Source organism: Myotis nattereri, assembly GCF_964212035.1.
Source record: "Myotis nattereri genome assembly, chromosome: 17".
Lineage (NCBI taxonomy): Eukaryota > Metazoa > Chordata > Mammalia > Chiroptera > Vespertilionidae > Myotis > Myotis nattereri.
In genome coordinates, this window is record NC_138092.1 from 10,938,716 (window position 1) to 11,082,894 (window position 144,179).

At 44.2% G+C, this 144,179-nt stretch overlaps 1 protein-coding gene, 1 long non-coding RNA gene and 1 pseudogene across 4 annotated transcripts; 1 reads left to right on the top strand and 2 right to left on the bottom strand.

Annotated features, from left to right (window-relative positions):
* Positions 1 to 220: 220 nt before the first annotated feature.
* On the bottom strand, positions 221 to 64,072 carry NIPAL2 (NIPA like domain containing 2). 2 transcript variants are annotated; one of them, XM_081111304.1, is made up of 11 exons: positions 63,830 to 64,072; positions 48,295 to 48,363; positions 45,128 to 45,299; positions 31,106 to 31,165; positions 20,451 to 20,572; positions 14,074 to 14,170; positions 11,292 to 11,427; positions 9,081 to 9,169; positions 7,731 to 7,794; positions 4,766 to 4,860; positions 221 to 2,966 (listed from the first exon to the last, which is right to left on the bottom strand). In XM_081111304.1, the coding sequence occupies exons 1-11, from the start codon at positions 63,938 to 63,940 to the stop codon at positions 2,854 to 2,856; spliced, it is 1,128 nt and encodes a 375-aa protein (XP_080967430.1). In that variant the 5' UTR covers positions 63,941 to 64,072; the 3' UTR covers positions 221 to 2,853. The 2 variants fall into 2 exon arrangements, with proteins under 2 accessions (XP_080967430.1, XP_080967431.1); XM_081111305.1 differs by lacking the exons at positions 9,081 to 9,169; positions 11,292 to 11,427.
* LOC308533210 (elongation factor 1-alpha 1-like) lies at positions 45,893 to 47,277 on the bottom strand (annotated as a pseudogene). The gene has a single exon. The product of its transcript is annotated as an elongation factor 1-alpha 1-like (transcript).
* Positions 63,305 to 66,132, top strand: LOC308533351. Its single transcript, XR_013997054.1, has 3 exons — positions 63,305 to 63,578; positions 64,460 to 64,665; positions 65,571 to 66,132. It is a non-coding gene; the product is annotated as an uncharacterized lncRNA (long non-coding RNA).
* Positions 66,133 to 144,179: the final 78,047 nt, after the last annotated feature.

The following is a 144,179-nucleotide window of genomic DNA, read 5'->3' on the forward strand; positions in this document are numbered from 1 at the left end:
CATCCACTGAGTCATGTCCACTGTTGCACCTGCTTCTTTTGGAGCAAAACGTGCACATTATCACCATGACTCTTCAATAGCACTAAATTGTACTAATCTAGGAGATGTGTCTCTTTCCTTTTCTTTCTCTGCCATGAAATAGGATCTCCAGGAGTATGTGTGTGTGTGTGGGGTGGGGGTGGGGGGAGGATGGGGGTTGAAAAACACCTTCTGAGTCATTGCCTGAGAAGTTTTTTATTGTGTGTGTGTTTGTTTTTCAAACGATTCAAGGTAGCGAAAGCAGTACAGGGCAAGCAGACATTTAAACTGAAAACAACCAGGTGGTAAAGACTTCTGCTTTACTCTGCCACAGGACAGGTAACTACCAGTCATTTCTGACGCTGTTAGCAAGTTGGAGAGTGGGGTTGGGAGACTTTTCCAATAGAGGTGGTGGTACACACACACACACAAGAACCGTGGCCTGTAAGAGAGGACCTTCAGCACCAGTAATGGCCTCACAGCTACCATTTGGATCTTGTATAGATAAGCAAGAACATCCTGACGGGAATATCGAGACATGGTTCTACACTCCCTGAGTATTAGCTTGTCATGAACCGTGAAATGGTGCTCCTTTGAGCTCCCGGGTGCCCAAGGAACGAGAAAGAACCTGTAGAGCGGTGGCAGAGGAGTCTAGGCCAGGGGTTGGCTAACTCCAGCCCGAGGACCGGCCATCTGCTTGTGGAAATGAGGTTTTACAGGCACACAGCCATGCTCATTCATTTCCGTATTGTCTGTGGCTGCGTCCATGCTACCACCGCCGAGTGGAGTAGTTGCGACACTTGTATGGCCAGTGCACCCAAAACATCATCTCTCTGGGTCTCTAAAGGAAAAGTGAGCAGACCCCTGGTCTAGACAAATAGTCATATGAGTCAAGTGTTGGCTAAAAGTCCCCGACTCATGATGCCAGAAGAAGCCTGGGTTGGCTTTGGTTGTTGTCAGGCACTGTGTGATTTTAAAACATCTTTGCAAGCCGGCACAACTGAAATTCTCATTCGCCTTATTTTGGGGCAGCAATATGGAAAGTAAAATTAGATCTGAATATAGTTTTTATGTTACCTGGACTTCTAGAGCATTGCTCCATTGCTTATATATATACACGCAAGTCAATGTCATTTCTCAAAACTTTAAAAAAGATGCAAATGTTGGTGATCTTTAAAGTACTGGTATTATGCTCGTGTCTCTGTGCAAAATTCTACAATGCTCAAAATCAAGTGCTGAAGCTATAATTTCAGTCCTTCAGGTAAAACTCTTTAGTCTAATGGTTTTCCCCATCTTTGAACCAGTTTTAAGAGTCACCAGAAGTCTGTAGGTTAAGACACCAGACACATTTCCGAGTCGAGCCTTCCAGTGCCAACATGCTGGACCAATTCAGTAAAACATGCCATAAAATTACGACTGTTTTATACGAGTTAACGGGGCACTTTCCACAATGGCAGGAGTTCAACAGCCAGGCACGGGCTCTAGGTTATTATGCACATGCTGGCGATAGATTTGAATCTTGCCTTGGTGGCCAGGTTTGGTTGGTCTGGTCAGGAGTGCAGGGTCTGACCAGGAACATGATCAAAGACCTGCAGCCATGAAAGCCGGTCTCCATAGGGCTGTGTTAACCAAGCCGCACAAAGGCAAGACAAGTGGCTGGGACCTCGCTGTCCTGATGTGTCAGAGGTGACCTGAAGGTTTTGAAATGTCCTGAAGGATAGGGCTTCTTATTTGATGCTGGTTGCAATGAAGGCTAACTCTTTTCTCCTCGTTTAAATGTTAGGTAGATTCATAAGTAACTGATGATGATGGACGCTGCCTGTGTATGTGATCTTAGTTGATTTGTGATTAGTTGCAACAGAACAGCCCTCCAGGGGACAGGAGCCCTGGCCTTCCTCTCTAGACTCAGACGGACCCCCTGGCTGTGTGCCTTGTCTAGGATTTAAACGGCTGGGACCCTGTTCTGTAACTGTTTCTTTTACCTGGGCGAATTTATAAAGCTTGAAATAATGACGTAGGGGAGAAACGCTGTGTTAGTGCAAATATCACCAGGAATTTAAATATGATTTTTTTTTGAGACGTGTTAAGAGTTACAACATACAAACCCACATGATAAATTATAACAGCTAAGCAAATGAAGGCATAGAATATGAAGTTTTTCCTTCCGTTTCAATTCAAGTGTAATAGGATCCTAATAGCTGAAGGAATCGTCACCGTTCTGTATTGTTATTTAAAAAACTGGTCCTAGTTCTTAGGTTTTTTTCCCCTTGCTTAAGAAGCTGGCAAGGTCTTTAGTTTTGGTCTGTCCCATCTCAGAATGCCACTTGTAAACTCGAACTTAAAGGCACCCTTCATGTTTAAAGGAGGCGCATAGTAGGGCTGGTTTTCAGAAAAGATGACTCCTCGTTCTTATTTAGGAACAGAAAGGTGAGACCTTTATGGGGCGTCTAAGAAAAGATTTCAAAAAGCGATTGCTCTCAAACCTGGGTTCCAGGAGTCAGGCTGCGGGGGAAAGTGTCTCTTTAAAGCAAAGCAGCCGGCACTCCCAGACGCTGGGAGCAGCGGCCAGATCACGGGCACGTTTCTGCGTGGCGGTCAGAGGCTGGCTAGGGAGAGGCCCCGGGGGTGGGGGGCACTTCAAGTTACATTCCATGCGAACATTAGGCTGTCAGGGCGCAGGGAGGCCCGAGTGTCCACAGGAGGGAGGTGGGCAGAGACCTGGAACGCACGCGAGCACATGTCAGCGATAACTAGCTGCTGACACAAATGGAACATGTGCAGCTTTTTAAGAAGGTGGGATCGAGTAACAGGCCCACGGCCATTGCTCTCGGCACTTCAGACCTCTTTCTTCTCTCCACTTTGGCTCTTTGTTGAGTCACTTCCATCAGGCAACGTTCCACAGGATAAACCGTTTGAATCTGGTTGTATTTTATCCAACGTCTGTTTCCCTGCGGAGATAGTAATCACACAGAAATCGTTCGAGCTCTTAGAGAAGTCTAAGTCTTAGTAATTTCTCCTCTATCTGGGCCACATTTTATTCCCCGTTTTATACTAGGTGGTCACCCTCTACACCAGTGGTTCTCAACCTTGGCTGCACATTAGAATCACCTGGGAATCTTTTTAAAATCCTGATTTCTGGGCCCCATCCTCCAGAAATTCTGTCTCTTTGTTCTGGGGTGGGGGCCACAACATTAGTAACAGAGAAACAGAATTTCCGGAGGATGAGGCCCAGAAATCAGGATTTTAACAAGATTCCCAGGTGATTCTAATGTGCAGCCAAGGTTGAGAACCCCTGCTCTAAACAGAAGAGGAAAACGCCAGCGGAGGCAAGGCCCTGGGCACTGCATGCCCCTCGCTATGTGGTCAGCGCTGCCCAGGGGAGAGGGCAATCTCCCTGCCCGCAGGGGCTGCCACGCTGGGCACGGAGACCAGCCTGGGTCGGCCGGGAGGTTGACACATTGCATTCCCTCATCTCCAGAGCTTTCTCCCCGGAGCCCTGTCTGCTTTTATGTTGAGCCTAACGCACACGACTACACAGAAAGGCAGCCTTTCAGAGTGGCTTCTAAAGGCCACCGATCCTATGCACGGGGCTTTGTGAAATGAAAAAGAGTTGAAAATAAGCGAGCTTCATTTCCTACCAAACCTCTAACCACACAGGTCACCGCCCTCATGCACACCTTGCCACGAACGCTAGTTCTTAATTCTTGCACTGAACGCTCTCAGCCGATCAGATGGCTCACGTGGGAAACAGAATTCACGGGGCCACGATTTCTCAGTCGTGCGGACGAGGCGTTAATGGTTTGTGCTTCAAAGGGTCGGTCCTAACAGAATGGCGGAGGAACCTGTGAGGACACCACGACTCCTGTCTAGGAACCTACAGGTCACCCTAAACCAGTGATGGCGAACCTGTGACATGCGTGTCAGAGGTGACACGCAAACTCATTTCTTTGGTTGATTTTTCTTTGTTAAATGTCATTTAAATATACAAAATAAATATCAAAAATATAAATCTTTGTTTTACTACAGTTGCAAAGATCAAAAAATTTCTATATGTGACACGGCACCAGAGTTAATGCTGACACGCCGAGCTCAAAAGGTTCGCCATCACGGCCCTAAATCTTGTAAAGCTGGAGACGGTTGGGGATGGAGGGGAGGACACAGTGGAGTGTTTCCTTTGTCCTGGACATTGCTTCTGTGGTCTGCATGACTAAAGCGAGTGATTCTCAGTGGAAGTAGGGAACTGCCTGGAAAGATGAGGCATGTTAAAGGGACCAGGATGAATGAGGGAAGGAGGGGAAGAAGCTACTCGTGTTCAGGTGTCTGGGGAGAGCGTTATTCTTGGCCTCACAGTGCACAGGCCGCCTTCCCCAGGGACGATGTTCCTTAGCAGCCTGGCCTCTGCCTTTCACTGTCCCTCAAAGGCCCTCTGAGCACCGGGGCGGCTGCTAGGAGCCCTTCCCTGTTCCTCTCCTCCCCTTTTCCAATTTAAGGAAACTCACAGAGGAAATCTGCCATATCACCCAAATCAAGAGAACAGGGTCAGTTCTCTTGTAGCCCGTGTTCTGTGCAAACCTGACATTCAAATAGATGAGTATTAGCACAGTCAAAACATCACCTCTGGTATTATCATTAAGTGCTTATGTTTTGAAAATATGTTTTCTATGAATTTAACACCCAAAATAATACCCGCAGCTATTAATTTATGAGAATAACATTTTCTCTTATAAATGAAAGAATATAGTTTTACCAGGAATATTCCCCAAATCAATGTAAGACTGTGGCAGATGTTCCTTCTCTCGGTTTCTTGTGACCAACAACACACCCAGGAATGACAGAAAACACCTGTAAGAATAACATGAATACAGAATGCTGAGACAACGCATGGTATTAAATAACAGCCCCATATTCCACATGGTGGCATAAATTCCACTGGTTTTGCTCTTCCTGTTTCCCATGGTAAGCTGCCTAAAACTTAATTGCTGCAGCCAATAATATTTGTCCTCAGAACCAAGCCTTGGAGAGCTTCCAAGACATCTCCGCCCCAGCTTTTTACCATCTGGAGGCTAATTCAGGCTCTAAACCCTCTGGGTAGACATTAAGTCTCATTTTCTATCCATGCATGCCCAGACCCATTACTGGCATGCAAAACGAGCACAAAAAAATAATTTATTCTTTAATTTTCTAAGAAATTTAGTTGTCCTTGGCCATAAGAATAGTCACAGTTTCCAGATCTCAGAAGTTTAGCCTTGCCCAAATATCTTATGAAACTGGATTTTCAAGATAGATGGTTTTCTATGCTGAGAGTAGTCTGGGCTCCAGTTTGCATTACAACGGCCATGCAGAATACCAGATAAAATGTCCATACTACCCAAAGCAACCTATAGATTCAATGCACTCCCCATTAAAATACTTCACAGACCTAGAACGAACTCTCCAAAAATTCATCTGGAATAATAATAATAAAAAAAGACCCCAAATAGCTGCAGCAATCCTGAGAGAGAACAACAAAGTACAAGGGATCTCAATACTAGATATCAAGCTGTATTACAAAGGTACTGGCACAAGAACAGACATATAGACCAATGGAATAGAATAGAGAACCCAGAAATCGACCCAAACCACTATGCTCAATTAATATTTGACAAAGGAGGCAAGAGCATACAATGGAGTCAAGACAATCCCTTCAATAAATGGTGTTGGGAAAATTGGACAGATACAAATGAAACTAGACCACCAACTTACACCATACTCAAAAATGGATAAAGGGCCCTGACCAGTTTGGCTCAGTGGATAGAGCGTCAGCCTGTGGCCTGAAGGGTCCTAGGTTCGATTCCGGTCAAGGGCATGTACCTTGGTTGCGGGCACATCCCCAGTTGGATGTGTGCAGGAGGCAGCTGATCAATGTTTCTCTCTCATTGATGTTTCTAACTCTCTATCCCTCTCCCTTCCTCTGTAAAAAATCAATAAAATATATTTAAAAAAATAGATAAAGGACTTAAATGTAAGACGGGAAACCATAAAAATCTTAGAGGAATCCACAGGCAGCAAAATCTCAGACATATGCTGAAGCAATATCTTCACCAATACAGCTCCTAAGGCAATGGAAACTAAAGAGAAAATAAACAAATGGACTACATCAAAACAAAAAGCTTCTGCACAGCAAAAGAAACCATCAACAAAACAAGAAAGCTGACTGCATGGGAGAACGTATTTGCCAAAGTTATCTCTGATAAGGGTTTAATCTCCAACATTTACAGGGAACTCATACAACTTAACAAAAGGAAGATAACCCAATCCAAAAATGGGCAACGGACCTATGTAGATACTTTTCAAAAGACAACATACAGAAGGCCAAGAGACATATGAAAACATGCTCAAAGTCACTAATCATCCGAGAGATGCAAATCAAAACGACAATGAGGTACCATCTCACACCTGTCAGAATGGCTATCATTAACAAATGACAAATGCTGGTGAGGATGCAGAGAAAACGGGACCCTTTTGCACTGCTGGTGAGCTTGCAGACTGGTGCAGCCACTGTGGAGAACAGTATGGAGTTTCCTCAAAACTAAAAATGGAACACCCATTTGATCCAGTGATCCCACTTCTAGGAATATATCCCAAGAAACTAGAAGCACCAATCAGAAAGGATATATGCACCCCTATGTTCATAGCAGTACAATTTACAATAGCTAAGATTTAGAAACAGCCTAAGTGCCCATCAGCAAATGAATGGATTAAAAAACTGTGGTACATCTACACAATGGAATACTATGCTGCTATAAAAAGGAAGGAACTCCTACCATTTGCAACAGCATAGATGGACCTGGAGAGCATTATGCTAAGCAAAATAAATCAGTCAGAGAAAGATAAATATCACATGATCTCACTCATTCGTGGAATATAATAACATAAACTGATGAACAAAAATAGATCCAGAGACAGAGAAGCATCAATCAGACTGTCAAACTTCAGAGGGAAGGTAGGGGTAAGGGGAAGAGATCACCCAAGGGACTGGTATGCATGCATATAAGCGTAACCAATGGACACAGACACCAGGGGGGGTGAGGGCATTAGTGGGGGTGGGGGGGGGGCAAGGACATATATGTAATACCTTAATAAAGAAAAAAAAGAATCATTAAGCATCATTGGATTGCCATTTGGAACCAACGGATGATCCTATACGTCGGTGGTCCTCCGTCAAAGTCCTGTTCTCTGCGAGGATGTTGGCAATGATGCCCAGCAATGAAGGGTTAAAGCTGGGCGCCCAGACCCAGGAAAGGGATGTCACCAATCTGATGGCATTAGGTCCAAAGCTAGATCTGCCCGTCACGGTCTTTTATTCTAGGTGATCCTAGAGGTGTCCACGGTTCCCTGATTGAGATCTAACCTAGGCGTCCCCAAGGTTGAGACAGGTCTGCTATAGTATGAAAAGGCATGGAGTAGCTACAAGGAGCCAGTGGATTTAACTTGACTTTAGCTGGAACTGAAAGTCCCAATGTTTCAGAACCCTCGGACAGATACCTCAATCACAAAGCCAAAAGTCACGGAGCCTTGTGTAGGGTGTTCAATTGAAAAATGTTTCCTTTAGGAGCTCAGGAAACGGTTGTCTCTTCTATAATTTTCCAGTTTTCTATGCCTCACGTACAATGCCAACAATCCTACATAAAAGTAATAGCATTTCATATACCTTACCTCAGGCATTTACTCACCCAAAAAAATATATAAACATGGCGAGAAAAGCGGCACCAAGGAATTCCTTATAAAATATGATGCCTATAACAGGAATAGAAGACAACATTTTAGGATAAGAATATTTACAATAGCCACACATTGTTTTTCAAATTATGTCAATAGAGGAGGCCCCCTTTAGCCTCGGTTTCGCTTTTGTGGTTTCTGTTACCCAGGGTCAAAAATATTAAGTGAAAAATTCCAGAAGTAAACAATTCCTAAGTTTTAAGTTGCAGGCTGTCCTGAGTTGCATGACGAAATCCCACACCCCCGGGACATGAGGCCTCCCTCTGTCCAGCATATCCATGCTGTACATACTGAGTCAGCAGCCGTCTTGGTTGTCAGGTTGACTATGTGCCAGTGTAGAGCCTGGGTTCAAGTCACCCTTAATAATGGCCCCAAAGCACAAGAGTAAGTGATGCTGGCAATCTGAACATGCCAAAGAGAACCCAGAAAATGTATTAATTACTTTTTAAAATTACCGACTGGCAGTCACATTGCTTGCCATGAAGTAAAAAAGATGAGCCAATTAGGAAACAGATAATCCCCTACCTACCTCCAAAATACAGACCTTTTGCAATAGGAAATGAAATCTCAATATGACACGGTGGAGAATTTATCCAATAAGCCAAAGAACAAGGGGAAATCAGTACCAAACGTGGGAGTGATATACCTGGATCTACTGTATTTGGGTCGGAACCAAGTTTAAATGTCATATTTTTAAAACACTATTGTGTCTGACACATTAAAAAACTGTCCATAAAAATAAAAGAATGCAATAGTAGAAAAACAGAGGCCAGAACAACAAAAGCAGTAGTTTCTGTTCTCATCTGTCTGGCCTTCCTGGAACACTGGGTTCTGTTTTGGGCCCCACTCGCTGATCCAGGCGGTGAAGGCCAGAGATGGACGAGTGAATGGACCTGTGGTGTTTGGCCCAAAGACAAGACACAAGAGGACCCTTCCACTGCTCTGATCACCAGCAGGGCTGGCAAGGAGAAGACTCCAGAAAGCAGAATTAAGGTGAGCGTCTTGAATTCACAGGGAGGCTAGTTTCTGTCCAATATAAGGAAACACTTTCTAATAATTAGAGCTCTCGAAATAATTAGAGTAATTTAAAACGGGACTGAGCTGTCTCGGGAGGCGGACGGCCCTGGGGAGCACTCGCACACAGTAGAAGAGCATGTCCTAGAGGGGTGAAGGAGGAAACTCAGACACTGTGTGAGGCTGGGAGGACATGGGTTGTGCAGATCCTAATAACCGAAGGATTCCTTGCTTTTTTCATATGCGTGTTGTGGGGGTAGAACACCTAAGTACAGAAAGCCAAAACTCACCTGCAATAATGGCACTGGTTGTAAAGAAAATATGGTTAATGGGCACCACCGTTGCCGTACTGTAGAGATTCGTGGCTTGATTCAGGAACCTAGAGCAGAAGGCACTTCCTGAAGCTCTGGCCTTAAGAGATGCTCAGCAATAAGTTAACAATAACATCAAGAAATGCATGTTCTTCAGCTACAACTACAAAGGGAAAGGAAGTGCAGTAGAAGGGCATTTCCAATCAGCAGTCATAGCTTATATGCATCTGATGTATGAGATCAGATGTCAGGTTTTATGGTCTGTTTAAACCAACAACAGTAACAATGAAAAGCAATTAATCATATTCTGAGGCCACAGAAGTTTGAGTTGGAAGCAATTCAAGCTGCTGGACCGGTATCACACTGCGGCTGATTCATTACGATAGACCCCAGAATCTGTTAAATATCATATCGAGGGAATAGTAGAGCTATGCATTGACATGCCACGTGCCAAGAAAGAAGATGGAGAAGTAAAAGGAATGTTTAATGTTTCAAAAACAATGCTTGGGGCTCCAGCTGCAGAGCACATGTGGGAACTCAGCTTCTCACATTGGCGACCAACCGAATTCAGGTTCCTGCACTGTGCTGTGAGGCCCTGTCTGGGACTAGAACAGTGATGGCGAACCTTTTGGGCTCGGCATGTCAGCATTTTGAAAAACCCTAACTTAACTCTGGTGCCCTGTCACATATAGAAATTTTTTGATCTTTGCAACCATAGTAAAACAAAGACTTATATTTTTGATATTTATTTTATATATTTAAATGCCATTTAACAAAGAAAAATCAACCAAAAAAATGAGTTCGCGTGTCACCTCTGACACGCATGTCATAGGTTCGCCATCACTGGACTAGAACCTTCTCTAGAGCAGTGCATTGCACTGACATCACCTGGGTGCTTTCAAAAAGCATGAATGCTTAGGTCCTATTCTTGAGCAATTGGAAAAAAAAATTTTTTTGTGGGCAAAGCCCAGGTGTGCCTATGCCTGTATATACATGCGTGCCTGTGTGTATACATATACGCACATATATATGTGTAATTAAGTCTCCTCGGGTAATTTTAATGGGCAGCCAGGGCTGAAAGCCACAGTTCTACAGTTCTAGTGCGTTCACCCAGCTCCAGTGTGAAAGATGTAGAGACGGAAACAAGGGTGATAAGAATGCAGTTTACCTTTGACTGTCTCTACCTTTTACATTCATAAAGCTAATCGTTACATTCTAAAAGGTAGTAGAGCAGCCCTGATTAATTCAGAAGAAGGGAAGAGACAAAACAGCAAGACTCAAGTATTAGAAACACACTCAGTCTTATAAGGAAATGACTAATGAAACAGTGACAAAACATTGCTTTCTCCGGTAATTGTCCACACTCCTAGTTACAGGGCCTATAGCCAACCCATGACAATGAGACTGGACTTCTAGGACTAAGAAGGGAACCAATCTCTTCCTGAGTCTGGGCTCTGACTTCCTCGCTGGCACTGGGATGGTGGCTCTGCATAGCACTTAGGGGGTAAACAGAAAACTTTCTGGTTGACTCGAGAGTCTCACAGGCAAAGGCATCCTCCCCATGTGACATGGAGGAGAAGCCGTTGGAGCAGAGGGGTTAGGGGGAGGCGGGGAGAGCAGAAATTAAAAATGTTCCATGTCACCACTATTAGGCCCCAGGAGAAACATAAAACAATCATTCCACAGTCCCTTGGGTACGAAGCAAATTCTGGCCAAAGATACAAAGTTCTGAGGAAAGGATTTCCCTCCCGGCCAAACGTCTGGTTTTGTCCATCTCTGGGCAATTAATGAGCATGAGCTAAGAAGTGAAGGTGAAAGGTTCATGTATTTCCTATACTTAGAAAAGAAATCTGGATGTGGACCTGCCCCTTTGATTTATTGCTAATGACAACCTGTGTACGATGGATATTAATTACAAGCAGAAGAGCATCAGGAAAGTATCAGAGTGCACTTAGCTGGATTATGGCTGCACTTTAGAGCTCACAAGATGTGAAGGCAATGCTCAGTAAAAACTCCTTATTGGATGTGAAGGCTATTGCAAGGCATTTTAGCTGAGGATAAGCTGTAGACCCTTCACCCTTCTAAGTCAGTTGCATCTAATTTTAATGATCATCTGAAGCCAAGAAAGACGGATGCTCAGAGAAGCACAGGAATGCTGAAAGATTGGTGAGGACAGGGACGCTAACTTACTTGACTTGGAAAACACAAGATGCTATCATGATGATCAACATTATATAGAAGATGGGATACGTTAGCTGCATTTTATCCGTCACAGAAAAAGCGATCATGCCTGAGACAGCTTTCACTGAAATAACAGTCAATGAGGCTGAAAAACAAAACAAAGAACACAAATAAAATACATACCTGAGACAGAATGACAAATATCTTCAGTGTACATGGCACAGTGGTAAATACCCCCATGATGCTTTAAACATGAAGATTCTAGCTAAGCAGCAGCCCTGGTGTTGAAGCTGGGCTGGACTTCAGATTGGCTTCTATCAGCTAAAGATCTGCTGTGTGACTGCTTTTTATCTTTGGAGCAAGATGCTTATTTTCCAGCCGTAACTGCTGAAAGGATGCTATAGAGGTTATAATTACTAAGAGATGGGAAAGGAGAAAACAGCGAAGGGAGGAGATAAGAAAAGTCGGATTGTCCACGTGACGTTAATGGGAAAATAACTATGAAGCTATACTGAAAAAAATGTAAAGCCAAATAGATGAGAAGACTGAAAACTGAAAAGCAACTCACTCTGTGAGTTTACTAAGAGTAGTACTTGGTCTACGCGTGAACCCTTTGCTAATAAATGCCTACAAGTTTCATTAAAATATCTTTTGAAGATGACACTAACAGGAAGCAGGACCTGAGTATTCATTTCTCAGAGTCAACCATAAATCTAAGGTTTACACAAGCATGTCTACACACTTTCTACGCTAAAGAGGAACCTGTCCCTTATGGGAACACATCTTTCTTAGTTTCCAAATAGCAATGAAGAAAAAGTGACTTGACAAGGTTCTATCAACGTGAAAGCAACGACGCATTTTCTGGAAACATCATGTTTCTGTAGGAAGAAGACAGGGCTTCCCTTTTGCCCAGGTCTCTTGAAATTATGTTACCTATGATTCCATAAATTAGCTGAAACCTACAGAAAAATAAAAAAGTTTTACATGAAATCAAATATAATTATAAGTCAAAGGCAATGGGAAGGAGAAATACTGTTTTTGTTGCTGTTGATATCTGGTCATAATATATCTGAACTTTACTCCTTTTAGCTTCTAAAAAGAAAAAAAAAAAATATATATATATATATATATATATATATATATATATATATATATATATATATATAGTGTTTAAATAGCAGGTGAAGTGTTCCAACTAGGAAAAGCCTTCCAGAATCTCCTTTTCCAAAAACTGAAAGTATACTTTAACTTGAAGGGTACTAGGGCACACTTCCAAATTAGGCATTTTCTTTCTGTTCTAAGTCACACTTAACAGAGGAGACCGGTAATAAATTCTAAAAGCAAACCCCCAATCCGAACAAAGAGGCCCTTACAACTGAGCATCTCTTCGTTTTAAAATGTCTTTTGACCTGGCCTTCTACATATTTTCTACAGAGTACGACAACAGTCACATCTCAGCGGACCTAGGGAATGTCAAGTATCTCTCGAGATGTGTGTTACTCGATGGTTTAAGTTTGTAAAGTTTGCTCTTGAGGGACCTTGATTTCTCCTGAACACGTTGCTTGTAATCAGAGCACAATGTGATTATGGTCCTGTAGTCGGAACAGCTTGGATTCCCAAAGGGATCACTGATGGAGAAACAGCTGAACACACTGTTCCATGAGCCGTAGAACCTCGGACTGCCAACGCCCTTAAAGGTCACCGACTTTTAAAAAATCATCGAATTCAACCACCACCTGTTAAATTATACTTAAACACAAGATACAAACAAAACTGAAATTCTTTACTAAACAGCTAAACCAACTATTAGTTGCTCGAGTTGATCATTGCATTTTCAAAGCATGCACAATCACCAACTGATTAATCACTATTTATTATAACTCTGAAAGTTATTTCTAGACTGGTATCAAGTTCTTCTAAGATTTTTTTTTTTTTGGTGGAGGGAAGTTGGTTGATGAGGACAGATGGAAATACAAAATTGTAATGCATTCTCATTCTAATACTGTATATATAAAAATAGAGAGTACTTGTGTATACACAGAAAAAAGATTAGAAGAACCTACATACTCTAAGTAGTGGGATTATAAATAAATTTTAAACTAATTTTAAAAACTATATAAATATACATGTTCTTTAAAGAAAATTTGGAAAATGCAGAAAAGCTTGAAAAGAAAAATGAAAATCACTTGTAACCTCAACACTCAACTCCAAGTCATTCTTAACATGTGGGAAATATTTTTGTAATTATTTTTCTGTCTTTACATTTTAAAATTATTTCAAAAAAAAAAAGAAACCTGAAGTTATTAGAGAGCAAATAAAATGACCAAATAGTAAAAATTGCTATATATATATATATATACACAAATATACATATATATCTTTTTAAAATATATTTTATTGATTTTTTACAGAGGAAGGGAGAGGGATAGAGAGTTAGAAACATCGATCAGCTGCCTCCTGCACACCTCCTACTGGGGATGTGCCCGCAACCAAGGTACATGCCCTTGACCGGAATCGAACCTAGGACCTTTCAGTCCCCAGGCCAACGCTCTCTCCACTGAGCCAAACCGGTTAGGGCTAAATATATCTTTTAAAGAATTAAATATATATCAATTTTTGTAATAGACATACAAAGTCTAGTTTGCATAATTGAGACACAGTTTCTTTCTACAAATCAGAGTTGAAAAGTAGAAACAATGAGAAAGGAACAGAATGCTCAAATATTTTCCTTGAAATCTTTTTGACTTAGCATGGCTAGATTAGAAAATTAGGAAACAAAATATATCCTTACCTAGAAGTGCCACCAGGGTTAGTAGAATCACAATGTGCTTCATTCCTTTTCTTTTATAGAAATATAGGAGAATGCAGAAAATCAATATTTCTAAAATCTAGAAATAAAACAAAAAGAATAAAGTATAAATTATTCTATACAAAGTCTTCAGAATGTCGCAATTCTTTGACTTTGCAAGTTATGAGAGTTGGTGAGGTGACTAGAGTCCCTAAGGACAACTATAAATATTGGAGAACAATACTTAAAGCCTCAGCTGTCCAGGCCCAGAGCTCTAGCATCATCTACATGCCAGTGGTGCCCAGATCTAGATCTCCAGTCCCGACCTGCCTACAACTCCAGTCTCATTTATCCAACTCTACTAGACATCTCCACATGCACGTTTAATAGCCATATCCCACGAGTATGGGCAACACTTAACCCTGGATTGCCTGCCTTCCCTACCTGTTCTTCCTGGGGTCTTCACCCCCTCAGCAGGTGACACCACCACACTGCTCCCCCCGCCTCACTCCCTTTCACCCTCTGACCTCTGCAACGGCTTCTCAGTCACCTCTAATTTTACTCTTGCCCCTCTACAATCCAGCCATTCAGCAGCCAGAGGAATTATTTAAAAACACAATCTGGATAATATTTTATTCCTAGAGCATACATGTGATATACATATAAGATATTTATGGTGATATGACAAGCATTTGTGTGGCCCGAAACTAAGGAATAGTTTGAAGTCTATTGTATGCCACTCCCCACTTGCACTCCTCTCTCCTATGACCTCCCCAGGAGCCACTGTACTGAACTTTGTGTTTACCACTCACTTTCTTGATAGTTTATCACATTTCTATGTATCCCTAAATGACACCCTGCTTACTTTTGCATCTGTCTGGACTTTATACAAGGGGGGGTCATACTGCTTTCATTTGCTTTTTTTCACTGTGCATTATGTTTATGAGATTCATCCAGAATGATACATGTAGTAAAAATATGTTAGATCCAGTAATTCCTATGGTTTCCTATCACATTAAGAATAGAATCCAGCCGAAACCGGTTTGGCTCAGTGGATAGAGTGTCGGCCTGTGGACTGAAAGGTCCCAGGTTCGATTCCAGTCAAGGGCATGTACCTGGGTTGCGGGCACATCCCCAGTGGGAGATGTGCAGGAGGCAACTGATCGATGTTTCTCGCTGATCGATGTTTCTAACTCTCTCTCTCCCTTCCTCTCTGTAAAAAATCAATAAAATATATTTAAAAAAAAAAAAAAAGAATAGAATCCAGCCTGGCTGGCATGGCTCAGTGGCTGCGCGTTGATCTAACCAGGAGGTCACAGTTCAATTCCCAGTCAGGGCACATGTCCAGGTTATGAGCTTGATCCCCAGTGGGGGTCGTGAAGGAGGCAGCCAATTGATGATACTCTCTCATAATTGATGTTTCTCTCTCTCTCTCCCCCTTCCTCTCTGACTCTCTGAAATACACACACACACACACACACACACACACACACACACACACACCCTCCTTCCTGGATATAAAAGCCCCAGCCAACTTCTCTCACCTCATCTTGTACAACTCACTCTGGGGATGGTCCAACCTGCGCCAGCCACAAATGGCCTTTTTTCCTCCCTAGGGTTGGCAGTCCTCAGATTGCTCCTGCCTTTGGGCCTTTGCACTAACTGCTGCCTGGAGGGGTCTTTCCCTTGATCTTTGCACAATGGCCCCTTTTAGTCACTCAGCTCTCAGCTTAACTGTCACCTCCTCTGAGAGGTCTTCCCTGACCACTTTGATCTAACAGAGCCCCCCAGTCATCCTATCATACCCCCGACTTCAGGTGGCCACTGTGAGCATTTTATCATCATCTGTCATACTTCCTGTTCATGCACTTAGGTGTCTCCTGTCTGTCTCCCCACCGGACATCAGCTCTATGAGGACAGGGTCCTTATCCGTATCGGCTGTTTGCCACCCTGTCCCCAGTATTTAGGGAATTAATAAGAAAATTACACCTCAAATTTATGATGAACAACATGCCAAAAAACAGACCTAACTCTAATAAACTGAAGGTTCAATAAATATTGACTAAATGTCTAAATTTTCCTATCCCCAAGAAAACTCTAATGTAAGCCTGAGTTCTCAATTTTATTTTTTTATCTTTTTTTTTTCTTTTTTGAGGTCCTTAAGATAATCTGAAGCAACTCCTTTTTTTTCCCCCCCAAAGAGATGATATCCATGGACTGAAATGATAAATATGAATGTTGCCCGAACCGGTTTGGCTCAGCGGATAGAGCGTCGGTCTGCGGACTGAAGGGTCCCAGGTTCGATTCTGATCAAGGGCATGCACCTTGGTTGTGGGCACATCCCTAGTAGGGGGTGTGCAGGAGGCAGCTGATGGATGTTTCTCTCTCATCGATGTTTCTAACTCTTAATCCCTCTCCCTTCCTCTCTGTAAAAAATCAATAAAATATATTTTAAAAAAATACGAATGTTTACTTTTCTGACATCAGGCAAGTAAAAATACCAACAATAGTTGTTGTTTTTTTCCTTAAAAATTACTAGAATTAGGCACTTCACTACTTTTAGGGCTGCATTTTACTTATGGAGCCCTAAGCCAACAATCTCCTTTTCCATTCAAGGTTTCGCCTGTTGGTTTGTTTTCTCCTTGAATCCTCTGCGGGCACGGAAAGCATCACGACCAAACCTTCTTCATTTAAAAACCCTTTCATCTACGATGGAAACTTAGGTCATCCTTTAGTCTTCTTTTCCTGGTAAATTAAACCAATTATTTTAACTCTTCCTTATAAGACTTATTTGCTAGGCCTTTGATTCAACCAAGCAGTGCTACAAAAGCGACTGAACAACTGTCTCTTTGCCTTCCCGAAGGCGGCCATCAAAACACTGGGTGTCCCAGCCTGTGTACGACTCCTCAACTGTTCACAGAAATATCGCTCTTGGCTTGCTCTTCGCTCAACCACAGGCTTCCATTTCTCACCTGATACAGGGACCACAGTTCCCCCTGACGGAGAGAAGAAAGCTCTTCTGCACAACACAGAGCATGTTAGCTAAATGGATGAGCAGGCCGATTATTAACTTTTTGGCGGGGTAGGGGGTGGGGATGAGGGTAGTGATCAGTTCTCAAAGTCACGTATGACTTTTTGTAAATCCACTTCTGAGGTTTCCGGTAAATAATACACGAGTTCCTATTCATTCATAGAATGGCTGCCGTTGCCCTGGGTTTTGTCTTGTGTTACGACGTCATGGCGCTCCCAGGAATAAAATATTTAAACAGCATGAATGAATGTTATTTTTTTTTCTAGCAACATTTCCCCCCTGTCTGTGAAAATATCAATATTAAAGCAGCTGTGATTCCTGCAGGTTGCTGCAACCCACAAAGAGGCTGCTTTGCTGCTATCTGTGAGGTCAGAAATAATAACAGCGCGTTCTGCATGCTCACCAGATGCTTGTACTAATTCATGGAGTCCTCACAACCACCTTTGGAGTGCACTCTTATTATCCCCATTTTACAGACGGGGAAACCAAGGCTCAGAGGGGTTTTGCTGGCCGGGCCAAAGAGCAGTTTTAATTCCTGTAGTTATGATCTTTGCAGGCATGGTTTGCAGAAAAAGCACAGAATCTGCCACATCCAAGGATTAAATATTAATTACTTAGGTGTTTAACAGATTTAAACTAAACTTTAGCTCAAGATCTTAGTATATAATTGATAAGTTCTGGTCTTTAGAGATGCAACATCTAACATTAAATTTCAAACTAAGATAATATAGATCTATTTCCCTTAGAGTCTACTGCCAATGTGTTATTCAAACATGACTTTCTTAAAGGTTTATTTTATGCTATCTTATAAATATCTGGAATTATATACATTTTTGGTGGCATTTACTTTCAAATATATTTTTATGGGACTATGGATCTCTCCCAGGACTGTGAAATTTCTGCTACAGAAATTCCTCTCTCTACCCAGGATGACTAATAAATTGAGTTGACTTTGGAAAATGGCAAAATGCAATTAATTTCAGATTTTTTGTGTGGAAACATAAGGTTTAATAAAAAGCTTTATTCTTTTAAAATGTTTTCTCTGGTGTTAAAACAATATAGGATACATCATCATCAAGCAATGCGGTTTATTCCCCCCAAAATAAGTCTTGATGCATCTTTAATCTCCAAAGGATTTAACTTGGGCTATTAATTTTCTGATCATAAACTATGTGAGCCTTTTCTCATTGGAGGAACAATTTGTTTTGCCTATAGACAAAGTATAACATGTGTTGGTAGGACTTCAAGTTTAGACTATCATGAAATACAGAACAAGTCCTTCTAGTTCTTAGATTTGATTGGTGACAGCTGCAGTAGTTAAAGGACTGGGTATGGTGAATAAGTAGGAAGATACAGTGGGGTAGGCAGGCAGGAGGCACAGAGTATGATAGATCTGAGGAAGGCTGACCTGAGTTGGGAAGCCTAGTCCTAAAAGCTGATGGAGGGCAGGGGGAAGGGGAGCCTTCCAATATAAGAGAGGAGGGAGCTGAGGAGAGAAGACGGTGAGCTCAGTGTTTAAGATGCTACATTTGAAGAACCTCTGGGACTTCCAGGCAGGGAAGAGTAATCAGTGGACAGATGAGAACAGAGATGTAAAGCTCACAAGAGGCCTGGGGAGAAATGTAGGTCTGGATTTGGAAGTCCTTCTAAATGGGGGTGGTGGGGTGGGCAATGAGATCACCCTAGAAAACCCTGGATGAATATTTAGCATGAATAGGTAAGACTGGTTGGCAGAAGAGGAGGAGGTGACTATCAAGAGCCTGGGATGGAATAGTTGGAGAAGCAGGGAAAAACAAACTGAGGAAGCAGAGAGGCGAGCAGTTCAAGATGATGATGGGTCATGAGTAAACGCTGCTTCAGGTTCAGGAAGAATTAGGTCCCCCCCCCACACCCCCAAAAAATAAGGCAATTGCATTTGGCAACTTGTGGGGAGGGATCCACTAGATCCGTGGTCAGCAAACTGCAGCTTGCGAGCCACATGCGGCTCTTGGGCCCCTTGAGTGTGGCTCTTCCTAAGCCTTAGGAGTACCCTAATTAAGTTTTAACAATGTACCTACCTATATAGTTTAAGTTTAAAAAATTTGGCTCTCAAAAGGAATTTCAGTCGTTGTACTGTTGATATTTGGCTCTGTTGACTAATGAGTTTGCCGACCACTGCACTAGATTTAATAAATGCTGAGTGAGTAGGAGCTGAGAAAACCAAGGGGAATAAATGGTGGTGAGTGGAAGAGAAATAAGAGTTTATTGAAGGGTGTGTAGTATATGGAGATTTTTTTAAAACAGAGAAATCTTCGTTGAGTAAGAGAAAGGGGTAGAGTGGATAGAGCGGGTGACTACAAAAAATAAAAGACCTATAAACATTTATGCTCCAGTGGTCAGAATTATATATCAAAGACAGTAAAATATACAGAATTCTTGTCACACAGATGAGGAACTGCCAGACAATAATGTAATACCAGGCAGTTCCTGCTGTGATAGCCCAAGTTAAACTTGGAACAAAAACTTTTCCATAAGAGGTGTATAAAGTATGATTGTACTGTATTACCTGTTTTAACGGCAGAGGACTAGAGCAGTTTTTTGAGGTCACGTCTAATCCTAAAATTACATGGTTCTGTGTGCTTTGATCCTTTTTACTGAATTCACAATTACTTTACCAATCCAGTTCTCGGTTAAATGCTCAACTATCCCAGTTTTGTTCTTACTACCTGTCTTTCCTATAATGTTCTTAATGTTATTTCCCACCTACACCGACTCCTGTAAAAAGTTACATACCAACCACTTCAATCATGTCCTCTCTTTACACCCACCGGATATGGCCACTGCAGCAAATAAAGTGTCCCAATTAGTGGCTTCCAATTTCTGTACCAGCTCATTCCATTCCTTCTTTTGCACTTCTCCCAGCATTATCCCACTGTGGCCTGCTTCTCCACAGACAGCCTACTGCATTGTTCTCAATGAGAACTTTTTTGAAGAGAATATCTATCTTGAATAAAATTCAAGGAAGAAAAAGGGGTCTTCAGGTACTTCCCTTTGGACTTGGGAGAGAGGTTTCTTTGGGGTTTGTTTGTTTTTACTTTTGAGTTGTCCTAAAGTGTGATGCTCTGAAATTGGCCAGATCCAATGTTGTGGGAATTGTTCCAGTCACGGGTCACCCTCAAGGAAGGGAAACCTGGGAAGCTGGGGACGTCTATTGCTGAGTTAGTGCTTCAAATACTTTCATGTTGGTCAAATATATTTGCATTGTAATGAGATATTGATGCTGAGAAGAGATATTGTGTTAGTTCTCTAACATCTGCATGCACCAGCGGTCTAGATAACACAGCTCTGCTACAGTAAATAGAATGCTTACCACATAGATCAGGAACTGCCAGCCAACAAAGTAATACTGTACTGTTCTTGCAGAGATAGCCTGGGATATGTTTGGAGCAAAGTTCACCAACAAATACGATCCTGCAAATGCCAATGTCATACCTTTAAGTAAAACAGAAAAGACAAGTTGAAAAGAGACATTTTAATCTTTTTGTTGATGTAAACATTACCTATAGACTGAGCATTACTTGTAAAAGTGCTGACAGTCCCGCCCTATTAAAATGTAATTCATCAACCATCCCCTAGATAGCGTCACACATTCACCTGATAGCAGCATTACCTTTAAAGAGGGCTAAGGGCCCTGGCCGGTGTTGCTAACTGGTTAGAGCACTGGCCCGGGCATCCAAGCGTCACGGGCAGGTTCATTCCTGGTCAAGGGCACATACTTGGGTTGCAGGTTCGTTCCCTCACCCCAGTGAGGGTGTGTGCGGAGGCAACCGATTGATATGTTTCTCTCACATCGATGTCTCTCTCTCTCTTCTCCTCTCTCCCTCCACACTCTCTAAAAATCAATGGAAAAAATATCCTCAAGTGAGGATTAACAAACAAACAAACAAACAAACAAACAGGGATAAGGGCCAGGGAATGGATGGGGCAGGACATAACTTCTGACTTTTCTCTGTTGTTCCAGATAGATCCTGGCCTAAGCAGAGAAGTGTTCTGCTAAGATGGGAAGATCAGAACATGTGTATATGGAGACAAGAAAACCCAACCAAGCTGGCTGTTTGGGTTCTTATGGGCCAGTCAGTGCAAGATGGACCTGGATTTAGGTCTAGATGGCAGAGCCCAAGAGGGTGGGGAGTCTATCACCTGACCATTTATTCTGCACTTACTCATCTTGGGAGCCTTACACACACACACACACACACACACACACACACACACACACACACACGTAATTTTACACTTAGAAACTCTGGTAAATGAGCATCTTAATCATTGACACTTTTTTGGCGTCCCTTTAGCAGAAATGAAGGTGAACATTGGCTTTGCTCTACGATATTTATAGCCCAATTTAGTATCTAGAATTCCAGGCATAGCCGAGTAAAATATCACATAATAAACCTATGGAAGGAATGTGTTACTGTCATCACTTTAACATTACTTAAAATAATGGAGGAAGGGCATGTGTGGGGGGAGTGGCCATGGATGGAGGGGTAAAGGAAGGACACTTCCAAATAACACTGAAAGCTACTTATTTGTTAATAATTAGCAGCCCGAGAAAAAGTGACATAGGTAGCATTTTTCAGGTAGCACCCTTGAAAACATAATTCAACTTGCTCCATCACTGAGGTGGTTTTGTTCTGTACATAATTGACAACAAGCATTGACTCCAACCTGAAACAATTTGATTTGTTGATAAAATCTCACACTTTGAAGACACCAATTTCCTATTCTTCTTAGCCAAATGATTTATGACTTTGAACTCTAGTTTCTGAGAACAAAGAGCATTTGATTTTTCACACAGGCTAAATAATAGCTATTCAGGGTACTTTAGAAGCTATAAAATAAGTTTCATCGAAGTAACAATGCATTCTGTAATGCTTTGTGAAGACAGAGATCATATACACAATTTTAAAAGCTATTTCTAATGAGATTTTAAAAATAAAAAATATACATTACTAAGCATTGTAATAAAAGGAAAATAATAAACACCATCTATAAGAACTTGGGCAAAATTATTGGTCAGCCTTGTCCTTTCTTTAGGAATAAAAAATTCTCTTATAATTGTTCAATATTAGGTTTCTAGGGAGAAGGGACTAATAAAAACAGTTTTGTAAACTTGGTGTAGTAAAGTAGAATAAAAGCCTTGAATGCAATTTAGAAGTCTCAGAGACTTCCAACTTTCTTTTGTGAAATCCAAATTTCTTGTTTATATCGAGTTCCTCTGCCAGTTATTTCTTTATCTCATTTAACTGTATCTAGTGTCCTTTACATTTCTTTCTAAAAATTTACTTTTGAATGGGTAACGTGTGTTAGAAAATTCAAAAGCACACAAGGGTGATGCGTGAAGAGTTAAATCTCTCTTCTACCCTGACGGCCTCCTAGTTCCAAGTTCCTGAGGTTTCCTTTTCTGAGATACTTTATGCACGTGTATATGCTGGTGTGTATGACTTTTGGATTTTTAAAAAAATATGTTTTATTGATTTTTTACAGAGAGGAAGGGAGAGGGATAGAGAGTTAGAAACATCGATGAGAGAGAAACACCGACCAGCTGCTTCCTGCACACTCCCTACTGGGCATGTGCCCGCAACTAAGGTACATGCCCTTGACCAGAATCGAACCTGGGACCCTTGAGTCCTCAGGCCGACGCTCTATCCATTGAGCTAAACCGGTTAGGGCGACTTTTGGATTTTTTTACACAGACAATATTATACATGTTCTTCTGTGTTTTATTTCTAATCAACAGACCATCTTGGAGAACGTTTCAGTATAGGTATGGCAGCCTCATCCTCTTCAAGTCTGCAGAGTTATACAGAGGTTGTGCTACTTATTTAACTTTCCAATATGGTCCCCATGTCACATCCTGACACAACCCCTCTTCCCCACATCACATCTGCTTCCACATTTGTATACTGTTCCCATTTATACCAATGTAGATCTTCACTGCATTTCAAAACTCCTTAAAAACAAATAAAATGACTAATGACTCCACAATTATACTTTCAAAGTACTTTTTCATATGCATAATTTCATCTGAGCATCACCTCACTGTGAGTCTGGTAAGTAACTTTATGACAGCTCAGTAGGTCATACCATTCTCTTTTTTTTATTGTCTAAAGTTTTACAGAAGTCTCCTTTTCCCCCAGTTGACTCCCTCCCTCCCCCACCCACAGCTCATACCATTCCTAATAATTTTAATCTCAGCTACCCCAGGCACTTACACAGGCAGTCAGGATAGCTGCTACCTGTTATATGCTTGTGTATCTGGTGTTATTCTTTTTCTATGTGATTAACTATCTCCTTCATAAATCATGTGCACATTTTCCAAAAGTGTTGAAGATCGTCATTAGCAGTTCCTTAAGTGGATTTCCTTAAATTTTATTTATATTCCACTTTTTTCTAAAAGTGGCATGAGATGCCAGTTCCTGCGATTTTTATTTCAGTAAAGCCGTGAATATTCCCTTTCGAAAGACACAGATTTCTGACTTAGAAAACTTGCTGTTGACCTCCTGCTGGTCCATTTGCCCAGAGGAGTGTCTGGAAGAATGAGGCACCGAAGGGAGGGAAACAGCACTTAACACGCTCTGTGCCCACGGAAACGCTTACATTTCAGGTGAGGAACCGGATCAGGAAGTCTACTCCCAGCTGCAACTGCTCCCACAGAACGGAAAGGCCACTGCTGCTTGCTCGCTGGAAGTTATTTATCCCTCTGTGCCTTGGCCTTCTCATCTCCAGGTGCACATCAGATGTCACACCTGCTCGATTCCGGGAATCTGGCTCTGCAGGAGGCCAGCGTGGGGAACTGAATAGATGTTTGAAAAGCTCACCCGCAGGCCCGATGTGACCGAGGATCCTGGGACAGTGACCTCAGGATGCTGACTGCCAGGAGTCACAGGCCACCTGAGTTAAGCTTAAACATTAATTCAAAATTATGTCTCTATTGTTCTAGTCCAGAGATCCAAAGGAAATGACATAACTAACAGATCACAGAGGAGAAACACTAGCAGCCCTATATTTGCTGCCCACTGCTATCCTCAGGCGGCCAATGTGCGCAGCACCAAGACCTGGGTATTGGTGGGGATGGAACTCAGAGCAGCTGTGGGCAAGCTGCAGGTGGGAGTCAACGACTGGACATGACCTTGATTCAGGGACGTGGCCCCACCCGCCACCCTCATGCTTAGACCTGCAGCAAATCCATTTCCCCATCAAATACAGCTCAAGTCACTTAAGAGTCTACAATGGCCTAGTGGGAATTTCAGATTTAACGATATAACATACAAGTATTAATAAAATCACTTCCTATAAACTGGCCATATGTGCAAAACAAGTGAACAAGCTCATCCCTGCTGTTTGTAGACCAGGTGTACTGGGGGAGGGGGGGCAGCATATGCCAAAGGAGGGTAATCTTTTTCCTTTTTTAATCCTCACCCAAGGATATTTTTCCATTGATCTTTTAGAGAGAGTGGCAGAGAGAGGGAAAGACAGGAGGAAACATTGATGTGAGAGAAACACATTGATTGGTTGCCTCCTGCATATGCCCTGACCAGGGCCAGGGCCGGAGAGGAGCCTGCAACCAAGGTATGTGCCCTTGACTGGAATTGAACCCAGGATTCTTTGGTTCATAGGCCGATGCTCTATCCACTGAGCCAAACCAGCTAGGGTGGCAATAATTTTTTTAAAGTGATGTTCTTAGCACTATTGATTTCATACACAAGTGTGGCTGACATGAGAGTCACATTGTGATCACCATCATACTGAAGTGTGATTGTCGTAACTATAATGGTAATAGCTAATACTTACTAATATAAGCACAATTCTAAATGTTTTATATACAACTTAATCCTTATAATAAACCTGTGAAAAAATAATTATACTATTAAGTTATACTATTATAAAATATACTATATGTATATATGTATATACATAATATTTATATATATAAAAGGTTAAGTAACTGACTGTCCATCCATTCGACCGGCCCGTACATATGATGCGCACTGGCAATCTATCCATATATATAAAAGGCCAAGTGACTGACCATCTGTCCATCCATCTGACTGACTGGTTGGTACATGTGACGCACACTGGCAATTTAAAAATAAACGTTGACTCACGCACGCATGATACATATACAGCTCTCGCTGGCGCCAATTGCACGTGTATTTTAATTTTATACGGTATTATATATACTACTTTGACATATAATTTTTTGCAGTAATGTAATTACTGCATGAATCTTCTAATTAATATCCTTTCAATGTGCACGAATCTGTGCACTGGGCCACTAGTAATATATAATATTGCATAAAACTATTACTGTCCCTTTTGGGCATATGAGGAAACTGAGTCAAAGAGGAAATGACGATCTTATCTGGAATTTTCTAACTAAGTGGAGAGTGTGGATTGAAACCCAGGTAGTTACTTTCTTAATGATCACACTCTCCTGCCTCTTGTATGCCAGGGCCGATGAATGGACAACTCAGCCCTGACATTGTAGTCTCAGCGAATGGCACCCAGGAGTTGTGCAGAGCATAGCCTGAGGCCTCACACAGCGTCCCACTGGGGACAGAGGAACTGACCTCCATGGCAGGGGGCCTGGCTGGCCCTGAAGTTCCTTCAGACGAGCTCTCCAAAATGGAAGCTGTTTCATTAGATGGACGCTCCACCAAAAGAGGTCCCACGTCAAACCGATTTGGGAGGAGGTGAGTTCAACACACTTACATGGTTCTTTAACTGAAAGACCCCTCGGACCCTCAGTGCCTTAAGTATTCGCTGTGAATGTCCTCGAGGATATTTCTAAACACATCTGACAATTTATATCATCCTGAAGTAGAGCTTTGCGGACTATTTTCTACTTTGGGAAACGTCTGACATTTAACTGGATGCAGCTGTGCGGCCTGTTTCAGGAGGCGCCGCTGCTCTAGCATAAAAGCCTCCTGTCGAAACTCTCGGACTGAGAATGCAGTGCAAAGTGGCTGGAGGGAAAACAGCCTCGAATCAGAGCGACGCTTCCGTTCACTGGCACCTCCAGCTGCTGTGTCCTCCTCTACGCAAGCCCTAGATCTGAGACCTGCAGCCCCGTTCTTCCTCGGCTGACATCCCGTTTCCCAGCCCAACCGTCCTCTTAAGTAAAACCTGAAATCTCTTTTAATTGGTCTCCACCCCCCAGCTCAAGGCTAGCGGGTATTAACTGTCTATCATCTAGCTTCTGGAATATGACTTGACCTTACTTCTGGCCTTAAGAGTTTTTTTCAGATTCAGCTGAGCCCGACTCCAGTGAAGATGGATGGGGGACTCTCTTGGTCCTGGCAATATGTCCCCTGATCAACAGGGCTCCAGCTATGACTTTTGTGGCTTACCTGGAGTAACAGAATAAACTGGGCTCCTGAACACTCCATGGGACATTCTCTCCCCTTAGTACAATCTCCCCCGATTCCCGGGCTATGACAGTGACATGCTGAAGGAGGACTGGATTGAGAAGTCTCTCTAATGCAGGGAATAGAGTCCTGAACCTGCCATCACAAAGCCTGCCCTTCGTGGGGCAGCTTGGAAGCCCGAACAGCCAATCTGTCCTCTCAGCCAGAGACAATGGCTTGTTTGGCTAGATTCGTACTCTAGCCACTGGCCCCAAACAAGCTGACCTCTGGTGTGGGAGGAGGAAGCGGGAGATGGTCCTCGTCTCACAATGAATTTCTTGACATTCTGTCCGGGGAAGCCATTAATAGGTGACTTGAAGTCAATACATTACTAGTCTCTGGAGAGTGCTGATGAATGCACTGCAATTTTTATTTTTATGATAAGTATCTGGAGTAAATCAGCTAGGATCTCCCTGACTATTAGATTCCGTATTTTTGATGACAAAGGGAGAAGAGAGGGGAACATACTATCATTTTTGGCTGATAAAGGGGAGAGAAATCTGGTGCTTTTTTTTAAAAAAGGGAAAAAATCATTAAAATAATTTAAAGCTATTAATCCACTGAGAATCAGAACACAGTCCAAAGCTTGTCATTGCGTTAATAATAGTTGGCGATTCCTTTCAGACATAGCTTTTGTGAGGTCATTTTTTGAGGCCAGTGGTGAAAAGCTTCATAGTCACAGAGCAACATTTGGCAATAAATTAGTTCAGCTTGTTCCCACATGGTCCAAAAATCTTCATTTGTTCCACCCTGCAAAACAAACTGCCATTTGCTTCAAGCAGGGAAAAATAAGTGATTTTCTTTTGCACATTTTGACAATTTAATTTTTAGCATGCTTATATGTTAATCTTTTTTTTTTTTAATGTCACTATTCTTTTCCTTGTTTGGTTTTAGTCTGTGTAAAGGAAAAAAAAAATGCATTTTTAGCTTCTAACAGAAAGAGCCAAATTTGCTCAAGGCAACAGCAATACAGGACAAAAGAAAAGACACGTGACAACACATGTAGGGCTATATGACCAATAGTGAGGCTGAGGAGAAACCTCTTCCTAAGCATGAGGTGGGTGATGGCACTTCAGATCACGATAATCTTACGATGCCGCTGCTGGAGACGTGGGTATGGAATTGGTGACTACATCCTTCCTCATTCTTATGATACTAGATTGAAGGTAAGAATTAACCAGTTTTGCCTGGCTGGCATGGCTCAGTGGTTGAGCGTCGATCTATGAACCAGGAGGTTACGGTTCGATTCTGGTTGGGGCACATGCGGGCTCAGTCCCCAGTAGAGCATGTGCAGGAGGCAGCTGATCAATGATTCTCTTTCATCATTGATGTTTCTATCTCTCTCTCTTTCTCCCTTCCTCTTTGAAAAATATATATATATATATATATATATATATAGAGAGAGAGAGAGAGAGAGAGAATTGACCAGTTTTAACTAGAGTATGCAACAAAGGTGCTATCGGTGATATAGCCCTACTAAAAAAGCATCAAGTTAGGAAGGCAAAAAAAGAACCCCAACCAGAGCCACGGGAAATGAAACCTGGATTGCTAACGTGTGCAAAGATGTCCTCCTCTGGGTGTCCTCTGCTGAAGCAGTGGAGTGCAGTGAGTGCAGTGGTGGCTGGGGTGGTAGTAGGAGTCAGGATAATGATGATGTGCTAGGCCCCATGCTAAGAGTTTTACACACATGAACTAATTTAACCCTCTGAGGCAGGTAAAGTTATCTTCATTTTAAAGATGAGAAAATTGAGACTTCAAGAGAGGAAGTCACTTTGCAAAGGTCACATAGCTTTCTGACACAGGAGACGCACCAGAGCCTTTGCCCTGTAGTGCGACCCGGCTGCCAGTAGGGGCACTCTGGCTCCCCACTTGCTAGTTATATGACCTTGGGCAAGTTATCCAACCTACCTAAGTACCCATTCTGTAAATGGGTTGGTTCCTGCATTTAAATGAGATAGCTCATTTAGAACATTTATGATATCAGAAAAGAAGAAATATTTAATAAAGTGTTCTGTTATTAAAAGAAGAGAAATTAGTGAAGAATTAAATAACTAATAGAAGTTTTACTTGGTTTGGTGAGAGAGAGAGAGAGAGAGAGAGAGAGAGAGAGAGAGAGAGAGAGAGAATATGTTTCCTATTCCTTTTTAGTATTACCTCTTGGGCATAAAGTTGGCTACACATATGATGACAATGAACAGGGCTTTACATTTTTCAAAGTGCTTAAGTGAATGACCCAATTTGATCCTTAAAACAGTCTGTAATACTTGTCAGCCAACAGGCTTAGAGAAGTGAAGTCATATGCTGGCCACACAGCTGACAGCAGAAGCTGAATCCAGATCTGCACCCACGAGAGTGAGTTCAATTCATATCCTTTGATGTTGAGCCAGTTAATTGCTGTTAGTAATGCTTAGTTGATTTTGGGTTTTCTAAGTCTATGATCAAACCACCTGCACCGATTGATGCTGATATTCTTCCCTTTCACAGTTTATGACGAGCATTTATTCTTTCCCTAAACCTTACAGGCAGTGGCTGTAGTGCAGTATTGAACAGAGACTTACCCTTTTGCACCTCTGTTAACACTTCTCGTGTTGTTCCCTCTGTATGCCCACCTCCCAATGCTTGGATGTGGCCCCCTGCCTGTCCTATCCAGCCATCAGAGAGGATTCAAATGTTACCTCTGCTGTCAAAAGTTCTCTCTGAGCTTCCCAGTTAGAGTAAGCTCTCTTTACCCTAAATCAGCGGTTCTCAACTGGGGGGCAATTTTACTCCCCCTCCCCCGGCCTGGGAACATTTGGCAATGTTTGAAGTCATTTTTGGTTGTCATAACTGGTGCAGAGGGTGTACGGGCATCTAATGTTTAAAGGCCAGTAGGGATGCTGCTACATACCCTACGAGGCACAAGACAGCCCCCTACGAAGAGGGAGTATCCAGCCTAAAACATCAGCAGTGCTGAGGTTGAGAAACCCTGTTCTAAACTAAAGCTTAAGGCCTTAATGATACATATTATTTCCTGCTTTTAAAAAACATTCAACTGTATTGTTTGAGGGCAGAGATTCTGTCTTAATTAGTCATCTTTTTACCACGAATGTTCATGATAATTAGGCAGGTCCCCCTTTACATCCGTCTGTATCGCTTCATCAAATATCTTAGATTAATTTAAACATGAATTGACCATTAATGACAAACGATGGTATATTTTAGGTAAAACGATTTAAAGTTTCCTGAAGACATTACATAACTGAGAAAGATGATGTAGGACCTAAGGTTTTTAACTTATAAAACGCGGGCATGGCTCCTTCTTACTTCTGATTCCAGACAACTCCCCCAAATGATTGCACAAACCATCATATATTTAAAAAATATAGAAAAAGAATATAGGTGACAAGATGCAGTTCACGTATGAATAGCATTTGGGAAAACACTTTAACCATGAAAAATGTGACAATCGTGACGACAAACTCTAGTAGCAGAATCCAAGGAAGGAGGAAGAGAAACAGTGCCAGAGCTGTCCCAACACTCGCTCCCGGGAAACACGATCAGAGACCACAAAGGCTCAACATAGCAACGCTGGTGTCCGGCCAACGCTCACATTCTAAGAGCAAACGTGATCTCCTCGGAAGCGAGTGGACATTGCTTTATTTCAAGCACCTAAAGGATCATATTCATTATCACACGCCAGCAGCAATTCAGACAGGAGTCTGTCAAGGAAAAAAACAAGAATCTCCAAAGTCTTCTCACCAATGGCATTTCCAACAAGAGGTGGGAGATAGAATCAATAGCGGATGGCTTTGCTAGTAACGAATTTGTCTTACAGACAGGCAGGCTACTGTCATTTCCCACCAACAGCTGTATTTCCCAATAACATTTTATAAAAGAGCAATGTTCCGTGTTATGTTGGGAGAGAACTAATTGCAAACCAGGTAGCTACTGGTACATCTAATTTGTGTGTGTGGTTTTCTTTTGTTTTGTTTTGTTAATCCTCACCCAAGGATATTTTTTCCATTGATTTTTAGAGAGAGTGGAAGGAAAGGAGGGAGGGGCGGGGGGGAGAGAGAGAAACATTGATGTGAGAGAGACACATGGATGGGTTGCCTCCCGCACATGGTCTGCCCAGGGCCAGGGATCGAACTTTCAACCCAGGTACGTGCCCTTGACCAGGAATGGAATTTGTGACCCTCCTGGTCCGAGGGCCAACACTCTAACCACTTAACACTGGCCAGGGTGTGTTTTTTCCTTTTTCATGTATACTTTCATAGGACAGTCTAACAAAATACATCCTTTGAAATAAAATTTACTGGATTTTATTATGCTCGTAAAAATTTCATAAAATTCATAATCACAATACTATAAAATAATAATTTGCTGTGGTCAATAGTATGGGGAGTGGGTGCAATGAAGATGGAAGTATTTCCCATGGAAGAGCAAACGGCACCTCCAAGATGATATCATTTCAGTAATTTGTTCCCAGTTTCCAAAGCACATATCTTTTATGGGTAGCATTATTTACTTCCTGATCAAGCAGTGCTATAATGACATGAATTGAAGAATTACTTACCTAGTACATCGGAGGCTCTCAAATTTTCTTTCAGAAACATAGCAGAAATAAAGGCACTACCTAGAAAGACAATGACCGTTAGTGGTGTTTCCAATATAAAAACATATATTACGCAATGGCATTTGAAAGGAGTTAATCAGTTCATGTCCTAAGCTGGCTAGCTGTGTCCTGGTCAGAGACACCCAGCGGCTGTGGCTGTAAAATAACTTCTTTCCTGCTCATGGTTCAGGATACATGGAAAGTAGCCTGGCTCACAATGGCCCTGGGACCGTGATTGGGATGGTGCCCCATGGACAGTGAGGGCTTAATAACTGAATGAATGAATGGAAAGGAAGGGAGGAAAGGAGGGAGGAAAGGAGGGAGGGAGGAACTGTGACACCAGTGTTGCTATGGAAAGGCAGAAAGAGACAGAAGGGAAGGAAAGAAAGGAAGGGTGGAAAGAAGGAAGTCTTAACTTCATATCCCAAATGGAAACTCATTATTTCCCATCACCTCCTCCTCTAATCCTCACTCCTATGATGCCTGTCAAGCACCAGAATCCTAGAGCTCCGCCTGGCTGCCCCCCTCACACTACACATCCAACAGGCTACTGGGCCTGTTAAAGCTGTGTCTGTCTCTCTCAGATCCACCCTCTCCTCTGCACTTCACTGTCACTGTCCCAGCTCAGGCCAGCTTCACCCTGGCTCAGGTCACTGTAATAGTCTTCACTGGGGCCCCCCATCTCACGACCCCTTCCCCTAACACCACCAGAGTCATCTTCTAAGATGCAAATCTCATGTCAAGCCACAGCTTATCAACCTCTTCAGTCGCTTCTTCTCATTGTCAGGGGAGAGGCAGGCATGCAAAGACAGACAGCCATGCTTATGCTCCTGCCACTTTCCTTGCCACATCTGCCCTTGACCTCTTTAATATTCCATACCCACTCTTACGAAAACAGTCCTAATTCCCAGCACCGCCGGTTAGCTTCATGCTGAAGGACTGCTGTTTGTGCCATTCCCTACGCGACTCGGCCTCCATCCTCTCGAGCACCTCGAGACTAAAGCATAACCTCTGCCCTCCCCAGTCCCCACCACCAGGTTGACCACTCCACCCTTATGGGTGTCACCCCTTGTAACAGAGCTTTTCACCACACCTACTAGTAAGATCCGCGTGTCTCCCCTAAAACTATCCATCCACTTGCCTCTGAGGTATAGCCTATTCTCCTAAGATCTCCAGTGTGTGGTTTGTGCCTAGCACATAAGTAAAGTGTTTGCGGATCTCTCTGTCCAGCACTTGCGGGCCCTGGTGATGTGTAAGACCCTCTTTCCCATTGCCGATGCTACTGAGTCCGCAGCCTCGTAACTGAGCCACGGCCTCTGCGACGGCTCAGCCATGTGGGCAAGTCGCCTCTTCCCACATTGTTCCTCCTATGGAGCCATTCCTCCATGAGGAGGGGGCGCATGGGAAAAGGCAAACTTGCAATAACACAAAGCACGGACATACAACATGATCTGTATTTTAGATTAAAAAAATTATTAGCTGAGTTGTTGTTTTTTAAAGTAAATATACAGGGGGAAAGTCATTATAAAACAATTTCATCATTTAGAGAAAACTGCAGTTAGTGTGTGCATTTTCCTTAATTGAGATAAACTATAATGCAAATTTTCTTTTCTCGGTTTCCTCAGTTACTATATTACGCACCACTTGCCGTGTCATTAAAAATTCTTCATAGATATCATTTTAATGAGTCTGTATAATAATCCATTAAATCATTTTAATTTGAATATATCTGATATTCTGGCAATTGATTTAAAACAATATAACAATTCTACACCAGAAACACTCATCCAAGGTAAACTGGGATCCTCATAGGTTCTCTCCATCTTTTTCTCAACCTAGCTCTCTCTCATTCAAGTTGAGCTACTTCCTTGAGAACTTTTCCTGTTTATAGGAATGAACGATTCACACAGAATAAACAGAGCATGGGGACTGTCCACCAGGCATGAATTTAATTGTGTGGCATGGCTTTAAAACATGAAAGAAACATTTCCTGCACACAAATTAATCTACGGAATACATAGCCCCATTACATTAAGAATTGAGTTTGGGGCAGATTGAAAATGTCTGAAAATCTTGTTTCAGGTTTGAACCAACATAATTCAGGTCAACTAATTTCACATGTTAGAGAATTAGAAAAGGTATAAAAACCAAGACCCCACTTCCACCCCCATCACTGACTTCCTGTGTAATACGGTAAGGAATGTTCCCAAGCAGAGGGAGACAGATTAACAATAAATAAAAAAAAAACAGGCAACGTATCCCTATGCTAACACGCACACACAATACATTCCACTGTAACAACAGATGGCAATTTCATAGCAAAGAGGCCAGTAAGAAGGGAGACACTGCTGACATGGGACAGGGGAATTCTAGAGCTACTAGGAGACAGAGACAATCTACTCCAGGGCCTAGGAGTTATCACTGGGAAACGGAGGCCCAAAAAGAGGTTGTTTATTCATCAATCTGTTCATCTAACAAGCATTTATATCACAGCAGAAGTGGAAGCAGCGCCCATGTTTCCTTATCCCAGTCCAGAGCTCTTCCTAGTAAACTACACGCCAGTGCTCCCTTGAAGAAAAGCATCATTTCCCTTCTCTTTTTGTTGCTAAGCCACAGTTTCATAAATACCTTCACTTTCAGAGGAATTGGGGGAAATGTTACATAGGAGATAATTTCATTACAAAACGCAAAAAGGATATGAATGGTAACAATAAGCTTGAACTACACTAATGCATCAAATCATAGATTGCTGTGAAATAGTTATCAGAGTTTTATGAAATGTAAAGATGCTATTTTTACTTTCTGAAAAGAAAATTATGTCTGATGCACTTGTATACTCATTTTTCTGTTTTAAGAGAACATGAGATTTTCTATAAAATTTTTACGTAAGAGAATAAAAAGATTTTAAATTTTATTTATCTAGCAAAGAAAGCAATAAGAGGAACATTCTATTAAGATACGTTTACTTGTAACTCATTTACCCTGAAAAACATTGTTAAAATGAGAGCAGGGCAGAGCAAAAACAGCATCGGAATCACGCGATTCCGAGTAGCTAATCACGCGACTTCCAAGTAGAGTAGTAAATGTTTAAGATGAGGAAAAAATAAACTAAAAGTGCTCCCGTATACATGGGCAATCAGAGATCTGTCAAACTCAACCCTGTCTAGTTGTGGCTATAACCATGACCACTGTGCAATGGACACTTAGAAAGGGGGAAAACCTATTACACTTCTATTCCTCTAGTAAAATCCAATATTCAACAGAAAAAAATGTCGAGATCAAAAGCATTAAAGCAGAACACACTTGTAAACAAAACAGATTTGTGCTGGGTACAGGTACCTCTGAGCACGCACACTGTTGGGTACATTTTGGGCTACACGCATATTTGGGCAGAGGTTCGTTCTGGCTTTCGTAGGACATGGGTTTACACAGAGAGCGCTCCCGGCCACTGGTCTCCACAGAGGGCTCACAGACACAGGTCTACATGAGTGTGCATAGAACAGGGGTGGGCAAACTTTTTGACTCGAGGGCCACAATGGGTTCTTAAACTGGACCGGAGGGCCGGAACAAAAGCATGGATGGAGTGTTTGTGTGAACTAATATAAATTCAAAGTAAACATCATTACATGAAAAGGGTACGGTCTTGTTTTTTTTCAGTTTTATTCATTTCAAACGGGCCGGATCTGGCCCGCGGGCCGTAGTCTGCCCACGCTGGCATAGACTCTGGGGTTAAATTCATTGCACCGTGTCACACTGTGACTCAGAGATAGACACTGGACTACAAATGACCATAACACATTAAAAAAGTTGAAAAGCAGCATATGAAGTGGTTCTGTAGGAATCACGAGGGGAAAAGATAGCAGGAATATTATCCATTGGGGAAAGGACAAAAAAAAAAACACACACACACACAAAAAGCTAACGTATTTTCTCTGGCGCAAATAGTGCTCCATGGGGAAGTTTAGTCATACAGTCACTTGGCCTCGACCATAGAGCTTCATGACCACGAAGAATCTTAGCAACTGTTACAATGGACTGATGCCTATTGATGAGTCATCTATTCTCTCTTCAGCCGTTAAGTGTCACTCAGGTTAGCAATCGGGATGCAGATGTTTTCTGGTCAAGGCTGACAAAGGAAATACACATGGGCATTCTGATTGGGATTTCCAGGTGAAAACAGATAAAGGCCAAGCAAGATTCTGGTGGCTGCAGCTGAACCAAGTCTAGATGTGGGGGACCATTCCAGTCCCAGGTATAGGGATGTGTCCTGGTATTGAGCTCTCTAATACTTCCTGGTATGCTTAGGAACAAACCCTCTATTTGTTCTTCATTCACCTCCTCTCTGACATCACTTAGACTTGTTCTAAAACCTGGTTGTTATTATGAAAGAGTTACTTAGCTTCATGTGGCCAAGAGTTGGTACTCTATAAGATCCATAGCAGGCCACAAGTGAGAGGAAGAAACCAACAAGCATACATTAATTTGGTGCATGAGAGTTCAGATAGGTTGTACTAACTTGATTTGGATTTCTTCTGTGATAGCTACTAAGGACCAGAAGTTAGGCATCAGTTTTCTGTTACACAGGACAAGGGTCTCAAGGTCATGGGGGTTCTTAATTCTATTCTTGCTATATGTTAAAAAATGCACAGTATTTTGCAGCTGCAGCTGCAATGGGATGAGCTTGACCAAAACTATAACTAGATAAGTTTAGCCAACTGCAAAGAAGAAATTGACAGGCAGTCAACCAAACAATGTACATAAGCAAATGGCTAAGCCTCCCTTTGGGAAGGCAGAGCTTTGGATGTGAGTTTTACTTGCTGCCAGAATAAAACTAATGGCAACCGTGTCTTGTTCTTGAATAAGAATACCCCAAGTGGCAAACCCCTTGAGTTCGGTAACATTTCTGTAAGATAGCAATTAAGCCCCAGGGTAGATTTTTACCTAAAAATCATTTTTGATTTTTGGGTCTGTAGAGTGATAGGTAAATGGCACTCCCTTTTTCAATTTGCAACACTGAATTATCTGTGTACATTTTACTTAAATTATCTACCCCTCCAAATAATAATTTTTTTTAATTAAAGATTTAATAGCACAGGAGAAAGTTCAATAACTATTTAAATGTGTTATAGTATGGCTATTTAAAAAAGATTTTAATCCGAGTGGATTAAAAAACTGTGGTACATCTAGGTACACAATGGAATACTACACTGTTGTGAAAAAGAAGGAACACCTACCATTCACAACAGCAGGGATGGACCTGGAGGGCATTATGCTAAGGGAAATAAGCCAGTCAGAGAAAGATAAATATCACATGATCTCACTCATTTGTGGAATACCATGAACAACATAAACCCATGAACAAAAATAGATCCAGCCCTAGGTGGTGTTGCTCAGTGGATAGAGCACTGGCCCGCAGACTGAAGGGTCCCAGGTTCGATTTCGGTCAAGGGCACATGCCTGGTTGTGGGCTACGATTCCCAGTAATGGGTGTGCAGGAGGCAGTGATCAATGATTCTCTCTCATCATTGATGTTTCTATTTCTCTCTCCTCCCTTCCTCTCTGAAATCAATAAAAATATATTTTAAAAAAATAGATCCAGAGACAGAGAAGTATCGAACAGACCATCAAACCTCAGAGGGAAGGCAGGGGAAGGTGAGGGAAGGGGATAGAGATCAACCAAAGGGCTTGCATGCATGCATATAAGCCCAACCAATGGACACAGACACTAGGGGGGTGAGGGCATGTGCTTGTGGGGAAGGGGGGGGGGGCAATAGGTGACCTGGAAAGCATCATGCTAAGCGAAATAAGGCAGTCGGAGAAAGATAAATATCACATGATCTCACTCATTTGTGGAATATAATGAACAACATATATAAACTGATGGGGGGAGGAAAGGAGACATATGTAATACCTTAATCAATAAAGAATTAAAAAAAAAAAGGTTTTGTTCACATGTACTTCTCATTTTTTACCCTTTTATGACCACTTCTTAAAAGACAAATTTAATCCAAAACTTAAGAATAAAAACAATTACACATTACCTATATGTAATTATGATATGATAGTCTTATTTGATTCAATTGGAAAGAAAAAACCCATTCAGGTCACGAACGCAAATGCCGACAGTGGCCACTTAGCTAATCCTCTGGAGAGGACAGAAGAGTGGGCTGTGGCGATGCGGACTACACAGCCAGTGACAGGTGGCAGCCACCACTCAGCCCTCGCGCACTGCGAGTCCCCTGCTACCAGATCTGATTCTTCTGGACAAAAACCCAGTTCTTGTGTGTCATGGTCCAGTTTCTAAACATGGGGAAATCATTTGTATTCTTATAAGCATTGTTTGAGCCAAACAAAACACAGCCGAGGCCAGAGCTGGTCAGCAGGCCACTGCCAGTGTGTGAGCACTGTCCGAGTCCTCAATTTCCATTTCCTAGACATTCAAGTTATCGTTTCGTGTCTGCCATCTGAGGAGAACTCAGGGTATATGTTTATCATATAGGAAAGCAGAAGGCAAAGTAGTAAAGAAAACTCTTCTTTTATGAAAAAACAAAGTCACCCATGACATGAAAAGAACAGACTGACATCATAATGCTACAAACAGATCCTCGCATGTAAATATCTGGCTTGTGGTTTCTGACCGCTTAGAAGGGCAGCTGTATTGTACGGGTGAAAGCAAACCGCAAAGCACGTTCGTGTCAGTCACAGCCCAGCGTCGAGCACGTGCACAAATGGAGCGTGCTCACAGGCTCATCTAGTCTAATCGTACCAGGCACTGACTGCTCCACAATTATCCTTCCTTGTTAGTTGTAGAATTACATGTCAGTTACAACGTACCCCGTGGAGTTAGGATTTGAAGATCTGAAGACACTTTGAAAGATGTTTCTTTACAGAGAAAAAAGTTAGCCTACCATCCCTAATAGTAGGAATGAAAGTGAGTAATTCATCGTACTAAAAAAATTGCTATTGTCATTTATTGAAGATAATAACAAGATAATTCATAGGTCATTTGCATAATTTCAAATGAGGAAATGTACCTGGATTAAGAGCAATAAGCCCTTCTTTTCTACATTTTCTTCTTGACACACAGTAGTGATTAAACTTGAAAAGACTCCAAAAAAAATGAAAATGCTATCATTAAAAAGATTACCTCTGTATTATAAATTTAAATGTGCATTACTTCAACAATAGCAGTTTCTCTAGAAATACATTGTGGTGTTCTCAGATAATAAGGATGGACGCAAATACAGTTTTTAGGTTTTTGGAATGCTTTCAGCTGAGTGCACGAGCGGACAGACGTAAGGTGAGAACCTCAGAGCTTTATTCCACACATAGAGGCCCGGTGTATGAATTCATGCACCAGTGGGGTCCCTCAGCCTGGCCTGCAGGATCGGGCTGAAACCAGCTCTCCGGCATCCCCCAAGGGATCCCGGATTGCGAGAGGCCGCAGGTCAGGCCGAGGGATCCCACCGGTGCACAATTGGGGCCGATGAGGGATGTGGGAGGTTGGTCAGCCAGGGAGGGACCGCAGGAGGGTTCCAGGGGTGTGTCTGACCCGTCTTGCTCAGTCCCGATTGGCCTGACCCCAGCAGCAAGCTAACCTGCTGGTCAGAGCGTCTGCCCTCTGGTGGTCAGTGCACATGACAGCAACTGGTCGACTGGTTGACTGCCGGCCTCCTGGTGGTCAGTGCACATCACAGTGAGCAGTTGAGTGGCCTTAGCATATCACTAGCATATTACGCTTTGATTGGTTGAAGGGATGACCAGACGACTGGACACTTAGCATATTAGGCTTTTATTATATAGGATGTTACTTAGGCTGTTTTGGGGACCATGTGCTGAAGCAGACAGCCCAGCAAGTCACTGAGAAAAGGGGTATCTTATCTTTGCATATGCCCAACAGGAAGATAAACATCCATGCGAAGCGCCACTGTCACAGGCAGCTGTGAGGTCTGGAGCCCCAGCGAGTTCACGGCTGGCGCTAAGCACAGGGCTCCACGCGCTGGGACACGCGCAGTATCTAGGTCTGTGGAACGCGATGTCACTCACTCATTGGTCTGTTTATGCTTCCTTTCATTTGTTTCTAATAAAAATCTTGGAGACCCAAGTTTCTGCTTGAGATGACTTCTCTGGAACTCCAAAAGGCCTCGCCCGGGCGTCTGGCTACGCTATGCCCTTCGTCTAATGGATCACAGACATGTTTCAGTGTAGAGCTTCCTAACAGCACAACAGAAATACACGAAACAACATATATTCCACATCCTGCATTTCATTTTGAGCAAAAGCCAGCATGTTGGGGGAAATTAGAGACGGAAAAGACTTATCAGTCATATGTCTCACTCTCTTCTCCAGTTTTAATCCAAATTAGCCACGCTGAGGGTGACTCCTTCTCTTAGGAAATTATCCCAGGGCCAAGGAGACTGAGCTGCTAGTAATTTTTATCGTTCCATTTAATATTCCAAGTGTTTGATCTCGTATAATTCACCTCAAATTTAACCTACTTATGACTCATTTCTATTCATCTGGGAAATAATGAAGGAGAATAAGCGTATGTGGCTCAGATGGTACCTGGCGCAGAGGACGCATTCAATGTTAGGTCCTTACCTTTCGCTATTTCTAAAGGACTGCCCGGGTTTCATTGGGGAAAGATGATATCTCCTCTGGACTCTTTTCTAATTACTTCCAAAAAATACACTCGGAGGCACAAAACTGGAGAATGTTCCTCATGTTCCATCTGTTCCACCTCCTGCCCCTGCAGCAAGCTCCCTTCGTGGCCCGCTCCAGTGCCACCCCTGGTGAATTTTATACTGAGCAAGCTCTGCCCTGAATCTTCTTCACTCTATGTGGCTTCAACTCTTTGGATTGTTGCTGACTTAATGATTTTTTATTTTTTTTTATATTTTTATTGATTTCAGAGAGGAAGGGAGAGGGAGAAAGAGATAGAAACATCAATGATGAGAGAGAATCATTGATTGGCTGCCTCCTACATGCCCCCCTACTGGGGATCGAGCCCACAACCTGGGCATGTGCCCTTGACCAGAATCGAACCCGGGACCCTTCAGTCCGCAGGCTGATGTGCTATCCACTGAGCCAAACCAGCTAGGGCTTAATGATTTTAAATCATCTCTCAATGCATAGATCACAGGCATGGGGATGAACAGAAAAAGGAAAATGTTACACGAAGGACACCCTTTGTAGATGCACAAATAATCCAACTCAACCCCCACAGGACAGTCTTATAAACCTTTGTGCATTTACAAGGGCAAGTACTCACAAGTCCCTTGCAATGAAATGTTTAACCATTGTGCTTCGTCAGGAATGGAAATCTTTGAAACAATGTTCTTCTCTGTTCCAACACCCTAGATCGGAACATCCTATCCTCGTTTTATCACAATTCAATTTCAAACCAACTCCCCGAGGCTGTAGTGTGTGATTTCACTGGGCCCCTCTCCTAGAAAGAGCCAACGGCAGGCAACCAGACATGCACAGTCCGTCTCCTGGGTCTCTCGGTTGAACGGCCAGGACGGACATTAAACAAGCCACTGAGAGCACGATGGGACCTGCCAAAGGGGAAGGGCGAGGTCGGGACCGGCCGGGGCCGCTGAGCAGGTTGTGCTGAGCACAGTCACTGCAGCTGAGGAGGCACCACCCACATCTCAGATTCTGCCGGTTTGTGTATTTCCCAGGACAACTTTCTGACAGGTGGCACCAGAGCGTCCTGCTTCAATAAAATCAACATACTCCAATTTGCAGACAAAGTACCACGAGAAAGGCTGCCTTTTGCTAACTCACAAAAAGGCACTGAGCAGAGACCACACCTGCTGAATTTAGTCTAGGAGCCAGGAAAGGCTGCTGAGGAGGAGGGTGTACCTGGGACAGGCAGTAAAGCAGAAGTTTAAAATTTTAGTACAAGTTCTACAGATATCCAGCTTACTTCTTTTTACTAAGTTTTTGGTATAGTAAATAGTTCTTCAGAAGCTATTTTTTAAAATATATATATATTTTATTGATTTCAGAGAGGAAGGGAGAGGGAGAGAGAGGTAGAAATATCAATGATGAGAATCATTGATGGGCAGCTTCGTGAACGCCCCCTATTGGGGATCCAGCCCAAACCCAGGCATGTACCCTGACCCTGCATTGAACTGTGACCTCCTGGTTCATAGGTCGACACTCAACCACTGAGCCACACCAGCCGGACAGGAGTGGGGATATTTTCTTCTCCCCCCATTAACTTCCTCCACACAAGCACCCCCCCCACCCCACCAGGCCTTCACCACACTACTGTCTATGTGCCCCTGGATTATACATAGAAGCATATAAATCCTTTGGTTAATCTCTCCCCACCCACCCACCCCCGCCTTCCCTCTGAGGTTCCACAGTCTGTTCCATGCTTCTATGTCTCTGGATCTATTTTGTTCATCAGTTTATTCTGTTCATCAGATTCCACCTATGAGCGAGATCACATGATACTTGTCTCTCTCTGACTGGGGTTGAGTGCTCTTTTTACCCCCATTTTACAGATTAGAAATCGAGGCATGAACTGGTTTAAACACCTTGCCCGAGGTCACAGAGCTTTCCAGGGGCAGGACTGAGATTGGAGCCTCAGTGTGGCCTAAGAGCTTGTGCTCCTGGCCATTCTACTGCCCTGGCTTATTGGGGAAGCATCCAGCCAAAGCTCAAGATGAAAGTGAAAAAACTACCCATTAAGCTTTCTTAATTATGGAAACATGAACACAGTCTAAAATTAACCGCACTGCTGGTATCACCAGCCTTTCCGCAGAACACGCGTTGGGACCTATTCCTCACCGACAAAGGCCTTTAGTGGGACAAGTAGGGGGAAAGCACGAGGTGGCACAAGGATACGAGGGCTCCGACTCTCTCTCTCAAAAAGCAGGACCCAGACCCGGCCACTCCGATCTGCCTGCTCACCAGGACTGTGTCCCGTCATCCAAGCCCACCGCCCGCTCGGGCCGTTGTCTATCCCGGCTGAGTCCCGATGCGGGGACTGCTGTGAGCTCTGCCTTCAGAGGTCCCCGAGGGTCCTCAGCAGAACTGTTGTTTGTAGAGACGCTTCAGAGAAAAGCATCGTGTGATTGTCAGGCTTGGGAAACCTGGCCCATTGCCTCTGCCTTTGAAAGACTGACCTGCGCCTGGACCCACCCCAGGCCCCGGAACCCCACACGGACGACACCTGCGTCACTGGAAGCCTAGTATTTCAGAAACGTGCTTGACTGGGGAATTCTTTGTCCCTTAGAACACCCTCGAAAGCACCGGTAAAAGTCTCCTTGTGAAACGCTGTCTCAGGGTGAACACGTCAGTGGGGTCCAGCAGGACACAGACAGACAGAGGGCCAGAAAGGACAGAAATGAAGATGGTTTGAGGCGGAACGTGGAGAGAGTGCGAACGGAAATATCCATAACGCTGACCATAGTGCTTCTTCCATACTAGTCCTAATTAAAACAAACAAGCAAGCAAACAAACAAACCAACCCTGCTCGATTGCAGGGTAGAGAGGGAGCAGGAGCTCTGGTGACTAAGGCGGAGCAGCAGGTCCGACACATGCACAGCCGTGTGTGGTGAGGCTGCACATGGGGTCAAGGAGCACAGGGCGCTGGAAGGGGCAGACCGGCCGGAGGAAGAGGGAAGGTACCCTTCGCTTGGACTTCAGAGCTAAACTGTCTAGAGTGTCCTAGATTTTAATTTCTTTTTAAAAATGTATAAAGCAGCAGAAGAAAAAGAGGCCAGAACAGAAGATGCAACCAACATTGCAACAGACGTTATCCTTTTTTTCTTAATTCAAAGGGAGATTTGATTTCTCTGTTGAGGCTCCCAAGGAATAATAAAGGGGAAAAGTTCTAGCAAAGAAGTGTGGACACTCTTCTGCCTCATCTACCAACACAGCCATCAGACACGTCTGCGTGAAAAATACTTTCCCCTTTGCTTCAAATTCTCTCGAGTTTCCATAATCTTTATAAAGAATCTCAGGGTGGTCGGGGGTTGTTCTGGGGAAAATTCTCCATCACAGTAGTCCCTATCCCACCCACGACACTTCACTGTAACCTAAATTCAGCTCAGGAGTGCTGTGGGGATATTACTTCTGAGAATATATCATTATTTGCAAAGATTGTAAAGCAGAAAATGATTTGTGCTTGCGGCCATCATTTACTTCTTTGAATCGTTTTCAATGGGCAGAGAGGGAAGTTGCTAAAAATGTTCTAAATGTGAACCATTAATTGGGGCTAAGATCACACACACCAAACGGTGAGAAGCATTAAGCAAAGCCCATCGGCCAAGGCAGTGGACTCGGAGTTTGAAGTGGGCAGGCAGGCCCCACAGGGGGCTCGGGGAGGACAGGGCAGGAGGGAAAGGTGGGACCCCTTACACTTCCTGTGGTTAATGAGAGCAAGTCATGCCGCAATGAGCAGTTTCACGGCAGCTTCCCTGAGGATCTGCAATGAGGGCCCTACATTTCCGGCAACTTCTGAATTTCCACCTCAGGTCCCAGGAGGCCTGGCTATAGTTCATTCCTGGGAAGTCTCAGGTCTCTACAATAAATCCAGCCATATCCCTCTTGCTTTCAGCTGGTTAGACTAGTTCTCTTTTATTTTGTTCCCAGAAAAATGATTTCCCAGGACTGGGTATCTGGCGATCAATGGAGAATTTCAGTACAATCTGGTGCCCTCAGCCCGGACCCTGGTAACTATTATGCCTGGACACTTTTTTCCTTTAGCTATTTCATGGAAATTGAGGAGAAAGCAGAAAAAGAAACAAAACTAAAGATCGACTCTAAATATACAGTCATTATGAAGAATAATATAACATTTTCAGAACAATTGGGGAATTGGGGGCCTGAAGTCCCACGATGACAATATAACTAGATCTTTTATGTTATTTCTCAGATTTTGAAAATAAAATCTAGGACGTCCGTGTACATGGTATGTATACTAAATAGAAGATAAGACATACCCAAATTGCTCCCTTTATCAGGATGTTAAAAATGATAAAGAATTACATCAATTGTGAGCCTATTCAGAGTAGTAACAGCATGGCGATTTTAACGGAACAATTTCTAGAAATTAAAAAAGTGGTCTTTGCTAAATGTTCTATCATCATAGATCATAAAAGTATTTAAATATTTTGAATGATTAAGAAGGGGAAATTACTTGATAAACAAAATGAAATTCTCTATGAATACACATTATTTCAGTTCAAATGATGCATTCTTTAAGACTATTTTATACTTCCTAGGAGAAATACTAAAACTGGGATATGTAAGCACATGGTATGCTTGATCTAGTTGTTACCAGACAATAACCGTCCACTTGTTTCTATTTCAATGGTTTCCACATTCACAGAAATTTAGAAACATGCTGTTTCCATAGCAGCAAATAGAGAGTAAAAATAAAAAGATCTTATTGATTTAACGAGGTTTAGAGAATTTGTTCTCCTTTTCAGCAGTGATTTTTGCTCCTTTTTTAGTCTTTTAGCAACATCTCACATTCCCTTTTCTAAATGTACTTAGTAAATCACATAAATTTTAAAAGAAACAAATATTTAATTTTTAATGTAAAAGGGATGCTAACCTATGGAGTCGAGATTAGGCACCAAAGCATCTAAGTACATGCAATGCCAGTTTAACATATGAATAAAATATAAATTGTATTACAAGATGCTTTGAGATGATTCATTAATAATTAACAAGCACAGCATAACATTTGCTGTTACTGTGAATTTATTAAGACGCAGGCTGGGAATTGGGCTTTTATGCACAGTGGTCAAGCTACCAAATGCAAGTTTATTCATGGTTCATGTGGCAGCATGACCGTGAATAACTGAAATGAGTAGTATATTGTGTGAAGTTAACATGCTAAGAAGATAGGAATAAACCTTCTTCCTTTCTGCGTGTGTTTTTTTAAGTTGTATGTTTTTCATCAACTTTCTGATCTCTTAAAATTTCCATTTGTTAAAACATAGGAAATTGGCTCACCTGTAACAGACATACAGCCTAAGGGAGCGATGAGTGTGATGGGGGCAAATCCGTAGGCCGAGAAGTTCCCTGTCTCTCCCAAGGCCATCAGGAGAGCCCCACCCCACCACAGCAAGCTCCTGAAGAAGGGCCTTGCGTGCTCTTGGTGCGCCAACTGAACATGAGAATATTTCTAGAAGTAAATCACAGAATGTAAATAAGAAGATATTTAAAACTTGTTTTAAAAATGTTGGCCCTATAAATTTGCATCGTGGCTTTAACATTTATCTGCCAGATCATTGTAGAGCAATGATTATGTTTCTGTGTTTGTGTCCAGCATATGAGCAGCAGAAGTGATTCACACTGACATAGCATTTTAGAGTTCCCAGGGTCTTCTCACATATGAATGTTGCTTCATTCCCATAACAACTCTGTAAAGTAAGTATCAATACTACCAAAAGTTGAGGTGTATGGGAAGGAGTTAAGTGACTTTTTGGTCCTCGACCAAAACACTTTTTATTATTTTTTGTTCTCATTAAACTTAGTTTTAATGGGTCTCAAAATTCTGTGACAGATTTTTGGTCAAGCTAGTTTTTTTCCTTTAAAAAATACTGATTTTAAAAACAAATAATTTAAAAATTGCCACACATACAAAAAAAAAATCCAAATGGCCCATAACACATTCTCCTTTCCTTCTGAAGGTTTTACGAGGCATGAATCGTTCACCGGTCTTTTACTATTAAACCTAAACGGCCAATGGAGATAAACAGTTCCGAGACTGTCTGATTAAGAAGGGGGTGGCAGGTCTGGGGGATGACATGCATTTAGCTTCTGAGCTCTCTGGGCAGACTTGGTGGCTTTGCCAGCTCCAGCTGCCTTCTTGTCCATTGCTTTGATGACACCCACAGCAACTGTCTGTCTCATGTCACGAACAGCAAAATGGCCCAAACGAGGATAGTTCGAGAAGCTCTCCACACACACGGGCTTGCCAGGAGCCATACTGACGATGGCAGCGTCACCAAGTTTCAAAAACTTAGGGCCGTCTCCTAGCTTTTCCCCAGAATGACAATCAATCTTCTCCTTCAGCTCAGAAAATGGGCAAGCCATGTGAGCTGTGTGACCATCCAGGGCCAGGGCATGGCCAGCACTGATCTGGCCTGGATGGTTCAGGATCATCACCTGAGCTGTGAAGCCAGCTGCTTCCACTGGTGGGTCATCTCTGTGCCACCAGCCACAGTGGCATCTTTGACAGACACGTTCTTGACACGGAAGCCCTCACTGTCTTCAGGAAGAGCTTCATTCGAAGCTTCATGGTGCATCGCAACAGACCTTGCTCCAGTTGTAACACTGCCTGGAGCACAGGTGGCCATGATGCCGGATTTGAGAACACCAGTCTCCACTCGGCCCCCGGGGACAGTACCGATACCACCAATTTTGTAGACATCCTGCAGGGGCAGACTCCAGGGCTTGTCAGTTGGGCCAGTTGGTGGCAGGATCCAATCCGGAGCTTCACGCAGCAGCGTGGTTCCACTGGCATTGCCAGCTTTACGGGTGACCTTCCATCCCTTGAATCAAGGCATGCTATGTTAGCACTTGGCTCCAGCATGTTGTCACCATTCCGACCAGAAATTGGCACAAATGCTACTGTGTCGGGGTTGTAGCCAATTCTCTTAAGGTAGGTGCCAATTTCTTTAATAATTTTCTCATATCTCTTCTGGCTACAGGGCGGCTTAGTGGAATCCTTTTTGTTAACATCAACAATTAGTTGGTTCACACCCAAGAGAGTATGCTTAGAGGTCTGCCCGTTCTTGGAGATGCCTGCTTCAAATTCACTTACACCAGGGGCAACAGTCAGGACAGTACAGTTAGCCTTAGATGTGCCTGTAATCATGTTTTTGATGAAGTCTCTGTGTGCCATAATACATACTATTCTCGAATTTCCACAGGGAGATATCAGTAGCGATACCATGTTCATGTTTCAGCTTTCAGCTTCTCCAAGACCCAGGCATACTTGAAGGAGCCCTTCCCCATCTCAACAGCCTCCTTCTCAAATTTTTGATGGTTCTTCTGTCAGTCCCATCACACCTGATCAGATGGCCAGCGGTGGTAGACTTGCTGCAATCTACATGTCCAATGACCATGATGTTGATATAAGTCTTTTCCTTTCCCATTTTGGTTTTGATTTAGTGGTGGTTTTCACGACACCTGTGTTCTGGTGTTTTGCTCCAAAACACTGATTTCAGAATATCGAAAAGTCCAGATGCCAAAATAAACATAATTGAAATGAAGTTAATAAATTGATAAAGAAAAACCTTTTAAAAAGAGATTCAAATTTATGAGTCAAAGTAGCTATCGCCATGAATACACCATGGTAGAATGCTTTGGGAGCAGAGGGTTAGGTTGGGAGAGTCTTACTTATATCTGGCTTGAGTACTTCTTTGTATTTTAAACATATAAATTCCTGAAAAACTGGCCATTGAATAAAGCCCTATTTCCTTATTGATTTTATGATAACTGAACTTCCTTATTGCAAAGTATGTAAAATTCTAGATTACTTAAAAATTTTTTAAAGAAAACAATAAAAGTACTAGAAGAAAACATGGAACATTAAAGAAAATCTTAGCTTATGCCAAGGCTATAAGTACCTTTTTAAGTGGGGTACAAACTCATAAGCCACCTTCACACCTTGCCCACGGTATATAATACTATCAAGAGGACCACAAAAACATTTATTTAATTTCTTTTAAAATTAGAAGAAGCCGAAACCGGTTTGGCTCAGTGGATAGAGCGTCGGCCTGTGGACTGAAGGGTCCCGGGTTCGATTCCGGTCAAGGGCATGTACCAGGGTTGCGGACACATCCCCAATGGGAGATGTGCAGGAGGCAGCTGATCGATGTTTCTCTCTCATCGATGTTTCTAACTCTCTATCTCTCTCCCTTCCTCTCTGTAAAAAATCAATAAAAAATATATATATAAAAAAATAAATAAATAAATAAATAAAATCAGAAGAAGAGAAAACATGACTGTAATCCAGTTGGATTATATTTCTCTTTATGTTGGCAAGGTCATAAAATATAATTTTTATATTTTTAATGAAGGAAAAGCCCAAGAAGGCAAAAGTGTCCATGGCCCATTAAAATCGTCATGTGCTAGAAAAATTCAGAATTAGAAAAGTAAGCTCTTCTTACCTGAATATTTAGGGAAATGCTGATTACCAAGTTTCCTAAAACAGCCAGCAAAACTCCAAAAAGGTGAAACTGAAAAAGAAAATGTTTTATTTAAATGGTGCGCTAAATAGCACTTGTACAATATTTACTAAAAAACAAACACCCCAAACAGCAAAACATTTTAGGTTGATACATTCATTCATTTGTTCATTCAGCAAATATTTACTTGGCATCCATTTGGGAGGGTTGTTTAAAACATGAATAATGACTTTATTAGGATTAGTAGCCCATCTTTACTTTCTCAGACTCTAAACAGTGAGCATCCCTTAGTCCAGGGGTCCTCAAACTACAGCCCAAGGGCCACATGCAAATACAAATACTGTATTTGTTCCCGTTTTGTTTTTTTACTTCAGAATAAGATATGTGCTGTGTGCATAGGAATTTGTTCATAGTTTTTTTTTTAAACTATAGTCCGGCCCTCCAACGGTCTGAGGGACAGTGAACTGGCCCCCTGTTTAAAAAGTTTGAGGATCCCTGCCTTAGTCCTTTTATATTGTCATGTGTATCATCAGGCTCTATAAATAGATGGCGAACTCTGAGGAAAGAGACCCATGTCTTGGGCTTCTATTGGGTCTTTGATATCATCTACTCTACAAAATTAGGGGCTTGGACAAAACTTGCTTGGACATATGTATAGTGGTTTAAAACAAGAACGATATAGGTTAAAAAAATTATTTCTTTCACATTGCCCAAGATGTTTACTATAGACAGTGCATCGATTATTTGATGACTTCAAAAGATGCATTAGCAGCTCCTCTCTAAATACATAGGTAGAATATCTTCTAGCATGATAAATTAGCAATGATTTAAGGGATTTCCCCCCTCTTCTTCTATAGTGCATAACTTCCAGCTTGCTTCAAATTCCAAGGAGTTATTTGAATTTCAAATGAACGTTACAACCACAAGAACCCTTTTCAGAATGCAAAATGTCTTTGAAGTGTTAGAAGTTTATATGAGCCGAAGTGAAATTCAGTATTAAAAAAAAAAAAAGCAAAAAAGTTAAAAACCCATTGAATAGTTGATATACAATATCCCTAGTCTTTAATCAGTTAAGAATTTTCTTTTCCTAATAAAGGCAGTTGGCAATAATTTTGATCGCTATTCCTCATGGGGAACAATTGTATCATAAGACAATGTGCTATTTCCATGCTTTTGATTTCCAGTTAAATGCATTTGGCAGCAATCAGGAAAATAAAGACTCAGATGAAGTTTAGGATTGAATGAAAATCTCCCATAATTACAAACGTAAGATGATAAATAGAAATAACTTCAAAATTCCTTAAACAATTCACTGAGTAGTTTAAATGCCACCAGGGCAAGGGTTTAGAAATTGGTAGCAGCATTTGGCAATGATTTCTTGGATATGACACCAAAAGCACGGCAACAAAAGAAAAAAAAAACAGATAAATTGGACTTCGTCAAGATTAAAATCTTTTATGCCTCAAAGGACACTCTTAACAGAATGAAGAGGCAACCCACCTACGTGAGAAAATACTGACAACTCACATATCTGATAAAGATTGATATCCAGAATATATAAAGAACTCCTATAACTCAACAACAAAACAAACACTCCAATTTAAAAATGGGCAAAGAAATTGAGCAGCTAGTTTTCCTAAGACAATATACAAATGGCCCACCGGCACATAAAAAGATGCTCAACAATACTAATCATTAGAGAAATGCTGATCAAAACCACAATGAGCTATCACTTCACACCCATGAGGATGTCTAAAAAAAAAGGAAAATAATGAGTGTTGGGAAGGTTGTGGAGAAATTGGAACCCTGTGCTTTGCTGCTGGGGATGTAAAATGATACAGCTGCTGACCTCACACCATGTACAAAAATTAACTCAAAATTAACTAAAAAATTAACTCAAAAGACCTGAATGTAAGAGCCCAAACTACAAAAATCTCAGGAGAAAACACAGGAGTAAATCTTCATGACTATGGACCTGGCCATGGAGTCTTACTGGTAAAACATCAGAAATATAAGCAACAAACAAGAAAATGTTTGGACCTCATCAATATTGAAAACTATTTGATTTCAAAAACCACTATCAAGAAAGTGAAAAGACAACCCATAAAATAGTAGAAAATATCTGTAAATCATATATCTAATAAGGGACTCGCATCTAGAACATACAAAGAACTCTTACAACTCAATACTAAAAGGACAACCCAAACAAAAGTGAGCAAAGGGTCTGAATAAACATTTCTCTACAGAAGACAAACGCCTAATAAGCACATGAAAAGATGTTCAAGATCCTCAGCTATCAGAGAATGCAAATCAAAACCACAGTGATATACCAGCTCATCACCGAGTAAGATGGCTAACATAAAAAGCCAGATAATAACTAGTGTTCGCGAGAAGGTAGATAAATCAGAGCCCCCTCACACTGCTGATGGAAACATAAAATGTAAAAGCACTCTGGAAACAGTCTGGCAGTTCCTCAAAAAGTTAAGTTTCCATTTGACTCAGCAATTCCACTCCTAGGTACATATCCCAGAGAAATGAAAACATATGTCCACACAAAAACCTGTACAACAAGCATTCATAGCGGCATTATTCATAATAGCCCCAAGTGGAAATGGCTCAAGCATCCATCACCTAACGAGCAAGCAAAATGTAGTGCATTCATACAATGAATATCATTCAGCAACAAAAAGGAGGAAGCACGATGTATGCTATGACCTAGGTAAGTCTTGAGAAGCTTATGCCAAGTGAAGGAAAGTCTAGTCGCAAAGAGCGCATAGCCTATGATTCCATTTATCTGAAAGGCCCGGAACAGGCATATCTATAGAGACAGAAAACAGATTTGTGGTTGCCTAGGGTTGGGAAGTATGGGAGGCGTGGGGTTTAAGCTAAAGGGTGGAGGGTTTCCTTCTGAGGTGATGAAAATGTTCTAAAATGACTGTGGTGATGGCTGCACAAGTCTGCGAATATACTAAAACCAGTGAATTGTACACTTTAAACGAGGAATTGTAGGGGATGTGAATTATATTTTAAGAAAGTTGTTATAAAAAATAATTTTGAAAACACAAAACATTTACAGCTTTGTTTTTTGCCCTGAGAACTAAAATGCTACAAATGTACTAGTAGCTATCTGTATTTCAGTCTCTTCCTGGCTGCAGTGTGGAGGATGGACTGGCAGGGAGCAAGAACAGGGAGCAGGAAGACCAATTCCAGGAAGGAGGAGACCACTTCCGGAGTTCAGAGAAGAAGTAGGTAAGGGCAGTGAAGAGAGTTAATTACACCAGGGCCATGAAGTAACAATATTCACATTCATAGCAGGACAACCTGAAATATGCAATGCTTTTCAGATTACTGAATGGTTTGGACTATCCTTACCACTCATCTCCTTGCCCTTGTATGTAATTAAGTTGTCTGCAACACTAACCCAAGCTGAGTTAAAACTAAAATCTCGTATGTGAAAAAGTAGAAAAAATTTCAGTCAGGAACAGATTTAAAATATATATGTATATATATTTTTATTGACTTCAGAGAGGAATAGGGAGAGATAAAAAAACATCAATGATGAGAGAGAATCATTGACTGGCTGCCTGCTGCAGGCCACCAGTGGGGATTGAGCCCCCAGTCTGAGCATGTGCCCTGACTAGGAATCAAACCATGTCCTCCTGATCTCCTGGTTCATAGGCCAACTGCTCAACCACTGGGCAGGCAAACAGATTTTTAATTTATCTTGCTTATTGTATGCTGCAAGGTCGTTGCCTTTCGTTTTTAATTATTTACTTACGTAATTCGTCTGTTCATCCATCTATGCATCCACCCACCCACCCACCCATCCATCTAGTCAAGGAATAGTTATTGAGTACCTACTACAACTATGAGTTCCAACTAAGGCAGGGGTGGGCAAACGTTTTGACTCGAGGGCCACAATGGGTTCTTAAACTGGACCGGAGGGCCGGAACAAAAGCATGGATGGAGTGTTTGTGTGAACTAATATAAATTCAAAGTAAACATCATTACATAAAAGGGTACGGTCTTTTTTTTTTTTTTTTTTTTTTTAGTTTTATTCATTTCAAACGGGCCAGATCCGGCCCGCGGGCCGTAGTTTGCACACGGCTGAACTATGGGGATACGGCAGAGAACAAGTTTGACAGACTCTGCTCTCAAGTAGTTTACTTTCCTTGGAGACAGATCAGCAACAAATGAACAAGAAAATACATCTAGTAAAAACTGGAAGACGAGCATACAGTAATGTCATAAAGGGTGCAAGAAGGCGTCTGTGAAGACAGCAGGTAGCTCAGATAGGAGCACCAGGAAGAAGCCACTACGGGAAGAGGAGGGGAGAGTATTCCCAGCACAGGGAACAGCTAGCTCACTGTTTTGCCTGCAGACTCTGGAGTTCGTGCCATAAAACATTCCTCTGGAGATATTCAGGAGGCTGGAATCTAGCCCTTTCTTTTGAGATGCTCAACGCAGCATCCATCTATGAATTCCTATGATGGTGCCCGTGTGAAATAGTTTTCAAACCTTTTCATAGATGCAAGATTTTAATACTTCTGACAGGTGTGTCTTCCCACTTTGCAGTCAAACTCTAAGGCATTTTCTCCTTGATGTTGTTCTCTTTCTGTTGTTGTTTTTGTTGGTTGTTTTGTTTGTTGTTTTTTCATTGTCCTTCTTGTGGTTGGCTCCTTTATTTTAATTTTACTTAATTTATTGGGGTGACATTAGTGAATAAAATTGTGTCGGTTTTAGGTGTACCACTCTATAATACATCATCTGTATGTTGTATTATGTGTCCATCACCCCAAGTCAAGTCTCCTCCCATCACCATTTATTCCCCCCGTCTTCACCCTCTTCAACTTCCATTCCCTTTGTTAATCACAATATGTACTGTTGTCTGTGCCTGAGTTAAACACACACATAACACCCCCCCCCACACACACACACACACAAATCCATAAACACAGACAACAGTAAGGTTATTGCCTTTCTCTCCTGAGACTGTCTCATGACACTGAATCCAAATCTGGTGATTTAAAGCCAGCAAAGAAGGCCAGGGTTACATAACACAGCATATTGATGCTATTGTTCCATGCCGTTTTTTTATAAACCTTAAAATCTAGGTTAAAAAAAAGCCCAACATATTGCCTTCCAATACAATTAAGAACTATTAGATTTTCTTTTCTTTTACTCTGGAACGCATATACTTACATAATTGTACATTCATTATTTTTAAAAACTGAACTCCACTGAGAAGAACCCTTACCGAGCTTTCTAAGAAGCCATTAGGGTTTTGCTCTCGAGAAATTTTGTTTCAGAACAAATTTATGGGAAAAGTAATACCTTTAATAACACATCCTTTGGGGGCTTTTAACACTTTGTTAAAAGGAGAGCAACAATAGTCAAGAAAGGTGAGATATCAGTTAAGGAAGTCTTAAACTTGGTTCTATTACAAAACAAATCAATCCCATATAATGGAAAGAGGATCTTTGTAACAAGGACAGACATTCTGAACACTGTTGTTTGCATTCAGATCAATATAAGCTCCCCTAACTTTCACATTTTGTAAGAACATAGTCATCATAATAATTCTAAAAATCTGTAAGCTTTTGTTTCCAAAGAAGCAGATGGCAGACTGCCTTCTGCAGGGCCAGCCCGGGGTTTGGAAGAGGCTTCCTACCCTAAGGCTGGAAACTTGTGAGCTGGCTTAGTTACCAGTCTTGGCCCACACCTGTCTGGGTTTCTGCAGCACATGTCCCCCTTGAAAGCAATGCCTGCCTTGATCTCTGGCTAGATTTTGCCAGATCCATCCCCCCTGGAGACTGAACTCTATTGTCCGTGTCAGGCCCCAGCCGCTGGGAGAGCTTCTGCCTCAGTCTGGGGGAGGGACCATGGCATTGCCACTCACTGACAGACCTCTGCCAGGCTCCCGTGGCCCTCCCCGCCCACCAGGCCAGATCTTCCTGACAGCAAGGCCGGGATCCAGCTCAAGGTGCCTGCACCTCTTGGACATTGTTACTTGGGCTCTGCGTTGCCTCTAAAGGGCCAGTCTTTATAGCCAAGATGATACCTCCTCTCCCCAAGCCCCCCTTTCCTGGCTAAAGTCTCACATCCTACTGATCCAGCAGCCACATCCCAACACACTCCAAGGCCAAGCTACATATGACACCCACAGGACTTAGGAGTGGCGATTGTGACGTGGGTCTGCATGTGTCTTTCACAAGAATAATAAAATGGTCTACAAGTGTGGTCACAGAGAACCACACGCTTCTCTGCTGCTGTGACTCGGGCTGCCATATCCAAAGGTAAATGCCAATATTTCCTCCTCCTCTTTGGCTCTTTTACTTACCATTACATAACTGTACGACCATGTCAGTCCTGGAAGCTTACCATAAGGCGTCCATCAGGTCGGATAAGAGGGCAGCTTCACACCAGTCCTTCAATTGTTGTTTTTCAAGTATTTCTAAAGCATGCTTCCCCCCTCCCCCACCCCTCTCTCTATTTCTCTCTCTCCCACATTATGTAGCTACGCTTTGAGGACACAGTCCATGTGTTCTGATTTCTTTGACATCACTTCCCAACACTGCTCTGTGGAGAAGGGCTCTCTGCTTAGGATTGGTATCGAGGGGAATGTTGGTTGCATTCAGGTCCTTATTGTCAATGAGCTTATCAAGCTTCATGTGGGCTGTGACAAAAGGGAACACGGTGCATCTGTCTTCCAAACGAATGTTCTGGAACATTCAGAGCTCTGCAAGTCCAGAGCCTAGAGCAGTGGTTCTCCACCTTCCTAATACCGCGACCCCTTAATACAGTTCCTCATGTTGTGGTGACCCCCAATTTCACTGTTACAAATTGAACATAATTAAAGCACAGTGATTAATCACAAAAACAATATGTAATTGTGTATGTGTTTTCCGATGGTCTAAGGCGACCCCTGTGAAAGGGTCGTTCAACCCCCAAAGGGGTCGCGACCCACAGGTAGAGAACCGCTGGCCTAAAGTAATAAAGAACCCCCCAGAATTCACAGGGTTCTCCTTGGACTTCAATGAGATATTGGCAACGCTAAATGGCTTCTAGGACTCGATACAGCATTGCCCTCACATACCATCCCTTTTTTCCTAAATCCACTATGTCTTAAAAGATTCCTGCCTACTACAGAGGTGGTTGTTAACGGTGAAAAATTGCTAGTCAGGTAGAGGCAAGACAGGGACTGAGCCAGGGACACTGCCTTTGCCAGCCGAATCCCTTTGACTTTGACATCAGTAGGAAAGACAGGCCTTTCTAGAAGTTCTTTTATAAGTCACTGCTTAGAGATGATGTTAGCAAAAATGTTTTAGAACTTGATCCTATATGTTTTGAAGGAGATTATGGCTCACGTCCCCTCACAAGGACAAGGAAGGCTAAACACAGAGCTGCATTTCAGGGGTTGCTCCTGTGAGACAGGATACAGAGGGAAGGCCACAGGTGAGTTGGGAGGGGTGTTCACCTGAGAGTTGCCCAAGAAGACATTCATCCATGGGAGGAATGAAGCCCACTGGTGGGCTCTGCATTAGGGCCACGTGGTATCTCTTTCTTTTGGTTACAGGACCCTTTCATCAGCCCTTCCCAAGGGTTCCCATGTTCTTTGGGACACCAAGCCCAGTAAGTCTAGGTAAGTCTAGCCGTGGTGACTGGTACAGGAAAGGACGTGGACCTAACCTCGTTTAGTCAGGCTAAAGCCCAAGTAGGTTGAGAAAGTTGAGTTTTCTCTTCTGGAAAATGTAGGGTAGAGCAACAAGCCTCCTAAACATGGGATCCACAGCCCCGAGGAACAAAGGTTGAGGAGGAGAATGAGAAACTGTTAAAGCCTCTGAATCAAGGCTTATGTGAACCCGTATTTCTTCTGGCCTTTTATGTCATCCAAATGGATGAATCTCTTTGATTATTTAAGCCAGTTAATGTTAAATGTTAGGTTTTCTGTGACTTGCAAATTAAGCCTCTTAACTTACAAAGCATTCTTGGTAGGGAAGCCAAGTACAAAGGCCAGAAGAAAGATGGACTCCCACTGCAAGCTAAAGAAGGAAGGCCGGTGGTCCAAGTTATGGAAAGAAGAAACAATTTGTGAGGTGCAGAGTAGGTGATTTAAGACACCAGTGTGTCTGCAGGCAGCAGGACGTTCATTTTAGGCAGCGCTCTTTACGGCCTGCCAAGGCCAGGGCGGGTCTCTGAGGAGTCATGCCAGGACAAACACAATCGTCAGTGAGGTGCGGAGTGCATAACTAACCATATGTCAGCCGCGCTGGGAGTGACCAAAGTTCCAGGGATGTGACAAGGTGAGGCAAACGCCTCACAGGTGTGCACATGGTGAGAGTTATGTGGAGGAGCAGTGGAGTGTTAGCTGCCAGTCCCCAGGCAATTATGACACTCTCATGACTCAGGATAGACTGGGTAAAATTTAAATCTGTCGGACGGAACACAGGGGCGGGTTATAAAAGTTATAAACTGGCCCTGGCCAGTGTGACTCAGTGGTAGAGCACTGGCCTGTGCACCAAAGGGTTGAGGTTTCCCTTTCAGTCAAGGACACATACCTAGGTGGCAGGCTCATTCCCTGGCCTAGTCAGAGTGTGTGTAGGAGGCAACCAATTGATGTCTCTCTCTCACATAGATCTCTCTGTCTCTCTCTTTCTCCTTCCCTTCCTTTCTCTCTCTGAAAAAGCAATGGAAAAAAATATCCTCAGGTGAGGATTAACAAAAACAAAACAAACAAAAAAGGTATAAACTGAATAGAGGAATGTTGGACTTTCAGAATAAAAAAACACCCAAGCTAAAATAAATGGCATCAAAGTCTTAATACTAACACTGTATGAACCTTCCCAGGCTAGGGGTGCTGGTCGTACTGGGGGGCTGAACTACAGTTGGTGTCTGAAGATGTGATCCCACTACTGCCACCAATATATGTCAGCTGTTCTCATATCCCCAACCCAGAGGCCTGGAAAGTGGTAAAAGGCAAGTGGAGAACCCTTGCTTTAGTATTTCAAGACACGTTTTCCAATTAGAAAATTAATTAGGAAGTGTTCTGGAATGTGAATACATCTGAAGAGTGAAGGGGAGGCAAATATCAAAGGGAGTGAGAAAGGTATGAGGTATAGAGAAAGCAGTGATTTTAGATTCAAGAAAGCAACATCTCATCAAATAACTGATACATTTTCTCTTATGTCCACTTGTAATGAGCTAAGACCAATTACTAATTATTAGAAGTACTACACATTTTATGACATTTCTTATAATCTAGGAGGACTGCAATCTATTACTAGTAGCTAGTGCTCATTGAGTGCTCTCTGTGTGCATAGCACTTTGCTAAGTATTTGACATGCATCCTCTTATTTTATTCCTACACCATCTCTATAGGTATGTAGTGTTATTATCATTGTAATTTCAGTAGAGAAAGCTTCAAGCAGGGGAAATGAAGAAACTTGCTAACACATTCAGTACAAAGACTGAGCTTTTAAAACTGCAGAAGACAAGAACAAAAAGGATATCTTAGGTGAATGTCATTCTTGCCATGGTAAGCTCTCAAATGCCAATTTGAACCATCGCCAACATTTAAAACAGAAATTATTTAAATAATTCTCATAAGCAAATAAAATAAATACGGCATAGCATTTCCCACACGATCTGGATAAAACATGTGAGCTGAACAGTCATAGCAAGGCTAACATTATTGTAGAATAGATACAGACAACTGCAAGGAGAATGATATAGAGGAATTGTTATAAGGCAAACACCTTTATAACACTATCCAGATCAAGAAACAGGAATTGGGCATCCATCCAAGGCCCTCCCTTGGCCCCATCTCATCACATTCTCCCCCTTCCTTAAAGGAACCACTGGCCTGACTTTATGGCCATCGCTCCATTGCTTTTCCTTATAGTTCTATCACCCAAGTCTGCATCCCGAAATACTGCAATTGAAGGTTGTCTTTTTTTCTGATTGAACTGATAGGTCTATTTTAGTTCATTTGTTTTATTTTTTAATATATTTTTATTTAGTTATTATTTTTAAATTGAATTTATTGGGGTGACATTGGTTAATAAAATTATATAGGTCTCAGGGGTACAATTCTATACTACATCATCTGTATGTTGTATTGTGTGTTCACCACCAAAAGTCAAGTTTCCTTCCATCACCATTTATCCCTTCTTTACTTCTCCTACCTCTTCCTACCCCTCTTCCCCTCTGGTTAATCACCACACAGTTTTCTGTCTATGAAGTGTTTGTTTGTTGCTTAATCCTTTCCCTTTTATCAGCCACCCCCCCTACCCACACCCTTCTGACAGCTGTCAGTCTGTTCTCTGTATCTGTGAGTCTGTTCCTATTTTGTTAGTTTATTTTGTTCATTAGATTCCACATATAAGTGAAATCATATGGTACTTGTCTTTCTCTGACTGGCTTACTTCACTTAGCATAATACCCTCCAGGTATTACAATACTCTCACTCATGCAATCATGAAAGGCAAAATGTCCTCTTTTTTTATGGCTAAGTAGTAGTCCAATTTGTAAATGTACAACTTTTTTAACCACTCATTTACTGATGGGCACTTGGGCTGCTTCCAAATCTTGGCTATTGTAAATAATCCACAATGAACGTAGGGGTGGGTATATCCTTTCAAATTAGCGCTTCACGTTTCTTCGGATTCCAGAAGTGGAATCACTAAGAGAACCCTCGTGCACTGCTGGTGGGAATGCAGATTGCTGCAGCCACCGTGGAAAGCGGTATGGCGGTACCTCAAAAAATTACAAGTGGGTCAGTTCGGTCCATTTTAATCTACAGGTTCTCTCTCCATTCATTCTCTCCCTTTGTTTTTCTTGTAAACATGATTTATGAGGAAACTGAGTCTTGTAAACCCATGAACTGGCAAAGCTGCCCCTAGCCTCAATTTTTCTGATTGCATCAATGCCAATATTCATACTAGTTCATATGAACCAAGCCATAAAGAGGCTAGCAGGTCGATTTAAATGCAAACACCTGGTCTGCCAAACCCCACACGCGCATTAAAACTCCACTCCTCTAACTAGAACCAGGGGGTTCTCATTGTTATTACAAAAGCTCTGACAGAGTTGCTTTGAGGTAATCCGTTTCTTTCTTCCCTCTTCTTGCTGCCTTATACACACATCTCACAGAATATTGGGTAAAGGGGATGCGCATGCTATATACATAAGGCAAAAAAAGAATATTAAAAGAAAACCAAAAAAGGGATTTTTCTTGGGAAGGAAATGGAGAGGTTCAGCAACCTGTACCTGGCCCTTCGATTATTTGTAAGTTTTGGCACTTTTCTTTCTTTAAGAGACAGTAAGATGCAGCTACCAGCAGAAAAGAGATAGATGGAGGGAAAGCAAAATCAATAAAGGGGCGATATGAAACTAACGCCATTTTTTTTTTTTTTTAGAACATTGTGAAAAGCCATATTCACTCCCCGCCTCCCCCATTTACTCTCACCACCACATTCTTTTCAAGCTGTAGTTTCTAAGCAATGGCCTTCAGGCATGGAATAAAAATAGCTTTGCAGTTAAACCTACTTGCTGTAAGAACTTGAGGCAAGTTATTTAACACAAGTTTCCCGACATGAGCAGTGAGGATAATATGTACCTTACGAGGTTGTTGGGAGCTCCAATGAGATAATGGCTATAAAGGGTCACACAGTAAATGCATAGCAAATGTCAGTCTCCTTGCTCTGCCTCTTCCCTGCCAAGTTGTATCAGTTTTCCTTGAAACATGTTGACTTTAACAATTCAAGTCATTGAAAATCAAAAGTTCAAATACAGGACATCAAAAATTCTGAATTTCCATTCACCCTATGCAGCATGAACCTTTTGACAATGTTCCTGTGAATTTATATATTTAGCAATATGCTATGCATAAACTTAAAGAACCAGTAGCACACTCCTTCACATTATTTCCCACATTCTTCTATCCCCTCTAGAACCTTGCTGATTTGGCATTAATTTTTTATTTTAGTTTTTAAAATATATTTTTATTGATTTCAGAGAGGAAGGGAGAGGGAGGGAGAGAGAGAGAGATATCAAGGATGAGAGAGACACATCGACTGGTTGCCTCCTGCATGCACCCTGACCAGGGCTGGGGATCAAGCCTGCAACCGAGGCATGTGCCCTTGACCAGAATCAAGCCCAGGACCCTGCAGTCCGCAGGCTGATGCTCTACCCACTGAGCCAAACCGGCTAGGGAGGTTTAGTATTTGGGGCCTGGAGAACTATTTCAAACCTAGTTTTACAGGGAAAGAAAGTGAAGCTCAGAGTGACTTGCCCAAGAACACTCAGCCAGTCAACGGCGAAGAACAGACAACGGTCTCTAACACTGGCTGCAAACTGCCGACAGGGCCAATAGGTCCAAGAATGAGAGCAAAGATGGAGGCTTACGTGGGGAGCACAGCTGTTCTAAACTGTCAACTCCAGCTCACGGTTACCACGTGGGAAAGAGGGCCAAGTGTTGCTAGAACAGTGGTTCTCAACCGTGGCTGCACATTGGAATCACCTGGGAATCTTTTTAAAATCCTGATTTCTGGGCCTCATCCTCTGGAAATTCTGTTTCTTTGTTAAGGGGTGAGGCCACAACATTAGTAACAAAGAAACAGAATTTCCGGAGGATGAGGCCCAGAAATCAGGATTTTAACAAGATTCCCAGGTGATTCTAATGTGCAGCCAAGGTTGAGAACCACTGCTCTAGGAAGACTTCAGCAAGGGATTGCCCGAACCTGTGACACCACGCCATTTATTTCAAGTAAGGGGTAGTTACAATAAGATATTTTGAGAAAGTGACCACAATCACATAACTTTTAATGCCAAAGTATATTGATACAATTGTCCTATTCTGCTATGCTACTGTTTATCTCTGACTGTGTTTAGTTTATAAATTAAACTTTATCACAGGCATGTATGTATAGGAAAAAACATCGTATATCAAGGATTCGGTACTATCTGTGGTTTGAGGCATTCACTGGGGGTCCTGGAACATAGCCCCACAGGATGGAGGGAGACTACTGTATGCTGAATATCCTTACAGTGCTTTGTACAAAGCAGGGAGCGCAATAACCATTTTAGAAACATTGTCCTTTTATACTGAAAACTTGTGGCTCAGACATAAATAAAATATCTTTGTAGAACTCTACTGCATCCACACTTTACAGCAGGGGTGGGCAAACTTTTTGACTCGAGGGCCACAATGGGTTCTTAAACTGGACCGGAGGGCCGGAACAAAAGCATGGATGGAGTGTTTGTGTGAACTAATATAAATTCAAAGTAAACATCATTACGTAAAAGGGTACGGTCTTTTTTTTTTTTTTTTTTTTTTTTTAGTTTTATTCATTTCAAACGGGCCGGATCCAGCCCGAGGGCCGTAGTTTGCCCACGGCTGCTTTATAGCCAGGCCTCACTTCCCTGGCTCCTCAAAACATCTTCCCCACAACTACTTTTTACCCTACTACTACTTTCTGCTATTCATCTCTTATAGAAAATTGTTTCAGGGGAGTTGGTCTTTTTCTAGGAGTGAGGTTAATCAATCAGATCTGATGGTTATCACTGGAGAGATGCAGACAGCGGGGCTATCAGTCAACAGACACTGTCCAAATATTTAAGTTGTGATAAAACTGATTAAACGCTGGCTTTCCAGTAACCAAGGCTAATTTTGAGTGTGGGAGTCCTAAAGTTTTATTTCACATTTTGTTTTTCTTCAGCCACCCTCATTTTCAGCCTTCTATTTTAAGTCAGGTCAAAAAAAAAAAGAAAGAAGGAAAAGAAAAATTAAACTCCATTTTACTTTTATTGGCCTGGCCAGCACTAGAGGCATTCAATAAAATGTTGGCCAAATGAATAAAGAAATCAATTTTTACTTTTGCTTAAAAACAAATGCAATTACTGAAAGGGTAAACTATGACAGTCTTATAAGACAGCCTAAATTTGCACAATAATGGGATATGGTCTTACCTCAAACTTGCTATAGTTTAAATGTCAGCTGAGTCATTTCAATTAGCATACTTTGGATATAGCCTTTCTAACCTGTATAAATATATCGTCAAAGGCAAGTCAAGAGTTGCAAACCAAATCTCACATTTATGTCACATGGTCATCTGTAGTCAGGCGTCAGAAAGCCAAGACAGTCTTGAATTCCAGGAAACATTAAATAAAGGAAAATTAATGACGACAGCCGTTTCCACTGTGAAAACAATGGTGTCTCCTGTTTTGGATGATGCCATGGTAGCTCACAGGTACTTAACACTGCAATTTCTTTACTAAAAGAGAAAAAGCCATTCCTAAACTCTTACTGGGAGTGCTTCTCGCATAAGCACTTTGTAACACACTCATAACATCTACTAGCTTTAGCATAATATAACATATGCTCAAAGGACTCCCCATAGAAAGCCATTTTCTAACTCCTGTGAGAAGGAAGACGACAGGGAATAGGTTACATACAGTAATCAAGAGGCGCTGGGGCCCCACAATTTTCCTGTTTGAGTATATTTTGTGGTAAGACTTAAAGCAACGCTCCCCCCTCAGTGGAAAGCTACGGTGCACATGCTTACTTTGTCTTTACATAAATAATCTTGTGTTAAATTTTTGAAAATGACATTTCAACATTTCAAGAAGCCGACATTCAAAACGCTTTTTATGCATAAAAGGATCCTAGACATTTGCTTATTGGTTTTAAAAAACCCTGCTTTTTAGACCAGCAGCAACAAATATTTTGTGACTCTATTGTGGTAAAATAAAAGGGCCCACGGATTTGTTAAAGAACCGGAACAAAGTAACACGGAAGCCTGCCATGCACCCTCTCCGATCACTTACTAGAAAGAGGATGAACGCGGCCAGAGCAGGGCCCGCGGAGCCCTTTTCCTGACCTTAAACCGAGCCCCAAGGTACAGGGCAGCTCCAAGCCCGTGGCTGTTGTTAAGTGTTTATCTGCAGCGGAAACGGGTGTTGTTCGGGCTGGCAGTGCTCCTAAAGGGCCGGTGAGAAAGAAGGGGGGTGCCAGGCAAGTGCCCCCCAGGGCACGGTGCTGCGCGCGGACACGGGGAGCGGCACAGGCTCTGGGAACGCACACGCGGGGCGCCTGCGCGGGGGCCCTCATGCGTCCCCTGCTTCTGAGCAGGGGCTGTCCCTGTCGTTAACTGTGACACGATCCTGGGGGGTACGGGTGGAGGAGGATTCACCCCGCGCCCCAAGAACCCTTCCGGGAGGAGCGGCGGACTGTTCTGGACCCAGCGGCCCAGGAATGACGTGCGCAGGTCAGAGCCGCGGATCTGCGACCCCCCACCCCCCCCCCCGCCGCCAGTGACTGGGGGTGACTGGTGCCCAGGGATGGAAGCCGGGGGTACCCCGCCCCCGCCCGCTCTCCCACCCGAGGGCAGTGACGTCAGCGTGCGCAAACATCGGGGCGGCGGGTCCACGTGGACCGCGGGCTGAGAGCTGGCGGGGGGGGGGGGGGGGGGCGCCGAGGCGGGGCCCGCGCGGGTGCGCACCGGGCGGCGGCCCTTACCTGGTTCCTGCGGTACCAGGCGCCCGACAAGGAGCCGTTGCCGGCGCCCAGCGCCCCGTACGTGAAGTTCCGGGACAGCTCGTCCAGGGCGGCGCCCCCGGGGCCTGCCATCGGGTCTCGCTCCGGCGCGGGCTCCCGCCTCCCGGGGCTGCTCCGCGAGGCTCGAGCAGGAGGAGCGCCCGCCGAGGCCGCGCTGCCTCCGCTTCCTGCTGCCGCCGGCCGGGCGGGTGCTCCCGGCCACCTGGCTCCCGCCCCGCCCGCCCCGCCCGCCCCGCAGGTGCGCTGCCGCCCCGCCCGCCCGGCCTCCCCCCTCCCGCGCCGGTGCCCGCGGGGAGCCCCGCCCGCCCCGCATCCTCGCGGGCCGCTCCACCTGGGCTGGTCACCGCGCGGGCTAGGGGTCCGCACCTGTCAGGGCGGCGACGAGACCCTCGCCAAAGGCCCGCCCGGCCCTGCTGGTGGCGCTGAGCCAGTGTTTGCTTGCGGGGTGAATGGGGGGGGGGGGGGGCGGGGAGGGAGAGACACGGGCTGACCAAAGCAGCTGCCTTCGCCAGTCCCACCTGGCAGGTCCAGCTCCCTATCGCGCAGTCGTGCTTCTCACTTGTGTTTTTAAATTGTTTGCATGTGGAAAAGTCGCGAGTTCCCCCAATAACTGTAAGCAGCCCGAGGATGAAGGTTGGATGGGTGAAATCTCAGCGCCAGCCCTGGGTTGAGACTTCCTGCAATGAAGGAGAGGACCCCCAGTGGGAGCGGGAGGACCCCGACCTGTGCCTGGAACCCGATGGGGCTTCCTTCGCAGGGAACCAGGAGGACTTGCTGAGGAGTTGCCTGCAGCTGACGTAAGAGTTCAGGCTGGGAGATCGTTGCTGTTAATGGTCTTAAGGAGCCCTAACCAGATGTTCTGGGTTTACCTGTATTCAGCCTGTGTGTGTTACTGCAAAGGCTTCTCTCTGCAAGGTTTCTCTCACCTGTAGAATTTTGTGATTCCATATCGTTGCCCCAAACTCTGGAACTTGCAAATCTTTTGTTGTTTACACCAAGCTGAGATTCTTCTCATACAATGTGCGTCGGCTGCCATGACTTCCTTCAAGAGAAGAGGGCGTTTCCAGTGATTTTTAGGGGAAATGTGCAAATCAGAGAAGAAAATGAGGAATAATAATTTCAGATAGAGAAAAGAACAAGACATGTCGTCTCAGAAGTTGTATGGTTTCTTGCTTGAGCACCCAAAATGTTCAGTGAGCAGTTAATATGGTAGATTATTTCCAATTTCAAGAGGCTCATTTATTTCAAACTAGAGGCCTGGTCCACAGATTTGTGCAACAGTGGAGTCCCTCGGCCTGGCGCACGGGGATCGGGCCGAAACTGGCTCTCCACCATCCCCTGAGGGGTCCCAGATTGCAAGAGGGCGCAAGCCAGGCTGAGGTACCCCACCCGTGCACTACTGATTGGGGCCAGGGAGGGACCGCGGGAGGGCTCCAGGGTGTGTCCGGCCAGTCTCGACCAGTCCTGATCCGCTGGACCCCAGCAGCAAGCTAACCTACCGGTCGGAACATCTGCCCCCTGGTGATCAGAGCATGTCATAACGACTGGTCAAACAGTTGAATGAACGGTCAAACACTTAGCATATTAGGTTTTTATTATATAGGAGGATAAATATCTGGGAGTGTCTCTTTTTAATATGTTCTATACACCACACAAATCTGTGGTGCTTTTATTCATGGTTCTTTCCGTTGAAATGCTTTAGGATCCAAGGAACCGAATATTCAAATAAAAGTGGCTTCAACAACAAGCACCTGTTATCTCCAGGGGAATGTGGCTATTTATGGCTCTATGAGGTCATCATTTCCATCTTCCTGCTCTGCCATCCCTGAGGGATTGGCCTTTCCCTTTCCATGGCGGCAGCTCCAGGCATCACATGCAAACCTGACCACATTTAGAAAGGAGGTGGGCATTTCTCCTGATGCATCTTTTTATTAGACAGGAAAACCCTTTTCAGAATCCTCCCAGCCGCCTTCCCTCTCAGGTCCCATGAGCCAGGACGGGGTCACAGATGTATGCTTTACCTGCACGGGAGGCTGGGAAAGTGACGTGGGCATGTTCAGCTGGCAAGGAAGAACCAGGAGGCGGTGGGCAGGCAACCCCAGCAGAGCCTGGCACAACCAGTCTTCAGTATATCCTACGAGCCAGATTGCAACGAGTCATACAGCCTCTAACAAGCAAATAATAAATGGGTCATGTTACTTTTCTGTTTAAAATGCTTCCAAACCTCCCCACTGACGCAATAAAGTTCACACTTCTTAAGCCGGCTTATGAGACCCTTTATGATCTGGCCCCCATCCTCTGCTACACTCAGCTCATTCCCATTTCATTGTTTAATTGAAAAAATCCTTTTCAGTTTTTTTTGGTATTTGTTTTAAAACCTCTAATTTTAGAGAAAGACATGACTTGGTGCAGAATAGGTGCGATGTGTGTAGCCTGTGACGAGCGGTTCTGCACATTCCAAGGTGCCACTGCAGTTGCCACGGCTGTCCCAGCGCGCGGGGGTGGTTGGGACAAAGAATTCGTGACCGGCGTTCCTTCCCACACGGCTCACAAGGAGGCAGCACAGTGCGCTGTGAGCTATTTCGGTCCCAGAGGTGTAGGCGGAGCTGGAGGCTGTTCAGGACTTTGTGATGGCCTCTGCCTCTTGCTGGGGTGTCTTCAGGGGGTAAGCTGTTCACTTTGCAGGATGCCAAGGCCTTTGATCACATCCTGTCCTCAGCGCTGAAAAGGTGGAGCTCTGACTCCCTCAGTTAATTCAAAGAATTCCATTCTGGTGCCACATCATTCGAAACTGGACTTCATGGTGAACTTAGAGAACATTTCGCCCGCCTTGCCTGGGATCACCTCTTAAAAACATTTTTTTGTAATCGATTTCAGAGAGGGAGAGAAAGATAGAAACATCAATGATGAGAGAGAATCATTGATTGGCTGCCTCCTGCTCGCCCCCCACTGGGGATCAAGCCTGCAACTCGGGCATGTGCCCTGACCAGGAATTGAAGTTTGACCACCTGGTTCATAGGTCAACGCTCAACCACTGAGCCACACCAGCCGGTCTGGGATCACCTCTTGCAGCATCCACACACTAGGTGGGGTTTTTTTTTTTTTAATTCATCTTTAGCATGAATCAGTCAACACTAGTTTCATTAATGATGAATGTCCAAGGGGAAAGGTCGTTATTACAGTAAAGATTAATTCAGGTATCTCACTTCATATATAAAAGGCAACTTCAGATTATATGGTTTAAGGAGAAAGGCAAAACTTTATAAGCATTTTAGAATGGCATGGCACGATCTCTACAACTCTTTTGGGCAGCTGTTAAAATGCAGATGCTAAGGACAGCCTGTTTGGGTTCAGATCCTGACTCCACTGCTTTCTTGCTGTGTGACCTTGAGCAAGTGGCTTAATTTCTCTGTGCCTTGCACTCATCATCTGTCAAAGGGAGGCGATGAAAATGGAAATGTAGAAAGTGCTCTGTAAGTCCTGGCTTTTCCTGTCTATCACCTCAGGATAGGGAAGGATTCCTTAAACAAACAAAACTACAAGCCACAGAGGAGAAGATTGATACCTGCAATTACAATGTAATGAAGGACTTTCATACATCAATAGGCCATAAAGTATGAAAAGAAAAACCACAAATAGGACATTTGTCACACATATGACTGACAAGGGATTCACATCCAGAATGTGCAAGTGACTCCTAGGGCTCTTGAAAAGAAGCATTTTGAAGGTGTGTTAACCTAGATGCACAAAAACATTGCACAGGGCTGGCTCAAGGCAAATAGAAACCTTTTACTAAAGAAGTTATATGCCTGGGGCATGACCACCCACCATGACCGGCCACATGAGAAATTTGCGATCAGATCACCCCGTGAGGGTACTTTGAGTTAGATTTATTATAGCGCCCCGCTTTTGTCCACACTTAGAGCCTCAGTTCGGAAAGGTAAAGGGAGTGTGGCACATTGGGTATGGCTCCCGGCCTTGATGTCCCCAGTGCACAGGGTTTGGCCGCATGGCTTGCTTCGGAGATGTGGACAGAGCAACAATGGGATAGTTCTGGGCCAAGACCTTCAGCGTAGCTCACGTTTCTGCTTGCTCTGGGCTCCATCCTGAGGAGAGTGTGCCCCAACGAGCCCGGGGCCAGAGAGAATGAAGAAACCCGTGAAGCGCACCTGGAGCTAAACCTTGCCGCATTTGGCTCACGGGCCCACAGACAAGAAAATAAATAGGGATCGCTGAGACTCTGAGAGTATCACACAGCAAAACGGATTGATTAAGGGGATTCTCCACCAGCTTCGTTGACAAAAATCCTGGTGGAAAACTCCAATTGGCCTGGTTTGGGACATGTGACCCATTTCTGCACCAATCACTGAGGACTGAGATTGGTACTAGGATTGGCCCTCCTGGGCCATGTGCCCTCTTGATTCAGGGAGGTGGGGGCAGTTGCCAAGGTGAGGAGAAGACATGCTGAGCAGACAAAAGCAATAGCAATGTAGTGGTGAACCCGCATAGAGTAGTGCCATAGAAACTTAGGCAGGAGATAGGAACAAAAATGAGGTGTGTTGAATAATGCCATCGCTAGCCAAAAGGACACCCCCACAAGACATAACGTGTTTATTGGCTCCAGCAATAATGACCAATAAAGGGCATTGGTGAGTTTTCCCTGTTTCAGCTGAGTGTTGGGGTGCCTGCCAGATTACTGCTAAAGATACTATTTCAATAAATTAGAAATATTTCAACAAATTAGATATCACTATAATATTTCAATAGATTAGAAGTCACTATAGGAATGTTAGTTATTACTACAAAGGACCTTAGATAAGGAACAGGCTTTAAGGGAGAGCCAGGAGTTTTATTAATTTGCACATCACTCTGAAGCCACAGGAGGCTTTGGGGAAGGGCGTGTTGGGATCACCCACACTAGAGGGAGATGATTCTGGAAGGAGGAGAGAGTCCCTCGAGGGTGGGACTGGGCTAGAAGGTGGAGCACAGTCCTGGTGTGACCCTCAGGGCCTGCGGCGAATTGAGCTGCATCTTTGGGACCCATGTGGAACATGAAGGCAGGGTCCAAGTGATGTGGGCTTCACAACAGTAGGGTTTAGCGAGAGATCACGAGGGAGGTGAGAGAGGCCAAGGGAGGAGAGAGCTGATAAGGATATCTGGTCTCAGGCCTGGAGAAATAAACACAGAGCCAGCTCCAAACACACGTATTCAACTGACAACATGCGACTCTAGTGCAGCCCCTTTCAGGACACTGACCTTTTCTCGACTTCGGTGGAGATCTCTCTCCTTCCCCTTCCCCAGCCCCTCTCCCTCTACGCCCTGTTCCTCCTGCTTTTACTGACCTCTGACGGTGTAGGACTGTCCAGGGCTGTGTCCCATCCAGCCGGGTCCTCCCCAGACAGAATACCAGCATCTCTCCCTCTGCCTCACCTTTAATCATCCTGTCTTATGTCTCATTCCTTTGCTCTCCACTTTCAAAGAGGCATCTGGGAATGCATCCACCCTAGCACAGCAGATCTGCTTCTGCGTTATTTGCCTTCCAAATGGACTTTTCTGGTAACATGACATTGTGCCCAAAGGAGTAATTTTTGTCCAGGGACTAAGAATTTGGCAGATGGAGGAGGGGGGCATGCAAATTTGCCCCTCAAATTTGACCACACAATAGGTTTGTCACTGACGAGGCTGGTCCTGAACTGTAGAAGGTATTAAAAGAAGTTAGATAAGGAGCTTAACTTTAAGAATAAAATATTTACTTTTAGGTGTTGACACAACCGATTTTAAATGTAATTAATTGCTAAACAAAAATGCCCTGACGTGAGAAATATAGGGTTAGACAAATGGTAACACCTTTCCCTTCCAGTTTATAGTTACAAACACTCTCACATCTGTTATTTCACTTGATTCCTTTAAAAAGCTTTGTGAAGTAGGCAAAGCATTTGTGTTTCTTAGAAGCATTTTTAAAAAGCAAAAAATTTCAAATGGAGAGCTAGATTACTGATCTCATGTTCACTGTTTGTGGAGTCAGGATTGCCGCTGCTGCTCAATTTAAGACAGTCTATGTGAGTGGGTGTAAATCAGGGTTCTCCAGAAGAACAGAATCAATAGAGTATATTCATTCTCTCTCTCTCTCTCTCTCTCTCTCTCTCTCTCTCTCTCTCTCTCGTCTCTTTCTCTCTCTCTCTCCCCCTTCCTCTCTCTTTCTCTCAGTCTACAGCCAGCAAGCTAGATCCAGGGGACCTGATGGTGCAGCCCCAGTCCTAGTCTAAAGTCCTGAGAACCAGAGAACGGATGGCATAACTCCTAGCCCAAAAGTTGGCAAGCTTGAGGCCCAAGAAGAGTTCATTTTTTTTAGTTCAAGTTTGAAGAAAGGAAAAGCTCCATGTCTAGCTCAACCGTCAGGCAGTAGACGTTCCCTCCTACTCAGTCTTGTTCTACTGAGACCTCAGCTGTTTGGATGAGGCCCACCCACATTAGGGAGGTCAATCTGCTTCACTCAGTGCCCCAATTCAAACGTTAATCTCATCTGGACACACTCACAGACACACCCAGAATAAGGTTTGACTAAATACCTGGGCGCCCTGGGGCCCAGTCAAGTTGACCCATAAAATTAACCATCCCGGAGAGCTCCTCCAGGAAGAAAATAAGAGTCAATCTCATTTTGCGTTTAGTGGTGATGAAATGGCTTATAAAGCTGGATGTGACAGATGTGGCAAGCGGAAGTTTCAGAGACACAAATGCGACCATTTTCCTTTGGCCTGGAGTTTGATCTCTGCAGTAATCCAACTTGTTCTGTAGGTTTTCGTGACCATTTTACTTTAATAGAATTTATTTTCTATCTTTAGCCTCCTCTCCTGCTCATTTTTTCTCCATCATCATCATGATCATCAACATCGAAGTGTTACTGAAGGCCCAGGGCTCACATGGCTCTGTACCAGGAAGGAATGTGCAATTCACAGGGGAAACTAGGTCTGTCCCTTGCTTTTGAGGGGCTTAATTCCAGTTTAGGAGTCAGAACATGTCCATAAAGAAGTATAAATGAAGTATGAACTGGATAACTAAGTGCTAACTGCAGAAGGATATTAATCTTAGGTGCCAGCAAAAGGGCTGATTGGCAGGCTGAACATAGTCTAGACAGGCTTCGAGAAGGCTGTGATCCTTGGGCTGGGCCCGAGGGAAGAGGGTGACCTAAACAAGTCGGGCAGCAGAGAGGCTGTCGGGAGCAGAGAATTCCCTGAACAAAAGTGAAAGGTGCAATGTGTGCGCAGCGTCAGGAGGAGGTGCGGTGTGGTGGGCACCTGCACTGTCGAACAGGTTGGTGCCTGGAGAGCGGCATCCAGAAACAGATGCAGGCCCGGGTTGCCAGGTAAAATTATTTTACGGTGTGTGAACATACCCAAGGTCAGTGTGGCGTGTCATCTCCCAAACGCGACTTCTTAAACCTGCCCAGCCGGTCACTGCTGTTCTGCCAAGTTACATGGGCGTCCTCTGAAAAGCAACTTCTGGATTTGCACACGATTACAAGAAAGAAAAGCAGGTGTGTTGTTGTTGGTTTGTTTGTTTTTTGCCTGTTTTCATCAGAACACAACCCATAACTTCAACATCCATTGCACAATATACACATATGCAACAGAGAATTAATTTTTCAAGGCTCTTCTAAACTCGTTATTTAAAATATCAGCTCTCATCAAATCTCAACTATTTGACAGGATCAACTGTCATCCTCTTTTCACACGTCGTCAAAGAGCTTTATCTACTTGAATCTTGCCGCTATGCAGCCCTGTCTGAGGACTCATTTGCTCATTCCATTTGCTGGGTGCCTACTATGTGTAAGGGAATTACAAATATCAAAGTGAGCGGGAAAGAGGCAATGCCTGCCCTTGGGAACCTTAAACTTGAGATGGACGGGCAGGCGCATAAGCAGAATAGACTACATAGTGCACATAGTGCAATGAGGGAACTAAATATCAAGTATTCTGGAAGTTAGGCAACTAACCTGACGTGTGTGTGTGTGTGTGTGTGTGTGTGTGTGTGTGTGAGAGAGAGAGAGAGAGAGAGAGAGAGAGAGAGAGAGAGAGGAGAAAGAGAAAGAGAGACAGAGACAGGGGCAGGGACACCTGAGGTTTGAGTTGAAGTTGGTGTGTGGGGCTGTTGGGGAGTCGAGCTGGGGGAAGGAAGAGAGCATGCCCAGTGAGAAGAGAGGCATGCCATGTCCCAGAAGGTACAGAGGCCTGCAGGGGCCTGCATATCGCCCCTCCCAGCTGGAGTCCAGGAAAAGTACATCCGTGCTTGGATAGATGTAGGGAGGCAAGGTTTAACTGGCCAGTAATTTGGACTTTATTTAAATTTTATGTTAAAGATCCTGGAAACTTCGGCTCTGCTTCTGATGCCTCACCTGCCTTCTTATTCTGTGTTTCCTGCTGTTTTACAGGGTATCCCCTTTTTCACTTAAATTCAACATGCTCGAATCACTCAACACCTTCCTCCCCTACTAAATATTCCACACTGCTTCTCTGTCCGCATTTCTTTGTCATAATGAGATCAGCAAAATTCTAGTGTCTTTCCACAGCTAAGACATCTTTCATCCCTTCCCTATCTTCACTCCCTCTACCCAAGCTGACACCAGATCTTGCTAATTTTTTGACTGGATATCTGAAGGCTTTTGGTTCAAGCACTTTCTGGCTTCCTTGAAGAGAATTCATCACTCATTTTTCTATAATAGCTCTAAATTTTTGCCAAGGCTATCTAAACTCCAAGTGAGGGGTATAACTTGTACTCCTTTGAGATATCATGTTGGAACGAAACAGCAGTTTTAAAAATCACATCAGATTATAAAGTAGGGAAATAATTTCAGCAGTCCAGAAAAGCCCCAAGTCATTTTTGTTGGAAAAAAAAGACAGTCCTTAATGTTTTATTTATTTATTTTATTCTGTGTTCCTTTATCTTTAAAGAAATTTATCCACCTTCCTCCTGAAATCATCAGGTTTTATTACCTGCACAGAACATCCATGAACAGGGATTTTTACTTGTCGCACCGTGTCCGTCCCTTTCTATACATGCCCTTCCTGGGATACGTTACCTGCACATTCGCACACACTAAAAAAATGTTCAGCACTGTTTCAACTTGCCCTTGATTACCGAGTGCCTTACTTCATACTGGCCCGGCTATTCATTATAGCCACACCCTGAGAACTGGACATGGAAAATCTAAAACACAAGGACCAGATTGCATTCTGTGTCTCAGGAATAAATGAGAAGAAAAATGATAATGTCTCCCAGTTGTATTTTGTCATATTTTAAACAAAATGTCCACTGGCTGGAAATTCCATTTCAATCAGTAAAGTATTTACTGAGATTTAAGGACTGTGTTCAGCATGAAACTACTTACTCGTTCGCGGTCTGGTGACCATATTCTCTACAGTTAAAAAATCAGGACACATGGTGTGACGATGGGACAGAGCATTTGAAATCAGTACTTCCCTGGAAAACTTGGGCTATGTGATCGCCACAGTTACAGCACGTGCAAGAGAAATATTGTCCCTCAAATTTACAATTGCAATGGAAACACAAGTCCAACCCACATTCACTTACTTGACCACTGAGTCGGTGGTTACTGAACACTTGGTATAGGAGGCACGTTGTTAGCCAGGAAGATTGCAAGGATGAAAACTAGTCACCTTAAATGCCCTCTCACACAAGGCAGGCCTTTCTGAGGCGAATCTTCTGTGTCTACTGGGCTGGGCTATGGTGTGTAGTTGTTTGGCCAAGCACCAGCGCAGTGCTGCTGTGACAGTATTTTTTTCTATGTGAATAGCACTTCAGTCAGCAGACCTTGAGTGCAGTAGATGACCCATCATAATGGGATGGACCCCATTCAATCAGTTGAAAGCCTTCAGAGCGAAGGTTTCTCCCAAGAAGAGGGAATTCTGCCTTTGGACTCACCATTGCAACAGCGACTCCTGCTGGAATTTCCAGCCCACCAGCCTACCCTGCAGAATTAGTACTTACCAGTCCCCAATTGTGTGAGACAATTCCTTAGAATAAATCTATCTATACCTATATATCTATACCTAGGTCTCTATCTCTACCTCTATTCATATCCATATCCATAACCATATATCTATCTTTATCTTTGTTTCCTGTTGTTTTTCTGTATTAAGGGTAACCTTAATACAGCTTTCATAAGTATTATCATTTATTTCCCATTCCTGAAATAACCCATACATTTTAAAGCATCTCTACTAATAAAAGGGTAATATGCTAATTAGACTGGGAGACCTTCCGGGAGACCTTCCGGACGTCCTTCCAGACAAAGCCATGGTGGCAGGGCCGAGGCAGAGGCAGTTAGGGGTGATCAGACCAGGAGGGGAGGGCAGTTGGGAGCGAGCAGGCCGGCAGGGGGGTGCAGTTGGGGTTGAGCAGGCTGGCAGTGAGGGGCAGTTGGGGGAGATCAGGCCGGCGGGGGGGGGGGGACAGTTGGGGGCAAGCAGGTCAGCAGGGGGGGGCAGTTGGGGGCCATCAGGCCGGCAGGGGAAGTAGGTGGGGGCAAGCAGGTTGGCGGGGGGGGGGCAGTTTGGGGAGAGCAGGCCGGCAGGGATGGGGAAGTTGGGGGTGATCAGGCTGGCGGGTGGGGCAGTTGGGGGTGAGCAAGCTGGCAGTGGGGGCAGTTGGGGGCAATCAGGCAGGCAGGCAGGTGAGTGGTTAGGAGCCAGTGGTTCTGGATTGCAAGAGGGATGTCCGACTGCTGGACATCCCTGAGGGGCCCCAGATTGGAGAGGGTGCAGGCTGGGTTGAGGGACACCTCCCCCTGTGCACAAATTTCATGCACCAGGCCACTAGTAATTGTATAATACCTTCTTTTCCACAAATAGTAACACCCCACTTCACAAATGTGTCTTTAGCAATGTTTTAAGCACGTGGCATCTACCTTTAAGACCCACCTTGCTGTGGAAGAGAAGCCCCAGGGACATGATCTGGTGGAACAGAGTTGTCCACCTTTGGGTGGAATAAGGGGTGTAGGATTCGGGGAGCTGAGGAGAGCAGGACGTGCTCAGATTGGGTGGCAGTCGGCACAAAGCGCAGAGCAGGCGGTGCTGGCCTTTTGGTTACAAACCCCGGAGGAAAGAAACTTCATGGACGATAGGGCCTGTGTCGGTGGGTAACTTTATAGCAGGAAAAGATCCTGTGGGAAGAAAAGAGGAAAGTAGTGCAAAATTGCTCAAAGCAATTGGGATAATAATAAAAATTGCTTGGGGTCAAAAAGGAGTAAATGTTGTCCAAGAGCTAGAACTATGAGTTCAGCGCTAGATTAACATTTGGGGGTTTTAGACTTTTTATGAGTTGTTCCAGTGGAAAATGGTACAGGTTGATCTGTTCTAAAAAAAAGTGTGGCATGTTACATTATATTTAAGATTGTTTTTCTTGAAATATTAAAAAAAGAGAAAGAAGTGTGGGTGCTTTTTAGCAAGAGAATTCTGGCTGGAATAAGTGATAGTCAATTTTCCACATCTGATTTGAGCATGTAGCAGGCCCACTTCTCTGAACCTGCAATAAAAAATACTTGGAAGGGGAAAATCTTATGAATAATTAGACATAATTAGGTTGTCAGCTCATATATCATTATGTCTTGCCTCTTGGGGATGTTTTGCAGATTAATTAGCTAATGTTTGTAAAATAAGCTCCAAATGCTATGTATCATTGGCATAGAATTTGATTTTCAGTATGATTAATGTAATTAAGTCATGTTGATTTCATATGAACTTTCATTGCGGAATAATGTCTGTTCGGGGGCACAGATTCTTGCATTGGCATTTCATCAAGGAGAGCTCTTGATGTTGGAAGCACTGTGGCAGGCATTTTGCATCGTGTGTGATGCACGTCTCAGGTAGATGAGGCATTTAAACTGTCAGATTAGAATTGTGGCTTCTAGTCCCGCCAGTGTGGCTCAGTGGTTGAGCCTCGACCCATGAATCAAGAGGTTACTGGTTCAATTCCCGGTCAGGTAACATGCCCTGACTGTGGGCTCAGTCCCCAGTAGGGAGTGTGCAGGAGGCAGCCAATCCATGTTGCTCTCTCATCAATATTTCTAACTCTATCCCTTTTCCTTCCTCTCTCTCTAAAATCAATAAAAACATTTTTAAAAAAAGAACTCTGGCTTCTACTGATGAATAAAAGTTATATTCATATATGATGCCCATCTTGACATTACAGTAATTAAAAAAAAACACTTTAAAATCAAGATCAACAGGAGAGAAAACATTAAGTTCTTATTTGGTGCCCTATGTCATCCTTGCCTAAATGACATGTACATGAAATATTCTTCAGTTAGGGTTCATTTTTTAAACCCCAAATGGTTTCAAATATCCCCAATTCATACCCATTAGTAAGCTTTTCTTAAACAGTACAACTAGTTGACTCAGAAGCTCCAATATATATTTACTAGTGCCCTGGTGCATGGATTCATGCACATTGAAAGGAAATTAATTAGAAGGTGGCTGGTAGGGAGGGACTGGGCGAGATGGGCCCGACACCCCCTGGATCCAACCTCCTGTGGTCTCTCCCTGGCTGGCCACACCTGGGGCGGCACCACAGCTCAAGGGCATCTGCGGAGTGAGCTGGGTCCCTCCGGTACGTGGGGTCCCTTGGCCTGGCCTGGCCTGCGGGGATCGGGCTGAAACCAGCTCTCTGACATCCCCCGAGGGGTCCCAGATTGCAAGAGGGTGATTCTCGGGTGATGCACCCCAGAATCAGGCTTCCTCCTCTCTGGTTCCGGGGTGTGTCACCCAAGAACTGCCGCTGCCAAGTCACCGTAGCTCGGCAGCTCCTGCATTGAGCATCTGGCCCCTGGTGGTCAGTGCGCATCATTACCAGTTGGATGGTCAGATGGTTGCTTAGCCTTTTATATATATAGATATTTTGGATTTGGTGATTTTTTCCACAGTGGAATCAAATAAGGTCGAGGACAGTGGTTTTCAAATAGTTTGGTCTCAGGACTCCTTTAACAAAATCTTCAAAATCATTGAGAAGCCCAAAGAGTTTTTGTTTATGTGTTATATCTACCAATGTTTATTGCATTAGAAACCAAAGCTGAGAAAAAATATTTATTTATTCACTTAAAATAATAAGCCCATTATGTGATAACATAAATGAGACTTTTTAATGAGGAAAGGTGGGGAGTGGCATCGTCAGACCATTTTTATAAATCTCTTCAATGACTAGCTTAAAAGAAAGCAGCTGTAGCTCCATATCTGCTTCTGTATCCAATCTGATGTGATACATCATTTTGGTTGAAATAGATGAAGAAAATTTGGCTTCACATAAAAATGTAACTGGAAAAGGGAGGAGTGTTTTACTAGCCTTTTCAGATCATTCTGGATGTTCCTTTTTGATTTGACACCCAAACTCAACAAGTGGCAGTTTTTTTTAAAGGCTGCTTTCTTAAAAGTTGGTGGGTTCTGAAAACACATCAATGACTTTTTTGTACGCCATTGCTTTATAGTGCATGGGCCTGTCTTGGATCATGTGTTGGTCATTTGGAAAATATGGATTCACTGAGCTATGCAGGTCTTCCAAATGTTGACACACTTCATCATACAGTGTCAAACAATCACTTTCATTAGGATCACCACTGATTTCATCATAAAATCATTTAAGTATTGGTATACTCTCAAGTTAAAATTGTTTTTTCACTATAAAGCTGGAATTTTATTATTGGCCATAAGTACTTTCAGTTGTTTTCCCTTAAGTGATAATCTCACTTTGTTCCTTTCAGAGGCAACTGTCTGCCAAACACCCACATCTGAACAAGCGTCATTTGTTTTCAAGTGAAACGGCAATTCCACGATAAAGCAGCTCGCTCGCTCAGCTCACAGCACGCGCCATCTTCCTCGAGACAACCATGGCAGTTGGTATGCATCGAGGCCTCTCTGAGAACGTCCCATTTCCTCACACAGAATAGTAAAATGATGTGTGCTCCAGGGTCAACATTTAATAAAACGAATACTTTTTTTTACTGCTGGATCCAGGTCATTGTAAATGAGACTGGCACTTCAAGAAAAATCTGCAGGTGCATGACCTTGGCACCCCCAACGCACACGCGCATGTCAGCCCCATGAAAAGGCAAAGAATGTCCTCGTCTCACCAGGAAATCGCTGGGATGTGTAGACTCTCTGTGGGGCCTCGGGCACCTTCAGGGGTCCCTGGACAGCACTTTGAGAATCACAGGGGTAAGACATGCACTGAGGGCGGAGCACAGGAGAGGGGCGGGTGTCTTTTTAAAGCAGCCGCGTCAGCAATATGTAGGACAAGTAGAATTTGATGGGACTTCCTGCTGTCACTGTTTGTTTTGTTTTGTTTTGTTTTGTTTTCCGTAGCAGGAAGCATGTCGTGCTGCCCTAAATCAGTTTTTCAAACTTTGTTGACTGTAACACACAGGAAGATAGATATATTTTTTACGTTGTAACACGGTGCACACACGCATACAGCTATTATGCTGTATAACAGCCTTACGATTTATGACACAGCCTAACATCTTTATTTAGTCCTTTCCCATTTCTTCTGAAGCGATTGGTCGTGACCCACTGCACTGACTTCACAGCCCACGAGTGGGTTGGAAACGGCCGTTGGTCAGAATCTGCTCCGAGGAAAGACCCTTTCGTTCTGTAGCGCATAAACCTCCCTCCAGGCGGGCCACCTCTGGCTGGAGGCCAGACGTGGCCCCGGGCGTTGGAAACGGTTGTTTAATCTGCCATTTCTTGATTCCGTTGCAAATTATTTAAAAGTGTGGCCCAATGAGAAACACTTTCTTTCAAGGGAGCGATGTGTATGTTATTGCATAAAACACCTTTTAAAATTTTATTTTCTCTGATAAAATCTAAATGTTTAACTGGGGTCCAAAAAAACAAAACAAAACAAAACAAAACACAAATCCCTAACCTTTTTTTCCCTTCAGCATTGGTGGCTACATATACACACCATAACCTCCGAAAGGAGACTGTGTTGACACTGGTGTGGTGGTAATTGTTGCTCCCATAAAAAGAGCCCTTCAGTACAGTCCCAGGATCCGGGTTCATGCTCCAGTCACACTGCTCCTCTTCCTATTCTGCCAGTGTTTTGAGAATCATTGCTCTGACCGATGCAGTTAATGGTAAAACCCAAATTTAAGTGGCTACCAATTTTGGGTGTTTTGCTTTAATGCTAATTGACATTTTTTTTTTTTTTTTTTGGTGATATGGTAAGAGGGTATTAACAAAGGGGAATGTATCTGAATGTTCTCTTCAGAATTTGGCCCCTCCCTGCTTCTCTGAGGCTTTCAGGATATCCTTTCAGAATCTCTCTCTCTCTCTCTCTCTCTCTCTCTCTCTCTCTCTCTCTCTCTCTCTTTCTCTCTCTCTCACTCCAAACCCTCTATCTATATTTTTCAATATTTTAGAGATATTGATCTATTGGTCTATTTTACCTTGACCCTTAAATGTTGGTTTTTTCCTCTGTTTAAGGTCAAGGACCCATCGAGTCTTGCCTCCTCTGCTTTGGCATTATTTACTCCCCCGCATCGAGCAGTGTGTAGGAAAGGTTGGGCAGGGAGACAGGAAGTGAGAAAAAAAGTTAGGCATCCATTGCAGTTGTTCAGAAGAGAGGGGACGAGGCACTGAGTTAGGGGGATGCCACTGGAACGGCAAAGGAGGGACAGACCCTTCATATTTGTCTCACAGCTGGCGTGGGGATACGGACGAAAAGAGGTTCTCACTTAGGAGGACCTGGTCAAGTAGAAGGAGCTGATACAGGAAAAATGATTTTAAAACACATCGGAGATGGTAAACAGGTGCAAGAGCGTGTCAGAGGGGAACTTGAGAGAGTGCAGGGCCGGAGATCAGAGCTAAGTCCTCTACACTGGAGCCGTTTTTGAACTCGTGGGTGAAGATGAAGTCACTGATGTAGAGAACCAACAAGAATGTGGCTGAGGATAAACTTCAGGAAACCTGGACAGTGGAAAGAGCAAAAAGAGGATGAGGAGCCCTGCCCTGTTTGGCTCAGTGGAGAGAGCGTCGGCCTGCGGACTGAAGGGTCCCGGGTTCGATTCCGGTCAAGGCCATGTACCTGGGTTGCGGGCACTTCCCCAGTAGGAGATGTGCAGAAGGCAGCTGATCGCTGTTTCTCTCTCATCAATGTTTCTAACTCTCTATCCCTCTCCCTTCCTCTCTGTAAAAAAAAAAAAAAATCAATAAGATATATATATATTTTTAAAAAGAGGATGAGGAGCCCTGAAGGAGACAGAGAAAGAGAAATCCAAGGAGTAGAGACGCAGTTAGAAGAGTGTTAACCTGCGGGGGCCAAGTAAATTTGACAGCATGTAACACACCCAGTTACAGTCCTTTGGGGTAAGGACACCCCGCCCTTCTCCTGAGAAAAGAGTGGCCGAGAGCACTGTGCAAGGGGTGCAGGATGCGCAGAGGAAGAGCCTGCAACCTGGAGGCGGCAGTCATGGCCTTCGCTTCCTCGCTAGCGTTTGCTGTCTGGACAAGCTGCCACAGAGACGGGAGACCACGGGAGAACAACCGGGGGCCGATCTGTGTCCAAAACGTTGTCAGAAAGACACTAAGTGTGAAAGCGCGCAGCTGTCCGATTTGAGGCAGTTAGAGAGCATGTCCGACTTGAGTAGCGTGTCGGTGGGTAAATGGGGTTTTGTCAGACACAGGAGTGGAGGCAGAATACATGACTTAAACGGTTTTGTGTTGTCATCTGGGGAAGAGAGGACTGAAGGCTTAAATGCCTCCAGGAGCAAGTGCTTGCGTTTCCCTTTTCCTTGTTCGGGAACTCGGAAGCCTCGTTTATTTGGGACATTGATATGCAACAGTTTGGCGCTTGATGGAAGAGGAAAAAGAGCAGATGAGTTCACGTTTATAGGAAGAGCCTTCCATTCCAACGGATGGGTTGCAGTTGATTCATTTTTGAAATGTACCCCAAAAGTCTTCAATAAGGCGCTTCTTACGTTATTCGAAAGTTAAGCAGCCACGGAAAGACCCCCCCGCTTTACAAGCAGGAGGTGCGCATAAGCGGCTCGTTGTTACCTTAGCGAGGCAGTGGGCGGCCTGCGGTGGAGGTCTGGAGATACATATCCCATGTGATGCGAGTGTGCATCTTGGATCACCATATGAGAGAACGGCAGGGGGTGATTTCAAACTGCAGAGAGACACAGGGGGAATACGATTCAGAGGAATAAATTAAGAGTATTATGACTTTGAAGATAAAATATCAGTTTGGTAGTAAACCAACATTTTTGGGCCATGATGTTGGTTCCTTTGGGGGAAAAAAAATCCAATCAAGCAAATAGAAAGGCAGCTTACTCCACTATCTTTGGGGAAAAGACAGTCACAAGTTTGACCTCTAAGAATCAGTTCGAGAACACCATGGGCTTTACCGACCATGCACTGGAACAGGACCAGCCGTTCCGTGGCGACACTGGGTCACTGCTGAGAACTGTCTGCTGGGCGCTGCTCGAGGCTCCAGGAAGCGTCGCCCACAGGGTGCACCTCGCTCTGAACGAAACCAGTGAGATCACCAGCACTCACGACAGTGAGGACAAGCTGAGGATTAGCAGCTTTTCGAACTAAAAACCAGAGAGCACTAAATGTGTCGTCATTGGGACACACACAGGGATCACTACTATGCTATTCATCATTTATAAGTTAGTTTATATTGGCCAAAGGCAAATATAAAAATAATTTCTTCATAGACACAGAACGGACTGACAGCTCTCAAGATGGGAGCGAGTAGGGGGAACTGGGGGGAAAAGGTGAAGGGATTAACAAAATAATTCTCATAAACATGAGATAACAACATGGTGATTAGCAGAGTGAAAGGGGGGTGGGGGGAGGTAGGAGAGGGTAAAGTGGGGATAAATGGTGATGAAAGGAGACTTGGCTTGGGGTGGTGAACACACGATATGCTGTACAGATTATGTGTTATAGGATTGTACCCATGAAACGTATAATTTTATTTACCAATATCCCCCCCCCATACATTAGATTTAAAAACATTAAAAATGACTTCTTAATTATCTAGGCATTAAAATCTTGCATCATTGGCCACATATTTAGAATAGCTTTGTATCACTTACAAAACCAATGTAAAACATCCGATTATTGAATGTTTCTCTGATCCAATGTCCAACTGTCTTACAGCCAAGATTAACTTATGTATTGCTTTGTAATTACATTAAAAAGCTTTTTCTCTCATTGATCAAAAACGGAAATACAAGGATATGAGGCAATTTATGCATCTCTATCCATCCATCTAGGTTTAAAATTCAAGAATTGAACTCCGATTTTTAAAAAACCTGGTCTGTATTTGTACAGTATGCCAGGCAGGCAGCATATTGTTAAAAGAAAAGAAGAAAAATAATGAAATAACAATAATAATAATTTTAAAAAACCCTATTAGCTTTGAGTTGAATAACAAAGAAGCACCAAATGGAAACTCACCTCCTAGCCAAGGAGGGCTATATGCCCTCCCCCATCTATCACCACCAGCTGCAGATGGGCCCAGGAGGAGCGCAGGCCTCTGAGATGCCAAGTCCTCTGCTTAGGCAGCAGTCGGAGCCTGGCCTGCAGGGTGGAGGACAGGGAGTGGCCGAGCCTGCAGTTCCACGTGGCAGCTCATCCCACTGCAGAGGAGACCCTTGGGGTTAGCCAACAAAAATGGAATTCAAATTTGGAACCAGAGCTCACCTGATACATTTTAATTGATTGCCATGACATGGGCCATCTGTTTAGCATTTGAGTCTCTTTTCTTTATATGAGAAGTGCTTTTGTACAGGGCGGGACCCATGCTCCCCTCAACTTCTATATGGAAAAAGAAAATCTTTTCTATCTTTTCATTGCTTTGCTGAGTAGCTTTCAACAAGCTTTTGGAAAAAGTCTGGATCCAGATTTATAAAGTATCAACTGATGCTAAAACAATGAGGTATTTTATGGGCTGTAAAGCTCTTATTATTGTGTGTTTTTTTTTGGGGGGGGTTGTGATAATTTTAATAATCACGGTAAAATAACAAATGATTTTAGAGGCTGAAAGATGCTAAAACTTTAAAAATCAGTTGAGATGGTTTAAATTCAATTTGCACCTTTAAGGACTAAATCCAAAATATTATTTGGCTAGAGCTTTAGTTCTATAATTGATTTGAATATCACCATTTAGATGATTCATAGAAACTGATGCTAGCTAGGATGATGGCTCAAAATTACTTGCCCTTAAAACTTCTAGAAATGCAGAAGTTGTTTTATTTTTTTCGATTTAAATTATGTTAATCTTCATTGGTCCAACTTTTATTCTTTTATCTTCTTATGAGTCTCTTATCAAAATGTTGGTAGTTAATTTATGACGTTGAGGTTGCATTTCTTAAAGAAAAAGGACATAGGTTCCCAAACTTTGGTTTGGGAATAACCAGAATAACCAGAATCATCAGAATAACCAGCCCTAACCCCGGCCCAAACTCAAGGAATCAGGATCCGGATGAGGGCATGTCACAGGTGCTCAGTTCATTCTGATGCACACCAGAGTTTGAGAACAAGGCCAGTCCATAGGCCGAATCTGCCTCCTGCATGTTTTTCTAAATACCGTTTTATTGGAACACAGCCATGCCCATCACTTTGGTATTGTGGTCTCTGGCTGCATTCACACTGCAATGGCCGGGTTCAGTAGTTGTGACAAAGACCCCGTGGCCCACAAACTGGAAAATACTTACTCTCTGGCCCTTTACAGAAAAATTTTGCTGACTCTAACGAGATGCATGATATAAAAATAGATACATCCCCCCCCCCCCCGATCTAGTTATTTCAGTTCCCTCCATTCATTCACTTATTTACCTGGACATGTAGGAACTAAAAATCATAGGAACGCACATGAATCATGGGGTTCAAAGAGGACTGTAGATACTGCCTTTTCATTTTCTCCAAACTTCTCAATCGTCTCAAGCAGAGAAAGGAAAATTAAGATGGATAGTATGTTTTTTAAAAATAACTATTTGATTAAAATTTTGGATAGTTAATGATTCTCCAACTTATTGCTGCAAAATGACTCATTGCTAAGTTAAACTGTGATATTATGAAGTTTAGCAGTGATTAAAGTAACGTTCAAATATAAGGAAAAGTAAACCTATTCATTTCGAAAGGTGGGTACATATTTAAGAATATGTAGGGGCTTAGAAGTGTGTTTGGACTCCGCAAGGCAGTGAAGTGGGGGAAAGGGCTAAGGATCTTCAGAGCTCCCTAGCCAAAGACAGCACATCATAAAACAAGGATGCTTTCTGGTGATACAGTGCAAGAATGCTCTCTACACGGTATGAAGCATCTTGAAATGTGAATAAATTTGATGAGGTTCCAAAAACAATAGATATGCTCAAGTGAATGGGAGGCCCGAGCTGCAGCGAGGCCTTTGATTTACATGGTCTGATTGCTTCAAGGCACACACAGCTCTTCCCCTGAGCCGGGCTGGAGTTCCCTCCCAGGGCCTGCGGGAGTGTTGAATTGACATCACAGAACGTTGTCAGCAGAGAAGGGAGACTGATTGCCGGGCTGCAGGAGGGAGTTGGGGAAGGGAATTAGTTTCCTTACACCTTGTTCATCATGTCATTCACTTGCTTCTTCAAAGATCTTCCATGACTTTTTATTACTTAAAGGATTAAAGTCAAACCCTGGCTGGCATTTCAGGCGTTCTCTGATCTGCCTCGTATGCTGGTATCACAAAGCATTTTCATGCCCATGATGTCATTCGATCTTTACGGTACCCTCAGACGAGTCAGAGGTATTATCTTCATTATATAGATAAGCTAGAGGCCTGGTGCACAGATTCATGCACTGGTGGGGTCCCTCGGCCTGGCCTGTGGGGATTGGGATGAAACCAGCTCTCCGACATCTCCCGAGGGGTCCCAGATTGTGAGAGGGCGGTTCTCGGGTGACACACCCAAGAATCGGGCTCCCTTCTCTCTGGTTCCAGGTGTGTCACCTGAAAAACCTCAGCTGCCAAGTCACCACAGCTTGGCAGCTCCTGTGTTGAGCGTCTGCCCCCTGGTGGTCAGTGTTCGTGTTAGCTGCTTGTCAAAAGGTCAGCCAGTTGCTTAGGCTTTTATATATATAGATAAGCTCAGGTTTAGCTGGAGTAATGGACTGGCTAAAGGTCGCACAGCAGCAAGGGTCTGAGTCAGGACTGGAACTCGTGTCTCCTGCACCATGTGGCATGTTCATGAATCTTTTCCTCTAAGTTAGACTTGTTCCCCAAACACGCCCAGTGCTCACCTACTTCTCGTTTGCTCTTGCCCTGGGGAATTCCGCTCCCTTCTCCACGTGGAATGCCATCTTTTGAGTTCACTTGCTGTCTCACCTTCCCTCAGCTCTGGCATTTAGAGCTCTCTTTCTCCTCCTCTCAACTCACACACTTTCTGTTGATACCATTCCTTTTCCTTAGAATCCCGTCATACTTTGTGGCACCTCTCGCCTTATTGGTGCTCGTATTGTGCAGTGAGAGTCTTCAATGGCTCCTTAACCTTGCACGTTGGATGCCCACGTCTCTAATGGAACTGTGTGCTTTCTGAGGGAGCATCTAGGTAGATTTTTCTTTTCTCCTCCGTGACGCCTCATGTAGTGCATGGAGAAGGTGGGGGCCCGGTACATATTTGCTGGACAAATGATTTCATTCTCATGCTATCTTAATCAGGAATATGATTAAGAGAAGTGAGATGAAACTGAAAAAGGGAGACCAGGTTGAATGTCATCAATGTGTTTTTACTAGCAAATTCTTTCCTATTGAATCGAAGTATCCCAAGGACAGCAACGGATGCTCCATGTTCAGCCGAAGCCCAGAGTCCTCAGGGCCGAATGATCTCAAACTGGGCATAACATAAACCAGCCTGTCAGAAATTGCGATTTGGAATAGACACCAATAAGACCTAAGGCCAGCAACTTACAGGCAGCTGGCATCATGGGAGAAAGAGAAAGACAGTGTTTTCTTCCCAAGTGCTGGCCTTGCTAGATCCCCCTTCCTGAGGCCAGTGCTGTGCTTTGCTGGCCTGGGCTCAGGGGTGCAGCTGCGATGAGGCAACCCCTTCCTTGGAGCTTCGACAAGGTCTTCTCATCGCTCTCTCTCTCTCTTTACTTTTCAATTTTATTTTATTGTTCAATCACAGTTTACATTCAATGTTATTTTGTATTAATTTCAGGTGTGCAGCATAGTGGTTAGACAACCACATGCTTTACCAACTGTTCTCCCCCAATATTTCCAGTGCCCACCTGGCACCAGGCCCAGTTCTCACAATATTATTGACGACCTCCCCTGTGCTGTGCTTTACGTCCTGGTGACTATTTTGTAACTACCTTTGGTTGTGGGAGTCAAGCTAAGCAGAGCTGCCTTTGGAAATTCGGAAAAAGGGGCAATGAAGTTCACGGAAGTATTACCTCGCAGGTTTGGTGACTCCGGCAGCGCAGGCTTGGCTAGTCCTGATGGCCACTTTGGGTCACGCTGTCACAGAGAGTGCTCCCTCCCCAGTCGCAGACACCGGCTCCTCCAGGGCTAATCTCACCTCCCGCACTGACCACACCTGTGACCAGTATTCCCTGGGTTCGGAGCCAAGGCAGCGAGGCGGGGAACATCAATACCACGTTTCCCTGTTTCTGGATGAGTGCATGGACCACACTAAACCTCCATGCAAGGTTATACCTGTTTACAGTGATGACTTCCTCTCAACTGGCCCTTCTGTCACAGAAAGTGATTAATCTGAGGGCTACCTGGGAAGTTGAAAACTGATGTGGTTTTTATTACTTCTGCAAGAGCCTTTCGATTACAGGCTACGCACACATTTCTTCACTTAAGAATTAAGCAGAGCTGTGTAAAGTGAGCAGCGTGTTTACAGTAGATCCCTATGGCTTGCTATCAAATTAGTGGCAAATCAGTATTATAGTAAACAGAGGTCAAAGATCAAACCCACAATTTCACATAAAATTCAAAACACGAGACGTAGAGTACAAAATAGAGGGCTCGTGTCATGAGACCATCAACTACTCTTAAAAAATAATCAAAACCAGGAAAAGATGAGAGGAAGCAAAATTTAAACATGATTTTAGTCCAGAATCTGATGCAAAAGTCAGACCTTACAGAGATCTTTTAAACACCATGACAACTGACTACCTGTCACTCATCTTAAATGGAAACACACATCAAAAGGTGGCAAGAACCAAGACTTAGCAACTCCCGGGTTCTGTTCACGGACTTGACACTGACTTTAGACCAGTCAAAATCTGTTTTCATTTCTTAGCCTGAAAAGCAGGGTGGAAACTATTGTTTTACTTCTCTCGATGGACAACTCCGGGGAGAGTCATGCTAATAAGGGGACAGTGGTAATGCTCTCCTAGGTGTGATTAGCTATGTTTTTGAAAGGTCAAACGGTTTAGTAGCATGGCATTACACACCACAGTCCTCTTTTACTGTGGGCAGCTTTCCACTCTTGGCTTCTAAGCAAGAAACGAGAAAAATCGCATTTATTTCATGTTAAATTATTCCCTGAAACAAAATGTGAACCCATAAAAATTGATTAACCATTTAGAGCTTATTGCTAAAGCTGGCGTCCTAAATCAGTGAACAGTTCACACCTCTCATTATGAATCTAGGATTAATTAATCTTGAGTTCAAATATAAGGCTTTACGGAAGGCTTTAATGAAGGGACTGGGCCGGATGATAAGTATTATAGGGAAAAAGCAAAAAAAAAAAAAAAAGCCTTTTAAAATAGTTTAGAAAAGCTCCGAAGGGATTCTGGATATTGAAAAACAATGCAGTCAGTCATTTTAATTACAGTGCTGCTTATTAATTTGTAAGCATTTGCTTAATCAATGCCACCAGATGTCAGCATATCCTGTGTGATTACCACTGAGTTCTCAGAACCACCCAGTGTTTTCATTCCACTGAATGACAATGATAGAGTGGGCAAATAATTACGGCTCCCCAGAGGATGATAAATCCTGTTCCTCAGCATTTGTTATGTTATGGTCGGGGCCCCGTGGTTTAGATGCAAATTCCCAACTTCCCAATAAATCCTGGCACCGAGGTTCTTGAAAGTAGGGATGCCGTGATCTGAAAGCAACGTCTAGCCTTGGAGCTCCAGTAGCACGTTGAGAAACACACACTGGAGCCCAGCTTCAGGAGGTCCGGCTCTGGCCCTCCCGTGTTTTTGTAGCCTATTGACCTGACTTTTCCATTGGAGAAACGTCTTGCTGGCATTTGGTTTTTAAACTAAAGAAGCTGTTGGTGTGATAAAGGGAGTTTTTATTAACAAAGAGGATAACTTTACGGCATGCTTACATATGTGCTAGGATTCTTACCAGCGTTAGCATATTGAGACAAGAAGAAATTGAAAGAGAAAGTTCAAAATGCCCTCTAAGCTTAACATGGATCTCTTTTTTTTTTTTTTTTACAATGTTAAAGACTTAAACGGAGTTCAAAACTTCCAGAATTTTCATTTCAGTTAACAAAAGTGATATCGTGGCCAAAAGATTAAAGGTCTTTGTCAAATTGGCAAAATTTTGCATTTTTAGGTTATTATTAAGCAACAAGTGATCTATTCTTTAACAAGATAAATCAGAGAGGCTTTTAAGTAAGTAGTAGGGATAAAATTTTAAATGCTATTTAGCAATATGCCTTTTAAAAATATTTTTTAAATTTATTTTTAGAGAGAAAGGAAAGGAAAAGGAGAAAGAAAGGGAAACATCAATGTGAGAGTGGAACATTGATCAATCGGCTGCCTCCTGCGGGCCCCCACTGAGGATCCAGCCCACACCCCAGGCATGTGCCCTGACTGGGAATCAAACCAGCAACCTAAGACCCCCTCAGTTCAACCAGCTGAGCCACACTGGCCAGGACAATATGTCTTTAATTATTAGATATATGTGCATTTTGGTACCTGTAAAAATTAGAAATGTTCAAAGTCCCTTGCACTTTGCTATGTTTTCAGAAAACAGTGAATTTGTATAAACAACGTCCATGTTGGAATTTCACGTTATAAAGTCCAGCAGTACAACTTCTAGCACTAACCAACAACGTCCTAACATTTTATTTTATTTATTTTGTTAATCCTCGCCTGAGGATATTTTTCCATTGATTATTTTTAGAGAGAGTGGAAGGGAGGGAGGAAGGGGGGAGGGGGGGAAAGGGCGAGGGAGAGAAGGAGAGAGAGAGAGAGAGAGAGAGAGAGAGAGAGAGAGAGGGAGGAACATCGATATGAGAGAGATACATTGATTGGTTGCTTCCTGCACATGCCCCTACTGGCCCAGGCATGGAACCTGTAACCCAGATACATGCCCTTGACCAGGAATCAAACCCAAGACCCTTTCAGTGAGCGGGCTGATGCTCTAACCACCAAGCACACCTGCCAGGGCTGTCCTGATATTTTTTTCCCTCTCTTTTATTGTTGTCCTGATTTATTCCACATATTCAATATCTTAGCTAAATTATAGGTTTGCTTTCTCTTGAAACCCGTAACCCTCCTGAGGACGGACCATATATCACCAAGGAAACTAAATGTCAACAATTCCCAGCAAAGAGTGCCATTCAAATGTGCTTTGAAACAGACACTTACCACGGGTATGGTCAGCAGGCTTCTGTGTGCTCACGAATTCGTTTGAATGGTGCATAAAAAGGGCGCCTGGATCCAGAACCCTCCTGTTGGCTCAGTGCTCCGATCTCCTGTTTGCACTCCGTAGCTCATCTTCCCCCCATTTCTCATCTCTAAGTTAAAACATCCAAAAGAGAAAGAGAAAGAAGAAAAGCAAGAGTGCATATCGTTATGTACAGTTTATAGTGCATCAACAAGTCTGGGGTCAAAAAAGTTATATATTTAACAATTCAGTCTTGCTAATTCAACTTGGGTCCCCATAGACGTAGGTGGTACTAAGCTTTCAAGCAGGCCTCCATACAGAGCGAGCAACAGGAAATAAGTCTCTTTCCCAACCAGATAGCTCTGTCTGTTTTTAACTGGATGACTGAGGCAGCTGCTAAACGATGGTGTCTAAACGATGATCCATGGTGGTTTAGGAAAGTAAGAAGATCCTCTGTAGGGCCAGTTTGGAGGCAGCCCTCAAAAGGTGGCAGAATATTGAGTCAGACACCAGCACTCGGCCTCATGGCCACCACTTTGTTCTCAGGTGCATGGAAAACACACGAAACCGGGAGGAGCGGCAAGGAAAATCATTCCACCGGATTGCACAAGTATCACGTATCACTCGCCGCCAGGGAAATTTACAGCGTTTAAAGTACCACTGTGGTCCGTGTTCACTCACCAATGGATCCTTCGAGGGATATTCAGCTCTTCATAAAAATTCCAGCTGTTCTGACACAATGGAAGAGAATCTCTTACTCATGTGTGTTCGCATATTCTGTGCAGGAGATGAGGCCTGATTCTGGCTCGTCCCTTTGCAAGTCCTTTGGCTAAGACTGGCCCAAAGCCCAGGTCACAGTCCGCATCCCTCCGGAGGGCCTCGGCTTCTCCATGGCAACGGGCTGTTCCCAGACTGGTGGCAGAGCTGCTCCGGGGGCACCTTGAGCAGAGCCAGGGATTTCAAAGGCTATCCATCATCGGCTTTGCTTTGTTTTTAGGGTAAACACACTTCTGTGTGCAGGTAAAGGGAAATAAATTAACCAACTGATGTTTCCTCGACCCAAAAAGGCAAGCTCTGAAACCTCCATGTAACAAATAGAATCTAGGCTAGAAAGAAATAACTGACTTTTGCAACAATTTGCACTGACAATATAGTCTCTGCTTTGACAAACAAAAAAAAAAAATAGGATACTCAATATAGGAGTTTGAAACCTATCAAATCATTCCCACCATATGCCTGCTTTTCTTAATCATATCACAATAGATGAAAGTAAATTGTCTGGTTTTCTTACCTCCAACTGTCATATCGTGAGAAAAGAACCTGTTTCTCTTATGTTTTTTATTTTGGGAAACTTTTAATTAACATCTATGCTCAGCATGACATTTCTGACATGAATCCCTCCTATGGCTCCCCCATCATCATACTACTAGCTCATAACTTCAACATTAATAATAAAATAATAGAACGAATAGTTATAGCTATTATTTATTTATCCATTTGTATGGATTATCACTTTGCTGAGAATTTTATGTACATCATTTAATTTAATCCTCACAACAGTAAGTAAGCAAATAAGGTTACCACCAAGTGCTTACTGTATGTGATGGTTAATTTTGTGTGTCAGCCTGACTGGCCAGGGGAGGCCCAGATATCTGGCTAAACATTATTTCTGGATGTGCTCTGAGAGGGTTCTGGAGGGAATGAGCATTTCACTGTGAACAAGAGTAAAGCAGATGGCCCTCCCCAGTGTGGGTGGGTGTTATCCCAACCACTGAGGGACTGAGTAGGACAAAGAAAGCAGAGGAAAGTTGAATTTGTGAAAGCCAGTCATTTCTTTCTAGCCTAGATTTCTTTTTTTTAAAAAAAAATACATTTTATTGATTTTTTACAGAGAGGAAGGGAGAGGGATAGAGAGTTAGAAACATCGATGAGAGAGAAACATCGATCAGCTGCCTCCTGCACACTCCCTACTGGGGATGTGCCCACAACCAAGGTACATGCCCTTGACCAGAATCGAACCTGGGACCCTTGAGTCCGCAGGCCAACGCTCTATCCACTGAGCCAAACCGGTTAGGGCTCTAGCCTAGATTTCTTTTACTACATGGAATTTTCAAGTTTCTAGGTTTTGCCTTTGGACTATTGCATTAATTTCCAAAAATTAATGACAGTTGCAACTTCAAAGATATCAGCGTTACTATCTTCCTTTTCTCCAATCCACCAAGGACTTATGTTGCCTCCACAGTGAATTCCAAACTCCTTGGCTTGGCATTGGAGATCCAGACACTGAGGGCCTTGGTTCCCATTAGTTTCTGCCACTCACTGTAGGTGTCACTGGCGAGTGTGGCATCTCTCAGCCCCACGGCGTTCTTTGGTGCCGATAGCGTGAGCATTGCTCTTTGGGCCGCTTCCCCCATCCCTGCCTGCCATTGCCGCTCATGCCTAGACGCCTATTTCTCGTGTGAATGACTGCAGCCACTTCCCACTGCTCTTCCTGCCTCTCCCTCTCTCCCCTCCAGTTCATTTTGTACTCACTTGGTAGCAGGAGCAATCTTTCTACAATGCAGAGATGAACATGGGTACCCTTTTCAGTTGTGGTGCTCTCTGCTGGGGGCCCAGCTTGGGGATTAGATCCCAGAGTTCTCAGTGGCAACCCCCGCACAGCAGAGATATCTCGCTGGAACTTCAGTTGCTGTCTGTGGGTGCCCAGCCTCGCTCCTCTGCCCTCCTACCAGTCTCTATGCGGTCTCTACTTTCGGTCCTCGGGTATCAGGGTTCTGTTCTGCGAGTTTTCCATTGATTATTCAGGAAGTTCCTCTGTATTTTGCTTGTAATTCCAGTTTGTTCCGGGAGCATGTCCGTGCAGCATCCACTTATCCTGCTGCCATTTTTAATCTCCAGAGCTGAGCATGGCATGGCCACGCTGAAGGCCTCTCAATAATTTCCCGTTGCCAGAGGAATAAAGTCCAAATTCCTTCAAAGGGCCCTTCATGGCTTTGTCCCAGCTTACCCTCCAGCCCTCATCCCTCACTGTCCTCCTACTTGAGCCCTTCCACCCCTGGGCCTTTGCACAGAGAGGCCCTTTTGCCCAGAATATTCTGCTTCAGTCCTCACCTGGCCAATACCTACTCAATCTGCAGGGCTCAGCTGGGATGTCGTCCCCTAAGGCACACGATCCTGGACTCCTGTCCCCACCTGATGTCTTCAAGCCGGAAGCATGCTGTGCCATTCGGGGTGCCACAGTGCCCTGTGCTAACTACTCGCTGTTGTCCTTGTTCCAATGTCCCAGCCTGGTTCTTGTCAGCTTCTAACCTTCAGCTGCGCACTCCCTAACTGGCAGGGCTGTCCTTTTATTCACGATGTCTGTCGCAGAACAGGAACTCTGTAAATGTCCTGCAAAGGAAGTGCACAAACGAATGAATATCTGGAATGCCTGCCCCGGGCTCACATCTTGTTGAAATACCTGCTTTGCTTCAAAAATGGGCTCTGACCTCAGTTCTCCTCTAGAGCTGTCCCCGCCCTGCCCCTCTGTGGAGTGAGCATACCTTCCTGGGTGGAGAGCGCCTTCATAACTGCCCCACTGTAAAGCAAGGAAGCTTCTCAGTGCATTCCTGCACCTCAGCGGGAAAGGGATGCTGCTGGGCATTAACTCCCTGGCACCTTTGCCCACTTCCTGGGAGGATGACCTGCTCCTTTGGGCAGAGAAAGCTCTCAGAATATCATCAAAGGCTGCCTGAGAAATAAAGCCACAGGCACGGGCAGGAATTGTCTATGGCAGCGATTCTCAAGCTTCCTAAGGCTGCAACCCTTTAATACAGTTCCTCATGTTGTGGTGACCCCCAATTTCATTGTTACAAATGGAACATAATTAAAGCATCGTGATTAATCACAAAAACAATATGCAATTATATATGTGTTTTCCAATGGTCTTAGGCGACCCCTTGAAAGGGTCGTTCGACCCCCAAAGGGGTCGCGACCCACAGGTTGAGAACCGGTGGTCTATGGGATCTCCAGGTGGCTCCTGGAGTAGTCCCAGGGCATGAGTGAGGCACCCACAACACCTGCTACAGGGACGCAGAAACACGTGAGGATGTGAAGGGTGGGTATTGAAGGTCACAAAAATCTCCGTAGAGGTACTGTCTCCCCAAGGTCTTGAAGGTGGAAGCGTCTCCAGATGGACAAGTAGGGCAGACACTGTGCATGAGGGTTTGGAGATGCCACCTAGCATGCTAAAGGGATATCTGGGTACAGATGAGTCAGGGCAATGGTGGGAGGCAAGAGGTAAGGTGAGACTGGAGACGTTTAATAGCATTGCGTCTTTTCAATGCCACAAGGAAAAAACTCCACAACATAATTGGATTTTGTCAGGGTTGGCCACGTGACATGGCTGTGGGCTGCAGGAGTAATTTGATGGACAGCCAAGGAGGTCCGATCATAGATCTAGGATAGCCTCCAGATTTATGGAACATATTGAAACCCTCTACACATTTTAGCTTCTGGCGTCTTGTTTTCTTTTGGTTTGTTTACTCCCTTTGATGGAGGGAGAGATTTCCTTTTCCTGAACTTCTCAATTTTACCCCAGTCATTAGTAACGTCATGTGGAATAAAGATCTCAAGAAAAATACGGAATTTCATCCCTTATGAGGAAGTGTAATTTGGGGCTCAAGGGGGAACTGAGCCTGTGTTATTGACAGAAGAAATACGACCCTCGCAGGGAAAATAGAACAATATGGATTGGAATACTCATACTTCAAACATCTACCACTGTGTTTAAACAAATAAATAATCCAGAAATCTCTACCGTGGGGAAAGCACAATGAACAAATTATGATGATCACATCCCACCTGTGCATCTGCCTGCCTCTGAGGTGTTCGACCCTCAAAGGAGTTCCCAGAAGCAAGGCTTTGCTGTGCTCCCTGAGCTACCACTAAGCTACAGCAGCAGTCTTTGACGGTATTTTCTCCAATAAATTGTGTTTTACTTCATCGGCAAAGAAAAAAGTCAATGACATAAACAAGGGGTATTTGGGGACTTGTTCTTGTTTATTTAATTTCCTTTTAAAAAAAGCAGCTGGTGTTGGAGAAGGGGAAAAGGAGGGTGACAGTATTTAAAAACTAATTATAAAAAAACAACAACCTAATTATAGCACAAAATCATCCTAGAGTTCTGTTTCGGCTCCTGTCAAAGTCCCAGCTCCATGCTGATGGATGAGTCAGAGCCACCCCAGGGTCAAGCTTGTGACTACCAAGAACCATTTTTGTGTTCAGTTGTTTATGGGGAATATTGGAATGCGGTTAGTGCCCATCCCAGCCCATAATATATAGGACAGGTTTCTCAATCTTGGCCCTACTGACATTTGGGGCCAGATAATTCTCTGTTGCAGGGCTTTGTCCTTGCATTGTAGGATGTTTAGCAGCATCCCTGGCTCCATCTGATACATAGATGCCAGTAGACAACCCCTCTCCCAAAATGTGACAACCAAAAGTGTCTCCAGACATCACCAAACATCCCCCCTGAGGGGTAAACGGCCCATGTGAGAACTGCTGACATAGGGCCACACAACCACTGCTATGGCACAAACTTATCCCACAAAATCTCTCTAAGTGGGTCATTCTGATTTATTCTCCCAGAAGAAAAAAAAAAAAGAAATAGGTTTTCACCTTTCTCACCTTCAGTCTATAGTTGCTTTTCTAATTTCTGGCGTCTTTTTATTGCCTGAAATACACCTTCCCTTATAATACTTTGATTTTCTCAGTTCTCTCAGGCAGACCATGGCTGCCAAACAAAACCCAGAAATCATGGCTTGGGGAACCTTAGCTAATAATCAAACATTTGCAGACACTAAAGGGGCAAAGAGAATTTTCTGATGTTCTTTCTATTCATAACACTCTATTGTAAATGATATTTTAATTTCCAGAAAAATTGTCAAGGTTGTAATCTCCTTGAAGTCTGGGATGATGTTTTGTTCCTCTGAGTATAATTGTGTAATTCTCCACGATGCTGGGTGCATGGTAGGTGCCCAATAAATGCCTGACAAACTGACTAAGATTGACCAACTAGTAGTGAGACTCCTAGCAGCCTCAGTCATAGGGAACCCAGAAACAAGCAAACAGAACTCTAGGTAGGCATCTTTTTCTGAGTGATTCACTAGTGAGGGCGCATCCCCCAAATCCACGTACTCGTCTCAGTTTGGATCTGTTTAGTGAGCTTTTATTGAGAGCTTAGTGCGGTGGGACTGGGACACAGCGGTGAAAAAGATGCAGTCCCGACGTTTGAGGCACTTAAAGTCATTTAAAGGCGCATCAGTGGATAATTTCAATACAATGTGGTATATTCTAAGATACAGGGGCTTAACCAGTAGGTACTGTGGGAGTCTGGTAGAGAGACACCAACCCAGCCTTTGCTGGGAGGTCTGAGCAAGGTTGGAAGATGTGATGCCTGAGCTGAGCGTCGAGAACAACCAGAAGTTGGTCCTGTGAATGGGCAGTGAAGGAGTAAGGGAGTAGAAAGGGTCCTCTGGGAAGAGGAACAACATAAACTAACCTATAGAAGCAAGTCTTGGCAAGATGTGGGAGGGGAATTAGGTATGATCTGATGTTGCTGGGACTGGGAATGATGGGAGGGGAGTCTGGAGAGATGAGAGGCCAAGTCATAGGTGACCTGGCGTTGCTGCCAGGAGTAGGGGACTCTGCATGGGGAGGGCCCTGAAGGGTAAGGCAGCCTAATTTGTGTCTTGCTGCAGCGTGAAGTGTGCATTTAAAGAACAGAGGCCAGATGAGAGACTAGCATCACACTCAAGGGAAGAGGTGCTCTTGATAAGGGAAGGAGGAAAGGTACAGAGGCAAGAAATGGAGCAGGATGTCCCAGAACAGACTGAACTACAAATGGAAACCCTCTGAGCAAGGGAGAGCCCACGGGTGGTTGGGTGCCTTTGAAACATCCTAGAATAAAGCACATTTGTCAAGAATAGAAACGGAGGTGCCGCCCTTCTCTTCCCAACAGCAGCCCTGTTCCGTTCTGAGGTGGGGAGGGGCTTGCTCTCATGCCTGTGTGACCTCAGCCTGCACATTCAAGATCCACCCACACCCCTCCAACCAGAAGGAAGCTGGCTGGAGAAGGGCCAGAGCAGGGTCCTCTAAAAGAAATCCTGGTGGGCTAGGTCTGAAGGTAGTAATGTCAGGGATTGGGATGGAGAGAAAGGCTGTGAGCCAGGGCCTTGATCTTGAACGTGTGTGTGTGTAGGCGGCTGGCAGCAATAGCAAAAGGGTAAAGAGGAAGACGCATCCTTGGTCCAACTCTATTGTCCTGGAATGTATGGATACGGCTCTAGCAGATTGGCTTTCTCATTTTCCCCTTGTAATCTTTAGTTCCTGCAGAGTTTAAAGACAAGCAAGCGGAGTGGGAAACGTTGGGAGGTGACACATGAAAAAGTGGTAGCTGGCAGCAGGGAAAAAAAAGACAAAAGAGTCCCCGAATGGAAAAAACCACAGTAGTTGAGGGTCATTTGGTGCCAGCGCGGATAGCCCTACATGCCTCAAAGGCTCCTGGGGACAACGATGGATGTGCTTTCAGAAGTTTCCATTTTTGGGAAAAAGCATTTGCTTTCAGTTGTCTAAAAAAAAAAAATCATTAATTTAGAGCTCCTCCTTCTCCAACAATTCAGAATAAGTTGGGTACCACAGCCCGAGTTCCCATTTAATCTGAGGCTTCCTGCTGCTTCTCCTCTACATCTGAGCGACCTGATCAAGTTTCACTGTTGCTCTCCCTCCTCCTCTCCCTCCTGATCTGCCAGCCCCTGCAGAGCTGCCCTGCAGGGAGGGCCCATTGCCTGGTCAGGCAGCATAAAGTCAGCTCCATAATGGAAGCCTGGAAATGACGTGACAATTCTGCTGTTATGCCCTAATTCACAGCCACATAATTAAATTGTTCATTATAACCTCCGATGGGACTTTTAATTCTCTCACAACAGCTGGCAAACGGGAGGAACAGATGTGCCCAGCCCTGGAGCTGCTTCAGCAGGAGCAGGGAAGGAGGAGAGGAAAATGGAGTCGATAAATAAGGTCCAGTCATCCCCCTTCTCCCCAGCTCTCAACCCCGGGGAGGCTTGGTGCAACTCGCCAAGAGGGCCTGGGTCTCTGGGCTTTCCTCTGAACGAAGAGGCGCGGGTGGATCCTCCTGGCAATCCAGCCGCTGTTCACCGTACAGCTCTTCTGGATGGTGGTTTCCAGTGGCAAACAGCTGCCTTACAATCATGAACAAGTTGGGGCCATCTTGTGTGTGTGCATTTTGTGCTTACATCTCCCCGACACTCATCCGCAGAATCAGCAGCCCAATCTCTGGGGCCAGTCCTGTTCTGAATAGGTGGGTGAGATGCGATGATGAAGAAGAAGGAGAAGGAGAAGGAGAAGGAAGAAGACAATGATGGTGGTGGTGGTGGTGGCAGGAGGAGAGCTAACATGTTTCACAACCCTGCTGCTCTGTAATTCCAGTGCTTGAAAACAATCATGCCATGTCATGGCCATGACTATTCTGTGAGGTAGGAATTACTAAACCCAGTTAGAGATAGGAAGCTGGACTGGGATTATCTCACCTTCCTAAAATCACAATAATGAGGGGTCATGGAGCACACCTCCATCATTTGCTGGACCAAGTCCTCTCACCCAGGGGTGGGGATCCATGGCTGCTGCTGCTATGGGTGGAGGGGGTGTCCCCAGAGCCGCACTGGGGGGCTGGGCTAGAGGTGGCAGTCCTCCGCTCCAAGCTGTCTGAGCTGGTACATGGCCTTCTGTCCTGACACCTGGTTCTCGGGTTGCTGATGTGCCCGCCAGAACCTAGAAACCTCTGGGTGAACCTCCTGAGTTGGGAAGGGACTATGGCTATTGGGGTCAGGATGAGCTATGTGACCATCACCCAGTCATACTTGCTGTGTGCTAAGGAGTCCTGGATCTGGTCCCACTGAAACCCCGGGGTCATCAGCTCATTGGAAGCCTGAGCTCCTCTCTTGACCCATGTTTAGCCATGAGCCCCCCATGAATTATTTTAAACTTCCTAACACCCAGGAATAAACCTCCATCTGCTCAAACCAGAAAGAGTGGATTCTGTCACCTACAACTAAGCACTGGGACTATTAGAAATTCTGAAATCACCTCCATTGTTTTCCTTGTGTGGAGAAATAAGAAAAACACATAAAAATGATCTGTAATCCCACAAGATGGAGGTAATTGCTGTAATATTTTTGCATGTTTGCTTCTGGGCTTTGAATTCTACCTACTTTGGATATAGTCAGAATGACACTTTATAATATTCTGTGCCAGTTTTGTTCTCTTAACATGGATTATAAACATGTCCCAGAGGCTTTGTCCATGAAACCTTTCGTTCTCTAGCTCAAATCAAGTTTTTCTCTATCTACTCTTTTTTTTAAAACCACATCCACTATTTTTTAAAGCACATTATCATAATTAACATACAGAAAGCATTTAATTTCTACAGCTCGATGACTTTTGAGATAAGCATATATCTGTGAAACCATCACCACACTCTATGCCATACACACATCCATTATCTCCAAAAGATTCATCCACACTATTTATTTCTCCTTCTCCTCCTCCTCCTCCATATTATAAGAACACTTACTATAAGATCCATCATCTTATCCAAGTTCTAGGAAAACAGCAAGGCATTATTAATTCTAGGCACTAAATCTATAGGATTTACTCATCTTGAATAAGATGCTATACCTTTTGACTAATATCTCCCATTTCCCCTTATCCCAGGCCCTGGCAACCACCATTCCATTCTCTTCTTCTATGAGTTTGACTGTTTTAGATTCCTCATCTAAATGGTATTATGTAGTATTTGTCCTCCCAGGTATGACTTATTTCACTTAGCAATATGTCCTCCTGGTTCATTCATGTTGTTGCAAATGGCAGATTTTTATTCTTTTTAAAACAGAGTAACATTCAATTGTGTGTATGTACCACATTTTCTTTATCTATTTATTCACATTTAGGCAGCTTTCATGACTTGACTATTGCAAGCAATACTTCAGTGAACATGAGAGTGCAGATATCTCTTTGAGATACTGATTTCAATTCCTTTTAATATGTGCCCAGAAGTGGAATTGCTGGGTCAAATGGTAGCTCTATTTTTAATTTTTTGTTTGTCTTTGGAATCAGGGTAATGGCCTCATAAATAAGTTCAAAAGTGTTCCTTCTTTTATTTATTTTTAAACAGCTTTAGAAGGATTGGTATTAATTCTTCTTTAAATGTTTGGTAGAATTCACTTGTGAAGATAACTGGTCCTGGACACACATTTTATGTTGCTGATGTCACACTTTACATCTTTTCTATTGTGCATCCACTCATTAACACATTTTTGTAGTTATAGTTATTCACAGATTTTTGGCATAATAGTTATTCTTAATAATTCATTCTTTTAACTATTACACCATGTTTAATAGTGATTCATGTACCACTATTTCAGTATTACATTATTCTGTATCTGTCTATATATTTACCTTATCCAGTGAGGTTTATACTTTCATATGCTTTTGTATCCATGCATTTCCATTTGAAGCACTACTTGTAAAGTTAGGGGTCACAAACTCTCTCAATGTTTATTTGTCTGGGAAAGTCTTTATCTCTCTCTTTTTTTTTAAAGTACAGTTTTTCCAGGTATAGCATTCTGGGTTGGTAGGGCTTTTTTCAAGCACTTCATATCATCCTACTATCTCCTGACCTTTATTCAGCTGAAAAATCTGCTGAATATTATATGGGGTTCACTTGTATGTGATATGTCACTTTCCTATTGCTATTTTCAAAGTTCTCTCTTTGTTTTTGACTTTTGACAATTTCATTGTAATGTGTCTCACCATAGATACATTTTCATCCTATTTTGGGTCTTTTGGGCTTCACAAACCTTGGAAGTCTTCAGCTGTTTCTTTAAATAAGCTTTTATCCCTTTTCTCTTCTCTTTCTGGAACTCCCATTATGTCATATTGCTTTTCTTGACGATGTCTCCTTGTTGCAGAATTTACCAGGCAACTGGAAAACACACAACGGGTATTCAGAAGATTCAGGAAAAACCCTTTATTCACAGAAGTGCTGCTGGCTCAGGGAATTCAAAGATCCAAAGCCTGAACACCTAACACAATGATATTACTCCTTATATATTCCTCAGTGCTTTGTTTCCTAACTTCCGGGCTTTTGTGGCAGGCTTTCACAGCCCTACCTAAGTCAGTTAGAATGGGGAATTAAGATTATATCTAAAGGCCTGGCCTGGGTGGCGCCAGTTGATCTCCCCTCTGGCTAAGCTGTTAATTCTTGGTTTATGGCCCTTGTACACTGGGAGTATTTAGGAAAACAGATTATTCCCTAAGAAAGGGACAGTGGCTTGGAGACATGCATTTCTGTGAAAGCAGCTCTCCAGATACCAACACCATTTCTTTTTTTCCTTTTTTTAAAAATATATTTTATTGATTTTTACAGAGAGGAAGGGAGAAGGATAGAGAGTTAGAAACATCAATGAGAGAGAAACATTGATCAGCTGCCTCCTGCACACTCCCCACTGGGTATGTGCCCACAACCAAGGTACATGCCCTTGACCAGAATCGAACCTGGGACCCTTGAGTCCGCAGGCCAACACTCTACCCACTGAGCCAAACCAGTTAGGGCCCAACACCATTTCTTTACACTGAAGGTACCAAGTAACTATCTAATGCTTTTCGCCATTTCATACCAGTAGGAATTCTGTCTCTCACTCATCTTTCCAGGTTTGGGTCTGTCTAGAGCTTTGCTAATAAAGAAGAAGCTTTTCCCAAATATTGGACACCGGATAATAGAACTTTCAGAAAATCATGGCAGCACAATTTTCAATCTGTCTGAATCCCCTAAACATACATACACACACCACCACCACCACCACCACCACCACCACCCACCCCCCCAAAAAAAACAGTGCAGCTAGACTAGATAGAAAAACTGAAAACTCATGGGCAACATTTAAATAAAACTAGGTGACAAGGTAACCCCACCCACCTCAAAATCAAGCAGATGGAGACGAATCACCAATAGTCACCAAACCGGCCTGCTGGGAGGGTCTGATAGGAGAAAGAAGAAAGCAGCAGCTGGGAGCGTCTGATAAATCCAATAATAAATAGCCAACAGACACACACTGGAAAGCACACTGGGCCAACGTGAGATGGTAGCTGAAACTGGGAGGGTGTGGACTTTTCCAATACCAGGTCAATGAAAGCAGCCCGTGTTATGAATGACTGAAGAGGCTGGATCCTCCTAGCCCTTTGAACTCTCAAATCTAATTCAGAGCTCCCTTCTAGGACAGAGTCACACAGTTAGAAGAAACTTATGGGAACAGAGGCCAATTAATGAGGACATAGACAATAAGAAAAGGATGGAAGAAAAAGTCCAGTCCAATGTGGAAAGAACAGAGCCAGCAGTGTCAGAAAACAAGCCCATGGATTTATTAGCACTACACAACAACAGAAGAGGGAGCTCTGAGCAGTTGCAAAAGCTCTCCTGAATCTATTTCCTGCCTCCGTCCACATGCCTAGGAAAACTGAAGTCACATAAAAGTAAGCAGCAGCCAAAGACCATAGAAAGCTACTACTTAAAAATAGGATCCAATGAGAATAACATCCCTACAAATAATAAAAACACCAGAAAGATGTGTCCACAAAAACAGTTCAAAATTGTAACTTATTACTTCAAAATGAACCAAAAGACATGAAGGAAATAATTTAAGACTTGAAAGAACAACAAAAGTCAGAAATAGAAAAACTCAGAAATAAGCTGACAGAACTCAGGAAAAATGTAAAAATAAAAGAAAAATATATTTCAAAAACAAAGACTAAACCATAAGGAGCAATGAGTAAAAATACAATAGATAATGTCTTAAAAATAGAAGTAACAAGAGGAAAATTTTAAAAACAAAAAAGGAAGAATGAGATAAAAAGAATTCAGAAGAAAGAATAAATCCTGAAGCTAGGCAAAGAAAATTCAACGTATGCATAGAAATTCCTAAAGATGAAAATTAAAGCAGGAGAACAGAAAAAAATACTATCATGTCTAATTCAATAAAACATTCCTGACAAAACACTGAAATCACGCATTGAAAGAGCACAGCACTGCTCTGTGTGCAGGCCATAGTACAGGAATAGGGACTGGATTCACTCTCCAATATGAAACAACCCCCCAAAACGGGAAAATATAAGAAATAATGGAGGACAATGAGTGATCCCTGAGACCTGGGAAACTACTGAGGTGAGATTTATGATTGGCCCAACTTGTCTGGTGAGCGTTTCCAGGTTGTGGTGCAGGAAAGGGAAACCCAGGAGGTTCCTAACAGGTTCTTCAAGCCAAGGAGACACAGCTATGAGTCCAGGAAGACCAAAAGGAGCTAGAGTTAACATGACAGATTCCTGAGAAGAGAGCTGCATGGACAAAGAACTCCAGAAATCTGAAGAGGGTCCTCTTAGGATATTCAGCAGAGTACTGATCAGTGCTCCCCAAGGCTGGAGAAAGAATTATTAAAAAGGATGAGAGGGAATAGTACATGATGCTCACAGAGGCCTGGGAATAATCTACAAGGAGAGTAATCAGTCAGCAGACACCAACCCAGAACTGACACAGATGAAAGAATTAACAGACAAAGACATTAACATAGTTTTTAAAATGTGTTCTATATAGTCAAAAAGTTCAAGAAAATAAGAGAGATTTATATTGCATTTCTAGAGATGAAAATTATAATGTTCAAGACTATAGAAACTATCTAAAATGAAATAGAGAGAAAAAACACTTATTAAAAGTTAACAAAGCCTCAGCAAGCTCTGGGACTATCGCAATAGCCCTTAATAAACATGGAATTGGAATCCATGAAGGAAAGAAGGGGGAGAGGGTCTGAAAAAATATTTGAAAAAGTAGTGCCTAATTGTTCCCCAAATTTAATGAAAACTATAAAGTCACAGATCCAAAAGCTCATTGAACCCCAAGTACAAGAAACATAAAAAATTACATGAATGCACACAAAAATCAAATTGCTCAAAACCACTGATAGAAAATCATAAAATCACCCAGAGTTAAAAGATACTTAACATAGAGGAACAAGATAAGAATGACAGCAGATTTCTATTTGGGAGCAATGCAAGTGAGAAGGTCATGTCAATTTAGAATTCTATATTCACCAAAAAATATATTTTTTTAAAGAGTGTGAACTAAAAACTTTTTCAGACATAAAAAGTTGAAAGAATTCATCACCAGCAGACCTGTATTATAAGAAATGTTACAAAAAATCTGGAGTGGCTCAGTTGGTTGAGCATGATCTTGTTCACTGAAAGGTCACTGGGTTTGATTCCTGGTCAGGTCACATATCCAGGTTACAGGTAATATCCCCTGTCAGGGTGTGTGCAGGAGGAAACTGATCAATATTTCTCTCTCACATCAATGTTTCTCTTTCCCTCTCTCTCTCTCTCTCTCTCTCTCTCTCTCTCTCTCTCTCTCTCTCTTTCTCTCTCCCCTCTCTCTCCTCTCCTTCTCTCTCAAATCGATTGAAATATATTAAGAAAAGAAAATCTTAGGCAGAAGAAAAAAGATACCTGATAGAAATATGGCTCCACACAAAAGAATAAAGAACACTGAAAATGGTAAGTACACATATATATGTATAAACTTTTTATTATTATTTAAATATCTTTAAAGTATAATAGCCTGTTTAAACAAAATAATATGTCAACAATAGGACAAAGGCCAGAAAGGGAGGATAGAAATCAGGGTTTTATAATATACATAAAATGCTATATAAACCTAAAAGCAACAACCAAATAATAGAGTTATAATTAATAAGTCAACAAGAGAGTAAAATAGAATCATAAAAATATTCAATTAATCTAAAAGAAGGCAGAAGTAGAGAAAAATGGAATAAAATACAGATGGGACAAATAGAAAACAAAATGATGGATTTAAACTTACTCATATCCATAATCACATTAAATGTAAATGGTTTAAATGCCTCAATTAAAAGGCAGAGATTATCAGAATGGATAAAAAGGCAAATAGGTTAAAAGTAAAGGATGGAAAAAATATATCATACTAATAGTAATAATAAAAAAAGTTGGATTTCTGTGTATTGAAGGACACAAATAATAGAGTGAAGAGGCAACCTACAGAATAGGGGGAGATATTTGAAAATCATATATCTGATAAGGGGTTAACACAGAATATATAATGATCTCCCACAATTCAAACTCCTACAACTCAAACAAACAAAAAACAAACTATATGATTAAAAAAATGAATAAAGGACTTGAGTAGACATTTCTCCAAAGAATACATACAACTGGCAGATAAATACATGAAAAGATACTCAACATTACTAATAATTAGGAAATGCAAATCAAAATCATGAGATACCATCTTAGATGGCTAATCCTATATAATAAAAGGCTAATATGCAAATTGATCAGGAGTTAGACATGCACTGACCACCAGAGGGAGGGGCAGAATGTGGTGGACATTGGCGATGCGGTGCTGGCAGCAGCGGCAGTGGAGGTGCTGCCAACCCCAATGGGCCCCAACGAGAGCAAGACTGCGGTGTGATGGTGGAGCAGATGAGCAGCTGGTGCCAGGCCAAGGCAGGTGTGAGCGGGGGCCCTGATCACCCCACCAGTCGCCCCAAAGACATCAACCAGCAGTGGTGGCAGGGGGCAGGGCCGGTGAGCGGGTGGCGCCAGGCCAAGGCGAATGTGAGCGGGGGGACCCTGATTGCCCCGCCGGTCACCCCACAGATCAGCCCTGATCACCAGCCAAGCCTAGTGACCCTACCCGTACACAAATTTCGTGCACCGGGCCTCTAGTATTAAAACAACAAAAAAATAATGTGTTGGCAAAGATGTGGAAAAACTAGAACCCTTCCTTGTACACTTCTGGTGGGAGTGTAAAATGGTGCAGAGACTATGGAAAACTAGTATGGCAGTTCCTCAAAAAATTAAACATAGAATTACCATGTGATTCAGTAATCCATGTTTATAACAGAGTTATTTATAATAGCCAGAAGATGGAAGCAACCCACGTGTCCACTGGTGGATTAACAGATAAAATCTTTTGTATAAACACAGCTTTAAATAGGAAGGACATCCTTACACATGACACAACATGGATGAACGTTGAGGATATTATGATAAATGAAATGAGACAGTCATAAAAAGACAAATATGGTGCGATTCCACTTATCTGAGTATCTAGAGCAGTTAAATTAATAGAGAAAGAAAGTAGAATGGTAGTTGCCAAGTTCCCAGGGAAGGGGAGAATGGGGAGTTTGTTTAATGGGAATAAAGTTTCAGTATTGCAAGATGAAAAGAGCTTTGGTTGCATAACAATGTGTATGTACTTAACACTGCCGAACTGTACAATTAAACACGGTGAAGGTGGTAAATTTCATATTATGTATATTTTACCACCATTAAATAGAACAAAAAGAAAGCTAGAAGTGGTATATTAATGTCACACAAAGTCGATTCCAAGGCAAATAATATTACCGGAAACGAAAAGGCTATTTTAGAATATGAATAAAGTAGTCAATTCAGCAGGAGGAACAAGTGCACCATGCACTTGGGACTACAGACCTGAATGACCAACTCCACAATATGTTTTAATAAAGTCACAGGATTTTCAGAAAAAGGCAAGTTATATTTTGGGCATCTAGAAAAAAAGAGCATGTGGCCTAGAAGAGAAAAAAATAAATTAGCATCAGACTCTGACAGTGACATTTCACAGGAGAAAGTGAAGTCACATGTTTAAGATACTCAAGGAAAGAAGATGCAAGCCAAAGATTTGTATTCAGCAAAACCAACTTTCAAGTGTAAGGGGTACAGGCATACTCTTATCAACATGCAACAACGTAGGGAAACTGGTCCCATATGCCCCCCCTAAGAAGCTCACTAGAGAATAAACTTTGAACAATCAAAATGGCTAGCGAGGCATTGTGGGGAGCACTAAATATATCATTACTTGTCACACTAAGACTAAATGAAGGCTACTGGGGAGAGCCAAGTATCTAATAGTTCTGTGCTCTAAAAATCTAGACGTAGCACAACTATTTTTTAAAGGGAGGAGGGATGAAGAGATCATCTACAGATTCTTTTAATGCTATTGGTCATCATAATGATGATAGAACTGGTATTGTTATTCTGAGACTGCTGTGTATGCAATTTGGGATAAAACAAATGAGTAGTTGTGGGACATTCTAATTCTATCATCCCCTGTGCCCTTGAGAATAGGCCTCAGCATGGATAAAAGAAACTACAGATTTGAGAGGTCAATAAAAGCCCTGTGATCCTAAGGACATTACCAAATGGCTACCCAGCTTGCTAAACATATCCATCATAAAGTGGCTGTGGCTGGATTGTGTCAGGTGTTACCTTTTCCACGAGCTGTAGTATTTGAACAGGAAACTCTCAGACACTTGGTGCCCTTGACCTAGTGATTATCTTCTGTGGTGGACACTCATACTTTTCCGTACAACATTCGTCCCTTGCCACCCAAGTCCTGATTTTATGCTAGGGGAACCAAGTGCCTAGCCTTCTCTCTCTTTCCCTCCCTCCCCACCTGTGTTATTTTTTTGCATTTATTTATCTCTATGTCTGACACATTCTTTTTGCCCTGCATTTCAACTTTGTAAGTTTCTCCACACATATGGCAGAAAATGTCCTTGTGAGAGCTTCCAAAATGACATGCACCATAGCAAGACTAGCTATTTCTGAGCTACAATTCTGAATTTCTGGGACAGAGAATCCTATTGGCTCAGCTTTGGGTAGGTGCATTTCTTTGATCCAATCAATTGGATCTAGGGGGAGCTGTATAGTCCCAACATGACAGCAACTGCTGGAGCCACCCCTACACCCCTGTGAGTAGGTAGTTGGGTGTAGCACTCAGAAAAGAAGGGCAGGGACTTTGCCAGGTACTGCAAGAGGGTATCACTACAAGCCTAACTGCAGTGGATCCATTCTGGCTTTCCAAAGCTACCCTCCCAGGACTGTGATCTTGTTGCAGCCAGGGCCAAGAAGGGTAGCAAATTAGTATAGACACTGCAGCAGGACCTCCACAGTTAGGTAGGCATGCCGGATGGAATATCCATCAAAGCCAATCACCAAGTCATTCCAGCTCCCTGTCTTCTGGGCAGGTAGGATTTCACTCCTGGCACTCCCTGGGGTTGGATGGCACCGTGTGACAAATTCTGGCCAATGCACTATGAGCATTTAATTACCTGTGAAAGGTTTTCCAAGGTGGTCCTTTCCCTCTGCCACGAGCACTGACAATGTCCCAGATAGTGGTTGTTACATTAGTTGTATGTAAATATTACAATGCAATGGTCGTGTGATGAGCATGTAATATAAGCAGAAGTAAGTCGTGGGGATTCGGGGCTGTTTGTTAGTGCAGCACACCTACACTGCCATGGCTGGTACCACGTGAACTGGGCTGCAATCAGCATCATTTCTGGAAAAAGGCACTTGAAATCTCTAATTCACAGCACCGAGTCTGCCACAGAGACCCTTCTCCCCTCCTCTGTTCTGGGGATCCCTTATCCTTACCTCAGAAGGAAAAGTGCTATTTCCTAGTACTTAGTGATACCACCAAGAAATAATACCACAGAGGGCTTCTTGCTTGGAAGGGGTGATGCCCAGGGGTGTGCATACATGGTTAGGGGAGGTTGGCACTCACTGCAAGCCTCGAAAAGAGCTGCCCCTTTGTTGAAACTCAATGCAGCCTGGTTTGTAGAAGGACAGGGCCCCAGGCAGGGGACGCAGCATGATCTCATGCTCTCAGGTAAGGCTCCTGATGCCGCCCTCCTTCCTGCAGAATCCTGGGAGAGAAGCTAAGGAGTCTGGGCAGCCAGGCTGAGCGCCATGGGTGCTCCAGCACACATGCAGATCCCGAATGTGGGAATGCGATGTGATGATTTTATGAAATATAAAAGTCAAATGAATTTTTTATGAAGAAGTTATCTTCCCAAGATGCAATAATGGAAAATTCCTTTCAAGAACTGGTGTTTAGACCTCACAAAAATGCGCAGCAAATTGCATTGTGATTTATTTGTCAATGTTTTTATAGGTTAGGCGTTACTTTCTACCCCACAGCTGGAGTCAATTTTTAATATTTAAAAGTGGAAAGAAAGCAAAACCTAAACACATGCAGAGCTGTCTGTTTTAGATTGAGCTTTTCCCAAACAGTGCTGTTTAGAACTGAACCCTGAGCATGGTCGGTCAGCGGCCAGCTGGCACTTACTTCCCTGCAACATAGAATTAAAATATCTGGGACTGGGCAGATTACATATAAGACCTCCTAAATTGTAGTTGGTGGGTCTGGTATTTATAATCGCTTTCAAATGCATGTAGCCTGTCTGCCCTCTCGATTGAAGAAGGAAAAAGTCTTTGTGCTTTTTATCCCGGGCTTCCCTTCATGCTCCAAGCTAAAGGTGCCGCGAACATAATTTTCAAGGCCAGTGGTTTCTGGCCCCCTTCGATGGCTGGGTTAGCAGGGATCCCACAAGACGGTCCCCTGGGTGATTTCTAGCACACCGACCAATTGTAGCGAGGCAGCCAGCCCCCTCTAGACTTCGACTTCCTTGGAGTCTAGTCTGGGAACTACCCAGGACCCATCTTCCTGGGGCTCCAGGTAAAACCACCCTGCTGACCTTGAAGGTGGGCTTTCATGGCCAGGATTCAGATCACACAAGGGCTCGCTCTATCTAGCCTCGAAGCTGAATTCCATTCATCCTCCCCTCAGGCCACATCTCAAATGGGAGCCGCATCCTATCTGGTGACAAAGGGTTCACAAAGCAAAACTGGGCCTGTGCCTTTGGGAGCGCCTCCGTACCTCAGTGCCTGGCACATCCTACTTCATGCTCAGTCGCAGCCCCCATGGTTGAAGCCCTCAGGCTGGCACCGGCTGCCGCTCTGGCTGCCATGTGTGTGCTTCCCAACAAAGGATCTTGTAACACACAACATCTGGAGGCAGGAAAAACAGCCCCAAGTGTGACAGGCGCAGTCGCTCTGGGAAGGGTGGCTGCCCTTCCGATGGAGGGGATGGTCCTCTTTGCCCTCTCTTTCCTGCTCCCTCCTGATCGTCCTGCAGCCAAGGCCCACAGGAGGGGTTGACCCATTTCCAAATGTGCGCATCGGTCCAGCTGAATCAACCAGAGGGGGGCCCTGAGGCTGCTGACAGCACCCCCCCTCCCCCACGGGCTGTGAGAAGCATCAACTGCCTCACAGCAACGAGCTTGGGGTCACAAGGAGCCACAGCAACCATGGAAATGTCAGAGGTGCAAGCATTTCGGGCTCAGCGTCAGCTCCAGGGCCTTTCCCGGGAACCATGCTCAGGGGCTTCAGCAGGGACACCAGCATCAAGAGAACCCCTTCAACAACCCCCCGACTCACAGCATCAACAAATGAAGGGGTGAGGGAGGGTAATGAGGATTACCCATCTCAAAAGGATTTCTCGCCTCACAAATAGCATTCTCCCTGGGTTTCCTTTTAAAAGTGCACCCCCCAGGAACACTCACCATGTGATTTGATTTAATGCACAAATCTGCCAGAATGCACCCAACGCATCCAGGGAGATACACCGGCTTCTAGGGCTCAGGCACAGAAGCGCTGCCGGCCAGGAGGGGGAGCTCTTCCCCTGGTTCAGACAGCCATCGCACGTCTCCAAATCACCCCCACTTTACCCACTGAAAATATGCGGGGCTGAAAGAGTGAGGAGTCAGGGCTGAACCCCACTATCCAAAAGAGCACAGACAAACCATGGGTTGGTGTGTTATCCGAGAGCAGAGGTGGCCACTGAAGGCTCCTCAGAGATGATGGGGTTGTACTGAGTCATTCTGTCTTTTCTGCCCCATGCATGTCTCTGATGGCTTTGGGGAGCCCATCTTCAGGGATGGCGTCCCTGCATTTTCAACCACTCTGAAAACGCCTTACACTCACAGCGACGACCTAGAAACCAAATCCTTTTTAGGGACCAGGGCTGGTTCAGGGTTGGGGGTGTTTTCTCAGGAGGTGTACAGCTTTGTTTTACTGGGGGCCAGGGGACAGAGAGGCGAAGTTTAGGGGAAGGGGAGGGAGGGGGAGTTAGAAGTGTTATTGTTTTATGCTCCAGTAAAGCTCCCAACCTTGAAGCAGGCAGCTTGGCACGGAAAACGGTTCTGTTTGAAAGCTGATGGGCGAGGCGTTCTGAGAGTGGGCTGTGGAGATAAGCATCAGGAGGAAACCGCCCGTTTGAAGTTCGCCTGCAACCGGGAAACCAAGGAGGCGGGCCGTCTATGAGCTGGACTGCAGTGCGCACACGCATGTGCTGGGAATCCAAGCCCCATCCAGGGACAAACATCTCCGAAGTAAATGAAGGGCGACTTTTCTGGAAAAAAAAAAGAAAGGAGCTGGGGAGATGGTATGTCCTTCCTGTGCTGGGGACCAAGTCACGGTGTTCTTGGGAAGAGAGGTGAGCTCCCAGGGCAGAGACTGGGCACCATCCCTGTACTCCTGTTGAAGACTGATAAGAAGAGCAAATGTCTTGACCTCAGAGAGCTCCGAAGGGCCGAGGAGCCCGAGGGGAAGTGATGAAAATGAGAAGCCAATGTTGTCTTGAATGAATACTCGACAGCAGCGGCAGGCCACTGTGATGTCCCTCCAGAGCGACTGTACCGGGTTTCCTCCCTCTGGTCTTAACGCCGCCCGTCTCTCCTCCCCGACCTCCTTTACCCGCCACAGAGCTGCCCCAGGAGCTTTCTAAGTTTGATCTGCCTAGAATCCTTCAGTGGCTCCCCACTCTTCCCAGGATAAAGCCCCGACTCTTTGATACAAGTGATGAGGCCCCCATGCCCTCTTCTCTGAGAATATCTCTGAATCCCATCTCTTGCCCTTTCTGCTCTGGGCATTAGGCGCCATGTTTGGAGCGACTCGGGAAAGGTAGGTCTGGGGCTTTGTAATGTGCCTGGGTCCTTTCCCCTTAATGCTGCCTAGACATTGCCCATACTCCCGTGGTTGAGAGGCCCCTATGGATTGGGACCTAGGCCATCTGCCCCCCACCCCCACCCCTTGCTCCACCCCTGTATGGCTTTCACTCTCCCTCTGGACCTCTGAACATACCCACGGCTCTCTTTGCACCCCTCCACTTCCGTTTTGTCCTCCAAAAGTTGGCTTAGACATGATTTCATCAGGGAAGCTTTGCCTGAGTTCCAAGACTAGGAGGGGCACCCCGATGTCTCCTTCCGTGTCACCCTGGGCGTATTCCTACTGTGCCATCTGCACACTGTGCCTCACTGCCTGCTGACCTACCCATTGAACCCTCTTGACGGTGAGCTCCACAGAGGCAGGACTTTTCCTGCTGTGTCCCCATCCTAGACCAGTGCCTGTCATACTGGAGCTGCCCAGGCAGGCCCTGCCTCCTGCCCACACTGATAGGGCAGTGGCTTCGGAGATGCAGCATTTCCTTTTTAAACTAAGCATCATAGGCCTGCCCGGTGTAGCTCAGTGGTTGAATGTCTACCTATGAACCAGGAAGTCATGGTTTGATTCCTGGTCAGGGCACATGCCTAGGTTGTAGACTCGATCCCTGCAGGAGGCAGCCACTCAATGATTCCGTCTCCTCATTGATGTTTCTATCTTTCTCTCCCTTTCCCTTCCTCTCTGAAAAAACAAACAAAACAAACAACAAAAACTTATTGACTTTGTGGACCTCTGGGGACTTCTCTGTGCCCCAGTCTGCTCATCTCAGGGTTGTTGAGAGGTTAATTTAACTAATGAGGTGCTTAGAACAGTGTCTGCCAAAGGTAAGCATCCCAATAAAGGTGAGCTATAACTATGACCTTCGTAGGAAGAGTGGACAGACTTTAACATATGTTGGGTTACCTCAAAGTCATGAGAGTTCAAAATGCCCCCCTCCGTATCTTGTGTAAATGGCAACTATTTCACTGGAACATTAGAAGTGTTGCCTGGCATGCTGGCTTCAGAAGAGACTAGAAATGAAGTCGTTTTGCTGGTGTGGTCAGGCTGGAGTGAGCTGTGGGGACAGGCTTTCCGAATGTGGCCCTGGGGGCTCAGGAAAAGGAGCCATAGGGGAGTTTTGTTGCTTCTCAGCTCAAGCCAGTCCCAAGTCTGGGTGACCTCAGTGTAGCCAGCCCCATGGTGGGTGACCTCAGCATAGCCAGTCCCCACGGCTGGTGACCTCAGCGTAGCCAGTCCCCACGGCTGGTGACCTCAGCGTAGCCAGTCCCCACGGCTGGTGATCTCAGCGTAGCCAGTCCCCACGGCTGGTGACCTCAGCGTAGCCAGTCCCCGCGGCTGGTGACCTCAGCGTAGCCAGTCCCCGCGGCTGGTGACCTCAGCGTAGCCAGTCCCCACGGCGGGTGACCTCAGCGTCGTTCCTGCTGCTGGCCCGAGTGCTCTGTAAACTGGAGCTGGCTTTGGCAGGCTGCACGAGCTCCTCAGTGGAGCCAGTTGGGTTGGATTCTGGGTAGCAAATGGCCCCCTGGGGAGGTTTGTGCACACGTGTTCCTTTCTGCTGGGTGTTGGGAGGTTGGCGGACCTAGGAGGAGATGTACTTAGAAGACAGTGGAGGAATGTGGTTTGGAGGGAATCCACAGCCCATTCAACAGTCAACGGGCACGTTCTGGGAGAACACTGACGTGGATGAAGGTCACCCAGTGGGAAGGTGGGAGGGAAAGCACCAGATTGGGATTGGCACTGGGACGGTCACTGACAAGACTGCTGACAGACTGGATGGGGTCAAGGGGAGAGAATGGCTCCAAGGCTTTTTTTTTTTTTTTGCAGCAAATGGGTGGCTTCGCAGGCTGAGCTGGGTGGCTGTGATAGCCCCACAGGTTCCTCCTCCCGTCATCCTACTCATCAAAGCTCCTCTCCCCACAGCTCAGCACAGACTCACTGTCCTTTAGAGCAGCGGTCACCAACCTTTTGGACCTCACGGACCACCAGTGTCCCGCGGACCACCGGTTGGCGACTGCTGCTTTAGAGAGTCCAGGGCAGCGGTTCTCAACCTGTGGGTCGCGACCCCTTTGGCGGTCGACCGACCCTTTCACAGGGGTCGCCTAAGACCATCCTGCATATCAGATATTTACAATACGATTCATAACAGTAGGAACATGACAGTTATGAAGTAGCAACGAAAATAATTTTTTGGTTCGGTCACAACATGAGGAACTGTATTTAAAGGGCCAGAAGGTTGAGAACCACTGGTCCAGGGTGAAGGGGCAAGCACTTGGGGGCACCTTTCCCTGGAGTTGACGGTGATGAACAACAGAGCATCATCTCTTGGGCATCTACCTGACCGGCGGGTGGGCTGACGGGAAGACGTCCATCTCTTTCCCGATCTGGGCAGAGGCCGCTCCCGGGCACAGCACCGTTCGGCCTCCCGCCGCCGTGTTCTGCGCGCAGCTTCAGAAACCGGGCTGCGGAGGAAAGAGCGTGGTGCTTCCCCGGAATCACCATCACAGAGTCACGGCCCAGCGCAGGGCTGCACAGAGAGGATGCCCCCTTCACGTTCTCAGCTGCACTTCCGTCCTGTCTGCTCCCTCAGCCGGCACCTCGACAACCAAGAAGGAGACGCTGCAGGTCTAATTTGCAAAAGAATCTTTTCAGATGTTAAGACCTAGCTATCTGTTTCTAGAAAGCTCCCACATGATCATTATGTCTCTCTCTCTCTCTCTCTCTCTCTCTCTCTCTCTCTCTCACACCATTTTATTTACAGCCCAGGAAACGTCCATACGTTCTGAATAGATACTCCACCCTCCCCACAAACCACTGCAACATTCTAAAAAAAAATACCCCTGCTTGTAAATAGATCACCCTTAAACGGAGCAGGATCTCCGCCGAATACCCCATGAGTCATGCAGCTAAAATGTTCCCCGGGGAGCCCGACTTGGCAGCACACATTTTCCTATTAAAAAAAAAAAGAGTGCAAAGCTTTCCATGGCACCCAGCTCCATGCCAGGATGCCAGGAAGAGACCATCTGTGTTTGGTGGGGAACCAGCAGTCAGAAACCTGTGAGGCCCACGGCCCTTCAGCTGGAGGAAACACTCCCCCTAGGAAGTCCCTTAGCCCAATAATTGAGTAGAAAGAGCAGTAGACTAGGAATGGGGCTGGGGGGCGAGGGTTCTACTACAGGCCCTGTGTTCCCCTGGGAAACAGGGACCAGATTAAATCCAACAATCACGGAGAGCCAGGTATATGCTGTGGGAAAGGAACTATTTTAAAAGCCAACATTCAGCGTGGGCCCTCAAGGAGCATGCAGTCTTGTGAATGGATGATGATGTCACTGCATGGTTAGGATTTGGGGTCCCCAAGGTGGCGGATGGTTTGTGTCTCCCTGACTAGAGCAGCTTCAGATTGGCGTGAGTGGAAGTGATGTCACCACAGAAATGTCACAGCCAGAGGGGGGCCTGTGGACTCCTCCTCTCCTTCACTTCTGACCATTGCTAACCTATGGAGCTTCCACATTCACATATCCCACCAGACACGAGAAAAGCGCTGATGGGGACAGGAGAGGGGTACAAAACAGCCTGGCCTGAGCAGTCCCCCAGCACTCTTCCCTCTGGGTCTCAATCAAGCCAAGCAGATCTTAGCTGAGAAGCCAGAAGCTGAGAAAAATCTTCCTAATGAATTGGTAGGTGTCACTTTACTAAAGGGCCACTGGGGAAGGCAGCTGGGGATTCCTGAAGTATCTCCAGCCCCTGGAGTCTTGTAGAGGGGCAAGGACTGTTTGCCCTGGGGCCTCTGGCAGCCTCAGACAGAGGGTGGCCTTGGCATTCTTACCTGCAGATTCTGGGCGCTTCTCCCTCCCACTCACCTGCTTTCCATCAGCTGCCTGCTTCCTTCCACATCTGTGCACTCAGCAACCATGGCTACCTATGAATTCCCACGTGAAGGAAACAGATGGGGTTTTAGAGCCACTGGCTGCCAACTCCCTCTGGTCCCATCTCGAAGCTCCTGCCCCTGCCTTCTGCTCCCACACTGGGACTAGTGAGGCCTGCTGGCTTCTTTTCCCAGGGGCTCAGCAAGAGCCAAATCCCAAGCCATATTCCTTTTCCTCTCTGGTGTCCACTCCCTTAGCAGTGACCTCTCCCCAAAGGCAGTGGCCCAGGTCTCTTCTTCTGTTCTTCCTAACTAAACTGTGCCTATGAATAACTCCAGGCTGCAATTCTTTCAGCTTAGGCTCGGTTGTCACCGTTTGCTCATACCCCCACCCCAGCTCTTCCCTATTCGAGCCCCGGGGGACCGAACCCTGTGGACTACATCTCCCAGAATCCTTTGTAACTGGCTTCCCGTAGGGTTTACCCAATGGAAGGCACAGGAAGAGTTTAGAGGCTTGGGAGGAAAGATAAGTCCGGGTATTTCTTTCAGCTACTCCCTACCCTCTCTTCCGTTTGGTGTTGTCTCTGGCTTTAGGTGAGGATCTCCGTAGTTTGTTTTCACTGGGCCACAGTTACACTGTTCCTTCTCCCCCTCCCCTTAGCCTTAAGGGGTTAATGACTTCCCACTAATGCTTCATCACCCTGTGTGTTCCCATAACCCTGCCCACACTCCTGTAATAGTCTCTGAGCCTATTCTGTTTCCTGTTGTGACCATACTGATGCAATAGTCTTCTGGTTTTCATTCCAGAGTTTGACTCACCAAGCTTTTAAAATTATATGATTTTCCTACCAAGATCATTAGAATGGAGGCTTTGCTTTTCATATTATACCTACTAGGAGTTCTAGAACAAAACTCTAGACAGGTTAAATTCCTTGATAAATCCATGAGCCACAGAAAGAGAAGGCACTCTCTCAGAGAAAGGATAAAAAGGTCCCCAGAGAATAGCGAGAAGTTTCTCCCATGACTGATGGGACTCCTGGCTCTCACTCCTTGATGAAAAGAAGTGTGAGAGATCCAGGCCCTGGAAGGAGAGAGGGAGGCAGAATGATCCCAGATCTGCTTATTTTTAACAGAAAAAAAAAACAACAACACAAAACCCTGAAAGAATCCATGTGCCGGCCACCGGAAATGAATGCTTACTTTAAAAAAATGTACTTCAGATCTTTATTAAAAGAAATAAAACATTAGGGTTAACATACCCCATGTCTTCACACCAGACCTGTTCTCCTCCCTCCGTTCCCAAAGTGACCACTATGATGAATTCCACATGACCCCAGTCCCTGTCTTTACCTTTTAGCATACATTCATGTATTAATAAACAATATGTAACATTGTTCCATGTTTTTAAACTTGGATGAAAAACAGTATCACCCCCCCCCCCCCCATATATTCGCCAACCTGCTTTTATACCTCAACACTGTCTGTCTAGCTTTAGCTCTATTGCTACATGTAGCTTGGATTCATGCATTCTGGTTGCTGTATAGTTTTCTATTATATGGATACTAGAGGCCCGATGCGTGAAATTCGTGCAAGAGTAGGCCTTCCTTCCCCAGGCTGCCAGCACCGGCTTCCCTCTGGTACCCAGGACCTGGGCTTCCCTCACAGCCCCGGCTTCGTCTGGAAGGTCGTCCAGTCTAATTAGCATATTATGCTTTTATTATTATAGATGGACTCCCCATCTCCAATATCTCCCTTTCCAATGTTGCTCTGCACCCATCTACTAGACCTATCCTTAAAAGAATCAGTATTATCACCCAATTCATTGGGTGCCTGCTGTGTGCTAGGCTGTATGCTAACTACCCATACATTAGTCATTTGTTCCTCACGGCTCTAAGAGGCAACCCTGTTTTGCCAATCAGGACACTGAGGCTCAGAAATGGAGTAACTGGCTCGTGTGTCACAGCCAGGAAGAGACAAGGCTGGGGCTAGCACCGGGTCTGTTAGTTCTCGGTGTATTTCCGGTGCTCTGTGTTTACGGTCTGGCCTCCAGACCTCCACAATCTGGTCCCTGTCTGATCTCAGGATGCTCCTGTGTCTGTGAAATGGGGACGTTAGTCCTTCTTTGCAGGCCTGTCAGAGCATTGTGTAAGATTATAAATGTGAACGTCCTTGGCACAGTGCCTAACACATAATAGGTCCTCAATAAACACCAGCTACATTTGAATAAAAAGTATGCAACGGTTGCCAAAGGTTAAAAAAATAAATGAACGTTTATCCTGGCCCACTTGTCCCTGCTTTTGCATCCCAGTGGAAGTTGGGCAAGAGAGAGTGGGAGCGTGTGAGTAGGGGTAGCAATCATCTTTGGAGAGCTCCCCTTTCCACTCAGCTTCCTCTGGTTAGGGGCTCCCAGGAGCAGCAGGAAGGCTGACAAGGGGAAGCTGACAAAGGCAGGAAACCCTCAGAAATCTTACTTTATTCCTGCTGAGCCTCGGGGCTAAGGGTCCATAGCTGTTTTGGAGCTCTGGTCTTGCACAGCAAGCCTATCTGTTGAATGACCATCATGGCCCAGGTTTCTCATCTGCAGGCACCCGGAGGCAAAGGGGAGCGTCTTCCTTCCTCTCCCAGCTGCCTGGGCTTGGACCACAGCCAGCCATCCCTTTGGTGATTACCATGGCAACAAAGCAACTCTAGGCCTCCCTCAGAGGAAGCAGGTGAAACAAGACAGCCTTTCCGGCCAGCTCTCTGGCTAATGGGAACCACATTGGGGAAGGACGCTGACCGGCTTGAAAAGCCCAGTGCTAGCAAGCGGCTCCCTTTAATGCTGGGGGATTACGGTCACTTGCAATTTTCTTGCTAATTGAAGTTTTTGTAGGAAAAGCAAACACATATATACACATGCATGTCTTTCCACGCTGACTCTATTTCAGGGGCACTCGGTGGCCGGCTTTCTTTGATGCCACCGCTGCTCACATCTGCACTGTGTCACCCCCAGCCCCCGCCGCGGCCCGGGACACGCTGCAGGTGTCAGAACAACAGGAGAGCAGCGGTGGGAGGACGGTGCCTCTCCCCTGTTTAACTTGGAAATCCTGCCTGAGTCTTACAAGCAGCAATCTGTTGGGCCCTGGAAGAGTTGAAAGCTACACCAAGTTACTCCGAGAGAAACCCCAAAGAGGCTCTCCGTGGCCGGCCAGGGGTGTGGAGGCAGGTGCGCGCTGCCACCGGGTTCCTCTGGACATGACTGGTTTGGGAAGGGCGAGAGTTTTCCCTTAGTTTCCACCATTCCCCCAAACCAAGTGGGGACCCCGGGTCCCCATTATCTCTCCATGTGGTTGAGAGGAAAAAGGAACAGTCGGCCCCTGTTTAAAATCGCAGAGATCTGGCAGCGCCTGGCTGTCTCCTGCTTCAATGTGTTTGGACGGCACCGCCCAGGGCCGCCCCTGCTTCCAGCCCCCGCCTCCCTCCTGGTCCCATCCGGTCTCCACCTTCAGACCCACCTGCGGGCCCGGCCCCCACACGGGTTTCCCACCTTCACCCCTGATGCCCACAACCCCGAGCCCCACCTTCGCCAGAGTCACCCCCCCCCCCCCCCCGAGGTGGAGGCTGCGCCCCCCGCCCGCCCGGCCTCTGCGGCCCCACACCCACCGCTCCCGGGGCTCCTGTCCCCCCCCCCGCGACGGGGCGGCTCCGAGGGCGCGGCCCTTCCCGAGGCGGCGAAGCAGCTGAGGGCGCTGAGCATCTTCCAGAGGCGCCTCCAGCGCGGGCCCTTCTCCCCCAGGACGTGCGGAGCCTCCCCGGGTGAGGGGGAGCTCAGGCCCTGGCCGCCCCCGGCCTGGGAGGGGAGCCTGGCCCCGGCCCTTGGGGAGCCCCGGCCCTGGTTCTGCCCCCCAGGCCCTCGGCGCCGTGACTTCCTGCAGAACCACTTCCGGGCAGGAGGGAAGCTCATCAAGAAGAGGGGCGACACCTGGCCCCCCTCCAGGCTGCGCCCCGGCTGGGCTGGGCGAGCATCTCTCCAAAGGCTCGCCCTCCCGCAGGACCAGGAGCCCGTGGAGCCCGGAGGCCTGTGAGGGGCCCCTCTGCCCCCCCTGGGGTCTGGCTTTAACCTGAGCCTCTTCCCGAAACTACTGGCCATTCTTGTAACCGCCCTGAAGGCCTCTACCATGCACTGGGCCAAATGAAACAATAAAGCCCTTTGCAGCAAAATAATAATAATAGTAATAATAATGGATTGCAGAGATTTAAAGAAGCAGCTGCCCACTATAGGGGAATCAAAGGACTCCCCTTCCTTATTATGCTAACTTGGCAGCACACTGGTGCCCACCCTCTGTTGTCACACAGGCCCACACACACCCTCAAACATCGTGCATATGCACACCACACTTCCATGGACGTGCCCAGGGCTAGGCCTTCTGATCCCACCTGCTAAGGGCAGGGGAGAGAAAGGAAATAAATAGAACGCGGAACACTTACTGTGTACACTTTTCTGTCTCACAACTCCAAGTAAGTACTGATGGTCTCATTTTGACAGCTGGGGAAAAGCAAGGCTCCACAAGGTGAAATAATCCTCTGAAGGTTAAACAGCTGGTGAGTGACAGAGCCAGGCTTTCCCTCAAAAGCCCACGATCGTTCGAGGCCAGCAGAACACAAGTGCCGTGGGAGGCAGCGCCTCAGGAATGTTGCACTGGTATTTTCTTCAAACGCTCAGCCCTCCTCAACAGAACACTTCCCAGATGTTTCCAGGGCCTGGCAGGTCTTCAGTCAAAGAGCAAGGGATGGTCCCACACCTGCACGGAACGGAACTGTGTAGTGACCTCTCTGGATTCTGCCTTTTACTCCGTCCAAGGGCCAGCTGGCAGAACCCCGGCTCAGCTGCAGAGGCCTCCCAGCAGTAGTCACCGGGAGCCACTGCTTCCCCACCCAAGGTCTAGGCCGCGGAGGGTGCTGTGGTTGAATTGTGTCTCCCAGAAAGAAATGTTAAGTCCTAACCCCCAGCACCTGTGAATGTGACCTTCTTTGGAAATAGGGTCTTTGCTGATTAAATCAAGTAAAGATGAGGTGATATTGAGTGAGGGCAGGGTAGGCCCTTAATCCAGCGGTTCTCAACCTGTGGGTCGCGACCCCTTTGGCGGTCGAACGCCAAAAGACCATCCTGCATATCAGATATTTACATGACGATTCATAACAGTGGCAACATGACAGTGATGAAGTAGCAACGAAAATAATGTTATGGTTGGGTCACAACATGAGGAACTGTATTTAAAGGGCCAGAGGTTGAGAACCACTGCCTTAATCCAATGCGGCCTGTATCCTCATAAATGGAGGCCAATTGTGGCACAGACACCAACGCGGTGAGAGGCCGCGTGAAGACAGAGCAGGGATGAGAGTGATCCGGCCGCCGGGCGAGGAATGCCAGCTGGCCAGCTGCTGCCTCAGAGAGACCCTGTTCCCACCGACACCTTCGTTTCAGGCTTCTCGCTCCCGGGCTGTGAGGGAGTACATTTCTGATGTTTTAAATCCAGTTTCTACTACTTTGTTCAGGCAGCCCTGGGAAAGGAGCACAGAGGGCTCTTCGGGGCAGCCTCCACGTTCTGGAAGCCGGTGCCCCGGCCACCAGCTGCTGAGGCCCACACATCCCCTCAGCCGGGCACCCCGCCCCCCGCCCTTCAGCCGTCCCCGGGAGACGAGACAGACGTCAGCTCCTGGACACACATCTCCCCGATGCTTTTTATTCCACTCTTGGCTCAGAACTCGCTTCGTGAATTGAGAAATAAGGCGTTCTGTGAACACAGGCACCGCGATGCTGGTACGCTTACGCACGCTCCCAGTGGGGGCAGGGTCTAGCACGTCTGCTCCCACCGGGCCTGGGGCACAGAAGCGCTGAGACTGGGTGTGGTGCCCAGAGAAGGGGTAGAGTAGGGAGACGGGAAGAACAGAGGTTTTAGACTCCAACAGTTCACATTCCAGCTCTGCTTCCTACCAGCTCTGTGACGTCAGGAAGTCTCAAAGCCGTGGCCTCCTCATCTACCATTTGAGAAAAAGAACACCCGCACCACAGGGTTCTTCTGAGGATTAAATGAGATAATGCACACGACGTGCCTGACACATAGAAAGGAGCCAATAATAAGTATGCTATTAACTTCATCATTGTTGTTGCCATCATTCATCGTTATTATGAACTTCCCTGAAGTGGGACAGTCCACACCGTGAACTTCAGTACAAATGAGGGGGAAGTACCTAGAGAGAGTCAGGGGTGAGGGGAAGGCAATTCATTGAGTTGTCTGCCCAGCTCATACTTCTATTTTCTAAGAACAGCCTCTCCCCCAATAGCTGGTGCTCCATAAATGGCAGGAGTTATGATTACTTTATTATTTCTGTTTATAAGGTCATATGCCTGAACCAGATCAGTGCCATTAACAGCTCCTCTGCCCCAGCCGGGGTCAAAGTCCCAAGTACCTGTGGTAAACTGGGTACGGCTCCCAATCTTCACTCCCCCGTCATAGGGTTGTATATCTACGTCCCTTCTATGCGCGGTGCACTTCCTCCCACGGTGGACAGAGAGGCTTTCTGTAGGACTTGCTGTGGTCCCTGGGGTGTCGGCAGACGTGACATCGACAGGAGGTCTGCCTTATTCTCTTGCGCTTCTGATAATATCTATTGAACATTATGTACAGGCCCGGCACTACTCTTCGTGGTCTTATTGAACGGTCACAGCTCTGTACTATTTTCCTGCCCGTTTCCACAGGGGAGAAACCGGAGGCTCAGAGGGATTAAGCAGCTCGCCCCGGGGTACACCTGCAGCCAGGGCTGAGCCAGGCAGTCTGGCTGCGTGGCCCCTGCACGTCATCGCGCCACTGCATCACCGGGAAAAGGTCAGGAGAAATTTCTCTGTCCAAAGACATAAACCCCCGCTCCCCGCCCCCCGCCCCCCATGCACAGATCTTCTCTCATTTTTTTAAATAGCAACACAGTGCCATGCACCACGCCATGTGCTTTAGATACCTCGTTCCTCGTGCTTACAATTGCCTTGTGGCTTTTAAGGACGAGGAAACGGAAATTCAGAATACCTAAGGGGCTTGCCCAAGTCACACAGCTAGAAAGAGAACTAGAATTTGATCCCAGATCTTGAATAGCTGAGCCTAAAACCTTTCTTCTTCCCATCTTCTCACTATACTGCACTGCCTTCTCCCTCTACATATTACTAATTATGGGGGGCGGGGGACACACCTCTGTTTCTCTAGATCTAAAATGAAATAATCAGCCTAGAACAGCCGTGGGCAAACTACGGCCCGTGGGCCGATAAAACTATTGAAAAAAAAGACCGTACCCTTTTATGTAATGATGTTTACTTTGAATTTATATTAGTTCACACAAACACTCCATCCATGCTTTTGTTCCGGCCCTCCGGTCCAGTTTAAGAACCCATTGTGGCCCTCGAGTCAAAAAGTTTGCCCACCCCTGGCCTAGAATCTAGAATCAAGAATTTAGACCCTCCTCCCACACTGGAGTGGCATGCTGACTGTAGCAATCATGTCTAGTCTTGAAGGAGTTCGTGTTAACCAAACATTTGTACAATGTTTTTCAAGTAAATACATGGGGGACTTTCTGGGGAGTGTGATGAAGGGAACATTTTACAAGTCTTAGGGCAGAAGGTTGAGGATCAGTGAAGATTAGATACTGCAGTAAAAAGGCATTCAGGGCTCTGGATGGTGTAGCTAAGTGGTTAGACCAGCTGTGGGCAAACTACAGCCCGCGGGCCAGACCAGCCTGTTTGAAATGAATAAAACTATTGAAAAAAAAAAGACCGTACCCCTTTTATGTAATGATTTACTTTGAATTTATATTAGTTCACACAAACACTCCATCCATGCTTTTGTTCCGGCCCTCCGGTCCAGTTTAAGAACCCATTGTGGCCCTCGAGTCAAAAATTTTGCCAACCCCTGGGTTAGACTGTCGGCCTGAGCACTGAAGGGTCATGGGTTTGATTCCTGGTCAGGGGCATGTACCTGGGTTACAGGTTCGGTTTGATTGCCTGGCAGGTCAGGGCGCATGTGGGAGGCAATCAATTGCAGTGTCTCTCTCACATCAATGTTTTTCTCTCTCTCTCTCTCCTCCCTCGATCACTCCCTTCCAGTCTCTCTAAAATCACTGGGAAAAATATCCTTTTGTGAGGATTCACACAAAGAAAGAAACATCCTGGGTGAAGCATGTTGCAGGGATGGGATTGTCTGGTCTGACTGACTGTGGGTGGGTGCTGGGGAGCCAACGTGTCTTGGCCACGGGAAGGGTCGATTTGTCTAAGCCAGTGGTCCAGGCACCAGCCTCTGGCATCCGGTGACTTTACAGAATGGACGGCCAGCGCCCAGGAATTGGATAGTGGTGCCTGAGTTCCTTTCCAACCACAGTGAAATGAAGCCATTTATTCTACAAATATTTACCAGATAAGCCAGGCGGTCTGAGACAATAGCAGTTAGAATCTGCGCATTTATTCCTGGCAGTAACTTGCCCTTGGCAGCTGCAGCCGGACTGTGTGGAAGGACTGTGTGGACGGACTGTGTGGAAGGGCTGTGTGGACCACGTACCTGGCTGAGCACTTCAGTAAATAGGCCCTCCCCGCCCCTTGGGTGCTGTCAGTCCTGGAGAACAAATCTTTCTTGCCCAAGGATTTTGTATACAATATGTGAAAACTATCAGCTAAACCAAACCCCAGGCTGCAGCTAAGCCTTCTCCCAGAATTTAGGAGCCAAAGAATAGCCCTCTACTGTTAGGGGGCGGGGAGCCCCAGGATCTGCTATTAAGAAAAATAAATACCACGTAAACTGTGTTACTCTTGGAAGAAAGCAGAGGAAAACAAAAACAACATTCTTACTTGCCTGTCTATACACAAAGGAACTCTGGAAGGTGCATGAGCAACTAGTGACTGGATATCTCTGGAAGAGGGGGGTGGGTAGGAATTAGGTAAATGGGGGTGGGGGTGGGAGAAGACTTTATGACATACTTCACATCTTTTATTATTAAAATTATTATACAGTAAAACGGACCCTTTTTGAGACCTTTTGCAAAGCTTTATAAATTGTAATATGTGTATAGATGTATATAATGCCGCTATAATCAGGATACCAAACAATTCCATTCTCCCCAAAAACTGTCTATGCTGTCCCTTTAATGTCACTGCTGCCTACTACCTTTAACCCCTGGCAACGGCTCATCTATTCTCTATCCTAATAATGTTGTCTCTTTAAGAATGTTGTAATAATGGGATTGTGTGGTATGTAACCTTTTGTACCTACTTCCCCCCACCCCCACCCCCTACCCCACTGCCCCACTGCACATATCTTTGGGATTCATCCAAACTGTTGCATGGATCAAAGGTCCATTCCTTGTTATTTCTGAGTACTAGTGAAATGGAATTTTTGGACTGGAACCCGGATTCTTTGTCCACTGGAGTCAAAGAATGAATCCAGAGACAGAAGATGGTGTAGCAAAGGTGGAAATTTATTAAAGAACAAGCACAGACTCCCATGTAGGGAGGGGGAAGAGTCCCACAGAACAGACTCCCACCCCTCCCACTTGGGGAGGGGGAAAGGGTCCCACTGAGTTCCTTTTTCCTATGGCTTATAAAGGCGCAGATCTTGGTGCCTTGATATCCCCTCTGACTGGTCACTATTCTCTTGGACTGGTTACTATAGCAACTCCTGGGCTCAAAGGTCAACCTCACTGGGACATGTGAGGTTTCCCCCCTTTCCTTCCTTATTGTTTTCCTACTCCCTTTGGGCTTCCTTTTCTCCTTCTGGATGAAGGGCTTTCTTCTCTTTATTTTGTAAATATAGACCTTTTGCTGTTCCCAGCTCTCTCATTTTATGGAAATATACCTGTTGTAGCTTTTCAGCTCCCCTATTCTATGGAAATATACCTTCTGCTGCTCTACGGCCCTGTGCTTCTTCCATGGTCCTCTTAATTTCTAAAATTTCCTAAGACCTGTCTTTTTCACCCTGCAAAATTCACTAGCCCATGGATAGAGGCAATCCAGATCCCACCCCCACCCCTCATTCACCCACTGAAGGACATTTGGCTTGTTTCCAGGTTGGGACCTTTTTAAATAGACCTGTTAGAAATATTCACGTACAGGTTTTTGTGTGGACACACATTTTCATTTCTCTAGAGTAGATATGCAGGTGTGGGATTATTGAGTCATAAATGTATGTTTCACTAAATGAAAAACGGAGACTTCCGTTTGCACTCCTTCCAGCAAGAAACGTCTTAGTTGCTCCATATCCTCATCCGCAACCAGTGCTGTCAGTATATGTATTTAAAAACATCCTAACAAGTGGGTAGTGGTATGGTGGCTTTATAATTTGCATTTTCATAATGACTAACCATGTTCAACATCTTTCTATCTGCTTTTTTCCTGTACCTATATCCACTTTGGTAAAATGACTGTGCATGTGTTTTACCCATTTTAAATCTGGATTGTTCATTTCCTTGTTGAGTTTTGAGAATTCCCGATATATTCTGAATACAAGACCTTTGTCTGTATGTGACTTGCAGGTAGAAAATTATGCCATCTTTGAAGGGTGAGTGCTTTATTTCTTCATTGCTAACCTGTGCTCTCTCTCTCTCTCTCTCTCTCTCCCTCCCTCCCTCCCTCCCTCCCTCCGATTTCCAGTACTATGTTGAAAAGGAGGTGTGAAAGTGAAAACCTTACCTTGTTTCCACAATTAGAGGGAAAGAATTCCATCTTATGCCATTAAGTATAATAAATTAAGTTAATCGAGTTTTTTTGTAGTGCCCTTTATCAGTTGAAGTTCCCTTCTGTTCCTAGTTTGTGTATTTGGGATGATGGATATTGTATTTTGTGAAATGCTTATTTGTCTTTTAATTTGTGTGCTTATACAATTTCATTTAATGTACTTACTAAAATGTTTAGATTTACGTTTACCATTTTTTATTGGTTTTCTGTTTATTCCTTCTGTTTTTCTCATCTGTCCAATTTTATAATTGTGATAAAATATACATAACATAAAATGTACCATCTTATCTATTTTACATGTTCAATTCAGTGGTATTAATAAGTTCATAATATTGTGCTACTATTACCACCATTCATCTCCGAACTCTTTTCATCTTATAAAACTGAAACTCTATACCCATTAAATGGTAACTCTCCATTCCTCCCTTCCCTCAGACTCTGGCAACCACACTTCTACTTTCTGTCTCTATGAATTAGACCTCATATAAGTAGAATCATAGTTTTTGTCTTTTTTGATTGACTTATTTCTCTTAGCATAATATTCTCCAGGTTCATCCACATGGTAACATGTGCCAGAAGTTCCTTCCTTTTTAGACTGAATAGTATTCCATAGTTTTTACAATAATACACCACATTCTGTTTACCCATTTATTCATCAATGGACATTTGGGTTACTTCCATGTTTTAGTTCTTGTGAATAGTGCTGCTAGGAGCATAGGTACAAATATCTCTTCAAGACCTGTTTCTATTTCTTTGAGGTATATACCTAGAAGTGGAATTTCTGGATTATACGGTAATTCTATTGTTAATTTTTGAAGACTTGCCATACTGTTTTCCATAGCAGCTATACCTTTTAATCCCACCCACAGTGCACAAAGGACCCAATTTCTCTACAGCCTCACCAACACTTGTTATTTCCTGTTTTATTTTATAACTAGAGGCCCATGGGGTTCATGACTTTCTTACACTGGAGTCGGGGGCCCGGGGGCCGGGGGGCCAGCCTGTGCCCTCTCGCAGTCTGGGACCCCTCAGGAGATATCCAACTGCAGGCTTAGTGGGACTGCAGTGGGCCTAAGCCAGCAGTTGCACATCCCCTGAGGGGTCCTTAGCACCCCTGCAAAGGCAGGAGGAGCTCCCGCCACCGCTGCCGCTGCTCTCACCAGCCATGAGCCCAGCTTCTGGCTGAGCAGCGCTTTCCCTGTGGGAGTGCACTGACCACCAGGGGACAGCTCCTGTGTTGAGCGTCTGCCCCCTGGTGGTCAGTGCGCATCATAGCAACCGGTGGTTCTGCTGTTTGGTCGATTTGCATATTAGGGTTTTATTATATAGGATAGTAGCTATCCTAGTGGGTGTGAGGTGGTATTTTATTTTAGTTTTGATTTGAATTTCGCTAATGATTGACGATATTGAGCATCTTGTCATGTGCTTTGTATATCTTTAGAGAAATGTCTATTCAAATCATTTCCCCATTTCTGAATCAGCTTGTTTGTTCTTTTGTTGCTAAGTTCTAGGAGATCTCCATATATTCTGGATATAAATTGCTTACCAGATATATGATCTGCAAATATTTTCTCCCATTCCATGGGTTGCCTTTTTTTCTGTTGATAGTGTCTTTGATGAACAATTAAAACATTTTTTTTTCATGAAGTCCAATTTGTCTATTTTTTGTTGTTGTTGCCTCTGCCTTTGGAGTCATAGCCAAGAAATCATTGCCAAATTCAGTGTCATGAACTCTTTGTGCTATGTTTATTTCTAAGACTTTTATAGTGTTAGTTCTTACATTTAGGTCTTTGATTCATTTGGAGTTAATTTTTGTATATAATGTTAGATAAGGGTCCAACTTCATTCTTTTGTATGTGGACATCCAGTTTTCCCATCATCATTTGTTGAAGAGTCCTTTTCCCATTGAAGATTCTTGGCACCCCTGTCAAAAATCATTTGACCATATATGTGAGGGTTTATTTCTGAGCTCTCTATTGTATTTCATTGGCCTTTATATCTGTTTTTGTGCCAGTAACTGTAGCTTTGTAGTAAGTTTTGAAATCAGGGAAGTGTAGTTTTCATTTACAAGTATTTCACCTCCTTGGTTAGGTTAATTCCTAAGTATTTTATTAGTGTTGATGCTATTATAAATGAAATTGATTTGTTAATTTCTTTTTCATGTTATTCATTGTTAGTGTATAGAGAGCAACTAATTTTTGTGTGTTGACTTTATATCCTGCTACTTTGCTGAATTTATTGATTAGTTCTAACAAATTTTTGTGTAGAATCTTTAGGGTTTTCTATGTATAAGATCATGCCATCTACAAACAGATTATTTTACTTTTCCCTTTCCAATTTGCATGGCTTTTATTTCTCTTTATTACCCAATTGCTCTAGCTATTGCTTCTAGTACTATTTGAATAGAAGTGGCCAGAGCAGGCATCTCTGCTTTGTTCCTTATCTTAGAAGAAAAGCTTTCACTCCTTCACCGTTCCCTGTGGGTTTTTCATATATGGCTTTTATTATGTTGAGGCATTTTCTTTCTACTTCTACTTAGTTAAGTGTTTTTCATCATGAAAAGATGGTGAATTTTGTCAAATGTTTTTTTCTACATCAACTGAGATGATCACAGTTTTTTCCTTCATTTTATTAATGTGGTGTATGACCATTGACTGATTTTCATATGTTTAACCATCCTTGCATGCCACTTGGTCATAGTGCATGATCCTTTTAATATGCTGCTGAATTCAGTTTGCCAGTCTGTTTTTGTTTGTCTGTTTCTCCTTATTTGAACCATTTTTAGCATTCCATTTTAATTAACTTATTTGATTTTTATTCTATCTCTTCGTTTGATTGTTTTAATAGTTACTGTCGATATTGCAAATAACACATTTAATAGTCTGTTTAGAACTGATATTTTACCATTTCATTTGGAATGCAGAAACCTTAATACCTTCCCCCATTTTGTTAGAATTGCTTTATGTATTACATCTACATATATTGAAAACTCTATCAGAAAATATTCGAATTTTCCCTTTAAGCTGCCAAGTACATTTTAAAAATCACAAGAGGAGATTAGTATTTCATATTTATGTAGGTGTTTGCCATTTCTATTCTTCCTTCATTCTTGATATTCAGTTTTCTTTCTGGTATCATGACTCTTCCGTCCAAGAGCTTTCTTTAACAACTGTTTTAGAGCATATCTGTTGGCAATGAATGTTTACCTTTCCTTCATCTATGAATGCCTTTATTTTGCCTACATTTCTGAAGAATATTTTTGCTGAATACAGAATTCAGAGTTGACACTTTTTTTAGCATTTAAAAGATGTGAGAATTCCTTTTGGCCTCTATGGTTTCTTATGAGACATCTGCAGTCATTCAAGTTGTTTTTGTTAAAGTAATACATCATTTTTCTCTGGCTGTTTTCAAGATATTTTAGTTTTTAGCAATTTAAATACAAAGTGTTTGGATGTGGATTTCTTTAGGATTTGCTTGGTTACTTGAATTTCTAAGTTTATGTTTTTTACCTAATTTAGGAAGTTTTCAGTTTTTTGGGGTTTTTTTACATCTTTTTCATCATTGTGCTCTTTCTCTTTTCCTTATGGGACTCACATGGCATGAATGTTAGACCTTTGTTAATATCCCCACAGATCTTTGAGACCCTGATCACTTAAAAAATGTTATATATTTATTGCACAGATTTGATAATTTCCATTGACCTTATATTCAAGATCAGATAGCAGATTTTTTACTTGCCATTACATTTTTATTTCTATTTGGTTCTTTTTTTTTCATTTTTTTTTTTATCTATTTGGTTCTTATGTCTTTTATTTCTTTGCTAAGACTTTCTGTTTTAACATTTGCTACAAGAGTATCGGTGATTGTTCATTTCCTCTCTCTGAAGTCAATAAAAATATGTTTTTTAAAAACCACATATTGTATGTTTTCATTTATAGCAAATGTCCACAACAGGCACATCCTTAGAGTCAGAGAGTAAAATGAACAGTTGTTAGGTGATGGGCAGTAGGGAGAACTATGAGTGACTGCTAAGAGGTATGGGATATCATTTTGAGGCAATGGAAATATTCTGGAATGAGACATTGGCAATGGTTGCATAATAATGAATGTGCTAAAAAACATTGAACTGTACGCTCTAAAATGGTGACGTTTATGTGTATGAATTGTAATTCAAAAAAAACCTTCAAAAGTAGACAATAACGGACATTTATCAAACTCACTGTTCACTGTAGGTCCTGAGTTCAGGAACGACTGAGCGAGGTGACTCTGGCCGGATGTCTCAGGAGGCTTCACTCGAGACTGCAGTCATCAGAACTGCCTGGCGCTGCAAGACCTGCTTCCAAGGAGGTGCAGCCACCAGGCTGGTGAGCTGGTGCCAGCAGTCCATTGAGGGAGGCCTGGGTGTCTCCCCGCCCGGGCTTTTCCAGGAGCTGCGTGAGTGTCCTCATGACTTGGTAGATGACTTAATAGCCAATTCCATGTGCCAGGAGCCTTGGACACAGATGTGAGTTTGCATCGATTTTTGACCCCAGGGAGCTGACCATCTAAAGGCAGACAGTCTTAGGTCACCAAGCTGTGACTTCCCAGCTGGAGAAGTTCCTTTCCTGCTGTCATGGCGGCAGGCCAGTCACAGCAACAGCGGGAGGCCAGTCCTCCAGGCTTTCTGGAAGAGATGGGCCTGGAAGGACGAGCAGGGCCTGAAACAGCGCTGAGAGCGGGCAGAAGGGAGGGCAGGAGAGCGGGAGACCACGCACAGTCCACGCGCCATCAGCGGGTCTTCCACCAGGTGGGCTCCCCCCAGGGCGCATGCGCAAGCGGCGGGGAGGGCGGGGCATATAACAACCCTAGAGCTTCAGCGTGAGAGCGCGTTCTTCCCGTGGGGTTCTCGCGAGAGCCCCGCCCCTAGTCGCCGCTTCCGCTAAACCCGGGTTTGATGAAAATCGCCATCACCATCTTTCTGAAGCCGGAGGTGGAGCTGGAGCTCTGGCTGCTCGGCGGGGCTTCCTTCTGGGTTCCGGGTGCTCCGAGTTCCAGTCATGGATGCCGAAGGGGAAGCATATGGTGGACTCCCCACCCGTAAGATTCAGGGGTGTTTTGAATTCTGGTTTCCTTACTCAATCTTCCGCAATTTACTTTTCACCGTCTTCAAATCATCCTCCACGTATGTGTTCTGTTCAGGTTTATAGTTACTCCTACCTCTGTGATTTTACACATAAATGTTCTCTTACAGTTCGAGTCTTGACTCTGAATTCTTTCCCAGCGAGAACGCATGTACCGGGGTGGCTGAACCCAGGCCTGGTCTGACCCCGCTGGTCTAACATCCAGTCCCGTTACTGCAGTCTAAATATATATATGTGTGTGTGTGTGTATGTGTATATATATATATATATCTGTATCTATATCTATATATCTATATATTTATATTTATATTTATAACCTCCATCCCATTGGTTCTATGTCTCTTAAGAACCCTACTAATTGACCCCATTTTGCAAATGAGGACATGGAAGCTCAAAGAGTTGCAGTCACTTACCCTAAAGTCACCCAGCGGGTAAGCAGCTGAATGGGCTCCCACTCTGTCCGCACCCAAGCCCAGTCCCCGCGGCCCACCCAGGCTCTGGGCTCCCTGCGCTCAGGCAGGGCTGGGGCCAGGACAGGCAAGCGAGGTGAATCATGCACATGCAGGGTTGGATCTTGCCTTGATTTAAAAGTTTGATGATTTGTACTTCATAGACTTTTTGCATTCATGTTTACTTAAAACATATATTGTATTCGAATATTATTTTCCTTCAGTGTTGAATTTTTGCTTCCCCCTTCCCCTTAAATTTCGTGCCCAAGTGGGTGCCTCACTTACCTTTTCAAAGAAATGAAGGTGGGCACCTGGGAAGGGCAGAGGTTGGAGTGCAGACTGCGGTCACATAACTGGGTTGGGACCGGTTCCCATGGTGACTGTGTGGCTCAGAGCAGCATGCTTGGCCTCGCGGTGCCTCTGGGCCTGTCGGTGGCAGGTCTGCTTCTTCCTGCCTCGGAAGCCCGGCTGGAAAATGAACATGAGGCTCAGTAAGCTCGCTCTTGGGATTCCTTGAAAGCTGTTGCATATATCTGGCTGCAGATAAATGCACACGATTTTGACGTCTGGTGATGAGCAGCCATCAGCATTATGTCAGTGTGCATAGCATTCTGTCTAAAGCGCGCACTGCCTTCCCAGCCCAGGCTCCAGAAGCAGGGAAGGCAGACTCGCAGGTGCCAGGCCAGGATGGTGGGAGCAAAGGGCCTCCAAGTTCAGGCTGCCTCCTCCACCCAGAACAAACCTTCTCCGGAGGGGTCAGTGTTTCTAAGACTCGGGGAGGGGTCTGATTGGGGACTCTGACCTGCGAAACCTGCCCAGGCCGCTCACTGAGGGGGGACTGCCCAGTTCACCCAGGACACCCACATTCTCATCTGCACTCTAACCATTCTCCCCCCGGAGACACGGTCCGCTCTCCCTGCCTGGAAGGCGGCCTGACAGCTAATCACATTCCCGCCCACTTTGTCCACTCCAGCGGCCACATGACTGAGGAGAAATGGCAAGAAACTCGACTCCTGAAACTGGGCCCAACTGATAGGGCCCAGTTCCTGGAATCACAGCCCAGAGGGTGGGGGCCAGCCTTCCAGGGGCTTGGGCTCCGTCCTGCATGGCAGGGTTTCAAAGTCACGCAGGCCCAGCTGGGCTGCCTGCCTCCCAGGGAAGAAGAAAGAAATCCAGGCCCCACAGCTCACTCCTCTCGGGAGGCTCCCCTATCCCACAGCCTGAGGGGCTCTGCCTGTTCCTAACCTCCCTTCTCGGACTCTTCCCTCTTTCGGGCACCTTCTGCCTCTGCTACATATGCATTATCTATTTGCTCCTCACTCTGGGAGGTAGGAACTAGGCACCATTATTATCAAGAATATACAGATGGGGCCTGGCCGGTGTGGCTCACTGGTTGAGTGCCGACCTATGAACTGGTTCGATTCCCAGTCAGGGCACATGCCTGGGATGTGGGGTTGGTTCCCAGTGTAGGGCATACAGGAGACAGCCAATCAATGATTTTTCTCTCATCGTTTCTATCTCTCCTTCGCCCTTCCTTTCTGAAATCAATAAAATATATATGTGTATTTTTAAAAAAGAAGATACAGATGGGGAGACTGATAAAGTAACTTGCCCAAGGTTATGTAGGTGGCCCTATCAGAGTTAAGACTGCATCTGTTTATTACTAAAGGCTGGGCCAGGGGTGTCGGACCGGAAGTATAACTGAGAGACAAGGAGCTCAAGGGATCAACAGTAAGACAGGAGGTGTGTGCCTGGCTGAGGGAGCAGGGGCCCACCTCCCTCGCTAATTGTGCCACATGGAAATGCAGGCCACTGGGGCTGGAAATCCACATTTTAGGTCAGTGGTTCTCAACCTTCTGGCCCTTTAAATATAGTTCATGTTGTGACCCCCAACCATAAAATTATTTTCATTGCTACTTCATAACTGTAATATTGCTACTGTTATGAATCATACTGTAAATATCTGATATGCAGGATGGTCTTAGGCGACCCCTGTGAAAGGGTCGTTCGACCCCCAAAGGGGTCGCGACCCACAGGTTGAGAACCGCTGTTTTAGGTGAAACACCCTGATTTTTACATTCTGACGACTCAATAAAAATAAAGCAAACAAACCCTCTGCAGACGGAACACTAGAAGTCCCTGGGTCAGAGGCAGCCCAGGAGCCAGCGGTTTGCCACTTTTGTTCCACACAGTTACATCGCGCTGTGCTCATTGTGCAGTTAATGCTTGTCACATTCAATGGAAAGTAAACCAGCCCTATTCTGGGAACAATTGTATTTGCAGGGGGGAAAGGTACAATTTCAAATATCCCTAATGCATAACTTTAAATGGCGCAGGTCCGGTGCTGCCTGTTGGCAGATGCACGTATAGACCAGGCCGGTATATTTATCGGACACGGAAATGAGTCCATCGCGTCTATGGTGAGACCGCATCCCGGGAGGAAGGAGTGTTGACACAGCGCTGGATCCTGCAAAGGCCAGGCTTCTCTGAGCTGTCCTCCTCCTCTCCCTTTCTCCTATCTGTGTAAGCGTTCCAAGACCTAGGCCTCAGCAACTTTCTCTCTGTCTCATTTTCTTCCAGGAAGAACAACTCTCAGCCCCTTATGGATGTGACTGTCACTTCTACACCTCACCCAAGCCGAAAGCCGAGTTCACTATCTTTCTCCCAGAGTCAGCCTGCCCACCCTCCAACTGGCCTCCCTCAGTCATTTGTACTATCATTCTTCTCCTTGGGTAGCTCCAAATTCCAACCTCATTCCTGAATCTTTATTCCTTCCCTCCCTCATCCATCAGCCCTGGCTGGTTTGGCTCAGTGGACCCAAGGGTCACAGGTTCAATTCCCAGCCCAGGGCACGTACTTCAGTTGCAGGTTGGTCCTCAGCCCCTGTCGGGGCACATGTGGGAGGAAACCAATCTCTCTCTTTCTCTCTAGCTCTCCTTCCTCTTCCTCCTCTCCCTCCTTTCCCCTCTCTCTAAAAAAAGTCAATGGGAAAAATATCCTCAAGTGAGGATTAAAAAAAACAACACATAAAAGCCAGTGATCAGTTAGAGAAGGTTCTCTCACCACTCTTCTTCCCCAGGATACCCCTAGGAGGCGTTGGGGAACGTGTGGAGAAACTGGTGGGTTCCTGAGAAGAAACACTGTGCCTTTCTCCCACACCCAGGCTGGGCCCTACAGAGATCTGAGGTCATTTCAGAGCAGAGGAAACATGTCCCATCAGCCAGGAGGAAGCCCAGCACAGGCCAGGTGCCGAGGAATAGAAATGACGAAATGACGGCATGGGGTGTTGGGAAGATAAGACCTCAGAGTGTTCTCCCAGCGTCTCCTTGGCCACCAGCAGGTGTGGGAGAGCAGCCAGGTTTCCTGAGGGCCAAGGGAAAAGGCCTTCTAGAGGAAGGCAAGGAGGCCAACCACAGCTGCAACGTCCTTGACTCAATGAGGACCTCCCAGGAGGAGGGTATCTCAGCAGGTGCTCGGGGAGGCAAGTGATGACCAAGAACCTGACTCCCATTCCCAGCATCCCCCAACTCTCCCACCCCCTTCGCCTACCATGGGGCCACACCCATGACCCTGGAATTCAGAAACAAGCTCAAGGTGGGGGATGGGCAGAGCCTGAACTGACAGAGATGATTAAATCTATGCCCCTCCCCAACCAGAGAACAATTGAATTGTAGAAAAATGTACAGTAAGAATCATAGAAAAACAAAGTTGTATTTCTGATGATTTGGGCTTGTGTCCTGAAATTATGTGTTCCATTCTCTCCATATTCCAAACTATTCTGTATTCTGTAGCTAGGTTTAATCTTCCTAAAATGCCACTTCATAAGAATGACTATTGAATACTACAGTAAACCAGGAGGTGTGTTAGGGGATTAAAAACCTTGAATGGAGTTTAATACTAAGAAACATATAAAATAGCATTGCACTGAGATGCCATTTTTCAAGCGAAATTCCAAAAGTTTGACTAGATACTCTGTGAGGGAAGTGGTGAAGAAGCAAGCACTCAATAAATTGTAATTGGATACACAAAACGGCACACCCCTATGGAAAGGAATTTGGCAACATCTAGCAACGCTACATACGCATTTGCCCTTTGAACAACCTATCCCACTTAGAAGAATCTCTACCACGAATACATTGGCAAAAGTATGAAGGGATGTGTGCGTAAGGCAATTAATTGAAGCACTATTTATATTAGCAAAGAATTGGAAGCAACGCAAAAGCCTATCAGTAGGGGACTGGTTAAGTAAATGATTGAGCTTATTATTATTAAAATACACAACAGATTACCATGCAGCTTTAAAAAGAAATGAAAAATAGTTTACATTCTACTGTGGGGTGACCTCTCTAGACCATATTAATAAGTGGGGGGAAAGGTACAAAATACTATGCATAGTATGTTACCTTTTATCTGAGAAAGGGGAGATTTATATACACACTCAGCACTTATATTTTTTAAATGCAAGATAAAAAAAAATAAAAATAGTTACTTAAAGATGAGCGTGAAAATAAAATGGAGTAGACAGGGATAAAAGCAAGACTTTTCCGAATGCCCCTTGTTTTATAGATTTTTTACCCTGGAACAATGGAACTATGTTACATAATTATAAAACAAAATCATATAGGAAAATGCAGTGCTTAAAAATTGAAAGTAAATAAAACAAGCTTGTGTATCACTTTGGTGACTTATTTACATAGGGAATAATTACTCAAATGGCTTTACAACACACTAATTTGATTTTACAACTCTAGTGAGATATAGCCTAACAATTTTTTAAAACCCTGAATAGGAATAGCAAATTATTTTTCAGTAATTGTATTGTTAATAATATTTCTACTATTATTCTGAAATATAAGTATAATAAGATAAAGCAAATAAGTCACTTTTGGATTCAAGATTTTTATAATAAGAGAAGAGAGATATAAATATAAAATTAGTTAAGTAAAAACCACGTGGTTTTAAATTTGAATTGGAAATCTCAGTGCAAATCCAGGATATATTGCCTTTTTAAAAGAAAAAAAATACTTATTTCCCTTCTCTGTGTGCTGAAAAGACCTGAAGACAATAAGCTACCTAGAAGTAATGAGCACCCCTAGGGCCCAGATTGTTGCCTCTAAATACAATTTACCACTAGAAGGAATCAGAGCTCTTTGTGAAAAGGTTGATTTCATGTCTGGAACAGGAAATGTATAAGATGAACCTGCAAAGCAAGGAATATTTCAAAGATTGTTGAGATCATGCAAAAAGGACCCAGAAGCTAACTGGAAGAGGCTCTCACTGACCAAAGATGGGACAATCTGAGCATCAAAATGAATAGTGACTGCAAAGGATTGAAACATATACAAATATTAAGATGCATGAGTTCATAATAAAAAACGAACTGGTTGCCTTTGGAGTATGGTAGGGAACTAACTCATAATTCCAACAATTTATAAAGAATTAAACATATATTCCACCTTCTCAGGTTGCTAAATAATTGATGTGGGAAAGGTCCTTATAGAAGAATTCTAGTCTATAAATGAAGAAGTTATATAATCAGAATATCACCATTTTGTAGCTTCCAATGTTATATTGGGACTAAGCAATATTAATGGCTGCCATCCCAATATCCTCTCTCCATATTAATGTCTGCCATCCCAATATCCTCTCTCCATATCAGTGGCTGCCATCCCAATATCCTCTCTCCATATCAGTGGCTGCTAAAACCATTCGATGAAACTTTATAATGAATGAATCAGGCTGATAATACCTGAGCCCAATGACCAATCTTCAGGTGACAGAAAGAAAGATGACCAAACATTGTATGTCTCTTGTTATGATGCACTTGGAAGCACACACCACCACTTTTCTCCAAAATTGAACCAAAATCTAATCAAGCCTCAATACAGATCTGATCACAGTTTTTAAGATATAAAGGGGACAAAATAGCATGTTAATTGACATCATTGCGATGAACTCTGCAAAATCCAGAATGTTGCAAAATATTGCAAATTAAAAAATAAGAGGGAAGAAGACCTATAAAAGTTTTTTCTCTTTAATTAGATGGATTTTTAGATTTTGCTTGTCATGACTATAAGGTCACAATAAGAAATTCACATTCAGATTTCACTTTAGATAGCTAACTTTTATATATATATATATATATTTTTTTTTTTTCAAAAAAGACCTATAAGACCTATTTACTAAATTCAGTTTGTGACCCTTGTTTGAATAGTGATTGAATCTTGATTCAAATACATATAAAAAAATTAAAAGACAATTAAGAACATTTACCAACTACTTGACTTGGGGTGGTAAACACATAAAATATACAGACGATGTATTATACAATTGTACATTTGAAACCTACATTTCATTAACCAATGTCACCCCAACGAATTCAATAAAAAATAAAAGAAGGAAAATTTACTATTTGACATTAGGAAAGTTCTCTGATATTAGTTGATGCCTTTTGCTGTTAGGATATAAATTCTCTCTCTGACCTGGCATTTAGTGCTTTCCACTTGAACCAAAAATTTGGTTTACATTCTAGGTGTGCCATTTGCTAGGCTATGTGTACTTGAGGAAGCCATTGAATGGCTCAGAACCATCTGTGAAATGGATACATCATAATATACTAGATTAGTGTGAAAATATGATATAATTTGAGGGCACTTTATAAACCATATAAGCCATCTCCCTTGACTAACCTAAATGATTCTTCATACATATTTGAGTGTTGGCCTTTGTTTATGTAATTTTCCTCTATCCAGAATATTCTATTGTCTCTTGTCTGCTTATGGATGTTTCATCCTTCCTTCTACCCTCAGCCCAGTTTTCCCCTTCTCCATGAAACCTTTTCTAACCACTTCAGCCCACGGCGATTTTCCCCTCTTCTTCTCATAGACCAAATTATCTCACTCAGTACTTTGAAATGTCATTTCTGCATATATCTGTCTTCCCAACTAGATAGTGATTCTGTCTCATTTATCCATTCTTCTCTCTACCACAGAACCTAGCACAATGTTTATATATAAGAATGTATTTGCCGCTGCTGATGACAGAAGCTTCAAGTAAACTGTATTGCTCAGAACTTTTTTTGCAGTGACAGAAACCCAACTCAATGTAGCTCGAGCAAAACTAAATTAATGGGCTCACATAGTTAATTACAGGAAGGATATGGATGGTGTTAGCCCTGAGGGATGATCAGGGTCTGAACGTGCAGGATTCACTACCATCTCATTCTCTAGTTCTGCAGAGGTGATCCTGAGTGAGCCTGTTCTGTCATTCAGATGTCCTCTAGCACAATCCCCAGGGATTCCACCTCAATTCTGAGAGTAGGTTGTGCGGTGTTACAAAGATGGCACCAGTCTTTACTCCTCCCTGTATGCGTACCTTTCGCAACATGATTTTGTAGCTCCTCCCCCTGAGAGATGAAGTCTATTTCCTATCTTCTTGATTCTGGGCTCAGCCTGTAACATTCTTTGGCCAATACAATCTAATGTAAGAGACATTTGCCAGTTTGAGCCTAGGGCTTAAGAGGCTTTATATACTTCTTCTCTTTCTCTTGGGTCTTCTGCCTCATTTATGCTAACAAGCTTGAGCTAGTCCGCTGGGGACCATGTGAACAAAAGTTAGGCAGCACAGTCATTTCAATCAAAACCCTGGGCATGTGAAAGAGCCCATTCAAGATCAGCCAAGTGGATACATAGCTGGCCATAGACACAAAAGAAAGCCCAGCCAAGACCAGAAGGATTGCTCATTTAATTCCAGACTAAATCGTCAACATAGAGACTCATGAGCAAAAGAAATTCTTATTGTTTTAGGCCACTGGATTTTGGGGTACTAGCTAACAATGTATCTGAACCAAAAACCCCCACAAAGTTCGTCGACCTGCCACAACAGAAACCAAACTCATGAGGCAGGTGCCGGTGCAAAAGGAAAGAGGTTTATTCAGGAGCCACATCACCTGGGAGAATAGCAGACTCTTGTCTCAAAGACCATCTCCCTTTCTTGCTCAAGCCTGGCTGTTCTTATAGGGACAGAGAGGGAAGGGCTTTTTTTCTACCCAATTATCTTGCTAGCTTTTGGCCCACCCAGGGCCCTATCCATTCACCTTCTTAGCTTTTGGTATGCTCAGGCCCTACGCATTAATGTTGCTAGTTTTTGGCACACTGAGGCAGGAATGAATGGGTATGGCGATTAATAGCAGTACGAGATGTGCCTTTGGGAACACTCCAGCAGTAACAGGAGTAGCCAGAGCAGGAGCAGAATAAATAGGAGCCTCTGGGATCGTCCTAAGAAGTGCTCTTCAAACTATCTCCAGGGACTCCCAGAAATATTAGGAGAAATATAAAGGGACTGGAGGGCTTACAGAATTAATGTGGTTGGAGCCAGAGAGGCCACGTGTATAATTTGAATATTACATATGAGGATATGCCTGCTGAAATTTTTTTTTTTTTACCTCAAATAAGAAATTTTAACTTCCCAAAAGACACTAGGGATAGGAAGTTTTCATACATTTATTACACATGAATTCTTTCAAAGAGTGAAAAGCATCCCTAGGCCCTGCTTGTATTATTTTTGTCTTTGGGGATAATTAACAATGAAACATGAGAAATGGGTGCAAAGACTGGCACTATTTATCACATATTCTTTGCAAACACAAATAAAATCAAGTGCACAGCAACAACCATGCTGCTGTCCTGCAGTCAGGAGAGGCCATGTGACTAGGTCTGGCCAATGGGTGGCAAACAGCAGTGACCCTATCATTTCTGAGCTGAGGCATTTGAACGTTAGTCTAAGACCCTCCATCATTCTTGCCAGCCACGCTGACTGAGGAGGTCGTCTGTCCCAGAGGGTAAAGCTGCAGGGTGGTTACTTCTCTTTCTGCCTGGATCAACATGGAGGGCAGCTGCCCGAGAAGACACCCAGGCCTGCCGCGGGTGTGGCACAAATGTGAAATCAACTTCGGTGGTGTCCAGCCCCCGGAGCATTGCCTGTTCCCAAAACATTCCCTGACCTAGTCTGACAATAGTAATGAAAAGCTGAAAATGCAAACATCCAACGAAAAGAAAAAACCATTGATGCTGCAAATAAATTACAAAAGTGAGAAAAATTGTTGTGCTGTTGTCAAATGCAAATTATGCATGGTTTAATTTTTGGCAAGCAAGGCCTACTGTTCAGAGGAGCATCCCAGAAACCCTATGAGCATGAACATGATAATGGGAATGTTACCCATTTGGCAGAAGTCAGAGCAAAATTTGAAATATTATGGCAGAACACTTATGCATAATGTAAATATTGACACCGAATAATATTGCACCTATTTAAGGGGTGAAATACAAAACGAAACCATTAAAATTGTAGCAGATGCAAGGAATTAAATCAGTCTTAATAAGGTAAGAAAAGCTAAATATTACTCATTATTTTGGCTACAAAATGTGAAGTTGTTTTCAGACACAACCCCTGGTGAGTATAATTGAATAGATAATTTTTGTTAGACTTATAGATTCCTAAAATGCAAATGTTTCTACATATAAACATGTTTGGGATCCCCCTATTCTCCCCCCCCCCACCCCCCAGCAGATGATAAAATTGGAGAAGGATTACGAACAGTGTTAGGAGACCACTTACAAAAACAATCAAGAAAAAAATCATATGAGGGGCCGCACAGGTATCACAATACTGCAAATACGCACAGAAAACACGACAGATTGCAACAGGGGATTCTAAGAAATAATCCTGGGCATTTTCTGTCCCTTGACCATGCATATTTTAATCTCAGTAGTGAATAGTGCAATAAAAATCTCTCTAACACCACTAAAGTATTTATAGCATCCAGGATCTATACAACTGCTTTTCAGCTTCAACGAAGTATTGTGTATTAAAAACACATTTACCAAACATCAATTTGAAACACTGTCAAAGGCATGATGGGAAAGCTGAATTTATGCCAGAATGGCACTAACAACTCAACTAGAGACTCTAAGCAATTCCATTTTAGGAAAGGGTGGTCTATTAATAAAGACATAGATTATAGAATTCAAGCCAAAGGTAAGCTTTCAAAGACATCCCCTATTACACTGATTTGCTCAAGATTAATTTGGCAAGATACTTTAAGTGAAACTAGTGCTATATCCAAAATAGTACAGAGGCTGCAATTCAACATGTTGCCCTAAGAAGCAGCCAAGGAGGCTGTGTCCCTGCAGGTGCTTGTTGTGGTGACTGGGAGATGGGGTGAAGTGTGAGTTTCCTTCTGCTGGAGCCTAGAGTGGGCCGTCGTACCTGGATCGGGGTGAAAGGGTGTGGTTGGAGCTATCTTCGGGGAGGAGGCGAGCCTGCCTTGCTGCATGGGAGGCAGGAGATCGAGCAGGAGGGGCCTCTGTGAAAGGGCCTTGGTCTTTGAGATCCTGGAATTTTCATGTGTGTTGGTCAGGGATCTTTTCTGCAGAGATCTCTGTCAACCTGGGCCTTCATTTCACACTCAAAGCAGGAAGTTCCATGTGTCCACACCAGCCTGGCAGGCAGTGACTAGGCAGCAAAAGGGAACCAGGGGTGCCGTGGGATGTAGACAGAACAGCTGGCAGAGGGGACAAGCCACCACAGTGCCTGGAGCACAGCTTCCCACTGGTGTGCAATTCTGATGACAAAATGACAACTTCGTTCACTACTGTATGTGGTGACTAGATATGTTTGACACAGCCATTTCCGTCCAGTTTCACAAGATTTGTCTGAGTAATTAGTATGTGCCAGGCTCTAGTCTAAATCAACGTGTACGTGAATTGACTTAATCCTCACAGCTACCCTATCAGTGTGCCCATTTTACAGATTAGGAAATGGAGGCCCAGAGAGGTTGTATTACTTATCTGAGATGAAATTAAACAACAGTCAGAACCTTAACCCCTGTAGTCTGGCTCCTGAGTCCACATTCTTAATCAGGGTGTGATGGAGTTATGGGAGCTACCCTTACAAGCAAAGGAAGGCTCACCACAGTGTTCTGATTTTTACCTCTAAAAAGAAAAAAAAACAAAACAAAATTCTGCCCCCCCCCCCAAAGATACATCCAGAGCTTGCTACCAGCTTGAAGCTAACTTTTAATTGCTTCAGACCATCCATTTCAGGAATGCTGACATCCAGCGTCAGACCCTGCCCTCAGCCGAGTCACACCGTCTTCCCCATGTCTCCCATGCAGACTGTGGACTTCTCTACTGCCAGGTGGGCTACCAGCCTGGCAATGCCCACAGCTGGCAGGGAAACCTGCTGCCGCCCCTCCACAGAGGGAAAGGGCACTGCCTACCTGGGGTAACCCTTGGGGTAAAATCCTGGGAAGCTGGGCAGGACTTGTGGCCATACTCTCACTCTCACAGTGGTGGGCTGAATGGTAGTCTGTCCTCCCAAGGCCTGAGGCCCTGCAGCAGCCACTGGGAAAGGCAAGAGTTACCCTGCATCCCAACCAAAGCTCTGGCTACATCGTGAGGCCTGACTTAATAAAATCAAGGGACACCAAAGTTAGGGTGACCAACTTGTCCCAGTTTGCCCAGAACTTTTCTGGTTTGGGCATTGAAAGTCTCACACCCTGGGAACCCCCTCAGTCCCCAGTAAAACCAGATGGTTGGCACCCTGATCAAAGTGGATATTAAGGGAAATGCTTTTTTTCAAGCCTCAAGCCTGGAAGGCCCATACCCCATGTTTCTCCCAATCCATGGAAGCCAGGAGCTCCCCAAACCATCAGTGGCGGCTATAGACTGTCCTCCCTGTTCTCCATACAAGGGGATGTGACACCTCGGTGGAGCGCTGAGAATAAAGCATTAAGGACACAGCCGCCAAATTCCATCTGCATGTTCCCATCTCCCCAGGGGCTGCAAAAGATTGGACCCTGCGAGCTGGAGATGCTTGGCAGCTAGAGTCATTCCCGGCCACGGGCAAATTGTCCAGGCTTTTACATCTTTGCATGAGATGGCAGTATTCCCCCTTCATTCCTGATCCACGTGGCCCAGGGCCAGGGACACGAGGCAGTGGCCAAAATGCTCTTTTCTGTGATAAAAAGACCATGGGGTTAAATCAGTGAGTTAATAGACAGGTGACAAAACATTTGGCGAGACATGGCTGGGACCAACAAGAAAGCCGTGACCATCTCCAAGGTCCTCTCTGTTAAAAGTGATTTTTTCCTGAGAGGACTTGGTCCTCAGCATGGCCACAGAGAGTCATTGCATATGATCCAGATTCCATCGAATGATATAAGTAAATAAACTCTGGACATTCAGAGGAAACAAATCACCAGTTCATCAGAATCTTTGGGGTAAATTAGTTCAGCAGACTGGACTAGAGACACACTCTGTGACTCACCCTCACCCAGAGTAAATAAGGGAAGATTAAGCACAACTTGATTGAATCATGCTGAAGCTTGGCATTGCTCAACAAACAGATCAGCCTGAAATCTCACATTAGGAACACATAATCTCATAAAATTTATGACTGTTATTGCTCACCACATATGTTTCTGGGTTACTGTATGTCAGGC

Coding starts and splice junctions, on each gene's coding strand:
- NIPAL2 (XM_081111304.1), bottom strand. CDS start 63,940: ATGGCAGGCCCCGGGGGCGCCGCCCTGGACGAGCTGTCCCGGAACTTC. Junction 11,428..14,073: donor AACCCTGGTGGCACTTCTAG/GTAAGGATATAT, acceptor TTTGTTTTTCAG/CCTCATTGACTGTTATTTCA. Junction 4,861..7,730: donor ATGTTTATATATTTTTTTGG/GTGAGTAAATGC, acceptor TTATTCTTACAG/GTGTTTTCTGTCATTCCTGG.